Source organism: Nesoenas mayeri (genome assembly GCF_963082525.1).
Source record: "Nesoenas mayeri genome assembly, chromosome: 15".
NCBI classification, from domain to species: domain Eukaryota; kingdom Metazoa; phylum Chordata; class Aves; order Columbiformes; family Columbidae; genus Nesoenas; species Nesoenas mayeri.
The window spans coordinates 3,451,141-3,555,492 of NC_137559.1; the positions used below are offsets into that span (position 1 = coordinate 3,451,141).

Sequence of the window (104,352 nt, forward strand, 5' to 3'; positions counted from 1 at the left end):
ATGTATTTCACCGAGGTCTAAGTTTCAAGCCAAATTGAAAGTAAGTTAGCTGAGTGGGTTTAAAGCTGGAGGCACACACACCAGTGTATATTTTATGAATTATTTTAACCACAACCCATGAAATGGTCCTGCTTTTGTAAAATTATCTTGACAACAAATGGTTTTGTTTAAAGCTTTCTGAAATGGGCTACCATACATCAGACAGTCTCTGGCATGGATTCTAGAAAAGTGACAGCATTTCTGCATGGGGAATGAGCAGATCATATAATATCTTAGGGAACAGCAGAGCCTGGGCATCAGATGTTCCTCGGTCTTTATTGTATTTCAGAGAACTTGCTGTGAAAATATATTCTTGATAAGTGTGATTTGAAAAAAAAAAAATCCCTGTGAAACCTAAATAAACCATGACAGAAACACTTCCAGCATACTGGAGTTTACAGTAAACAGGATCACAGCTGATGTTAAAAAATGAAGAAATTCATCACTATAGAAAGAACAATCTTCCCAGGCTCCGCTGCTCCCGGGAGGGAGGTAACAGATGCCGCATCTCATTTAGCCCCATCTCGCCAGGCACTGAGGCCGCCGCTCAGCACCCAGCACGAAGCGCTCAGCACCTTGCAGGAGGCAGCCCTGACCAGGTTTAAGCCGTGCCCACCTTGCGCTAGGTCCTGCTGTCTGCAAAGCTTTTTCTGATACTCCTTCCTTCAGCACAGCAGCCTACTGGCACTAGGAGAAAAAATGGTGGATTTGTATCCTTTGTGAGCTTTCAGGACCATAACTGCTCCCACCACGTTTCTTACTCACTGGTGTTGTTTTGTTCAACTTTCTGCTGATTAAAAGCTGTGCAGGAAAAGAAAGAGTTTCTCTATCACCTCCTCCACAGGCAAACCCTTTCTTATCAGGCCATCTGGATTAAAACCTGGCTCAGAGCTGCCGTGACATATTTGCAAAGCTGTTCTGACTGCAGAGGGGTATTTACAGGTGTCCCGGCTCCTCTGGGCTCCCCAGAGCCTCAGCAGCAGGTCACCTCCTTGATGCCACTGCAAGCATCACAGGTGCTCTCCAGGTGAGAGATCTGTATTGTGGATGCACCCTCTGCAGGAAATGAGATTTATATGGGCTGCTCCAGGTCAGGACCGAGGGAGGTCACTGGAGAGACATGAGGGTCAGGGTTAAAAGCACAGATCTAGCAACAGAATTGAGAAAACAGGTAGAAATCCCACCGGAGGCTGGGTCAGACACCATGTGAGCATGTGTGCTTGTGTGAGACAGACACTATGGTGCACTTGATTATGTTTCAAAACAATTAATTTTATTTAACTTCTTGCAGCTGCTTGGTTAAAAAGAAAATCCTACCAGATACATCTAAGTGCAAACTCCTTTTTGCTCCTGTGTCACAGCACTGTGATGTCCCTGAGACAGAAAGCAGAATTAAAACCCACCCAGCTGGAGAAAGAAGTGAAGCTGCTCCTGAGCGCAGGTGCTTTGGGGAAAGTAGCTCCACAGATACAGGGCACGTTGTTCATCACTTACATTGCTTCAAATCGGTTTGGACAAAAACCACAACAGCGTTTAAAACCTATTTGATGGCTGAGGGAAGGGAAAGGGACAAGTGTTGCAGGGAGCTGGGCAGGAATTCGAGGGAACACTGCCCTCTTCTTTTGTATTTTATCAAAGTATTTGTGTGATGCGGGTCCTGAAGCCTCTGCTCGCTTGCTACTGACGCACGCTTTACATCAGTGGAAGCCCTATTGCACTTCACCCTGTCAGACTGGCACTGAGCTCAGGAGAAATGTTGGATGGGGCTAGCATGGAGCCAGCCGTCTCTTTTCCTTAGAGTAATTGCTTTCCTTCACTCCTCTCCTCCTCCTTCCCCAGGTCAGGGCTGTGTGCATTAGCCTGGCTTTCACTGTGAGCATCAACATGTTGTCTAGCTGCTGGGTAAATACATCAAGCCGCTCACGCCCAGCATGCAGCTCACATCGTTCCTTTCTGTCGAAGCTGCTTGTCAATTATGCTTTGGTCTGGGGGCAGAACAGATTTCCTGCAGTGTCGAAGCTGGGCAGCTTCTTTGCTGAATTGGGGCTTGATAAGTATGTATTCAGTCTTGTTAATCAGAATAGCGAGCAAGAGCTGAATGAAGTACTATAGAAATGCAGCATTTCACTTACAGAAACGGTTTTCAAGCAGATGCTAGTCAGCAGATAAATGCTGAAAATTACCTTTATCACTGTTTTTGCAAGATTTGTGTTTGCCCAACACAGTGGTACCTGGGTGACCATGACAAGCCATTACATTCATTTGCCCACAACTGATAGCAGCAGATTCCTGCTGTGTATCACTGTATTGAGACAGTTAGCGATGACACACTGTCAAACAAATATTTGACAAAGGACAGTCAGGTTTTGTACCGCTCTCTGAGTAACACCGACTCTATCCCAGCTCCTTTCTGCTCTCACCCTCCCCTTCCCAGCTGCTTTGTTTGAACTTTTTATCTCTCCTCCTGGTTCACATTGCTCTATTGCACATACATGGCAGAGCAGGGTAGCATCTCAAAATGGCCCACGGTGTCTCTACAAAGTGCCAGGAGGGATTATTTCTGCATGTGCACAAGCAGTAACACTTGTACAGGGTCTTGGCATCACATCATGCTAGTGCTTGAGCACAGTCACGGCTGGAGCAAGCCCACAGCCGGCCCATTTGGATGGCTGGGGATGGCCAAGGTGCCATTCCACATCCAGGTGTTGCCCCAGTGCCTGGTCACCTTGCAGGGATGACACAAGGACCGTGCTGTCCCCCAGCAGGCCCATCTCCTGCTAGGGCTGCTCCCACCCCTTGGCTCGTGGTACCCGGCTGGCAGCTCCCGGCCATCTGAATATTTTGGTAGGCGACTTGTAGAGTCAGGAAGTTTGGCCACACCTGCAGACATATCTGTCTAAAACCCTGCCGAGGAAAATTAACCACTTTAAAGTCAATCCAGCCGTACAGGATGAGATTAATTCAAACAATTTTGTGTGCATTTACATCAGGCATTTACATTGGGGCAGCCAGCTTGACTTTAAGCAGGATTAGTTGACTGGAGGAGCGCAAAGCGTTTCCTTGTCTGAAGAGCCCTTGGTTTGATGCTGTTGCCGGGTGGATTAGAGCCAAGCAGAGCGTTGGAGGCTGCCGAGCAGAGCGCTCTGTTCCTCGCGGCACAAGGAGCTTAGGGAATGGATGCTGCAGGCGGACGAGCTGGTGAGACACGATGCTAAGCGCAACCCATCAGGCAGCTCGGAGGAATCCTGTTTCCATACACCGCTTGATCGCATTTTGCATGAAGCTGGGATTTATCTCGGCAGCAGCACTGGCTTAAGCAGCAAATTCCACTCAAGAAATTTGCAGGCAGAAAGAAAGGGACTTGTTAGAAGAAGAATCTTACCGATTCGTGCAGTGGGAGCATCTTGGTGGCTGCAGAGTGGCCATGACACATGTGAATGTGCCCATCGTCATTCCCAGCTCCACAGCCCATCTGCCCGAAGCACTCGGGAAGCCGCAGAGCAGCACGAGGATCTTCACAGCCGGCCTCACGTGCCAGCCCTCGGGTTATTCCCCGAGCGGAGCTGCAGAAATCCATAGCCTGTATCTGATGTGGGAGAGGTAACAGGGCCCAGCCCTGGCAGGACACACCTCTTGGCCCCACATCAGATGGGTCCCCAGGGCTGTTTGCATCTCCTGGATTTGGAACCACCGCCCCGCTCCTGCCCATGCCGGGCTGGGCTCCTGCCTCACCTGCCCACAATAAGTTTTACCATGCAGCCGTGGAAACATTTACTGACAACATCTGATAACAGCCTCACCCTATTTCTGATCCTTTCAGACTCCTTCTGGTCAAATGACATGATTTGGGGCTTTAGAAAAGCCTTAGACATGAACTAAAATCTCTCCGGAGCTCCTTTTTCTTCTTTTTTTATGACAGGTCAAACGCTGCTCTGATAGCAGGTCCCACCTCACCTGCTCCCACACACCTGTCTGCTGGCTCAGGCCCCTTTTTGAGCACACTTACCAGCACCATTACCCCGGTGTCAAAGTGCAAAAGGCCTGAGCCAGTTCCCCTGTCACACTCTGGCTCTCACCTACCAGATTGGCCACATTTTATTTGTGGCCACGAGCATTTGCTGATCCTGAGCAATTTGGAGCTGGAGAGGAGCTCAGGCAGACGAGTGCGAGCGGAGCAGCTCCCCACCGGGGCCCAGTTTACACCACTGCTGTGTGCCCTGACCCTGCTTGACCCTCTGAGAGCACTATTTCGGCTGTAATTTAATTTCAGGCCTCCAGGATGGTCACTCCATGTGTCCACCTCCCTGTGCCTCCTCCAGGGATGCCTTTCCTTCCTCTCCTGCCCTGGGGACTGCAGCCTTTTGCTGTTCCTGGCTTGGCTGAGACCTGCTGGAGAGCAAACACTGAGGCACAGGAAGGAGTATCGGTGTTTTATTCGACGGTGCTTTTCTTTCTTCCTCTTGGCTCATATTGAACTGTAGCGGCAAAGAGCACATTTACTGAAGATGGTGTCTCGGGTGAGATGTCTAATTCAGGTCCCGACTGCTCAGCAGTCATTAAACATCTCAGGGAAGATGTTCCAGGAACGGGGATGTTAACCTTGTGGTCCTGGACTGATTCCAGCTCATTTAATTACAGTCTTCGCAGTTGAAATTTGCTCTGCACTTTTGACTGGTTATGGGATTTTTTTTTCCCCATCTCCTCTAAGCTGTTGAGCAGCCTTGCTACGAGTTGCTGCGTTCCCCGCACGACCCGAAGCAATAAGCAATTACGGCTGCTCGCCCTCCCAGGATTGTCAAATTTATTGTATTTTCTGGTTACTTAACAATTCGGGATTCTGCAAAGTACCACTGGCTCACATACATAGAAAAGTTTTTCCTGTTTCATCTTGATAATCTAAACAGTACAGTATGTACATGATCCAAATACATGCCATTGCATCAAAGAACGTCACCTTTATGATTCATATAAGTAACTCATATAAAAAATGATATAAAAAGTAATTTGAAGAAATCATGTAATACAAGCTAAACAATCTACATAGTACCTTCTAAAAAAATTATATGAGTGTAAAGCTAAGAGCATAAAAACACTATGTGAGTATATACATGAGTGTATATATTAATATATATTTAAAAGGTCTATAAAAGTGTATGAAGGTGTTTTGAACTCATACCTTCGTATATTTGGGATGAATCTGCCTCTTTTAGCAAACTGTCCAGGGATACTAAGATCGAGTTGTGATTTAATCTCCGTCTAAAAGTGCGGTTGGGTTTTGGCGTCATGACATGAGGAGGCAACAAATTGCTGTCTCACCCGGCCTAAGTCTGTTTGAAAACACCGTACCAGCTGCGGGGTGGATGTAACCCTGCCCCACAGAAAGCCGGGAGAGTTTTGGGGTGGGGGCACCTCTCCAGCGCAGGGGAGCGGGGCAGTTTTGGGGGTGATTCAACTCTCGGAGCCTACAGAAAGCGATTTTTCTGTCAGGTTCAGGGCCAAGGTGGCGGGAGCCCCCTCGGAAGGGGTCGCCCCCTCGGAAGGGGTCGCCCCCTCGGAAGGGGTCGCCCCCTCGGAAGGGGTCGCCCCCTCGGAAGGGGTCGCCCCCTCGGAAGGGGTCGCCCCCTCGGAAGGGGTCGCCCCCTCGGAAGGGGTCGCCCCTCAGCACCTGCCCGAGGGCCGGAACAGCTGCCCAGCGCAGCCGGCCCGCCCGGGCCTGTAGGAGGCGCCGCGGCCCCGCCGAGCCCGGCACTGCGTCCCCGCCCCGCGTCATGAACCGCGGCGGGGCGGCCGGGCCCGGCGGTGCTGCCGGGGAGGCAGGGGAAGGCAGCGGCGGCGGGCTCGCCTCCCGCTCCGCCCCGCTTCCCCCCCACCACCTCCGCCCCGCCGGCTCCGCCCCGGAGGCCGGCACGCTGGCTCGCTCCCTGCCTGGGAACATGGCCGAAGTCGGGGAGGACAGCAGCGGGGCGCGGGCTCTGCTGGCGCTGCGCTCGGCGCCCTGCAGCCCCGCCGCGGCGCCCCCTCCCGGGCCGCCGCCCCCGGCCGGGCCGCCCGCCGCCGCCTCCGCCGGCCCGGTGCTGGCGCGGCTGCAGGGCCGCGAGTTCGAGTTCCTCATGCGGCAGCCGGCCGTCACCATAGGCCGCAACTCCTCGCAGGGCTCGGTGGACGTCAACATGGGGCACTCCAGCTTCATCTCCCGGCGGCACCTGCAGCTCAGCTTCCAGGAGCCGCACTTCTACCTGCGCTGCCTCGGCAAGAACGGCGTCTTCGTGGACGGCGCCTTCCAGCGCCGCGGCGGCCCGGCCCTACAGCTCCCGCCGCAGTGAGTGCCGGGCCGGGGGCGCGGGGGCGGCGGCCCCGCGGGGAGGTGGCGAGAGCCCGCGGGGCTGGACCCGCTCCACAGGGAGAGGGAGAGTCCGAGGCCTGTGGGGAGAAATCAGGGGAAGGTCTGAGGGGGCAGAGAGGGACCTCTGGTCTGGGTGGAGAGGAAGGGGACGGTGAGGGGTCCCTTGGCCGCACCGAGGAGATCGTGAGGTGCCTGCGCCCCACGGAGGGGACACAGGTCTGACAGAAGAAGTGCTTGAGGTGTTGGTGAGGGGCCACCGTGGATGAAAGAGATACTGGGGGATCCCCCTGCCCACAGAGGGCCTGAGGGGACAGTGAGGGACTGCCTGTGAAGAAAATGGCCTTGAGGACTTCCCCAGACCACAAAGAGCTTGAGGGGATGGCGAGGGACCCGTCACTTGAAGTTGCTCATGGTGGGTGAGGGACCGTCTGTGCGATGAATGACAGAGTGACCCTCACCTGATGGAGGGCTGGAGGTGGTGGTGAGGAATGTCTGCCTGGTGACTTACCAGTGGATCTGCCTCAGTGTCAACAGGAGATGTCCTCGCCTACCCGACCTTGCTGCCGACCACAACTGAGAAAGGGGATGATGTTCATCAGGGCTGGGGCTGCTCCCTCTGAGGGGACCACATTGGGGGAATAGTGTGGGTCCCTTTACTCAGGGTGCTTCTCCAGAGGGCTGACTCCATGGTCATCATCCTCCATGCCTGCCCGCCAACAGACTCATGTTCAACTGCTGGCCCTTAAGGGATTTCCAAAAGATAAATGGGAGAAGAAGCACTCTTGTCAGTGAGCTAAAACTTGCTACACCCAGGGCTTGTCTTCCCTGGGGAAGACCCAGTGGAAAAAGTTGGAAAATCACTTTGCCAGAGTGCTTATTTTGGGGTTGGCAAGTTGGATGTTGTTCCTGATGTCTCTCTGGGACAACAGACAAAAGAGGGAGTTGGGCCAGGCCAAGGGTGATGTTGCTCACCAGGACCCTCGGTGCACAGGTGCCCAAGGTGTCTTTGCTTCATTGAGGGAGGGGCCTGCAGAAGGGTTTTCTGAGCTAGCAGGGAGGTGGTTGCGCTGTGTTTTAGATACACTCTCTTGCAGAAAGAAGAATAAGGTTGATATAAATCTATTTCTTCCTCTGAAAACATTGTTTATGGTTCCTGAGGACTGTCCAGCACTGCAAAGCTTCACCCCTGGGCTGGCAGCGTGGTGGTGGTGGGTAATGTAATTCTTGCATCTCTTCAGGTTGTACCACACAGGCTGTGCCTTGTGCCATCTCTTGAGTGAAAGCACCCCGTAAAGGCAGGAATTTGGGTTTTCATGATGTTCCACTAGGCTTTCCTTGTTTGTATAAAAGATCTGGTTTCATCTGGCAGGTTTTGGCTTCGATGCTGTTTACCTCCAGCACAAGGGTCCTGGAGTTATCCCTCTCTTGCTAGCCTGTTGCTCAGGGGAGGGTTTTTTAATTACTCATTTCCTCTGCAGGCTGCTTCATTTTGTACTTAGTAATTTAGTTATAACTCCCCAGTTGCTTTCTCTCTGAGGCATTTTGCTTTGTAACGTGTTTCATTTTTTAAAAGAGATGTCCTTTAGTGTCTCTTTAATTAATCGTGCTTTGTAAAACAAGACCACCCGAAGCCCAGGGCATTTCTGTTGAAGCTCCCTCTGGCTCTGAGTTTATCTCTGTGAGCTCCCTCCTCCCAGTCATTCTGTTTCTTCAGTTGGTTAATCATAAGCATTGTGCTTGAAAACTCTCTCCAGCAGTGACTTGGTTGCTTATTTTTCTCCCCTTCCATTTGCTTGTGACTCCTGGAGTGGGAACGGCAATTTTCCTTCTTCATCGCTTTAAAGGGAGGAGTTTAGTGTACAGTTATGAACTCTGCACAATAAGGCATCCTCTTTGCTTGGCCGCTGTTTGAGCTACATAAATAAACTGGTTGCTCCTCCCTTTCTGACTACCAGAGTAGGAAAATGTTTTGTATCAATCTAAAGGAATTTGCCCCCTTGCTTCTAACAGGTAAACAACTCCTTGCCTCTGCTGGCCAGTCAAGGGTTTGTAATCCAGACTAAGAAAAAAAAAATGCTGTTGAAGCTTGGTATGCACAGTCTTGATTGAGGATGTAAACAGTTCTCCTGTCTGCTGTTATCTCCACTCTGGAAAATCGGACAAATCCCTCCCAGTCACCCACACACACACATACATAGACACATTATCCCCCCCAGTAAAAAAAAATATATTGGTGCATTTCTTTTATGTGGAGTAGCCTGTATACCTGCTGCTAGCCAACTAATGTTGTCAGAAATAGGAAAAAGCAAAGACAAGTCTTAGTACACAGACTTTACAGTACAGACTTACTTTTTTCTATTATTTTATGGTGACAGTACTGTTCTGTTTGATACAGCCACACCTTCTATGTGTATCAGCAGAATGTGCAGTTTATATTAGATTTCAGGAATTAACGCCTGTTCCATTCAGTAATTTATATGGGAGGTCCTTGTGATGTGGGGAGCTCTTGCTGGTAATGTTCTGTGAGCCAGTTGTTTAAATAGTTGTCTCCCCTTGTTGTTTTGTTGTTTTGGTTTTGTTTTTTAATTCCCACCTGTAAAGTATAGCAGAAATACACCAAGTCCTGTTTCTTTCGGGCCAATGCAGTCACTACTGCTGTTTATTACAAGCAAAGGAGGTGCTTGTGCATCATGAGATCATGAATGGAAGCAGATGGTTCCAGGGAAAAAAAGTGTCTTTCAGATAGTATTCATACTATCTGTTAAAAAAATAAATCCTAGACTCCTAGATTATATTTCTGAGGTTTCTTCTCACTTCATTTTTCTGTATGAAACTTCTCTGTTGTAAGGCCTCTAAGTTTAGAAGAGGTTATTCTTAAAATTGGCGGAAGGTTTTGTCAGGAGAGGTGGGGAAGGGAGGAACGAGGAAGAGTTTGAGACCTTTCTTGAAGACTGTTCCTACCTCTGAACACAATAGACCTGTTCAAAGTTTCCTATCGCTTCCTCCATCGACATCATGTGTCTGTATAATCTACCGTAACCAGAATTCCACTGCTGGGCCAGAGTATCATATTTCACAGCTGTGTTGTTAAGGAAGATTATATTTCACAGATGTGATGACATAACTATGAAGTATAATTAAACAATAATGACCAACAAGGAGGGCAATTCCTAGAGGTTAATGGTAGTTAGAAACAAAGTGGGTGGAAGAAGTACAGCTGAAGACCCCTTAATCTGTTTAATTAACCTGAGTGCCACACTACAGCACGCATTACAAATATAAATCAAGGTGAAATTATGGAAGTACTTAGATCAAAAATAAATGCTTTAAATCAAATTAAGGCTTGCTAGAAGTGTTTTTAGCTGTGCTAGTGGAAGCTGGAAATCTGTGGATAAATATCTAGGTATTTTTCTGTTACAAAAAGCAACTCAAGACTGTCAGTAGGCTATCTGCTAGATTTTAAAAACTGTTGATACAAGTGAAAATATAAGATACAGCAGGACACATTAGCTGGAGTACATTTTTCCTGCTGAAGGCAGTATTTTTTTCAAATTTACAAGCTAATTAGGTGTTTACAGGATCAGTTAATGCTGAATTATTAACTTTATCTTTGATACCTTCAAAATTTACTCAATATTTAAAAGCAGTGGCCATAACAAGTTAGAAACTTGCAGTAACATAAGCGCTTTTTTATTTATTTTTTTTTCTCCCCAGAACCAAAGGAACTGAAAGACTTGAAAGTTAAGCTTGCTAACCCAAATTTTAAGCAGCTATGGGTCAAGTTTTCAAATGCTCCTAAGTACAAAAGTTCTATTGACTGAAAACTGCAAATGTTGATTGAGCATAGCCTGGTAATAACACTTGAGCTTTTCGAACTGGGAGCTCAATAGATTGGAAAATGGTGCTTGTCTGTGAATGTTTCATGGGATATTTGGTTATTGCCTCTGTGACCGTTTTGTATGTTTGCAGTAGCGCTATTAATGGAGCCTGAAGTTTGTGTTCTTCAGTGTAAATGGATACTTTCAGTACGAGATTTCCAAGCGTAAAAATACGTTTTTAAATCTATAGTTCTTTTAGCTTATAGGAAATGGAAGAAATAAATGGAGAAGTTTTGTAGTTTGAGTGAAAATGTAAGTGTAGTAAATATATGGATATGTGAAAATAAAGCATGGAGTTAAAATAAATTTATTATGCATATAAGCCCCATTATAAATTGAAAACTTACCGTGCATATGAAGTTTTATTAAGAGCGTGCTGCTTTATATACGATGGGATTTTCTTACGTACTTAATAAACTTGACAAAAATAAATAGTCCAGTCCTCTGAGCACATATCAAGGTGCTGATCTCACAAAATCTGATGTGTGCATTAATCTTTCCATGTTGCAGATAAACAAGTTGGCTTCAGTGTTTGGGTAGCAGGGACGTCTCTGCAACTGGGGCTTAGTAACCAAGTGGAAAACTGAGACCTACATCCAACAGTCTTTTCATTTCCCTTTCAAAGCAAGATTGTACAGTCTGTTAGCCAGTAACCGGAGGCACAAACTGAGGTAAAATAATGCATAAAAACAGAGATATACCCAATGTATGGCAGTGTTTTGAGGACCTTGCTCTAACCACTGGGCCTCCATTCTTGTGGTTAGAACGATGCCATCGTGGGGTGTGTGAGCGCGGGTGTCCTGACATCCCAGGGGCTGTACATACAAACACTAAGGAAATGCTTTGACCACATAACCACGACTACAGAACCAGTTGTTTCTGAAATGCCGCGTATGACTGCGATAACTCCTCGTGTAGTTTTACTTAAGTATTGCGTAATCTGCATGTGCAACCGCTTTTTTGTTCTTTGTTTGAGATGCATCATTTGCTTTGCTGCAACTTGTGGATGGTGGTTTTGCTCTCACTAGAAACTCTTTAAAGATTTGCTGCCTTAGTGCTTCATCTTAGATTTTTCCTGCTGTTATTTGATTTCAAAGACTGTCTTTGAGAACAGGTTTTTTTGTTGCACAGCAAGATGGTGATAAAAGATCACTTGGTTTTAATTATGGACTTTATGTCAAGTAATTTTTGGCTAAGCAGCTCAATTTGTCATGAGTTATATTAAACGTTTAAGGAAAGTTTCTCTCATGTGAAACTACTGCCCAATTTGTTGATTCAAAAATAGCTGTGCTGTAGGTCAGGTTGTGAATATAAACTAATGCTGTGTAAAACTCAGTGTATGTTTGCTTATGTATCCTTTTAAACCAAGCTCGGTTCAGTTTAGCTGAAGTATTGATTATTAAAAGATTAATCTGACCAGAACATGCCACACTTGTCTTGTACATTCTTGTGCAGAGTCTCAGCTGTAAAAGCTTAAACGTAGATTTGAGTTTTGCTGGTGGAAAGTCTTTGTGTTAGCGAACTCTCAATCATTACATGGATGCTTAGCTGACTGTGGGATTCTTCCAGTTGGTACTGTTGTGGTTTTATATAAATCTAGGGGGTGAATGAGAGTGAGAATGTTTGCTTGTACGAAAGCAGAAATAAAAATGATGAAATCTGCAGTAATTCTTATCTTGGTTATTTTGGAGCCGGCTGTGTGAGCATCCTCACTGCACAGCGTCTGTTTTGACTTCAGGTAACAAATCAAAACAACACTTTTTTTTTCCCCTTTTGTTTTCTTCCGTTCCAGAAAATGGGACACACACTCTTGCACCGAATAACTGAAAGCATAAATGACAACCAGATTAATGTAATTGTTTTCTTTGTAAGCAAGCTCCTAGTAACTGTGCTCTGATAGCCATTTGGCGTCAGAGCTGTTCTGTGGGATGCCAAATTCTCTCGCTCGGTGCTGCAGTTTCCTGGAGGAGTAGATGTGGCAACAGGATGTTGGTAAAGAACAGGAAACTACTTGAATTTACTACTTATACCATGCAAATAAAGTCTTATTACTGGCCTAGGTGTAGTAATTACTGTCTGCTGATAACAGAAGAGTTCTTGCAGCAATTGCAGTGTGTGGAGTTTGGCAAGTGAGTTCAAGTCTGTGGTTGGGGGGGTTGCATTCGATACTGGGGTTAACAAAAGAGATATAGGCTGGTTAGGTGCTTGTTAAGCCACTTGTAGAGATTTGACAGTTCTCTCCAGCTGGCTTTCTTATTCGGGGTGGATCTCTGCTAGCACTCAGCTCCATATCAATTCTTCTGACATGTACTAATTTGCTTTGAGCTCCTTGTAGCTCTCAGAAGTGGCTGCACAGGCAGCATTTTGGGTGTTCGGCACTCAGAGCCAAGGGGCATCATCACTAGAAATGCTTAACAAACCGAGCATCCCCTTACTGCTGGTTAGATGTGGAGGAGCCAGATTCCCTTCTAAATCCAAGTGGAAATGTGGCTTGAAAAAGAAAAAAAAACATATGTTTTTAGAGCTGGCAATGTTAATGAAAAGGGAGAGGAATTATCTAATTTGCTTTTAGTACAGATTCTTTGCTCTCCTTTTTCTTAGTCTGGAGCACAGAAGCCTCTCTCACACGTAACCATACCTAATTCCTGCTTTGTTTTATTTTCTTTGGTTTAGTCCTCATGCATTTAGCAGTTTTCTGAGGGTTTCCTAAGGTTACAGCCTCATGGCTAGGATATCCACTTCAGGATTACTACTCCAAAACGACTAAAAAAATAGAGAGTGTGAAAGCAAAATACGCTGCAGAGCGTAGTCCAGAGTGCATTGGATGGTTATGATCTTTGTTGTCTTACAGTTGCCTACATGAAGGACAGGCGGTGAGTGCCCTAAGAACACTGCTGAGCTTGTGTGCTGCTTTCTGGCTGGTGAGCTTAGTGAGCTTTGAAATGTTGTTTTATGTATCTAAAGTGGCTAGTGTGCCCTGATGTACCAGACACCACCAAGAAACACGGGGAGCAGGAGGTTTTGCAGTGATGGTTTGAACCAATCTGTAAGATGAAGAAGTTGAAGCAATTGTTTTGTGTCCTGAATGTGGGCTATGAAAAGACATCTAAATGTACTTCTAGACTTGGTTCATCGACTAATTGTGAGTACAAATTATTGTGTGGTCTTAATGCATTCCCTTCAGTCAATAATTCAGTCTTAATCACGGAACAGTTTTTTCAAGTGTTTATAAGTCTCCCTGTTTCAATTGACATCAAACTCCTCATAAAACCAGACTGATGAGATGCTTATAGAGCAGATTAATATCTCACTTAGGTAAATGAGAGTGAAAATTCCTATCTGATAGTATATTCTTTGTTTTCATAGTACAGATACATTTTTTTCTAATGTCTATTCCCTCTTGTCCACAAATGTTTTTTGCTAGTAATTCACGTCTTCGGTCTCTTCAGAACAGCTCAATAAAATGCATGTGTGCCTTCCTTCTGCATGGCACTTAATTTTTATGAAATACATATTTTATTGGACAGTAAAACATTAAAGGATCTTAATGGCCTAATTAATACTCTGTATCCACTTCTGTCTTGTGTATTTTGCTCTTCGTTATCCTACTGCTGCTTTTTTCATGTTCTCTTGCATTTTTTATCACAAAAATTTCAAGCAGTCTTGAGAGAGCACTCTATTAGAAGCCTGTTCTTTGAATATTCAGCAGCTCTAAGATTTGATTGATAGTCCCCTCGCTACCCAATCTATTTTTAGTAATTTAAAAGCGAGTTTAATTTCTTGGGTTGACATTTGTTGTGTATGCGCGATTTACTTTGGTGGTTTTCCTCCCTCCTTTGAATGTGCCAGATATGTAATTTTTGTGTTGTTTCAGGACATCTTGACAGTTTGGGAGAAATAAACGTAGAAATTAAGTGGTAGTTCTGCCTTAGCTGAGAGAGCAAAGATGGACGGTCTTTGTCTGCCTCGGTTCATGCAGACTGTGATGAGGATAGGAGGATAAGTGGAATAAAACTTTAAGCATATTGTAACCACTTATTATCCTCTTTCAAGAATCACCTAACATAAGAGACTGTTTTAATAATGTACAAATATAATCCACTCCATCTTTTGGAACAGAATGAGGAGACAAAAACTCTTGCAGAGGTGATCTAAGCACTGTGCAAAAGGCCATCCCTCCGCTTCTCTCTGAAATACAACATTATAGCTGTAGCCTTTTTTTCTGCTTTGTGCCACTTTAAATTAAAGAGAGCATCGGGAAGTCACCCCACACAAACTGTTTTAATCTTCTGTCTCCCTTAAGGCCACATATGAAAGCCACCAACATTTTGACTAAGCAGGACTGGACTCCCTGCAGAGCCAGTTTGTGCACTTGCTAAAGGAATTGTTCTTGAGCAACTCAAGGCCTTTCCTCTCTCGAGGGCATAAGAACTATGGACTCTTAAACACTCAAAATCCCGATTGTGTGGGAGGAGAAAAGGACTAGAAAGAGAAAGCAAATTTTGTTTCCACCTGATGGGTAGACCAAAAACGTTTTTGCTTTTTGTATTCAGTTTGAGGTGTAGTCCAAACTAGTAAGGGTAGAGTCTTGGTGTGGGAGATGTGCCAACTGCTATTTATTTATTGATCTTTTTTCTGATTTTAATTGTTTCACGGCTTGCGTAAGGCAGTGTACCTTGGATTGGCTGCCCGCCCACTGTGCGTAAAGGGGTGTTGACTGTCAACAAGCCTGGCAATTGGGTGGCTCTGCCTCTTTCTGTCTTGGCCATTCAGCTGTTTAATTGCTATCTGTCTTCTAGCATGTCTCCCTCACACACCATCCAACAAGACCAGTCGTAGCGAAATTGGTTTAGCACCGCGAAGACCTGCAAAGGAAGTCAAGGGCTGGCACGTGCTTTGCTGCTAATGTCCGTCTTTATGAAATATTAAGGCAAGTGCTGAAGGTTTCTCCAGGCATCTGGAATTCTTAGGAGAAAATTCCTAATGTGTGATGGCTCAATAAAAATGTTGCCAGTGTTTTTGGTATTTTGTGTAAACAGAGCATATGCAAAGTGGCTGTTGGAAATAGGTGCAATCAAGTAATTTGGATTTGCACGTGATCTGTTCACAGTTGAGCCTCCTGGATCAGCACTTCACAGCAAAGAGCCACAGAATGAACCGGGGAAACAAATTTTGAGGGACAGTGATTCCAAATCTGAGGTCTCTTGGTGACAAGTGGGTGCATCCTCTTCCCCAAGTGGTTCACAGTTACTTCTCAATTTCATCCTGCTTTGTGCTTTACCAGACAGTATTACAAGTATGAGAATTCTTATTAAAAAAAACCTGTAGCAGAGGAGGGCTAGAATCCTGTTCCCCAAAACGCTGATACTGCAAACTATGAAGTTTGTATGAAGTTACCAGCTAAGATACATCTGTTAAAGTAAAATGTTTCTCTAATTCTGTATGCTATACTGAAGCAAAGGAATGGGAGCATTAGAATATGCCAGTAATATGACAAGTTAACTCTCTAAAAATTTCCTGATTTAAAGATAATGAAACTTCTGTGGCAGCAACTTGTATATGCACTGTTGGTTTGCAAGAGTCATTGTCACTTTAGTTGGTTAAACTCCTTTCAAGGAAGGAATCCCTCAGCACAGTCATATGTGCTGGCAGGATTTAAAATACCTTAATAATTTGGGGATTCTTTTACATAGTTTGCAGTCTTAGCCATGTCGTGCTAGGTCGTCTTTTACAAGCCAGTCCAGTACATCATCTACTTCTCCTGAGTCACAGGAAAATTATGCCCTTTTGCTTTTCTTTAGTAGGGAGGAAGGTTGTGCATGCATTTCTCTTCTTTATTTTCCATATCAGTATTTTGGAGACTGCAGGTGGATGCCACTTTGTAGACGTGTGTGTGAGAGATGTTCTGTGTTGCCCCAAATGTTTATTTGGCTGCAAGTCCAGAAGATGTCAGCTTTTGAAACATTTAAATTACCCTCAGAGCCTATAATCTTGGCTTCCTCTACTGGGTATTGAATGGATTGTGAAATGTCTTCAGAGGGAGTGAAGCAGACTTGAGTGAACATTTTGCAAAGTCTGACTCCATATGGATCGTTTTTTATAATGTACATAAATAGTACATTAGCTCTTTCAAATCACTTTCTAAATGAACTGAACCAGCCTCAAAGGAAAATACATCATAGTCATGCTCTGTGTGTTAGAGCCCTCTTAGAGAGTCTGCTTGAATTCAAAGGTTAGTAACATCCCACACGCAAGACTTTTCTGGCAAACGTATGTGGTAATTAAGATCTTTTTTAGAGAGGTTACTTAGTTTTGTCGAGCCTTTGCTAAGGTGTTTATAGGTAGTTCCTTAGATGTAGAAGAGCAAATCTTCTAGATGTTTCGTGAGACTGCTCAAGGAGGTGGGCTGGCTCCTTGAAAGGAAACCCTACGATGATTAGTGGCCCATTAGAAGAAAGTTGATGGCATTGCAAATGAGGTTTACGTGAGAATTAAACTGCTGTGGTGTATCCAATAAAGATGCTGAAGCAAGTCTCTGATGGTTATTAGGAGATTTTATGAACTGATCTTTTCAAATGGTTAGTTTCATAGAAGCATAGAATGGTTTGGGTTGGAAGTGGCCTTAAAGATCATCTCGTTCCACCCCCCTGCCATGGGCAGTGACATTTTCCACCAGACCAGGTTGGTCCAAGCCCCGTCCAACCTGACCTTGAACCCTTCCAGGGATGGGGCATCCACAGCTGCTCTGGGCAGCCTGTTCCCAGGCCTCACCATCCTTGTGGGGAAGAATTTCATCCTTATATCTCACCTAATCTCCCCTCTTCCAGTTTAAAACCATCAACCCTTGTCCTACATGCCATTGTAAAAAGTCCCTCTCCAGTTTTCTTGTAGGTCCCTTTCAGGTGCTGGAAAAGTTGCTATAGGGTGTCCCTGGTGCCTTCTCTTCTCCAGGCTGAAAAATGGCAACTCTCAGCCTGTCCTCACAGCAGAGGCGCTCCAGCGCTCAGATCATCTTTGTGGCCTCCCCAAATTTGGTCCAACAGGTCCACATCCTTCTTGTGTTGGGGCCCCCGAGCTGGATGCAGCACTGCAGGTGGGGTCTCACCAGAGTGGAGCAGAGGGGGAGAATCCCCTCCCTTGACCTGCTGCTCATGCTGCTTTGGATGTGGCCCGGGGTGGTGGGTTTTGCCTGATTTCCTCATGTTTGGGATGCATTTCTCCTGAGCTTGGAGGAGGTGACCCTTGAACAATAACCAGCTCTCTTGTGCCCCTTGTCACCCTGGGGCGAGATCCTGAACCAAGGAGATTCTGAAGAGGTCAAAGTTTGCTCTCCTGAGGTCCGGAGTGGGGTGCTTGCTGTGCACCCTCTTCACTGCCCTAAGGATCTTGAACTCCGCTATGTCATGGTCAATACAGCTACACATTCCTTGAGCTTCACCAACCTCTCCTTGTTGGTGAGAACTAGATGCAGCAGAGCACCTCTCCTCATTGGCTTCTCTTATCACTTGGACAAGGAAGTTATCATCAATGTATGATGCTAAAGCATCAATGATGGTAACTCCTCCTTCTTCAGGAAATAAAAATTCTCCAGTAATCTGGATACTTGTAGTAATAAGGGAAGAGTCTTCCCAAGAAGATGGAAGGTAGGCTGAAAATCGGGATAGAATCAAAGTTGCATGTTGCCTGTGGCAGTCACGGCCAGATTTCTGTGGTGAAAGGGGCAGAATCTGCGGCAGGCTGGAAATTCCCCAGCAGCTGAGCAAAGCTTTGAAATGCTTGGTGTTGAGTGAGGTATGGAAATGAATAACCAGTGGTACTTGTAGAGGCCAACCGTGGCACTGCACTTAGTTCCGTGCTGCCACTATGTATTTAATTCTCAGTGCGCTGCTTAATTTCTTATTGAAAACAGAACTCTTTGTAGAAGCTGTTACAGGGAAGTTCCCCAGAGCGTGGGTGCAGGTGGGGCTTTTTTTGGCACTGAGGTAGGTGTTAATTGTGGTTTATGATTGAGGGAGGAACGTACCTAGTTGAGTGTTTCTGCCAGGATGAGCAAAGGAGGAAAACAGTTAATTTTGACCTTTTTCGTTTTAACCAAGATCAATGTGAACAGCAGAGGCTTTGGAAAGCCTCTCAGAAGGGCTCTCCAGTTTCGCAGCAGCGGGGAAGGGGTGAGAGATGCTGGTGGTGGCCACGCTCTGCTGAATCACTTCTTGTGGTCTCTGCTGTGGTACAATGGAAGCCAGAGTTAGGCTCTTATCTTAAGGTTTGTCTTGGAGGGGGGGGAAAAACTCAGCACGTCATGGGGGCTAGGCAGCCTTTTCTGGCACAGAAACACTGTGGGCAAATGTGTGTCTTACAGTATTTGCCATTCCTGTGACATCTCTGGAAAACAAACTGAGTGTCAGACTGACTGCTCACTGCCTGGGGCTGCCAGAATAACCACCCTACTTTGTTTCATACAAGTTGCCTTTCATTGTGCACCTGAATTAACGTGATGGGACAGCAAGTTAGTACAGGGGTGGATGGAATAACCTTGTTTGTCACTGTAGTGTGTATTGTATTTTTTTAATGTCATAAAACCTTGCTGCTGTCAGGCACACGCTCGAAGGATATTTATCTCCACAGAGTGCTTTTTTCTTTTAAACTTCTGTTCTACTCCATACTCCTGCCAATTTGACCTGTGCTTTAGTTTTGTTTAGTGGGTATTATCTGGTAGGATTGGGATTTGATTTTGATTTGGCTTTTTTTCCTTTGCAACATCACATTGGGATCTAAAATGGAGCTGCTTTAAAATTGAACACTAGGATATGGTATATATTTTTTCCAATGTTGTAAGAGTGGCAACCATATAAAATGAATTTCTGTGTCCTCTGAATGTGCCTCAAACATAATTAAGTGTCATCCTGACAAAAAGTGGCTTTGTGGAAATCCTGGCTCAAGACACATCTTTGCTCTTTGTCAATCCAGGAGTGGCAAGTACGGTGTTGATTTTTCCTAAGGTGGATGCTGGCTTAACAGGACCAAAATCCACACTTTCTTCCAGCCCATTTTTTTGAGGTCTGTAGAAGCCAATAATGACTAGAAGGTGTTCAGAAGGGTTTGTTAGAGCTACTGATTCTGTCGCCCAGTCTCAACAGCTCTCCGGGCCCACAATGAATGTGGTTAAAATCCCATGAGAGGCTCCAATAGGTCCTAAATCTACAAGCAAGGTGGGTAGCACTTTGTGAAGAGAGACAATTGATCCTGCTCCATGTTGATTTTTGTGGTGCTAGCACGTGGTGGAAGCAGGAGGAACCAGTTAATTTTAGCTCGATTAGCAACACAGAAGGGAAACAAGATGAGTGCATTGTAAATGGCGATGGGATGAGGTCAATGAGGGTAGTTTATTTCCATGCAGCTAAGTGGGTGTTCTCAGCAATTTAATTTTTCGTTTTTTGTTTTTAAGAGAACTAAGAATGTTAATGCATTTAGCCCTTGAAATCCTTCTGTGGTCAGAATTCTGGATACTTTAATGTTGTTGATTGGTGGTTGTTTCAAATTAACACCAGGTGCTTGTATTCTGTTCCTTAGCAGTTCCTTGTTCCTCTGCTCTCTGTTACCTGGTTCAGCAGCAAGTGACGAGTGATTCTTGGTACGGGACTCTCAGATGTTCTCCTACTCACCTTTGTTTATATTCTGGAGCACGTTCAAAACTGTTTAAACATTGCACAAACAGCCAGATTAAGATCTATTGACATAAAGGAGGCTGGGAGGAGGGAGTGTCTGGCTGGTCATCTGTGTCTCCCTCCAGCTGTTGTTATTGGAGTTGTACACGTGTCTGTGCAATGGCCGTGGGGTGTCAGGCAGGCTGCTGGTCAAAAACACAGTGGCAAGAGACTGATACCTGTCAGCACAGTGTTTTTTTCCTTTGTACGGTACAGTAATAACACAAACAAGGGAGTGTATGTAGGCGATGCGCTCCTTCCTCTTGACCTCGGTGTGCACAAAGCATCTCATGGTGTTCTATGGAAGGCAAGGAGGCTCAAAATGGAAGATCAGAAGGCGAGCGCCATTTAGGAAAATAAATTCAGATGCAAATACAGAAATATCAGAAAGCGGGTAAGTTCATTTAAAAAAACCAACAAACACCACAACACACCATGTCTTTTCTGAAGCTAAGGCAATTTGGTTCCTGGCCCCTCTTAGCTACATAAAACCAGAGGTGTTAAATAGCTGTTAAGCTTTTGAAGGAGTTCGCAGGTAGCATGTTGGATTTTGTTTGTTTATTTTAAAATCACAGATATTTATGATGTTCAGGCTTTGGAAGAAAAAAATAAAATACAATGCAGGCAATATACTGAAAAAATTAACAGATTGATCATCCTAACGTTTTGCAGTTGTAAGACTTGATGATAAAAGTGAGATATGCAACATTTGTGTATAATTTGCATTTTCTCTGAAGATCAAATATTTATTGGCTGGTGAAGAAATGGTTAAGATAGGATCTAGACCTCTACAGGCTAGCATACCTGATTAGAGCAGCAGCGATACACAGGCTGTTGAGTGTTATATAGTCTCTTAACTGTCATTATTTTTATGTATACAACCACACACACAACAAAATAACATAATAGGCTTGCTGTGTGTTGCAGATGATATCAGGCATCTGCAGTGCTGATAGCGAAATGTTCTGGTGCTGCCAGCCAACCTCATTTAAATGAAAGCGTCGCCCGCTCTTTGTGCCAGCCCACTCCTTTGGTGGCAAACTTTCATATCAAGTTTTTGATGTCAGGCCACTCATTCTGGCACATAAAACACGGCCCTATTCTCAAGATTCCAAATAAACAGCAGCCTTCTGGTTAATTTTAGACTTTAAAGACAGCTTACTAAATGTTCTCCACAGGTAGCTGTTGACATCCCTGGGAATGCAACTGCACAGTTTTTCTCCGCTGTCGTTATACTGAGAGGCATGATAAATTAGACAGGCTTTAACTGACTGGCAGAGCGATGTTAGGGTAAGATGTGGCTTACAACACGTAGAAAAAAGTTCACTGTGTCTTAACTGTTTGCTCAGAGGCATGAAGTTGTTTATAGCGAGGGCTGCACAGGGGAACCAAGTGGCTTCTGAGCGGTGCAGGGGCCAGAATTCACCCTTGGGAGACTTTAATAAAAATAAATAGAAAAAAATCAGGCAAAGAAAAACCCCAACCAATATTGATTAAAAGATAGATGTCACTGCTGCAGATTAATTTATATTGATGTAAAATTCCATCTGATTTTTGCGGGATAGGTAAGACCTTCCAGGCTTAGATGTTTTGCACATTGACAGACTCAAGTTGGATCTTGTGGTGCCTCAGACTGGCTGGACTCCACAATCTGGCCCACGTGCTGCTGAATTGCTTGTTTTTAGAGGAATAGGAGAGCTCAGCAGGGGAAGGCGAATTCGTCTTCTGATGGTGAGCCCTGTGCCCAGCACTCCTGGGTTGGAGTGAATGGCATATTTTGAAGCTGACTCCAGTGTTTTGAAATGTGAAACTCAAGTGAGGTACAACTATAGCACCACCTCTTTGTTTCTCTGTGTCTGGTGATTGGGCACCAAGTGACTCCCGTGTCACCTTAGCATACGTATTTAACAAGGTGGGCTTTGTGGTTGGCTTTAACAGGATCTCCAACCCAAGTACCAAAAATCTGCCTTAATGGTACTTGTTATAAAAGCCAGTTAATGATAATCTTTCATTATACAGAAGCTTGGTTTCTGAGATCATCTTACATATTTATAATCTATCTGGAAAGAATTGTCAGGATTTTTCTGGATTAATTTTAACATAAGTGTTTATAGTTGGGGTTTTTTTGTAATGTTTTAAATATGTAAGTGAATTCATCTCTAGTCAGGTGTGGATTGACTGGTGTTGCACTTAAAAAGTAAGTAGCTAATAATGATGGTATTTCAAGAATATCCTTCAGCTTTTTTTGCAGACATTAAAGTGAATGAGGAGACACTACTAGCTGGTTTACAGTGCTTTCTGCTGCAAAAGTTCCAGAAAGGTCAGTTTTGAAGCTGCACACTCCTGGCCCTTTGCACTCTGGTAGCTTTCTGTAGGAGACTAGAGCAGCTTCTGGTAGGTTTTTCTGGTATTGAACTGAGCAGGATGACTCAAAGACCCATCCTGCAAAGCTGAGGGTAGTAGAATGTGGAAAAAAATGCGTTCGTAATGTGAATTTGCCAGGCAGGGTGTTGACTCCAGAGGAAACCTCCTGCCATTCCCGCTGTCTCTTCTTTAGCTGATTGAAACACCCGTCACAGCGGTATTGGTGATATTCTTTCCTGCTCTTCTATGAGATGTTAATTTGATACTGCGTGAATTTATTCCCTAACCTTGTTGTGGTATTTCATTACTGAAAAAAAAAATGACAACTACACTATTTTATGTGTTGTTTTTTTATTTCCTGCACTGCGCTTTGCTCCTCAAAGGGGAGAATCTGGAAGTGAAGCTGTGCTTGATGTCTCAAATAATTTTTGAAGAGTAAAATCAGAACATTATTGAAGAGATTTAAGGGATGTAAAAATAAAAATACAGCTCTTGATTCTTCAGTCCTAATTCTCCAGCGTGATACAGCCTCGAATGTTCTCACTTGAATGAAAAATGAACTGCCACTGTTTGTGGTGTTGGTGTCGCCGTCACAGCGCAAACTGATAAATCAAGCAATTAAAAGGCTTGCTAGATAAGAAATTGTAGGGAAGATGTGTAGAATAAAATGACTGTTGAAGTTTTACAGCCTGGTATCACAGTGCAAACTCTCCCGAAGGTTTTGCTTTCAATATCTACTTCTTGGAGCCTCAAGAAAAAGAAAAACGCTCATCGTCTCCTGTGCACTTTTAAAGAAGATATATACGAACCAAACCAACATTTTGATGTTCTTTGGGTTGGGCTTCAGGTATCTCTTTTTAGCTTTCCTGATGAGCCCAGGGGTGTTTATACTCTTCCCCCTCCACCACCTGCTTGGCTCTGTTTCCCTTGCTGCCGTTTCCCAGGATGGGCAGTGGGCTCAGCGAGGTGGGACGTCTGCAGAGAAATCAAAATGAATGTCCGTGTGTGCATGGTGCTGGCAGAGGAATGCAGAGTTTGCCCCAGCTTTCCTGTGAACGCTACTGTCTTCAAAGGAGTTTGCAACAAATACCTGTTAGAAAATCTGCCAGCGTGTGGAAGTGTTTCTCAGTGTGTTTGAACCTTGATGAAATGGCATAAAGGGAAGCCCTGTGCAACTGAGCTCAATAGAAACATTCATTACAGCTAATTTACTCGGTCCTTTTAAGAGACAGAGCTATTCATAATTTGTGGTTTTGCCTGATGCTGCTGGTAGTATTTGTTTTAAATAGATACACTTGCCTGCACATGCTCTTTGCCCATCTGAAATCTTGTCTGGCTGTGTTGGAAATCTTGTTTTAAATATAGTCGTATACAGCGTTCGTCAAATCCCAGTGTAACCTGTGGTGCCTTTGCGTACAGTTTCAGCTAAGCAGTAGCAAGGAGCATAAGGAAAAGGTCTTATCTCTGACAAAGAGAAATGGCATTTTTACTTCTTTTCTGAAGAATTGTCCTTGTTCAGCCATCTCACTGCACTTGCTTTTCTCAAGGACAATCAGTTCATCAACTCTGGGAGCAAGAAGGTACTAAAAAGCACTTATTTTGCAGCGTGTAGAGCCTGTGTAGCCCATCTGAGGTGACCACAAACCCACTCCTGCAGACATGACCTGCACCGGTTGCCATGGGAGAATTGCCATGGGTACGGGGAAGCAATTGTTAGGATGCAGAAAACATTTTCATTCTTTAGTCCCCTTGCACACAGCTGAGTGAATTTGGTTTTGAAATAATTAGACTGAATTAAAAGAAAAAACAAACATGGTGACTTTTCTGTTTCAGGAACTTTTGAAAATTTCCAGCCTTAGAGCATCAGCCTGGAGGCTGATGTGATTGACCTGAGAAAAAACAGAGCTTTTCTCAAAATGAATGAATGGCATTTCGTTTTCTGAAAGGAGAAGGTAGTGTTTGGATCATGTGATGCTTAAATCAGTCTGTGGTTACGTACTCTGGTGGGGTTTTTTTAATGATCTGTCATATGTCTGCACCATTTCTGCTGGTACCTGCTCCTTCCTTCCCTTGATACTTGTCCCCTCCACCACCTCTGTGGGGGCGGTGGGGCTTGTGTTGCCATGTGGAAGGCAAGACAAGGGACTGATTTGCCTGAGAACTTACTCCAACAACAAAAAAATAAAGGAATTATTACTTCAGCTACCTGTTTTGCCTTGCTGTGCAGTTGTTTGGATGGTGCTACTGGCATGAGGGTGACATTGAGAGGAAATGGCTGAGGGGAGGGTGCCGAGTACGGGAAATGCCTCTTACAGCAGAGAAACAGAGTTGGATTGTGCTAAAATAAATCTGCATGAGACTGAGTGTCATCATTGATATCTCTTTGGGGAGAAGATTCTTTTAAAGGCAGAAGGAATCAGTGAGCCATCCACACGACCCATGGAATTTTACCCAGTTGTCCAGTTACTCATCCCAGCGAGTCCAGGGTGATGATCCAGCTAACTCAGATATATTCAGGGGAAGGACAGAAAATCCTCCAGTAATCTGGAATAGCTAGTTGATACTAATTCCACCAGATTGGGTGTGAGGGATTCTTAGTTACTTCAGTGTGAGATTGTCTTTACTAAAACCAGCTTTACATTTGCTCTAGTACAGGAACAATACCTGAGCAGTGGTTAATGCCAGGGACCCCAGTACACCGAAGCTGAGCTACTTGTGCATCTGGTGTAACAGGGCAATGGAAATAGTTGCTGCTACTTTTTCTAGAAAATGTTCCCAACACAAGAAAATTAAAATTCATGAAGAGAAGTAAGACTACTCTGTCTTTAATGCAACTAATTATTTAAAATCTGAGCTCACTCACAGATGTACTCAGGCAATTTTAGCTCAGTCTCAGCTGATATATGTATCAGTATAGATGTGTATATCTGCAATGTTAAGCATGACAGTGTACATTAAATAAAGTGTGTACAAAGCATGCAAGGCAAGCGACTTGTGAGGTTAGAAACCAGTCCTCCTGATCCAAGCTCATGTTGTGGCTTACAGAATAGTTATGACCAGACATTTCACTGGGTCGCTCTGTCATTTCAGCAGTGATGGAGATCACTATCCTCCTTTATTTGCAGATAATCTCTGTACGTTCTAAATCTTGTTTTCCTTCAGTTGTGTTAAAAACACTTTTATAGCTTTTCCTCTAATGAAACACTAGTGGATAATACCAGAGGTGTTTTTGCAGGGAGTTGTGCAGTTTATTTCCAGGTTGTGCTGCTGTCTGCCAGTGCTTGTCTTCAGCTTGAGCTGATTCCTTCCAGGAAGAAAAAATGTTGATTCTGGCCTGCACCATTTACTTGCAGACCCTTTGCTTATCTCTCGAATACAACAAATGACTTAACCAACCATCATGTTGCAGATATTCCTCTGATGTGCGTTTGATAAAGGACTTTACTGGTAGGCCTTCAATAGGATTTCTGTGTTAAATCTGGTCAGATCAGCACAGCGATCAAAGGGAAACAGCAAATGCTGAAAACTCATTAAGACCCTGGTAACCTCCAAAACTAACCAAGCACTCTTAAAATCCCGGCAGTTTTGTTGCCTGTGTCCCCCAGCCTAAAGAGACATGTAAAGAAAAGAATTATAATGCCTTTTAAATTGCCATGGTGATAGGCACATGCGTGTTTTGTAACGTGTGTTCAGACTTAAGAGAATAAAATGTGTTTTGTCTTCCTCCAGAACTCTTTTCTTGGTCTCAGTGCAATTAACTTTTTCACGTGAAATGCAGATAGCACTGGCCAAGTGGATGATATAACTGGTTTCTTATTGGTATTGCTTACAAAGTGTTATTTAGGGAAAAAAATTCTAGGGCAGGGAGTGGAACAGGAAATGTTGGATGATTTTATTATAAAGGAGGGGTGAATAGTACCTAATCTCCTGTGACAGCTCTGGCGGCTTTCAGAGCTTGTTATACGGTTTTACGACATTCATTCAAACTAATATTCATTTTAATCCACTTGTGATTGAAAGGTGGTTTTGTTACTCATGTTTTTGCCCACCTTGCTGCTTCAGACAGCTGTAGCTCCAGGAGAATAATAATTTTGAGCACAATACTTCTGACGATTATTCCCATTGGGGTGTAAGGCTTGAGTTTATTTTTGTGAAGCTGGAGAAAATTGATTTAGTTATTTAGTTACTGAAATGGGGTGATACCCTTCCAAATACTTTGCAGTTGAAGTGTTTTGTGCTGAAGTTGCCATGAGCGTTGTTCTCCCTGGGCACAGCGAAGCATCACAAACCGACACATCTTGGTCAATAGATGTTCCCAGCTCAGCTCTTTTGCACTGGTCACAGCAATTATCAGAGGCTTGTTTCTGGAGAACTCTGAATCTGAGGTAGTTGTTCTTGTCTCAGTTTGCTTATCTCTCCACGGGCAGACCTTCAGGGCTTAGACGCATGTTTAGGTAAGGGAAGCAAATTCTTATCTCTTTGTAACCAAATTTGGGTTGATATTGGGTGCACTAGTGCCTAAACTTTCCCAGTGAGTCTTTTATGTTGTCCAAGACACCTCCTTTCAGACTGCTTCAAAGTGGTGTGGGAATGGGGAGTGGATTTATGACTTAATAGGAACTTGATTTTCATAGATGCAGGCATGTGGTTCTTCCCTTAGCTGATTACAGAAGACGAAGAAAATGAGTTACAGGAGGTAGTAACTGCTGCTACATACGGTACCTGCACATTTATTGTGGCCTGAAACTTCGGTATTTATCCTCCACATTGACTGAAAGGGTGAGAAGTATCCACCTTGCCCTCCAGTAACATCATGCAAAATGCCTTGAAATAACCGATAATGGTAACAGCCTGCCAAAGACAACTTCTGGCAAATTCTCACTTGAGCTGAGAAACCCAACACATTTTTAGAACTTTGTGCATGGGAATAATACTGTATTCTTCTGGGGCAGTTATATGTAATTGACACCAAAAAACCACTTTTTTAAAGTGTTTTCAGAGACGTTAAAGGGGACGGGGTAACAGCTGTTGTGCTGGGTTTGTTTGGGATATTTTCCTCTTTTATGAGGGTTTTTGTGGGCATTCTTGGTCAAACTTTAGCTCGTAATGACATAGTTCTGTTTCATTGTGACGTGCTGCTGTAATTAAAGCTCTGGCTGTCCGTGTTTGCTGAATCCAAGGAATTTACTGATCTCAGATATAACTGTCTCAAGAGCTGGGCTACTGTCCCCTTGCATCATGTGGAAAGATTTAGATACTGAGTCAGTGGTGTGGAAACAGTATCATACTTAAGTTTTCTGGATGAGACCCCAGGACTGTTGCTCGTCTGATTCAAATTGTGAAATATTATTTTTAACAAAGCGTTTTATGAAAAGTTCCTTACTCAACCTGCATCCCAGCACTGTTAGTAACACCGATGCTACTGGTGTGTCTATACCCACAGCATTCAGGAATAACAGGATTTCATAAATTGTGGCAAGATACAGTAGACAAAGATGGTACCGACTTGCTGATGACAACGCATGTGTAACAGTCTCCCAACTTAATTGTCTGGTTATTCCCTATTGCATAATAAGCTGGAGTGATGTTTATGTATAACATATTATATATTACATTTTTATATATATATTAAAAAAACATAATATATATAAATACCATCCCAGACTTGATATATACATTTTGGTATATACATATTTTTATATATATGTTCCACCTTGGCTTTTTCATGATTTGTCTTCTCCATTTTGCCGCTGTGCTTTTCTACAGTGTACACGTGAAAACCTAAATCCAGCACAGTTTCCTGCCTCCTTTTAAAACCTCTTTAAATAGCCTTTTCTTGCTCTTATGCAGCAGATCTTAGAAGCCATTTGGTGTTGAACAATACTCAAGGTGCTCTAACAAAGGAATTAGTGACTATAATAGCTTCCATTGAACCTGGTGCTATGTTTTTGTAAATGCATCTCTGTTTCCTTTACATCTATGAGTAAAAGGTGCTTTGAGGAGGGGGAGAATATGTCTGCTTTTCATAGAATCATGCAGGGTATGGAGTAGTTTTGTAGTTGTTTATTTTCCCTGACGTCTGCTTTAGGGGTGACTGTTTATGTGAAGTCTAGTGTTTCCTAGCACTTTATTTTCAAACCTTGCATAGATGAAATGCTTGTGGTCACTGTTGCTGGTTCACCACACGCCGGATGCCGAATAGCATGGGTGCTGTGTTGTCCGTGTGAGACGCTCCCCCAGGAAACTTTAGGAATATCTGTCTTTTTTAAAAAATAAAACAAACAAAATTCTAGCAACGTCTTTTATAGAGCTATAACCACGTGTGGCATGTGCGCTCCTCCTCCCCATGGTCTCCAATGTATATATAGCATGCATTCAGCACATGCTATGGAGTCTGGGAACTGAAGCACGCAGCAGGGAGCCAGCAATCCATTTTCTTTTGACTTTCTCCTGCCTGTAATCTTGTCAAGCAAGAATTATCTCTATGCAGTTTATGTAGGTTGGTCTGTGTTTGTGTGTTTTCATCTCTAACAAACTAAAAAAGCTTTCTATTCTCACTGCCATGCAAGGCATCCTAGGGAAATAGGAAGCTTTTCCCATAAGGAATTGAAATGTATGCAACACACTATAACTGTATGAGTACAATATATATCATTTATATGCCCAGGGATTGCAGGATGTACGTGTCTATAGCAGATTATCAAGTAAAACTCAACAGTTCTGGAAACGAAGCAGGTTGCTTCCTGCCTGTAACAAGACTGAGAGATTTTGCAGGCCATTAATTTACTCCCTGTAATCAGCTGGAAATTTCAGAGGTGCTTAAGAGTTGCCTCTTGGGCGTCCTTGGAAATACCAGTTAACTTTGTTATGCTTTTTATGTGGAGCCTAATGTGTGCTTTCAGATTGATCTTTTTCTCGTGGTGGAAATGTTAAGCAGTAGTAGTAATTGCCACGCATCTTTGATAGGAATCATGCAACATGGATCAAATAGTATAACTCAGTTTAAATAACTTAAAATATATACAGTAATCTCAAAGAATGCATGCCCAGTTCTGCTTGGGCTGTCTGCCCTGTCCTCCTTATCTTCTGTAGAAGTATAATTCTCACAGGCTTAAATCCTGCACTAAATGTGCCTCACTCCTAAATAGGGCTACCCGACATAATTTGAGTTTATCCTCTTTTGATCAGAAAGAGGTTAATTAAGGGAACAATTAGAAAAGCTCATTAAAACTGCATTCGGGTTCAGTGTAACGAAAAGTGAGCTTTCTTACGACAAGATGATTCAGAAATCATGCTTTTCTGGTTTCTCATTGACACAGTTCCCCAGTATTAGAGCACGTACGCTGATTTGAAGCAGCGTCTTGGGCTGCGCTGTTGTTGCTGTTCACATGACCGGTTGTGATAGAGACTGGACCCATCACGTTAATCCCAGGCACCTTCTCGCCCCTGAGGGAGGGGAGGAGTTCGGCAGGAATTTACACTGTATTTTGCATTGCATTTCCATTCCTTGGGTTCCAGGTTTTTACAGCAGTAAAAGCATAAATTCCCCCCCACCTTGGCAGTGTCAGGAGTGGAAACCAGCACCGACCGGGCTGCAGAAGCCTTCGAAAGCTCTGAGCACCCCTTGCGTATATCCACACTGATGTTTTCTGGGATTGATTCTTTACAAAATGGCCACGTACGTGCTAGCTAGCATAATGTGTGAAAGCTAGTTGTATGTCCTAGGTTCTGCTTCAGTGCCTTGGGAAGCCTGCCTTTCTCAAAACAAAATCACAGCCGCCAACAAACGGTTTGCTTGTGCAGCCAGCCCAGCCCAGCCTCTCTGTTTCTCTTCCCTCGTTCCAGTCTGAGATTGCGGGTAAATCACATGGCTGGACCGGAGAGATTTGGGAAGGCTCTCAAGGAAAAGCAGTGTTAGACAGGCCCCTCCAGCACACATTTACTGCGTTAGTTGAGCCTTCGGATTTCAGGCTGACTCATGATTTTGGAGAAGTAACAGATTTTGTTAAGATTGGCGCATGCTCGCAGACTAATAGAACTGCCTTGCAGTGTTTTAGGTGCAGGTATCAACTTATCTAATGTTGTTACAGCATCGGCAAATATAGCAGAGTTGAGGAGTTAGTTGCTCCATCGCCTGGAAGAAGTAGTGTGTAGGAGATGTGGATCTCGCATTACTGGCTCCTTCTGAAAAGGAAGATTTAAGTGGCGGTGGGGTATTGCTCCTCACTGGTATGAAGCGGGGATCTTCTGTCCTCGCAGTGCGGCATACCTGCCTTAGGGCTCTGCAGCCGGGCCTGTTGAGATCAGCAGCACGTTGGGATTGCGCTGAACACACTGTTAAACAAGGACTGATTTGTCCTTGGCTCATATGTTAAAAAATGCTGAGCACCTGGCATGACAGCAGAGAATTCCATCGCTCTGTGAAAGGAAGCTCAGCTCTTCCCTGGTAAGGGCTTGAGAAATGATGAAGCTTTGCTCATACCGGTATCAAGCCTTAGTCCATGTGATGCTCATTGCAAATTTATGTATTCTCTGTTGGCCTTTTTCTATAATCAAATCCATGTAGCAGTACAAAAGCTTGAAATAGAGAGCAGTGGTTCCCCAACCTTGTTTCAGGTTCATCTCGGTGAGCTGTGTGCCCGCTGCTGGCGGACACTGCAATGCACAGACACTCTGTTCTGAATTGTGTGTTTGTATTGAATCTGCTGGGAACCATGTTTAGAAGGGTTAGATAAACACGACGAGGCTGTGTTGCCAGTGATGATGTTCTTATTTAATGCATTAGTGAGTGGAGGTGGCAGGACCTCTGAAGTGAATTAAATGCAATGCAAACTCCTGTACGTAGCAAAGCCCTTGTGACTCCAGGCTGCTGAATGCTGAGCCAGCTCAGCTCAAGGTGAGGTGGGAAATGGCCATGAGCCTCCCATGCCTGAATGGTAATTTTGTACTCCTCAAGGCACGTTTCTGGACATTACCTTACAGCAGAACTAGCTTGTGCAGAAGAACTAAGAGCAAGAGAGGATGTTTTTAGAGCTGTAATAGGGTGATTTTTCTGCCTTTCTATCAAAAGCAGCATTAAGATAAGGTGGTCACAAATATGGATTTACTTACTTGCCACTTTGTTCTGTTGTTACCTGGCAGGATTCAATAATGCATTGGTTAAAACAATGATGTTTAGCCTACACCAGCACTTAAAGTGCTAGAACAACACTGCCCGAGTCCCTCGTTTTCCTTCTATAGGCAAGATGCTGGAAGCCAGCACAATTACTGTGTTCTGTTGGCCTTTCCCACGGTGAAACCTGGTTTTTATTTCCTGCTTCTTTAACCTTAGTATCAGTGAAATGATCCCTGGAAAGCTTGTATTGATTGCACATTATTGTCTAATTAGAGTGCAATGAGAAGAAATGCAGAACGCTCACTCATTCAGCCCCATGTCTCTTGTAGACACTATAAATCAGAAAGCTTTCCGTTCAAATACGGAAAAAGCCAGTGCTTATTTCCTTTTGAATTTCCCAGCATCTCCTGAAGGCTACACTTGTATGATTAATTTTTTTTCCCTAAGTAACAATTGGAAAGAAGTGTTACTTAGAGAAGAAATGAGGCCCTACAGGCTTGCGGGGCCCTGTTCTAACCCTGTTAGCTATAACCCGCACTGTCTAAAGGGAGGCACTTCTGAATGAATGTATTTTAATCTGAAACCTGCTGGATGATCCTTTAGCATCATGTGCAGAGATATAAATGGGTAGTAGTTACACTATATGTAGAGGCCACAGTGCTGACGGGTCTTGCGGGGAGGCTGTTGCTATATCTGGACTTTATCACTCTTTTGCTCCATGTTGCTGGTGGTTGATACTTTCTAGTAACTTATATCTTCCTGAGTTATGCGCAAGGAGCTAATAAAAGATAAATCCTAGTCCTTGATACAGCAGGAACTCTAGAGTTTGTCATTATAGTTCTGCATCTTGCTTAGTTCTTGCTTAAATACAAGGCCTTGGGGAAATCACTTAGCTTACCCGAACCTTCAGCTTCCATCTAATCACTAGGTTAATACATGGTGATACACTATGATACATACACAGAGATTTATGAATGATCAGTAATTCTGCCAAAGACTCTGGGTAGAAAGATGCTATAGAGAATGGTGGACTTCTATGCTATGAATGATTCACTAATTGTTTACAAAAACACTTAAATATGTTTAGTACCATGTCTGAAAGTGACTTTTCTTTCCCTTACAGATGTACTTTCCGATTCCCTAGCACGGTTATAAAGATCCAGTTCACATCTTTATACCATAAAGAGGAAGCAAAAGAGGAAGCCTCATCACCTCCCCTTCGGCCACTTTACCCTCAAATATCGCCTCTGAAGATCCACATCCCGGAGCCGGATCTCCGGAGTGTGGTCAGTCCCCTCCCATCCCCCACCGGCACTATCAGGTAAGATTTTAACTATCCCAAGCGTGCTTTCTGGAGATTGATCTGTGTTCTCTACACCAGTCTGTCAGCCCTGTTTTTTTGGTATACTTGGTGCATTAAGTGCCCCATTAAAAATAGCTAGTTAAATATCCAATGCTCAAAATAAGGGAAGACAGTTAAAAACCTACGTCCTGGTGGCTGGAAGCAGGGCACAAGGCTTTTGTTTAAGAGCTCAAAGGATTGGGGGCGACTCAAGTGTTAGTTTCACGCTATAGAATTACTAGTCTATCTTTGGCAGTGGAATTAGAAATATCTGTCAAGAGCTACCTATATGCATGGAGAAAAGAAAGCAGGCAAATATTTTCTATGTTAGGACTGCCTGTTTTATTTTTATCTCTATAATATTCTGTTGTTGCTGGGTGGTGCCGGTGTTATCTGGAGTTGGGGACACGGGTGGCCATTGGCACGTGGTTTCCTGGGAATAGAAGGAAATGGGGGTAGGATGCTGACCACGTACGGAGGGGCTGTAGCAATCTGAACGTACATCTGTGTGAGTATCCTGTTTTGTAAACTACTTGTTTCAGGAATGTGCAGTTGAAATAACCTGAACATCAAGTTACTGTCTTTGAATACTTTCTTTCTTTCCCGGCAATGAGTCTTTGTTATGGAGTGCTCTCTTCTTCACGTTAAAGCCCTTACCTGAAGTATAAATTATAAGTAAACTCATGGTATAAGGTGGTGTATTAGACTTTAAAACATGCAGGCCTCGGAAAAGCGAGGGAGTACCTGGTAATAGAAATAGCTTTTAGTTTTTCTTGTCTGTGCATCTGTAAAAATATACAAACATCATCTGACAGTTAGTACTCATTCAGCGAGTAGTATTCAAATGTACGAGGCTGAGAACAACTTCAGTGTCACAATGAAGCCAGTTTGGTTTTGCATAGATCTGGAGGCGCTTGCTTGTTTGGGTTTTCCCCCGGCCTTGCAGAGCTGCACAGATGTGCAGATATTCTAGAAAGAGGGGGCTGGAGGTAGCTGTGGTTTTAGTCCTCTGCTCAGGCACTGCTTTTAGTTTATATTTAACCTTCTCTTTTTAGATGAAGCTTGTTGCTGGGAGGGGAGGGGGATGGTTTCTTTGCCAACATATGGTAGTTAGTTTCCATTCAGTCATCTTGCGCAAAGCAGCACAGTGTGGTTTCTGTTACTAACAGAGCCTGTATCTTTGACTCTGGCATATGCCTGCCACTGATATTTGACTCCCCGAGAATGTCGCTTTTGCATAAGGAGAAAGTGGAAATAGTAGTGTTGAATTGTGCTCTGCCCCTAACGGAGTGTTTACTGAGGATGATTAATGATTGCATCCGTTTGTCTTGAGCAGAAGCTAATCCAGCCAAGTCTTCAGAAAACCTCAAAAGACATCTGAGGTTTCACTTGCCAAACCTCTTTCGTTTCCGAGTTCCTCTTACAGAGGAGGGGCTGACACGTTTGTAAACATCCCTGCAAGCTTCCCCTGTGCTCTAGCAGGGTCTTGCAGCTCCTGTACCCTGTGGGCCAGGCTTTGGGAGGTGATTTGGGTGTTTCTGCCCAGGAAAGGGAATGCTCTTGGGTGATTGTGTAGCTGTGCGTTCTGCCCATCTGGCTTCCAGGGCAGCTCTCTGCTATCCTGGTGGCTTTGCAGTGGTGGGTGAGGCTGGCACAGTGTCCCCTCCCTGTCCCCAAGGCGAGGGCTGGTGGGGGCTCAGTGTGGGACCCACACCCCTGTCCCATCACTGGCTGCGGGAGGTGGTTGCATGAGCTGGACTCTCCCTCCTCCTCCTCCCTCTCCCCCTTCCAGTATTTACTTTCCTAATTTGGTGCGTTTGCCTTGCTCCTCCCTGATTGGCCCATGGAAAATTATTGCAGTTTGGAAATCCTGGGCAGGGTGAAATTTCCTTTTTGGAAAGCGGCTCCTGGCCCCTTTTCCTGCCTCCGCCCGGTGCAGGGCAGGGGCTCGTACCTGCGCTCCCACCACCGAACCCAGCGCTGCCCTCCTGACCCCCAGCCCTGCTCTGCTGCCCTGTTTACCCTGCAATTTGCTTCCCTGCAGGTTCCCCCCTGCAAGCTTCTGGGGTTTTTCCAGCCTGTTTATTTTCCCTCTGCCAAGTGCACCGCCTAGAGAGGGAACGAGCTTTAGTTAAACAAAACCAAACCTGCCACCCTCAGCAGCTTTGCAAAGCAAGATTCCTGCTTACTCCTAGGGAGCAATGTGTCCAGTGTTTTCTCAGCTAGGTGTTTTATCTCTAGGAGGGGCCGTTTGTAGATGTTTTGAATGCTGCTGTACAGCTTTAAGGGGAAATGTTGGTTGGCAGCATGCTGTGAGGCTTACACGCAGGCATGGCTTATTTCTTCCTGCTTCGAGTTCAAAATTCCTTTTAAAAAAAGTCAGACTTGCATGTTCCATAAATGAAAATGTCACTGTGGTTGTAAGAAATTGGTAGAAGCAGCCCGTCTGTTTTACATGAGAAAGGGCAGAGCAGCACCAAACACCTTCTTGGTAGATTCAAGGCACTGAAAAGCTGTGTGAAAACTGTGTATAGTTTGGATAAATTGAGCTCTGCCTGTTGGGAGGTGGAACTGAATCACAGTTCAGGAGTTAAGGGAAGGTTTTCTGGTATGTGGCTTTAAGGTTCTGCAGTTTGCGCTTGAAGGATCCTCTTTGGGTGGCATCATGACTGGTGACATGAAGTTCCTCACCTCTGCTACAAACACTTAGTTTTGCCTGGTTTTACTGTAAATCCATGATATCTACATGAATGTGAGTCCATATGTGTTGTAATCTAGTCCCCACAGTGGCTTGTGCTTGGATTATAAACAGATCCCCACACAAGGTGTGATGTAGGGGCCTGTTTCTAGTCTCAAAGTCATGCCTAGTTGGACTTTAGATTTACAGTGTTTGGTTTTCTTTTTATTGTCTTCCAGTCAGTGTGAAAGGCCCTTTAGTACTAACTTAACTCTGTTTCCCAAATAGCTTCTCTCTCCAACACTGCCCTTCAGGGTCGGGCTTTTTTTAGTATTTCTGAAAATGAGATTATTTCTCTGTACATGTTTCCCTATTCTAAACAGCAGTGATGTTCTTACTGATATATGTTATCAAAAAGCTACAATAAAGAAATAAATACTAAATTTATACTATGGAGGTCAGTATCATTATTGATATTTTACAGCTGCTACTTCTGGCTTATCTCTGCACCAGAATGACTGTGGGCTTGAACACTTTGTCTTGTACTTGTTTGTTTTTTCACTGAAAGGGCATGGATAGTTACCTCACATGCAGTCTTTATCAGTTAAAAACAAATAAATAATTCTTTGACATGTAGGAGGAAGAGCCCTTAGAACCACTGCTTGAAAAGTGTCTGGGGAGGTTCTGTGCTAATAGCTAAACTGGTACATACTTATTTTAGAGAACTGTTAGTACTTCATGGCTCCATCCGTGTTTGGCTGTTGTTAGAAGGGTTAATACCTAGTTTACAATGATTTTAATGGCAGAAATCATGAAAGATCAGTTGGTATCCATCTGCATCTTTTGTTTCATAAGCTTGATTAGTAAACCAGAAGGTGTAAGCTGAATTGCCATGGTTTCAGAAGCTATATTTTTTCTAAACCTTTTTTTCCTTATTTTCAGTAGGCAAAATTAGTTCAGTAGCATGTTGTGTGCTCTGATAGCGGATTACTCAGAGGTCTGCACTCCAGGAACTGCACTTATCTTGGCTTAGCCACCGACTCGTTTTGTGGCCTTTAACAGGTCATATCAATTCATTGCCCGATTTTTATGCATGTGTATTGTAATTACTACTTTCCAAGAGTGTGTAGTAGATAAATTGTGTACTGAGCTTTTACTCTGGAAGGTGTGACAGAATAGAGTGTGTGTGAGAGAGCCGTGGTATAGCAGATACACAACTGCTGGCTATGCTTTGATTCAGACTCGGCTTGGAGTGTGTTTTAATAGGCTCTAGGACAACCGTACAACACTGTTCCAGAACACTTGGGATTTAATCTGAGCTTGTGCATTTCCTCTAAAGGTGTGTAATGGGATGCTGGGTGAACCCTGACTTCACTGGGTGCATTCACTGGCTGGAACAGGATGCATAAATATCGCCTGCTCCATTTCTTTCAGGCTTTCCTTCTTCCTCCAGCACTGTTAGCCGCTTAACTGAAAAGCCAGTGCAGAGCTCCAGGGCAGGTTTTCTGCAGGCTCTTTTGCATTGTCTCGGTCATCCATCGCTTCCTGCATTCAGGCGGAATATACAGCTCGGGTAACTCCCACAATTGGACAGACCGGTGATTATTTTTAATCACCCTTGTCTCCAAACCACAAGCCAACTCATGTGAGGCGTATACATCGCATAAGAAAAGCAACAATCTATACCGGGTTCGGGAGTTCTTACGCATGTTTATCTCAGATAATGGAGCGTGTGCTAGAGGAGATGGGCCAAACCACGTGCTGGAGGAAAAGCTGCAGATGTCACCAGCTACACAAGCACTTCCCTTTGCCCTGATGGGTGTAAAATGTTCACTGAATCCACAGTCAGAGTGAGCTCACTTCCTTTTGAAGGGGAGAACCACTGGAGCAAAGACCAGTAATATGAATGTCAAGGCTTGCGGACGGCTAACTTTCACTGTGGCTTGCTCGACAGCTTTGTTTTTCTTGAGTAGGCAGGGTAGCTCTCAGATTTCTCCTTTCACATCAAAATCCAGCTTGGTTTGGCAGTCTCACCGCTTGTGATTGTTTCTGAAACCTGTTTGAAACACGCAACATGCAAGGACTTGCCTTTGAGTTACGTTTTTGGGGCTAGGCCGGGGAAGGAGAGAGCGGCAGAGGATTCTCAGCCATGATTGCTGTATTGTGGAAATGCTCATTTTGCAAGCCAAAGGGCTGTACTTTGACCTGATTCTTGCTTATTGCACGAAGAAAGCCTCTCTGTCTTTTGGCATCCCTTTTGTTGCAGGCTCATGAAATGAAATATAGGGGTAGTCTGAGGCTGGTGGCTTTTCTGTAACCATAGCTCTTGTGTGCAAGGCAACACACCTCCAATTTGCGTTTGAGGAGGAGACCAGAGGAGATTTTGTTAAGACACAGGAATTCTCCCTTTGTACTCAGTAGGGGTTTAAAAAATCGCCTATTCAGACAGAAATCTGTATATTGGTGTTGTTGCCAAGGTTGTAGCTCTTATCACTGCTCTGGCTGTTGTACCTGCTTCACAAATGTGCATTTAGGCATTTTTTCCAAAGGCACTGCCCATGTGCATACTGTGTCTCAAACCACAAAATTGAAGAGATGGATTTTTTCCTCTTCTTTAGCAGATTTGCAGATTCCAAATCAGGGAACAATTTGGTGTGGGATCCCAGGTAATCTTTTATCTTCGTCACAGGGAGGATAGGTGCTTTATCCCTATAACATGGCTTAAATTAAGCCTCTTACAGCCTGATCCCTATAGATATCTTTCTTGCAGAAAAGAATAAAATTAATTAATAGGGCACCTTTTGTGAATCCTGGATCCTTCTGGGGAAATTGGCACTGGAGTTTTGGAGTGTTTCTATTCCCACTTTGTTCATAGGCTTGTAATATGACCATAAATAAACCATTTAAGCACTTGTTGCTTCATTTTTATGTTTTTGTTTGTTTGGGTTTGGTTTGGTTTTGTTTTTTCCTAGTCTATAAACTGTGGCTAACATTGAGAGAGTCTGTAGATTTTATTATTTTTGTTATTTTTATTATTTTTACATAAGACTCGCTATATGTGCTCAGGCCACAACTCCCTCTTAGCCCAGTGTTCTGCCTCAGAAGCTTATCTTTGGGGTAACAGAACACAGAAAACAGAGCAGTGCTAACCTATGTGCAGTCTGCCTCCATCATTTACTGGATCTGGGACTCCCTGACCATCTGTCTAATAAAGCCCCCAATAATTCCCTGATTCCTCCTTTCCCCAAGAACTTGTGTAACAGCCTTTTGCATTTTCATAATCACTCCTATCTTACAGCACGTGGTTCCACAGTGTAACTACAAACGTAGAAGCACTCTCTCTTGTTTTGGGTGTGCTGAGACTCAACACACAGTGTCCTGGATGTGGATGCATCATGCACACAGTGGTACATCCTATTTTTGCTTTCTTGTTTAGCGAAAGCAAACTGATTTTGGACATTCCAGTAGCAATCCAGTAAGTTGTGCATTTTCTCCGATGGCTGGTGTTTGAAGACTTAATTGTTACTAGAAAGCACTGTGAACTTAAGAGGCTGGATTCTTGTTGGCAGGGGTTGAAAGCGAATCATGATGCTACAAGACCTGTTCTATTTAAATGCCTGTGTTTAAAAGGCGTTTTGCCCGTTACATGGGTGAATGTATTGCAGACGCTGCATTCAGTCCTCAACTTTCTGGCTTTCCAGCTGAAGAAGGGTTAAATATTAAATGGAAAACATGCTGCAAAGGACCAAAGTGATCGAGCACGTGATTGCAGTCTGATTCTAAAGCTGAGTCTAAAGCTGAGTCTCAGCGTGGTGTTTGGGGAGCTGTGGCTCAGTGGCTGCCTGCAGTCAGTGTTTCGAGTTGAGATGCTGAATCCTCAGCAGCTGTTGAAGATCTCTGGGGCTTGGGGCATTAACTGTGATGCCACAGGATTGACTGTGGGTAACTGCAGCTGGTTTGCACACGTGCTCTGGGTGTTTTTCAATGGTATAAAACACTTGCTTCCTCCCCAGAATGCTCTCTTCTGTAACAAGTTTAGCCCAAGTTAGCTTGAATTGCTGATAAACTTAAGATTGTCTGCATGGACAGTAAGTATGGATCACAGCTGTAAGTCTGGGTATCTGAGGGCTGGGTGAAATAGCAGATCTAGCTATGCTTTTCTCAATAAAAGATTATAGTATTAAAATGGGTAAAGTTATCGCCAAGTATTGATACAATATGAATATCCAACAAATCCTAATCACTGTCCCCACACTTGCTTTTTGTTTTATAGCACAAACAGGTGCTTGTAGGGAAAAGTCTTTGTTCCATAATATTTTTCAAGGGGGTGTGAGCACATGCAAGCATCCCCGGCTCTGGGTGGCGAGGAGAATTCCAGGAACTCCAGGAAACTGATGTCACTGCATTGTGTTTGCTCGTGTTCTTTTGACTGCACCAATGTTTAATTTTAACTTAACCCTAAGAAGGGGTATTTTTAGTAAAACTGTTTCTTCACTCCTTCTGTCCCATGTTGCGGGGGGAACAGATTGTGTCTCCTTGGTTTTTCCAGTAGTCAGCTCTTTCTGCCTCCCCTCAGAAGAGCGCTCTGATTGACTGAAGCTTGAACTCCCGGTACCGTGTGTTACCCCATCGCTTTGCATGGAGCAGCTAAATGTTCCTGTGGCCTGTTTCTCTTGGTTTGATCACTGATCCAGGGTGGAAGGAGGCAGATCTACCTGGACAGGAGTGCTCCATTCTGGTAAAAGAGTAATACCCCTTCCAAACCTTCTGCTACTGCTGTGGATGTCCCAAGGGACAGCTGCTTCTTCAGGGCACTAGCATGTTCTTCAGTGACCATCTGCTGGAAAAGGCTGGCTTTTAGAAAAGTTAACAACACTTTAGGTTGGAGGGGCTTTGCCAGCATTCAAGGCAATCATAGCCCTGCAAAGTAAGGGGTTTTTCCTCCAGTTTAAAAAAAAAAAAGGCAAGAGATACGAGATCATACTTAAAACACATTATAAGTCTCAGAAGCTAAAAATTGAACAGTAAAAACTGGACTACTTGCTCTGCTGACCTTGAATAAAGGAATCCGTTCCTGTATCTGAACTGCATGGGACAATCTTTGAAGCCACACTGGGTTTATTTGTTTATTTACAAAAGTGAGGCGAGGAAGAATTAGAGCTCTGTGCAGTTCATGGAGAACTTTTCTCTCTCCTGTATCTTTGACCTGAGTTTTGGCTGCAGTCTCTATGATCTGCTGTTCATGTATTTCTGCAGACAAAAAAAAAAATCGGAAAACTCTGTTCCATCCTATTGCATTCCTAGTCCATGTGTTACAATTATTGCTTGGGTGCCAAACACCAAGATAAAAAGAACTGCTGTGTTTTTGGTTCATCATTGTTTCATGTATGAAAATGACTTCCATTTGTAATTATCTACACATTGTAAGAAGCGTGTATGTGGAGAAGCTATTGAAAAATGACAGCGGAATAATTAAATTCACACCATGTCCTCATGTGAATACTAAGACATCAAGAGTGTCTTCTGTGGTTTAGCATTATCCACTTCCAAAGCGTGGAATAGTGAGCTTTGATTCATTTTCCTGCACAAACAGATCTCTGCTTCTTGAAAGACTAGGTAAGAAATGCCTTTATCTCTAGCAAAGGGAGATTTGTACGTGTGGGCTCATCAACATTATGTACCTTGCGCCTCCTGAAGGCTTCACGTCCTGCTGCACTTCTGAAGAGCATCACCTGTTAACACCAAGGCCTATGGGTGGGTGCTGAAAAGGTTGGCAGGTGCTGTGCAATACTTTGCATGGCCAAGATATGGGAGATGGGTGAGCCTGGGGTTCCTATTGCAAGGGTTTGTCATGCCTGAATATTTCTATTGCCTTTTCCCTCTCCCCTGCCCCCCTAGTCCTGCAATCACTTTTAAAAGAAGCCAGTCTTGGTTGTGCTGAGCTCAATGCTGCAACCATTTGCAAAGACACCACAAGGAGAAGCAGGACTTCTCAGTTTACAGGCTGGACTGCGGTAGGAAACGGTCATTCCTTACTGTCGCATTGCTCATGCACCCAGGGTATCGCCCATTGGGCAAACGGGTTATCTCAGTGTTTCCTCTCCATCCACACAGGGGAAGCTATTTAGACAGTCATCTTTTTGAGGAAGGGACCACGTTTTGTGTGTTTTCATTCAGCATTTAGCACAGTGCTGTGATGGAGTGCAAGTTACTGCATTTATTTGTGTTGGGCTTAGCCCTGCTGCTGGGCATTTAACTGGTAAGAGGATTGTTTATGCCAGTCCTACTGAAATCTAGTACCCAGCTGTGGGCCTCAATTTGCATCTTTTCATACAATCTGAAGTGCTTGTTTTGCTACGTAAATCTTCTGTGTATTGTTTGCTTTCTTGTTCACCGTTTCTCTGCTCTTACGTAGAAGATGTGTGTAATCCTGGGATGTGACTATGCGTCACGCTGCTCTGGCGCTGCACCCTCGATCCCAGACAGCACCGAACAGAGGAAACGGAAAAAGGGAACATGAGATTCCCAGACTCATCCTCTCCTCCCGCCCTTCCAGCCCCACGGATCAGGGATGTGTGATCCCTAGACAAGCCTCTCTGATTACTTCTCATCTTGTAGCACTCACTTCTATGTGCCTGAGTGGTGCTGCAAATTATAGCGACCTTTTATTTGTTTGTAGCGTTTGATCAGCTTTAGCGTGGCTTTCCTGCTCAGTGGTTGTTCCTGTAATGCCACCTTGTGGTGGCCTTCTAAATGTCTTTTCTCCCTGCTAGCCAAAGCTGAGTGAACTAGTCTGTGGTGTATTAATATATTAGTGCCTGCAGCTCCCTTTGTTAGCTGCCTTTGTATGCTGGTGAGTAAGGATGTCCCAATGTCCCTGTCCCTAGCTGGATGACACTGGTCAGGGCATCATCTTCTGAAGCTTTTGTGGTGGTGTTAGACAGGGACTGGGTGCTTTAACTATGATATTGTAAAAGAACGTACCCCATATCTGTTAAAATCATTGATTAAATATTGCCTGTGTTCTAAGGAGAGTGGTGTGTTGTCCATTCACAAGTTATAATAGCAAGCTACTTATTTATCTAAGTATTCATCCCTGATACAGCGTATGTTGTTCTAAGTCGCTCGTTGGTTTAAGTGCTTGTCTAAACACAGAGGAGTTGTTTAATACTCAGAGACTCTGCTGTCTTGTGGTTGCATAAAGTGTGTGGGTGTGTCAGGCTTTTGTAGAAATTCCAGTTTTATCTCTGACATTTTTTTCTCCTCTATCTGTCTGGTCTTTGGATAAACCACAAGGGCAAAAATAAGTCCAGCGTATATCTGCTTCTCAGTGACCTGGGAGCTTTACTGTGCCTTAGAGAGTAAGAAATATGTGTCTTGTTAGTAAATGAAGTAGCGAATAACTGTGTTTTCCTTTTTGTCTCTCCAGTGTTCCCAACTCCTGCCCGGCCAGTCCACGTGGTGCTGGATCCTCAGGATATCGTTTTGTTCACAACATTACCTCGGATCTGCAGCTGGCAGCAGAGTTTGCCGCAAAAGCAGCATCAGAACAGCAGGCAGATGCATCTGGCGGGGACAGCCCAAAGGTTCACAGAAACATTACTTACCCAGCAGTGCTCTTTGGGAGGCTTATTAAGACCTGGCAGTTTGTTGCCAGTGCTGGATATAGTTTAAAAGGTTCTAAGAACACCCTGGCCATAAGAACACTGTATACAGTATCCTCCAGGGTTTTGAGACCATGTCTCCAAACCAGCGTCTCATTAGTGGTAGATGATTAATCTGCTTGCTTAGCTGCCCAAAATGTATTCAAGTCATTCACTGAAAGGGTTAAGAGGAGAATTTTGCTGCTGGTTTGATAAATCAAGAATCCATAAAGAAGCAGCACATTAAAATTCAGAATCCTTTTTTCTCCTTTTAATGAATGGTATTTTGCAAAACACAGTTGGAGAAAGGGAAAGCAGGGGAAGAAACCAGATCCTTGCCATGAGAAATCTGCAGTCTGACTTTAAAACAAATACAAAGGCCTGTCTAGCAAGCGTTAAATGAGGAGAGTAGTAAGTGGAGTTTAGATTGAAAAATAACATAGTTATAATGATCAGATTTGATTTTGGTGAGTTGATCTTCAGATCAAAGTTAAAGGTCTAGATCCAAAACCACCTGATTTGGGATTGGGTGGAGAAGCACAACACTAGGTGGCTTTTTTTTTGTAGATTGAATTCTCCCTTGAGACATGAAGGGCTGTTCTTGATGGAGTAATACGAAGAGCTGGGAATATGAGATCTGGCAAACAAATTAAAGTTCCTAGAATGAAACAAATCCTGCTGGAGAGGGAAGGAACAAGATCAAGTTTCATATTGGGCTTGTTGCTAGGAGGAAAGCTGGTAGCGTATGTGCATGAAGCCTTTCTAACAAAATGCAGTTGTAGCTGGGCAGAGTTGAAGGCTTTAGTTTCACTAAAAGCAGTGAACGTACCCTACACCCTCAAACCATTTGCTTCCAATTGCTTGTACTGAATCTTTTTCCTGTGCTGGTGTAAGCACGTGGTAAATTCAGTGGTGAATGGAACCAGATTAAAGTTAGCTTCTTTGTGTGTGTTTGTGGGGAGAGGAAAGGAGGTAAATCAATCTGGTTTGGTCTTATAGTCCTGATTGTCAGAAATGCTTGTACTAAGTTGGGATGTGATGGTCTAAAACAAGAGTGAAAGGGAAGAGGGTGATGCTGCTCTTAGTTGCCCCTGAGGCTCTCTTAGCATTTGTGAAACTACAGCTCAATGTGCTCTTTTTAGTTTGGGTTGTTAGTACACTCTAGAGTAGGAATTCTTTGTTAGTGACTAAATTTCTGTTTGTTTTTCCTCCTTAGGATGAATCCAAGCCGCCCTATTCTTATGCTCAGCTAATTGTCCAGGCTATATCTTCAGCACAGGACAGGCAATTAACACTAAGTGGGATCTATGCCCACATTACCAAGCATTATCCATATTACAGGACTGCTGACAAAGGCTGGCAGGTGAGTTCTTGACACTGACAAGGCTTTAAACTACTTTGACAGGGCTTATCTGCTTTGAAATGCATTTATTAAAGGTTTAAGGTGCTGGGAATGCAGCTCCTTATTCCCAGAGTGAATTTGTTAAACATAAGCTGACTAGTTTGTCTGTGGGTGATTAGATTTTTTTCAATACTTTATAAGGGCAATGTGTGTTACCATTGGTCTGGTTTCTGAAACCCTTTCATTTTTGTTCATCTTTATTGATCCACATGCTTGCTATCACTCACTCCTCTGCCCAGATACTTGCCTGACTCCTACTCAAACCTTCACCTTGTCTTTGTCTGGCATGACCAGTCCCAGCAGAAAACGTCCGGCCTAAAACTAAAGTCCCAGTTTTTAAGCATAGTAATACTTTAAACCACCACAGATGTTTTGTTTTCCCCATGTGTCAATTGCGTTACCTAAGTTGTAGTTCGCAAGTTTTGAATCTCAGAATGGGAACTCGGGGAACTTTGAGTCTTTGCCTTCCTTGTGATATTGAAGGAAATCTGACCAGCTTTGTAGGGGAATTTGAATGTGTAGTTAACATTAACAGATGCTAAATCAGGCTTAAATGTTCACTTGAGGGCTGATTTCAAATTTCCAGAAACCTCAGCTCCACCTGCTTTCAGACTTTTTCTTGGCATCGCACCTCTGAAATGGGTGTTGTCATTTGAATATAATACACTAATACAGCTGGAAAAAGTCTTGCAGCTGCTCATTTCATTGTGTTCAACTGGCAGGAGCGGTACTGCTTGGTGCACTTTGAGTACAGTTGGAAACATACATTTCTGCCTCCCTGGCTTTTCCCTGCAGTTCTAATTAATTGTGGAATTCACTTCCTGCCTTAACCTGCTCGGCCGAGTTGTGCTTTGCGAACCAGTTGCTGCATCCTGCTTCAAAGAGAGCTGCTTTTCAGTGGAGGCTGAAGTTGCCTTTTCCCCTCCTCTACCAGTGGCATCGTAAGGCTTTGCTTTTGAAGAGCTCATCTAAAGCTGCTACAAAAGCTCTTGTTTTGTTTTGAGAGTGGAAAAGGAACGAGCTTGTGCCCACCTGGGCTTATTCAGCCTTTCTCCTAGCCCAAAACACAGTGCTATGCTCAGAGCTGAGCTTTTGCAATGAAAAGGATAATTAGCCTTGTCAACATCTAGAGAGCCGTACCGTGCTAGACTGGTGCCACATAAATAATGGATTCTTCTCAGAGACAGCTGTCTGAGGGCAAGTTTGCTGGCTTGCTTTACGATTACCATGAGATGCAGCGCCCTTTAGGGCATGTTTGGGCACCCCGGTGATCGTTTGGCAGGTAAGCAGTTAGCACAGGCTCAGGCAATTCTTTCCACTTGCCTAGAATAAAGTCTGTCTTTTGCGAGAGTTCTGATGTGGTTTTATACCCATTTCCCCCTGACTCAGCAAAAGCTCTGCTTTTATTGCTTTCCACAAAAAAGTCACTGCAGTGCCTGGCTCCAGATGGATTTAAGTGATGGTGCAGTACCAAGCAAACCCATCTTTCAGCGTGGTTAGCAGAACCTCTGACACATTCCCTCAGGTTTTCTCTTGCAGTTCTCCTGTGGCTTCGGAGCTGCGTGAGTTCAGTGCCTTGTTTCTCTCTTCAACACTGTGTGAATTGTATTTTCTCCATGCTGTGGGGTGAAACCCATTCGTCTTTGTTCTACGCTTCCTCGTGGCAAAATAATCATCTCATTCCTCTGCTTCCTGCAGAATTCCATTCGGCACAACCTCTCCTTGAACCGCTACTTTATTAAAGTCCCGCGCTCCCAGGAGGAGCCTGGAAAGGGCTCCTTTTGGCGAATTGACCCTGCCTCTGAAGCCAAACTAGTAGAGCAAGCGTTTAGAAAACGAAGGCAAAGAGGAGTGTCCTGCTTCCGAACACCTTTTGGGCCTCTGTCCTCCAGGTAACTTCAACTTCCTCTGTCCTCTGTGCCAAACTCATTACAAAGAAAACAAGCAAAAGCTTCTCCTGAAGTACAGTGAGCAAACTTTACTTCTGTTCATAGTTTGAGAGCTAATGCAGTAAGATAGTCCTGAGGCATAATCTGAAAATCATTCTGACTTCTTAAGTGTTTACCAAAAAAAAAAATCCGGAACCGAACTACAAAAACGCATCAAATAACATATCTGTTTTGGCATCATTTCAAAGAAAATCAAAGCAGTTATCACTGGAGTAAGTGTTTTCAGGTGCCAGTCTCTCATTTCAGGAAAGCTGTGTTTAGATGTGGCTTAGATCATAGTGGGGATAACTTTTGTGGTATTTAAAACACTTTCCTATAGGGAAGATCGGGTTAATCACGGTTGTCAGCAGTGAAGCGAGGGGAGGGGTGTTCTGTGTAACTGCAGAAGGGGACCTGTGTGCAGTGACAGCTTTTCTGAGCGCTGTAGCTGTGAGGATAAGACTTGCAGTTCAACATGAGCTGGAACAATTTAATGTAACATTCCTCCCGCCTCTCATTTCTTTTCTTTGTGTTAAAATAGGGGTAAACAGGAGAAGAGGCTTTCAGCTGATCAACTGCTCTATATTGTTTGTCATTAGGGAAATGTTTTATTTGTCATGTTTGGTGGCCACATGGGACCAGAGGTGGAGGAACCAAGTGGCTGGGACAGAGAGGCATCAGGGAAAAGAGGGAGCAGCTGCTCTCTAAGCATATGTGGGGCCAGACACTTGCATCTGCATTGCATCTTTCTTCCTCTCCCTGTCACTCTCAAACACTGACAAAGATCCTTTGAGAATGGCCTGAAATTATAAAACTGATGTGAACATGAGGCACTTCCAGCTTCTCTGTCAGCAGTGGATCTTAAAATGAAATGTGAAGCGTAATCTCAAGGGTCCAGTTTCCTTCAGCAAGGAATAATATGACAGTGTTTGGTGCTAAAGCGTTTGTGAGGTTACTGTGTACCTTTCAAGTCTTCCTAAGCAAGACTATAGCGGGTACTGTGGAAGAAAGGCTGTACTTCTCCTAGAGGATCCTGTGTGGAGGTAACTCCTGTTCTCTGCTGCTGTCTTGTGGTTGAAATGCATCTACGCTTACCAACACTGTTCTGGTTTTCCAGGAGTGCTCCTGCCTCCCCAACTCACCCTGGCCTGCTGTCCCCTCACTCTAGTGGCCTACAGACTCCAGAGTGCCTGTCACGGGAGGGCTCACCCATTCCACACGATCACGATTTTGGGTCAAAGTTAGCCTCGGTTCCAGAGTATCGGTATTCACAGAGCGCACCTGGTGAGTAGCTCTTGTTTTGTAGAGGGTGACTGTTCAGTTGCACCAAGTTCAGCGCAGGAGTGTTTCTGCTGGTATGTTACAGGAGGATCTGGATCTGTCCTTCCACTTTGTTTTTGGAGACTGGTGATGCATATGCAACATCAGAGCATTTTTCTTACTAGTCTTTGGATGAGGGGACAGAACATAAAGGAATGCATAGAAACACATAAGCTAACCTTGAATTAGGTGGCTCGGAAGAACTGACAGCAGAGTAACCATGGCAGTGCGTAACTCACTCAAACTAATTTGCCAGCCTTCTGGATAAGATCACCTTCGCTACACAGAGCTCTGTAGTGCTCTGGCCAGGGCCTTGATAACTTGTTAAGCCCTAGTAAGGATCTGCTTGGCAGCTGTGCTGGAACTGGCCCGATGTATGGGGTGTTCCTGGTGAAATTGGAACACAAAGCTCATTAAGGAAAGCTTCAGGGGTTTTTTTTTTGTGCTTATTGTGGGTTTTGTTCACAGAAATGTGCTCAGGTGGCAATAAACATTTTTGTAAGGTAGGAAAGAGAAGATTGAAGGTGGTAGTTTTGAAGCCTTATTTTTTGCTCTGTACCACCACTCCTGCCAGTGCTAAAGGACTGAGTATGGCCAACTAGAAGTGCATAGGTGAAATGAGAGGCCTTTTTACCTCTCCTATTAATGTCTGCTTCTCTCTTCTGCTTAGGATCTCCAGTCAGTGCCCAGCCAGTGATTATGGCTGTTCCTCCCCGACCATCTACACTGGTGGCAAAACCAGTCGCGTACATGCCAGCATCAATAGTGACTTCCCAACAGCCTTCGTGTCATGCAATTCACGTCGTTCAACAAGCTCCCACTGTTACAATGGTCCGAGTTGTGACCTCCTCTGCAAACTCTGCGAACGGATACATCCTCACAAATCAGGGCACAGCAGGGGGAGCTCACGAAGCTGCAGGAGCAGTGTTGGACTTAGCTGGTGACCATCGAGGTAGATTTTCGTTCCTCTAATAAGCTTGGGGGTGGGTGGTCAAATACTGTTTCAGTCACTGCGTGCTTAGGCCTCAATAGGAGATGCTTCCCCAGGTAAAACTTCAGCCAAGTAAGAGCTCGTCTGTTTGATGTCTCCACCAGAGAGCAAGGACAACTGTGTTCACTTGCCTCCTGTGGGGAGCAAATCTAACAGACTTTGGAGACTTAGAAAACATGCAGTGCTTTAAATATTTATTTTATCCCAAATATTAATATTACGCCTGCGTAGTGGTCAGCTGGATGTGCTGTGGAAGTGTGTGCTTCTTCCAACCAAAAGAGTTGGCCTGGGAAAGGCTGAAACTCTGCTTCAGGATGGTCTGGTAAATGAATGATTGAGCCCTTCTCTTCCACAGGCCTGAGTTCCTAGAGAAAAGCGTGTGCTTCTGGAAGTGCAGGCAGGGCTCCATTAAAGCATCTTCCAAAACCAGTTACAACAAAGGCCTCTTTTTGTTTTTTTCCCTAAGCTGGAAATTCCAGCCTTGGAGGATTTAGTGAGTTAAATGTTTTCTTGCTGTGATCTCGACAGCACCTTGGCTGCTCACCGTTTCAGAAGGGCTTAGTGCTACAGAATGGGTGTGTGACTAGTTGCTCTGATTGCTTTTATATGGGCAGCGGGGCATTGGTGCTTCTCTGAGGGAAAGAAGAAAATCGCAAAGACCTTCTCCTACTGCAGCAGCAGGACCACTGGCATTTTTAGTTCGGCACTGGTTATCTTGCTTGAGTTTCACTTGCATTCTCTAGAAATTCCTGTCAGAATCCCATACATGTTCCTGGAACACCAACAGTTGCAGCTGCCTGTCTGTCACCTGCTCCCTTCTTTCATTCACTAGTTCTTGCTGTCGTATATTCTTGCCCTACTTGTCCCTCTCTTATTCCTCGTCCCTCTCTTATTCCCACTCATACCCTTTTCTAGTCTCTACCTTCCCTTTGTTTTTCCTGGTTGCTCCATTTTTCCTTCATCACCTCCCAGCTTTCCCTGCCTTTCTCTCTCCTCCTCCCATCAACCTGCCTCTGCAAGGCCTCAGTGCTTGTGTCTCACTCCTTCTTTCTTTTTAATGTTAAAATGGGATAACTCTTTTCTTCCTACAGGACTAATGAGTTTGTTTTTCCTGCCTTCCTTCTCTGCTTTGAGACCCAAAGAGCTCCTGAAAGAGGAGCATGACTCTCCTCTCCTGTGTGTCCAGTGGAAGCCTGTCCTGTAGCTGTTACCAACCTGCTTAATTGACCCTTATTTATCCTGGGAAGTGAGATTACTGTTTGAGAGCCCTCAGCCACCTATTTCTATTGAGGAGCTCAGCCCTCTTTTTAATTTTTGTTCCTCCCTCATGGTTTCTTCCTGTACTTCCATAGCTGGCAGAAGCTTGCGATTGTGGGAGGACCTCCTTTTAAATCAACCTATGTGCGGGCCTGACAGCAAGCTGTTGCAGACTTTTGGCTTCAGGCATTGTTTAAGATGCTAATGCCTTCTCCTGCTGTGTGGTATTGAGAGTCAGGCCAATTTGCCTGTAATTAGAAAGTAAGCTATGAGATTTGCAGTGACTGCTGTCCATATCACAGCTAGAGCGTGCCAATGAAGGAGATGGGCTTTTTTAGGACAAAGAGTCAAGTTTATAGTATTTTTTTTTCTGAGTGGTTTGTGCTGTAAGAAAAATGTTCTTAGTATTGATAGAGTGTGCGTGCAATAGAGAATATTTTAGTGTTTTCCAGTATTCATCTCGTACCTTCTGATGCGCTTCAAAATAAGCATTTCAGAGGGACTGATCTTCCCTATTCTTGCATCCCTGACTGCAGTGCTTTTCCCTTAATGAGTGGGATGAGTGAACCATTAAACCATTACCTTTTAAGAGCTGCCTCCACTGCATGAATCAGCCTGCAGAAAGTGTGTGTGTAAAGTCTCATCCTGCCTAAAGAGTTGCAGGCACTTTGCACACTATTAGGCCTCTAGGAATATTCACAGCTCCTTGGAGCCCAAATATACTTCTGTGATTAAGCTGCCTCAGCTTGAGAAGCCGTGATTTCTGTTCCCACTCTATAAACCTTGTAGGACATGTCAAAAGCAAGTGACTTTGTGGTGCTGAGCCCTGGGGTGTTTATCACGTTAATGAGAATAAAGCCTGTTCCTAAGGATGGTAAGCGGTTATTGTCTGTTCTACTCTTAAGCAGGCATGGATGAAAAGCCAACGATCGCGTTCGCCACGATACCTACAGCCAGCCGTGTCATTCAGACAGTCGCCAGTCAAATGGCACAGGGTGTTCCAGGACAGACAGTCACCATCCTGCAGCAGGCAGCTCCGGTGGCCATCGGGCAGCACCAGCTCCCCGTGCGGGCAGTCACCCAGAACGGGAAACACGCTGTCCCCACCAACAGCATCACCGGCAGTGCTTACGGTACGCTTCGTTTCCATCCCTCTCTGGTGCTTGATCACTCTCTGAACTTAGCAGTTAGATTGTAAAGCTGTAAGGGTTTTCTCGTCTTAGCTATACAAGTTATTCCCTGTGTCTAATTCCGAAGTTGTCAGTTCTTCAACTTCTGTAGCTGTAAATGTCAGTGGTAGATATCCTTCTGTCCATCTGTGCTCCACTGGAATAGTTTTGCTACCTACCGTTGCCTCTGAAAAGTCCAGTGACTTTCCTTTGTCCTTGGCTATGGATTTATTACTACTTACACTCTCTACCTTTTGAGGTTTACTTGCTGAAAGCATTAGAGATTCTTGTGTAGAGCCTGTTTTCATTTGTTTTCTTCTGACAAACAGCCTTTGCTTTCAGCATGCCAAATTATAAAATTTCCATGGTGCTCTTTACATCTTCTAAAATATGACTCCACAGAGGATTAAGAAAATAACATACTTTCCCATATTAAGGTTTTAGAGCCTGAGAGAAATAAGATCTGTTTCATCAGGTGAATGAATGCAGGATGTTTTATATACAGGATGTGTTCTAATCATTTGTCAAGCCTGATTTTTAAAATCCCATACTAGCTGCATCTTGGCAGCCTCCTCTTGTTGCTTGGTCAGTACTGCTGGTTTTATCCAGTTAAGGATAATGACTGGGGATGGAAAATGCAGGTTTCTTAGTGCCCTTTTCAATTAGATGCTAAGCACCTCTGCTGTCCCAGGCTGCTGCTTACAGGGACTTGGAAATGAAGGGCACTGGTAGGATTTTGTTGACTTTCATGAAGCAAAGCAGGAATTTTCTACAAAATTTTCTACCATGTCTATGTGCAGAGTCACCTGAATTGCAAGAATCTTGATAGCAATAAGGTTTTTATGCAAGTGGAATATTCAGATATTAAATAGATCAGATAGGTGGAGTTGCTGCTAACCGGCAGCAGTAATTCTAATTGATTCTAATGTAATTCTAAGTGATTCTAATGTAGAATCAGCTTTTTATCTAACATTTTTATGTTAAGGTGTTCTAATCTCACCAAAATTTTTCTAGCTCTCTAATCAACCTGGAAAATACTCCAGTTGCATCTGGGTTTTTTTGTAAGTGGTAGTGAATTTTCTGGTTCACAAAACAAAGTCTGAGTCTCTTGACTGAACAAAGTTAACTTCTCTTCAACTGTGTGGTTGGGGTTCTCTAGGTCTCGGAACTGTAACTGGCGACTGCCCTTGTCCTTGCCCTATTTTATTCCTTTATCCTTTTGATACTCTACAGGCTCCTTCTCATGCCTTGGTGGAAGTTGCTGGGCTTTGAGGGCCTTTGTTCTGTTTTCTTTGTTTATTTATCCTAAGGCTTCTTTTTTGATGCGTTTAGCAGTGAACACACCACTAATGTTCTGTCATTCCATCCCTTGCAAATCAGTCTGAGGGCAGAGGATGTCCTGTCTCTTGAGTCCCCTTTGGCTGCCTCTCCGATTGATGCAGAGTCCAAAAACTGAATGTGTTTTGTTTTCCAGGCAGTGTTGTGTGCCAAAGCCAGTGTGTAAGCACATTCTCTGTCTGGAACTAGGAATTGTAGACATTTTTACGGAGGGTTGCTACTTAAATTGTCTTTTATCTCGCCACTTTTATTAATGGGAGGGAGAGAGCTTTTGTCAGTACTAGAATACAAGATTGGGAGCCAGAAATTCCTACATTCCGATCCAAGTTCTGATGGGAATGCATTTGGTTGTCTGGGGTCAGCTTTTTTCCCTGCTTCTTTTTAAAAATGAGATGTCAGTACACTCAATATTTGGATTGTAATCTGGTTTCCCAACAGACTGGCTGTTCTTACTGTGCAGGCAGGGCTAAAGAGAGCTCTCTAAACTGGAGGCACAGCACATGGATGTTGTTGCTTGCAAGAAGCTCTGGTTGTAGGTGGCCAGAGAATTACCTCTCAAAGAGGAGGTCTGCTGTAATTTTAACATCTGGAGATGAACACTAAGCTGGCAATGCCTTGTTTGACAACAGGTAGGAAGAAAAAAGCTCTTCTGTGAAAGGAGTTATTACCAGTTTGGTAAACTTGCACAAGGCTGAAATTGAGGGGAGAGAGACAAGGCTAGCAAGTCTTACAAAATGGACTTGAAAACAGCACTTGAATATGTGCCAGCTGTCGCATTTGACTGTGGTGTGTTGTTTTCTTGTTTTCTGGAATAGCAAACACTCGTGGTGCTTCATCACATTAATTCTCATTCTTTCTCTCGTCCTTTTCCCAGCTCTTACAAATCCATTGCAGCTTCTTGCAGCCCAGGCCAGCTCGTCCACTCCTGTCGTAGTCAGCCGGGTGTGTGAGACCGGGACCGAAGAGCCAGCAGCAGCCTCTTCCAGCGAACCCGAAGTCAAAAGACCCCGGATAGAAGAGTCCAGCGGAGCAGTCCCAGCCCAAACTGGAGTCATCACATCTACGGTGCCACAAGGACAGGCCACCAGTGAATGAAGAACCGGTGGGAGGAGCTGGAGTGATGTGGGGTGGGCATGGGATGGCAGCAGCCCCTAAAGCAGCTTTCAAAGAAAACAAACCACAACTGTAACAGTTCGAAATATAGCCAATACCGAGCCCTTTTTAAAGTCAGATTTTTAACTGGGAGGCCAACAGCTGTTAGAATCACAAGGTGCCAAAAAGAATGGAAAACCCCTCCCAAGAACCCATACCTGGAACTCTATTCTGTCTTTACCTATGGGATACATTTTCCTTTTTTTTTTTAATAAGATTCAAAAAACATACAGACAACTGATTGTATGACTGCTGGGATATTTTTTTAACTGTCCTTTCCCCTTTTGGCTCCAAGGGGATGGGATTTGCAGTTCAGCATCTAAAGGAATGTAACACAAATACAATTTGCTCCCTGGAAAGAAAACTCCTCATTTTTCTATGCCTTAATACTGTACTTCTCAGAGCTTTGAACCATAGGACCATTTTAAAAAGGCCACCTAAGGCAATCAAATGCTGAAAGATGGGTGCAGTATCTCACAAAAACAGCATTAAAGAAACATGGTACCAAGCTTAAAGAAAAAGGCAAATGATTAAAAAAAAAAAAAGAAAAGAAACAGAAAAATTCTGGATATGAACGAATGTTTATTTATGTGGGGATTCAGGAGGAAGAGTTACAGGGCTCAACCACCTGGATTTCCAGATGCAATTTCTCTCCATTCCCTCTGAGGGAGAATAAGATGACAGAGGAACTGTATTAATTTGGTTCCTGTAAAGATATTAAAAACAAAGGGTTTTGTACCTTCAATGTTTTCTTACCATTATTCATCACTTGCTCTGGACAACAGCCGAAGTATCTGAGGATCACATGGGGAAGGGTGTCTCCAAAAGGTTCGGTGTGCGTTCAATTGATTGCATCCTGTGCTGGAGCAACAGGTTTTGTTCAAAATAGCACTGTAGGTGAAGACATTGCCACTGTCTCTTGTCAACTCAAGAAAATATTGGTTGGTCTTCTGCACTAAAACGATCTGCCGTTGCCTCCCATTGGGACCAGGGTCCTCGACTAGATGGATGGTGGTCAGGAGGCCAGGGCTGGGTGGGAGTTGTCACTGACCCTGCGCTGTGGCTCACAGCACAGCTGCTGAGAGCTGGGGCAGCCGAGTTCATACGGTGTTGAATACAAATTCTGTACATGTGGGGAGACCAAGGCAAAAGAGAAATTTTATTTCCCATGTGGCAAAAGTCACTGAGGGTCTTAAACAGGTTTTCCAAAAGGAGTGTGGAGGTTTCCTTTCATTGCCTGGCTCCCTCTCCCATCTCTCCTCCCTTGGGGACCACTGGGGTTGGCCAGTAGGAGAAGGCTTTTATTTGAACTAAATTCCAGGCTCTTCATGTACTGCAAGTACATCTTACGAGTGAAGTGGATTTGACTCACTTCAGCCACACGGAGCGGTGGGTGTGTGTGACACCTTGTGACTGGCAAAAATAAATCAACCCATGTAGCCTCCAGCTGACCGTTTTGGTTTTACGCCTGTTTGCGATCCCCCTTGGCTAACATCTTCTGGCAGCACAGCAGAGAGCTTTTAATTTAGAAAACATTATGGCTTCGGTAACGGCAAAAGAGATTTAGCAGGAATGGAATATGTCTCTGGTAGGTTATCCCCCAACCTTTACTGATTTATTGTCAGGACACTGTTGTACAGTATGACAATGCTTTTGCAGAGCAGAGAGGCAAGCCCACTGCATAAATACGTTGCAAAAAGATTTCCCTGATGTGCAGTGAGTGATACTATTGTTACGTCTGCAGGGTTTAGGGGTCAGGCACAACAGTTCAACATCTGCTGGAATTTGGGGAGAGGGAGGAAATCCACAAGGTAACAGCTAGCATCACTTCTTCCCTTCTAGATTTCCTTTCTCTTTGCCAAACCCTATTCAACAGTCAAGTCTCACCACTTGAATAAAACTCAGCCGTGTTTTATTCTCAAGCCAATTGTTTCGTGAGAGATATTTCTGAGAGAATTTCTTGTTCTCGTGATTCGCAGTTAGACTCTGCAGTGAGAGGCACACAAAGTGTTCAGGACAGTTCATTTATCTACAGCTAGGCTTTCGTCGCTGAGGTGTGTGCCTTTAGTGACAAGTTATTAGGTTGGATTTTAGTATTTTGAAAAGATTTTGTGAAGGAGGATTGTCACCAACCACAAATTGAAACAGGTCGGCCTCCCACTGTCACTTTTCCTGCTAGGAAGGTTGAGGAGCACCCGGATTAGCTCTGCTTTCTGTAGCCTTTTCAGAGCCAGAATTCAATAAAATGGACTTCAAGGAAGAACGCACGAGTGAGAGTGCAGCGTAGTTTGTGATGCATCGTTACGGTTGGGTGAGTGCTGGTTTAGATAGAGGCACAGCCTTCAAACAGCCCTGAGGCCAGGAGCTGTCCTGGAGCAGAGGAGTCTTTGGGTTTCCAGTACGTCGGGTGAGTCAACACAAGATGAGCAACCACCAGAATACCGTTCAGAATGTAAAGCTGCTAAAGTTTTGTGGATTTTTCTTTATGGCTGCTTTTTCTCTTAGAAAGTCTAAATAACTAGGCCCTGAACTTCTGTAGACTGGTCCAGCACCATAGGGTGACATGGTCTGAATCGCGGTGTTTTCATACACCAGTTGCTGCTTTATTGATACCTCTTGAAAGTCTGTCCTCAGGTTGCGTGTATAGATCTGCCTCCTCAGTATTTACAATAATACATTTCTCTTCCTTTTGTGGCTCACAGTGCCTGCTGGTTGAGAGATACGCAAATATTCACCCATTCTGCTTGAGGTGTCTGGAACTTCGCAGATCATCCTATCGGAGGATTTTTGCTTTATGAGTCTGCTGCATCCCCCTGCTACTGGAAGAAGCAGCCGTGCCACTTGACAATATATTTTTAATAGGTTTGCCTATACATTGCCTATATCATTGCCTGATACTAGGCAAAATAACTTCTTACTAAATCCTGTAGAGAGCTGTGGAAAAATGTAGTCCTTATCTGGAACACATGAGGTAGGGACATCTTGTTTCAGGCCTCCAGATGAATTCTTTCAACACGCTGCTCAGTCTGGAAGACGCTATTGCTCTTTTTCCATATCAGTCCTGACTCCCTAGACTTTGTTTTGAGCACTGCAGAGGAATGAAAATTAATGTGATAGTAGAATTAAGCCTTCAACTAGAAAGAAAACATTACATTACTGGTTACATGCAGTACTTGGATTGTTTTTAAATGGATCAACTAACTTGTTTATGTCTAAAAAGTTGCATCTCATCCTCAATTTTATTAACTGAGGGAGGTTTGAGGGGGAGAGGAGTAGGGGGCTTCACTGCATCGTCTGCTGTCTGTGTAACAAAAGTCTAGCCTTGTTTCATATTTAACCTGATAGAAGTTAGACCTGGAAAGACTTTAAAACTGACTTCTTATCTGTGAATTCGCTGTTCACCTCCCCCTATTGATTTTTCTTTTTCCCTGCTCTCCATCCTGGGCAGTGACAAAAACTAATTTGATTTTGATAGTGGTCAGTTTATAGCAACTTTTGTTGCCTCAGTTTGCAAAAGCTGAATGTGGTTGTTCTTGTTGTTTTTTCCACTGGAATTCCTTAGTTATTGTTTTGTCTTGACCTTGGCTCTTGTGATAGGAAGCTTTTTACAGTGCGATATATTTAATCTGATTTAGTGATAACACAACATGGTGCTCAGCACAGAATTAAAGATCGTGATTAGCTCATATATTCTTTTCAACTCCTTTTTTTTTCCCCATATTCCTCCCTCCCCCAGACCATTAACAGTGTCCCCTGTAGCATATCCAGTCATTTTTATTCACTGACAGGAACAGCATCTTGCATTAAGTTTTGCCCAAGGACTCGAGGATGACAGTACCAGTGGGATACTTGGGGCTCCAGAGCAGATTGAGAAAGGTCAATTTGGTCACCCTGTATTTAATTTTCATGCTGTGTTGTAGGCATGCTGCTGTTGGGCACAACATATTCAGGAAAGTGTTTTCAGAGACACATTAAAGCTTTGGAAGAGGAAATAAATAGTGAAATAAGAGCTGAAGCCTTTACAATGCTTCTGCAATCAATGTCACGGTCTAGTGTCAGGTTTGGGAGGGGAGGAAACTTGGTTTTGTGTATTTTAGGCATCTGTCTTGTGTACTGACTTAGAACTGTCATTCAGAGTTAACTTCCGCATTTTTCCCCCTTTTTCAGTAGGGAAATGCCAACAGTAAAATAAAACTTGAAGCACAGAAGGCGAGGGACTAATATCTAAGCAAGTGAGAGCACCAGACCTGAGCTTTCATACCGTGTGGTGTGGAGCACCTTGCACTGACCACTGGGGATGTTGAATTGAACTTTTCATCTGTGTTAGCAAGGAGGTTTCCCAGTGAGATATCTGGTATCGCTCTGACGTGCATTAGCATATAGATGAATGTCAAAATGTAGGGTGAAAGGAGAAACTGAAATTTAGGGATCTTGGATGACAAGGATTTAATTTAGCAAGAGTTCTGTATCTTTCTATAGAGGATGAAAAGCTGCATCTTCAAGCTGATTGTATTGAAGGATTAAATTCCAACTGGTTGGTTGTTTCATCTTTGTTTCTCAGGTTTAAACTATGACTTATAAATCATAGTTTATCGCTGATAAACGTAGATCACATAAAACTGCAGTATTAGGGAAGATCACATGTGTCAGTTTGTTGTCTTTGCCATTAGCCAGTTGTAGCAGTGTAGACACGTAGAATAAATCAGGTTGAAAGAACCCAGGCTTTTGGAGGCCTCTGCTACAACCTCTTCCTCAGAGCAGGTGCAAACGGATCATATCGCCGCGTCCTTGCCCAGCTGAGTTTTTAATGTCTCCAAAGGCGGAGGCTCCACAAAACTCTGGTCCCTGATCCACTCTGACCACCCACAAGGTGAAAACGTCTCTCACGTATCTGAGAAGTATTTCCCACACAGCTGCACGTGTTCATTGCCTTTTGTCGTGTCACGTCACACCTCTGAGAAGAGCCTCGCTCTGTCTCCTCTGCATCTTCCAAACATGTAGCTGAAGATACCACTAAGAGTTTTTTCCCCCTTTGCCTTCTTTTTTTCCTGAAGGCTGAACCAACCTGATTGTCTTGATCTCTTCTTGTACATCATGTGCTCAAACCCTCAGGATATCAGGTGGAATTGCTGCAGAAGGTCTCTGTCTTATTATACTGGGGAGCTCAAAACCAGAGACAGTGCTCTAGATACAGGCTAACGATAGAGTGGAAGAAGAATCGCTTTCCTATAACCTTTTGCAAGTACAGCCCAGTATTTGTTTGATCTGCTTTGCTGCAAGATGCATGGCTGGCTCACCCTCGGCTGCTCTGCGTACAGTGTGAGAACCAAGAGTCACAAAGGGAACTAGAAACACTCTAGATTGCATTTGTACGTATGCAACAGTCTCATCCCTCTTTTTCAAGGAAGGGTGCCGCATTGGGCTTGTAGCTTTTTGAACTGGCCGCACTGCTGAAGGATCCTGATCACTTTTAAAAATACTTGTGCTTTACATTCTCAAACAATACTTTTGATGCAATATGGAGCTTAGCTTGAATTTCATCCTCGATGCAAAATCTTTCAGGTTTTGAAGTCCTGCTGCTAGTGAAGTTGGGCATTAGAAATGAACCTCCAAAGGACCATGACTAGCTTCATCATTTTGCCTTTTCTGCACACTGAGCTTTTGATTTTGCAAATGCTGCCAGCCAGTCTCTTGGGCAGCTCCTGTTTCTGCTCCCCATCGCAGCTTTTCCCCTTGATTCGTAGTTATTTCTGTCAGCTCCGGAGTTCTTTAATCCAACTCTTAATTGAATGCCATTGCTTGAAGGTCTGCGTCTGGTGAGAATCTATGCGTTAGGTTGCAGTTATCCAACAGATTGGTCAGTCTTGTAACTTCTTGTTTCCTTCTGGGTCAAAAATTGTGCCAAAGCTGCTAGTACTACCATAGCAAACACTACTGTCGGGAAGTGTAGCTGACAGTGGAGCCAGCTGTGCTGCAGAAAACAGTTACACTACAAGGTCATCTGGCTTGCTGGAACTGATGGGAGTGGGAAGTGATGCTGCCTTGCATTTCAATCTGGACCTGACCAAACCGTAGGTGTGACTTAGGCTAGACCAACCTCTCTCTGCGGCTGCCTGGCTGTGATTAGTTAAAATAGCTCAGCAAACTCTCTCTGCTAGGTGGGTTATTTGCAGGACAGCACGTGTCTTTGTGCGTATAGGTGTGGATATATGCATCTGTAATAATGAGTGGAAAATGCCTAGCTGTGATGGTGGGCTTTGTCTCTTAGGTTGTCTTTCACAGGGCAATAATAACCACAGTGAGCATTTTACTTTGGCCTGAGCAAGACATTTTGAAAAATACTCGTTTTTCTTGGAGCACTATATTTAAATTCCAAATTTTTGATCGACTTTTAACCTTTGTATTTATATGTTCAGAAAATTCTTTTGATACCTTTTCAATTTACCAACACTGAATGAAAACCCTTCGGAATGTATGGCTGGTCCTCTCCTTACGTGTCACTTTAACTTTCAGAGCCTGAGGGTAGTTGTACCAAGTCTCCCCCTTCGCTCTCAAGGCAGAAGAAACAATTGACAATTCATGAGTGGCAGCTAAGGAAGAAAAACCCTTTAAATATTTTTTTTTTTTCAGAGAATATTAAATTAGATCTCTGTAAACATAAAATTTATATTTATTAATGTGTGTGTGAGTGCATGTGTAAATATAGATATATAAATGGTCCATGACTATTTCTTTCTCTTCAAAGGTACTTTACACAGACTTTTATACAGTATGTTGGTAAATTCCTGCACCAGGCACTGATTCTAAAGAGCGATGTACCTGTATTTTTAACAAATACGGGCAGCTGGTAGAAGCAGCTTTACTTTGATGCTTGTTTTCCTTCCTCTCACAGAGCAGAAGAGGTGACTTGGTACTTTCTTGGCTTGTGTCTTCGTCGTGCTTTCCGCAGCCCTGGCCTGTGCTGCTTTTCTGGCAAGAAAAATCCGCCAAATGGCACTAATGAAAGCTGGAAACCTTTCTTGGCTCGAATTATCTCTAGATGCGGTATCAGGGAGTTCTGGTCTGTAAGTAATAGGACCTTATTTCTAACAGAGGAAATGAATGGAGAGCCCGTGAGGATGCTGTGAGGTTGAGGAATTCCTCCTTGTCTGTCTGTCAGGTGGCTGAGCTAACACAGGGGCAATATGAAATAGTTTCTTTTCCTCTGTAGTGGGATTATTCTCCTTTTGAGATACTTCTATGTCTTCATGGGGTGTGAGGTGTATACATCCCCTTAAAAACAAACACCTAAGAGTTTTTCTAATGTTCCCATTCACCAGGAGTCAATTTTACCAATCCGGCCACGTTTCGGTCATGGTTTAACTCCACAAGGATCACTGAATTCACAGAAGTGTGTGTTTTGACCCACTTGAGCCTTTTGAGAATGAATCTTAAAAGCAGGTGGTACTTGGCTTCCTAACCCTCACTGCTCTTTCCGGATAGAAACTCCTTTTTCTGTAGGACCTGGGTGAATGCTTCACCGCGCTTTCCGCTCACTGTCCGGTGGTTGGGCTTTGATGCTGAAGGGAGGAGAGGATTGATGCTAAGAAGCATAATCAGAATAGGAGGAGTGGAAGAAAAGAGCTTTCATCCTCAGCAGAAAACAGCCCTGGTGAAAACCAGCCTTCCCCTAGTATTGAGTTATTTCTTCATGTCTGCTGCCAAGCTGGGTGATGCACCTTTGCCATGATCCGGACCTTTCTGTCCTCATCCTACCCCACCTCAGTTTCACCTATATCAGTCTGAAACAGCCTTCCTTAAAGCTAAGGGCAATGTTGAGGGGAAATGTCTGTTCATGAAAGAAAAATGAGATTTAAATGGAGCAAAAACAAGTGAGTTTTCCTTCTCTTTCACTGCTTTGCTGCTAAAAGCCTGGTGCGGAACCTCCTCACGTTCTGCTGATGTATGTGCCACTCTTTGGGGTGGACGGGCTGCTACGTAGGCAAGTTTGCTCTGTAGCAAATTAATTGCTGTAAACTCACTTTCCTTTTTCTTCCTTCTCACCCAAATGGACTCGAAGTGGAGGGAAGGAACCAGAGTATTGTCGTTTGTAAGATCTCTTTGTTTTAATGGAAGAGAAAGCGGAGAATGTAAAAAACAAAAAATCTCATTCAAATGTACTGATATGGAAAACAGAATGGCTTTAAAATACACAAATCTTACGACGCTGTATATTGTTCTGGGTTTGTGCTGCGATGAGACTGGCCTTGTCCAGCCTGGCAGCCGAACTCCGCAGAGCCAAAAAGAGCATTTTAGGATTCTGTGGCTATCTAAAGGACTGTTAGCCAAAGGACTGTTAAAAAGGTGTTTAGGGATAAATCAGAAGCTGTAGATGAGCAAGGATGGTAAAGCTGGAAATTCAGATCCAACTCTGAATATTTGCTTTAAAAATATATATATATATATATAAAAATCTGAGGCTCCCCCTGTTCTGCCCGTTTGCATCCCCGCTGGGTCCTTAGGGGAAGGCCACGGTGAGATGAGGACCTGCAATACCTCAGTGGCTCAACGAAGTGGTTTTTTTCTGCAGAGATCCGGGGGAGCTTTACCCCTTTCACCTAAATTTGGCACTTAATTTGAATGGGGATGGATGGGGGAACTAAAGCCATGCTTGCATTTCAGTTCCTGGCGTTGCCTGTACAAGGCACCTCCAGCCAGATGTTCTCGGTTTTCGTGGTTCTTTTACAGCTGACATCAAAAGTATTTTGTATTTCTCGTGACTTGTTTTCGTGATCAGTGCTTTCCAAAAAGCAGGCGTGGATCCCAAGGGGGGAAACGCTCTGTCTGGGGCAGTGGATGTGACGCTCATCTCCTCTACCTGCCCGCGGGGCAGCGCTGCTTCGCTTCCTGGGCTGGAGCTCGCCGGAGGAGACGGCAAATCCAAGCGTCCGAGGAGCAGGACTTGCATTTCCACATCCAATGACATACAGTGGTTTTGTGCTGGTTGTTTTATTTTGTTTTGTTTTTTTAATATGGAGCCATACATTTTTTTTTTAAGTGATTTGAGGTCTGAATGTGATTTCTAATGTATCAAGAACGTTAATATTTTAAAGCTATAACAAAGTTTTAAATTTCTACTATTTTTTTTTTTCATTTATTTTAACTGTTCTGTTACCTTAATTTGATGTATGTGGTTGGGGAATGTTGCTTCTCCTCTTAGCATTTGTTTCTATAACCAGAAATAAAATTATATATGAAAGAGAAAATACCCTGTAATTGCTTGGCTGCTTTTGAGTGACAGATTTTTACCGTTCCAACAGGATAAAATTATTATTAGTATTAATAGTATTATTAATAATAATTATTACTAACTATATGTAATTATTAATAATTATTATTGTTATTAATAATGATTAGTAATAATTATTTGTTTAATTATACAATTAATGAATTAATAGGTAATACTTTTTATCCATTTTTATCCTGTCATGGGGGGGTTGTTGCACAATCTACCCTGCTCACAATGTGAGCGAACAGAGTGGTTTAGGGTTTTTCTTTTTCTTTTATTATTTTCATTAAATACTATAGGAGGGAGGTAAATGTCTGGACACCTTGCACTGTTTCAGAGTTCACAGATACCCTGGTTTTGATCTCTTGTCAGTTATTCGTACAGATGTTCAGAGTGAACATCTGTATGTGTGTGTGTTTGAGATGCATCATGCTTCCCTTGGGGATTTTAAACTATTCCTCCAGCTCTAGCTTTTGTTTTGTCATGAAGTGAAACATTGTTTTGAAAGATAAATTGAGTGTATTTTACTGTAAATTATAATTGTTTCATTTAAGCACATGAGGTCAGGAAATAGTTCTTTATCCAGCTGCCTTACAGTTAGGGTTTTCCTCCTGGCAGAGCTACAACTTAAGTTCAGGGTTTATTTTCACTTAACAAAGTCATTCTGAGCCTCAAAATTGAATAGGACTATCTTTTAAAACCTCAGTTGATGTAAATTAGCTGTATTTCACAAACTTGTTTAAAAAGAAATGATTAAATTGTACGCAGTATAGCAAAGATAGGCAGCCAGAACCCTTTTTTTGGGCAGAGACATACCAAAGGGAAAGCACCGAGCCCCATCCCATGACTTCTTTTCCTCCCCGTTGGGTGATGCTCAGCGCGGCAGCGAGAGCTTCAGGCTTATGAGCAGTCGGGAGGGACGTTTCTCACGGGGAGATGTTAATTAGTGCCTTTTTAACCTTTTAGAAGCTCTGAAGACTGAGCAACTGTTTTTAACATCTCTTGCCCTTTTGGGGAAGCATCATTTTTTTGAACAGATTGCAGGAAAGACTAATATGGCATTTTTTTATCATCACGCTCTTAAAAACCCAAAGTCTTGCCGTGATGTCTGAGTCCCCAGAGCCGTTCTCCTCCATGCCAGGCTTCACCTCGGACTCCTGAGGTGGAGAACAATAGCAGCATCTCGAAATAATCCATGAAGGAGGATTTTTGCCCTTTCCCCTTCTTCCCTCCTCCCCGCGAGCAGGACCCGGCCCAGCTTCACCCCAACCAGCCCCGCCCGGAACCTTCGTGCAGCAGCAGCCGCGTTCCCCCGGAGCCGCCCCTGCCGGACCGCCCGCTCCTGGGGGGCCGCTTTGGCCGCGTACCGGGGCGGAAAGGCGCGAGTCGTTGAGCGTCCGGCATGTTCACGGCGGCGGCCGAGAGTTTCCTCAAGCAGGCGAGGTACCGCGGGGCTGGGGCACTGAGGGGGTGGTGAGTGCAGCCCCGGGGCTCCCGAGGAGAGCCAGGGATTAACTCGCTGTCCCCGCAGGGAGGTCCAGGCCGAGGAGCTGCGCCGGTTCGCCGCCCGCGTCGCCGCCGCCCTGCAGGGCCCGGAGCGGAGCCCCGAGGCGGTGAGCGGGCTGCAGAGGCTGCACCTCACCCTGGCCGCCAGCAGGTACCCCCGCGGGTGAGTGCCACGCTGTCCCGCCGGTGTTCGAAACCAGAAACGTGTTGCTTTCTTGACAAATAGAGGGGGCGAGGGGTTTAGTACTTTTAAAAAAAAACACAGTGTTTTGGAAACATTGGGCTCGGTAGGACAAGGGTTGATGGCTTTAAACTGAAGGAGGGGAGACTTAGGTGAAATATAAGGATGAAATTCTTCCCCACAAGGGCAGTGAGGCCCTGGAACAGGCTGCCCAGCGCAGCTGTGGATGCCCCATCCCTGGAAGGGTTCAAGGTCAGGTTGGACGGGGCTTGGACCAACCTGATCTGGTGGAAAATGTCCCTGCCCATGGCAGGGGGATGGAACGAGGTGATCTTTAAGGCCACTTCCAACCCAAACCATTCTATGATATAAATGTAAAGCCCCTCTTTGCTTTTCCCCCCCATTGCTAAGCGGAAGGTGCCTGCCTCCTTTGGCACTGAGGGTAATGAGCGTTTGCGTCACTGAACACGCTTTCAAGCTGCGCTAAGGAGCAAAATTCAGAAGTGGAGATGGTAAGATGGCGTTAGTCAGGATCACTGTCAAGGGAGATCATCCCAAGATCAAGAACATGCAGCAAATAAGTCTCTGAATGTTTCCTTGCCTTGCAGTGATGCTTTACTGTGACTCTTGCAGGCTAGATGGCAAGTTTGTGGAACAGCTCCAGAAAGTGCTCTGTTCATCCAAGAGCCCTGAGCAGATTCAGATGTTATGTGCTGCCATCCTGAGAGAGATGTCGCCTTGCAATGACCTGATCCTCTCCTGTGATGAGATTCAAGATGCAAAGCTCTTGAGCCTGGTATCCTCTGTCCTTTTGGCTCAGGTAAGTGACCTGTCAAGTCAGAAATCTTCCCCTGTCAAGATGGATTTGCTTTCTGATTGTTCCCTGTTTACTGAGCTCAGGGGAAGTGAAAATCAATTGAAAGTATCTAGGAAAAAAGCAGCATTTCCATGTTCACTTAAGGAACTTAATTATTTTACTCTGTGTAGGAAAAAATGGCAACTTTTTAATGTTTAATTTATGTTGTGAGTTATGTTTGCTCTTCCCCTCCTGGCATCTCTGAATTCACATCGCAGAAAATCTCTGTGAGATGTGGTAAAACATCCTGTGCTGTGAGGCTTTTTGTGTTTTACATTGGTGTTATGCCTGATGGAATAGTTTGTATGATATTGATCCCTAGCATTAGTAGATTATCCTAGCTTTACCTCTGCTTTGTTTTTAAGGGAAATAAGAAGGCTGAACTGTCTGCCGTGGGGCAGCGTATTGTGCAAGTGCTTGAAAGAAGACTGCCTGAGGGTCGAAGTGCTCGGTACCTTCTTCCTGTCCTCTCAAATGTCATCAGTCTTTCACCAGAATCACTAACTGAAGGTAAATATATAGGCAGGCCTGAGGTTACGGTCTGGCTGTGATCTGTGTAGTGATCAGAAGGTTCTCTGAAGGCTTTGGCTCAGAGCAGGGCTTGGAAACTGTTGTTAAAAGAACATAAACTTATTGGACAAGAGAGCATTCCACCACTCAAAAATGGGACTGGGCCTTCAGCTGCTTTGGCCCCTTTTGGAGGCCAGAGTCTCCATTCTGTGTGGGTTTGTATCACGGTAACATGTCTCCTATTGCAGGAGGAGTGTGAAATCTCTTTATAAGAGAGTCAGAACTGTATGGGCAGCAGTGAGTAAAACGAGAGCATTCCAGGCTTAAAATGGGAAGGAGCTGTGTTGCGAGCAAGAGTCTGTTTCTGTGAGTTTCCTGCAAGGTTTGTCGTGCAGTCTAAAGCTCTGGGGAGGACGCGGGGCCAGGGTGTACAGGCTGGCTGCGCGGGCAGGATTACCTGCCTTGGCTTCTGCCTGTTCTCTGTGAGGGATTTATGTCTGTCGAGCTGAAGCCACTCACTGCCTGAATAGATACGACGGTGTTTTTGCACCTTCCTCCTGACAGCAGCTGTGGATGGAGACAAAGGAACAAGGACCTCTGGACTGAGCTGGTACCAGAAGTCCTTGGTCCTAGCACGTACTCCCTGACTGAGGAGAGGGGCAAAACAATAATGAGACTGACCCAGTGGCTAAGAATGAGAAAAGGACGGGGAGCTCTGAAATAAGTGTGAGCGATCCTGGACTTTGAAGTGGTATGAGGAGGAGCACAGGGCATCCACCTTGGGGAAACAATTTGCTGACTGCTGGATCAGAGAGACAGTGATCTAGGCTGGAGGAAAAGCACAGCAGCTGAGGGGCAGCAGGGTTGTGTTGCAGAGAATCATAGAATAGTTTGGGTTGAAGGGACCTTCCCAGCTCCCTCAGTGCCGCCCTGCCATGAGCAGGGACATCTTCACCAGCTCAGGTTGCTCAGAGCCCCGTCCAGCCTGGCCTGGGATGTCTCCAGGGATGGTTCATCCACCACCTCTCTGGGCAGCCTGGGCCAGGCTCTCACCACCCTCAGTGTAAGTAATTTCTTCCTCATGACTATCCTGAATCTCCCTCCTTTAGTTTGAAACCATCACCCAGAGATTGTTTCTCTGCCTGGTCTAGCAATGAGCCTGTGACTTCCCTTGTACAGAACAGACCAATGTCGTCAGTAGAAAGATGGCCGACTGGCTGAGGTACGCGAGCATTCAGCAAGGAGTCGCTCAACCCTCTGGAGGCTTCTTCTCCTATCCCAGGACCAAACAGGTGAGTGCTGAGTTGCCATGATCATCTTACAGGGGCATTTGTTAATCAGTTACCTTTTGGTTTCACAAAATCAGCTTCTTTTGGGAAATTTTGACCTAAAAGGGCTGCTGTTCTTTGGCACTTTTTGTTGAGTAAGTGGCCAAGACATGTAGGAGATCAAAGTAGGGGGATTTATAGCTTCAAGACATAGAAGTTCTGCTCTAGAGCCAGAACTTTGATCCATGAAGTAGTTTTGAGGGGAGAGTCTTTTGGTGACCATGGACCTCAAAGTAAAAGCTGATTTCAAATGAGGCTTGTGTGAGAAGGAAGGGAAATATTTGGGGTGTTTCAGCTGGGCAAAAGAATCCAACACAGTTGCCTTTTCTCGCTCTGGATAACTGCCTCCCTGCACTCCCCATAGTACGTATAAATGAAGGCTGCTTGTCTTCACGGGCTGAGAGGAGTTTTTCTTGCCTTCTCACTTAGCCTCTCCCTGGGGATCTGACCTGCTGCATCTTTTCTCCCAGCCTGGCCCTGTCACAGAGGTGGATGGTGCCATTGCCACAGACTTCTTCACAGTGCTCTCTGTGGGTCAGTACCACACACAGGACCAGTGGCTCAATGTTCAAGCCTTCTCCATGCTGCGAAACTGGCTGCTCTGCTATGGGGGCAGAGGGTTGAAGACCCCTAATTCAGGTACAAACTGAAGGGCTTCACACCCAAGAGGAGTGTGTGCTCTGAGATGATTAGGTGGCAGGAATATGGGCAAGAGCTCAGAGCTCTTGGACTAGGAACAGTGGAACTTTGGGAAGAAATTTCACACAACCTCCTGACTGATTCTTACTGACCATTCCATGACGAATTATTCATTCAGTGGGTCCCTGAGAAAAAAGGTGTGGCGGTAGGAAACCGCAACTCCTTAGTGTTCTTGTAACACTCCCTTCTTCCCCCAGCCTCCTTTTCTTCGCAGGGCACCTGGGTTACGCTGCCCGTGACATGAGCTGACGCGTGGTAACCTTCATTCTGCAGGAGATGATTCGGGAATGGACAAGTCTGTTACGTCCATGGTCTCTACTACCTCCACATCTAATCGCCTGCTTCCCTCAAAGGACTATCTGCGGGAGAAAGCCTTCGAGTACTGCCAGCGGCTTATTGAGCAGAGCAACAGGCATAAGTGTTGCCACAAACCCTCCTTAGAGCACTCTTGATGGTGGTCTTGAACATGTTTCTGGTTCAGTGCGGCTTTGGACTGGGATCTCAGGCTCTAGAGTGCAGTCAGGCTCTAGACATGGGACCAGTTGCAGCTACTGGTGCAGATCATTGGCCAGCCCTAAGCTGGGGTATTGGGAGGGATTTGGAGGCAATGGCCATGTTCTAGCTCCTACCCTTGATTTTTGGGGGGGAACTGTGGAACTTGGTTCTCATTAGCCTGAAATCGGGATCAGTGCATTCCCACCTGTCCTGAAATCTGGGTTAGTGCTCAAACTGACAGCCTAATGTTCCTGTTTGGACTCAGAGTTTAACCTGGACTCCCTTCTGTGGCAGGACCCCTGAAGAAGGATGATGGAGATCTGCAGAAAGCTGTAAGTACACAGAGGTGGAGCTGAAGCTCAGGGAATTGTGGCTTCCCCAACTCTGATCTGTCTCTCTGCTCTCCTGCAGTGTCTCATAGAGGCAGTGGCGATCATGGACATCATCTGCAAACAGGACTGCTCCTACGTGTACCGCACAGTCTCCTTCCTTAAAATCCTACACAGCAGAATCTGTGGGGATGCCACTTATGCCAGGGCATTGCTGCCCGTTGCCCAGTTCTTCCTGAACCACAGTAAGTCATCAGCTCTCGCCTCCTTCTCCATGATCTTGTCTTGCGTGCTCTCAGCGCATCCTTTTGTCCTGGCAGTCTGCTCACTGCCAGACTTGGTAATTCAGCCTTGGCTGTACTCTGGGATGGGTGATCTCACTCCAGGAGACCCAAGAGCTGGACTGTCCTGTGCTCTTTAGAAAAACATAACCCAAATTTAGCTTAGCTCCTGGAGCTTGTGTTAGCAGGGCTGCGGGGTGCGCTGTGCTCAGCTGTGTGCTGTGTTCTTCCAGGCAAAACAGCAACTGAGGACTCTGAAGCAATCTACAAACACTTATTCACTGATATCCCAGCTCAGCTCTTCCACAACCCATCCCTGGCCTTCGAATTTGTCCAGTTCTGCAAAGAAAACAGCCGGCTCTTCACTGAGGCCTCCGGCATATTCAGGCAGAGCTTCCCAAATCTCTTCAAGGTACAGCTTGCTGGAGCAGCAGAGGACAGAACCTGCTGCACGTTCCTTTCTGAGCCCCAGACCCTTGTGTTTGCCCTCCCGTGCACCCTAGAGCCCTCCGTGTCCCTCCATGGCAACGCTAGGGAGAGCATAGGCAAGAAGTACTGTTAGAAAAGCAGGTGTTAGTGTTACTGCCAGTGGTTTGGGAAGCGCAGTGAACACAGCACTTTGTTTCTGGAAAACTTTTAACAAGTTGCAGCTTTCCAGCCACTGACTGAGCTGCCAGCTGCCTGTGTTGAGCTTCCAGCAGCATCCCCGGTTTAGAACTAACCCTCAGACTTGTCTGGTTTTGTTTTTCAGAAGTGACTTTCCCTTCCCTGTCCCTTTTGGTCACAGTGTGGGAGTTGTCTGGGTGTGTGGTGGAGTAGCAGGGATAGTGCAGCACTTTGTGCTTGTTCCTTGCAGTTTCTGGCGTGGAACAGCCCACCCCTGATCTCTGAGTTTGTGGACCTTCTCCCATTTCTGCTGGATGCAGGCACAGCCATTGAGATCTTCCATTTGCTGCTCGACCTACCCTGTTTATCTGCAGCTCTGGACATCCAGCTGAGGTAACGCTCCCTACTTTTCCTCTCGCTTGCTAATCAGGGTCTTGACATTGACCATAGCCTAATACATGCTTCTCTGAGCCTCAGCTGTCCTCTGGCTGCTGCTGTCACAGAGCAAGAGGTATCTGCTACAGTCAGGTTAGCACAAAGCTGCACAGATGTCAGCCTGATTTTCTTAGTGATGTGCTGTGCATGGGAAGAGAAGGTGACCAGCTCTTGTACTTTAGTACCAGACTCTCTTTGGGCCTCAGGGAGCTGTTGTCCTTCCCTTCTCCATACCAGCTCCGAACTGTTGCCACATGCTGGAGTATCTGCCACCTCAGCACAGTGTGGGCTACCTGGTCTTCTCTCCCTGCCCTTACCCCTCTTTTCTGGCTTTGTTCTCCTGGAGGCATACAGAGGTTCCTTCCTGAGGCCATTAGGAACTGTGAGTCTCCAGAAAGATGGAGTAGGACAGGACTGGCTCTTCCTGCCGTACCTCTGCTCTTCCTTGTCTTCCCTGGCATTAGCAGCTCTTTCTGGAGTTCTCAGAAAAGGGAGTCACCTTAGAGGCAAGATATTGGTGGGTTTCAGTCACTGAGGGATACAGAGCTCCATTTTCCCCTTTCCCTGGAATGATACAGAAGCAATTCTGCAACTATTACCTGAGCCCAGGGAGTCTGAGCCCATAATTACAGTCATCCTGGTTCTCTGGCTTCCAGAGGGACTGTGTTAGATCAACCTGCTGTCCCTGTTTCAGTGGAAAGGGAGTTGTTTCATTGTTCAGAATTCCAGCTATGCCCTGGCCCGTGCCCATCACACAGGACATTCTGTGTGTGTCTCTTGTTAGGTCAGCTGCTCTTCCTACCTCCGAGAGGGCTGCCTGTGACCCAGCTGTGGTGCCGGCCACTTGTCTGGAAGCTTTTCACCATCCTCTCTACAAGAGCGTGTTCCAGTATCTTCTCCGCACCGACTCTGTTCACGAGGATGCCCCGGAAAGGTAGGAGACTGCCCTAAGGGTTTGGTTCAGCCATCCAGCACTGGGAGGCAGCACTGGGGTTACTGGGAACGGCACAGCCACTCTCAGCTGGGGTGTGGTGGTTTTGATCTCCCCTGTGGTAGATCTGCCAAACACTCAAAGGACTTTTGGGGGATAGGGACGAGCAGCCAGGGAACAAGCCTTCCACAGTGACTTTTCTGTTGCCCACAGGCTGATTCTGCTTCGGCAGCTGCTGGGATCCCTGGCCAGCAGCCCGAGGGTCGTGCAGTGTGCAGAGACTGTCCCTGTCCTACTGGAGCTCTTTTTCGGGGTGGTGGCAGAGGTAGGCTCTCCTTGGGGAGTTTGGCTCCCAGTCATGCCGCAGGGGTCTCCTGTTATATGAAGAACAGTCATAGAAGCAAAAGTTTTAAGACACTGCATCTTCAACAGGGGGGTGCATGAGGGCAGGGTGAGGTGGCCTAATACTGGCATGAAGCAGCACTGAGCTGGCTGCTAAATTGGGAGAAGCAGAAAAGCTCCATGGTGGAGTGTCAGGCTGCACACTGCTCTCAGCCAGCTGTGGGTGAGAGCAGAATGAGCACCTGATACCTGCTCTGTGCACTGCTGCCTGCTCGGTCAGCCTTTTTCTGTGCCAGCCGTCTCACCTGGCTGGTTAGTTTGAGTTTTGGCTGCTGGAAGTCCATGATGTTGCTAAAGCAAGGGCTTGTTTCTCAGTTTGCAGATGAACAGCTGATAAACCAGCTGGTGGTGCTGCTGCTGCAGAGGAGTGATGAGCTCTACGAGATCCCAGCGTTTAGAGATGAGGTGTACAGGTGAGCATTTTTGGAGGGTGCAAAATGGGAGCTGCACCTTCAGCCCTTCTAGAAGCATCGCAAGTGTACGGCCATTGTGCCAGCGGCTGGGTGCTGCCAGCACCTTCTTGGTTTGGTCATGACCACCTTGCACCTGCTCTGAGCTCTGCCCATCTCTCTCTTCCAGGGTGCTGAGCTCACAGCTGGTGATGCTCTGCAAGCTGCGCCCTGCACTCATCCTGGAAGTGTCCAAGGAGATTCTGGAGTTCACAGGGACAGTCAGCAACATCCAGAACAAGGAGCCCATCTTCACCCACATGGTAAGCAGGGCCTGGCTGCTTCTGCACACGTTGCTCCAACTGCGGTGCAACCTGTTTGTCACCTTCCCTTTCCTCCTCTCCTCTGTCCTTGCATTAGCTAATCTGATTTGCCATTCCCTAAAAAATATTCCATCCTCTTCCCTTCTTTTTACCCTGAGCTCATCTGCCTTCGCTTCAGGTCTGGGCTATTGGAGAGTACATGTCTGTGTCCTATGACAAGCGCTGCACTGTGGAGCAGATCAACCGATTCTTTGAGACTCTAGAGGCCACGCTGTTTGAAATCACCCAGATCCAACTGCTGGCCAGCACACCCAGCTACGCACCCCGCGCCATCAGTGTCCTTATGGCCACCCTGGCCAAGCTGGCAGCTCGCAGCCAGGACCTGATCCCCAGGTGAGGAGGGATGGCAGGGAAGGGCAAAGGGCTGAACTGTGCAGATCTCATGGGTCCAAACACAGATGTTTGCTGGTGTTAAATAATCAAGCATGCCAACTGATGGAACCTGAAACTGAAACAGGCTGGAGGAAGCAAGCTGTGGAGGCGCACATTTCGGGGAAGTGGGTTTCATCTGCTCACTGACACTGTGCATCAGCAGGAGGGGGTGGGTGGCCTCTGATGTTCACCAACAACACGGAAAGTACACAGGCTGAAGTGGGAGCCTTGCTGGCTCTTAGGGTCCTGCCAGCTGATGTCCATGTTCTTCTCTCCTGCAGAGCATCCGTGTTGCTGTCCAAGATGAGGACATTTGTGCAGAGCCCTGCTATCACCTCTGCTTACTGCAAGGAGGACCTTGAGGACATCCTTACTGGAGCAACTGAACTCATGAACTTACTGAAAATGCCAAGTGCGGCTCAGTTAGTGTTCACACCGCCTGTAGATGTGGCCAGTACGCGGTTTCAGAGGGAGGTGAATGAGTCCCTCCCTTTTGCCCTGAGGATCGTCACCCGTCTCCTAGAGCCAGCTCCTGGCTTTGTGACGGACTGAGGACACAGGGTTTCTGAGGGGCTCCGGCCTCTCTGGACACTGCTGACGCTGAGGCCCTGCTCTCAACTGGAAATGAGGAACAAATAGTTGTGACTGAAACAGAAAAGAGGAATAAGTAGAGCTGAGGCTGCTCTTTTGGTCTGAGGCTCTTTGTATTTCTGTCTCATAGCGCCTCTTGCATTTCTGCCTCCTCTCCCTGGCCAGTATGGATTGAAAATCCCAGTGGATTTCTATGAATGTGGCAGGAGGGTGAGTGCGTGCATTAATACCCAGCACACCATGCCCCTTTGGAGATACAGTTCTTCTTCCCTTCCCTCCTGTGATGTGTTTCTCAATGCCCTTTGCCCTCACTACACCCTGGCTATGCATGTCCTTCTTTTATTGCATCCCTGCTTGCGGCAGATCAGCCCCTGTGAGGTGCAGAAAGCAGAAGCGACTCCATTAAGTCTCCTGTGAGCCCTCCATGGTCTTCTGTCTTACCATCAGAGTGAACATGTCGAAATCCAAGAGACAGCTACCAGATGGGAGCTTAGAGAGATTTATTGACCCAGTTTAGTGTTGACACCAAGAGCATTTCTTAACATACATCAGCCCAGTGTCAAACAGGTGCCATGCTTTGTTCCGTATCGGCGTGAGAAGTTTATACATACTCGAGCTGTACAGTATTAACAAATGGGGGAAGCAAATCCCTCCTGCTGCTCCTCCCAGGAGAAGCAAGCCCTCATGCACACTGGTAAATAGCTGGGTTTATTTACAGTCTGTTGCAATACCTGACTGCACCATGAGCAACATACAGCTCTGGGGCTGTTTCCCACCTTCAGGGGAGCCTGCAGAGGGTTGTGTTGGTTACCCCGCTTCTGTCTAGTGCAAACCAAGCTGCCCCTGAGCCCTGGCTCCCGGGCGGGGGGGTAGGGAGTGCATGCAGCCTGCCCAGGGGCTCCAGACAGCCCATTTCCAGCCCTGCAAACCTGCTGAGCTCCATGGGGGATGATCAGACCAACACACCCACTTGATTCAACGTCGAGTGAATCACCAGCAGCCCCGTGAGGCTCTGAGCCTTTGCTCACCTGCCTGGTACAGCCGAGTCAGTGGTAGGAGGGCTGCGTCGCTCCCAGTCCTGCTGAGACGGCACCCCGGGCCGCTTGGCTTGAGCATGGCAGAGCAGAGAAGCAAAAGGCACAAGTGTCTCGGTGAAGGTCTGTCTTACCCTGGAAAAGGCAGGCCAGGCTGCGTTGAAATCCACCAATGGAGTGTTTCCCCTGCATGGAGTGTTTGCCCTGCATGGAGTATTTCAGCATCTCTCTCCTTCTGCAAAGTGCAAGACTAAGCACAGAAACCAAAACTACAGCGATGAAGTAGCTGAGGTTTAATTAAGGCCAACCTTGTTAAGCATCCCTTTTTTTAGCATCACAATCCTCGGAGCACTGTTGTTGGGAGGTGCCATGTGAACATCTGATCTGCTGCCCAAGCCCGGTCCGTGCTGGTTTAAGCACGGGGTGTGATGTAGGGCTTTGCAGCAGGCTGTCTTCATAGGGTTCAGCTGAACTAGGTCTCGGTACCTGTCTATATGTGGAAATCAGGTCGGGTTTATCCCATTAACGTTGCTAAAAGCACAGCGAGGACGTGGCAGGCGGGAGGCTGGGTGTGCAGAGTCGGGCCAGCCGCACGGTGGAGCTGCCACCTCAGCTCTGGTGACACCATTGCTGTTGGCAGCAGATAGCAGAGCTGTTTCTGGGACATTCAGGACTGACCTTCCACAGGGAGCCTTTTGCTGCTCATCATCACCCGTCAGCAGCACAAACTTCTGAGATGCTTTGAGCTGGGCAGAACACAGGGCGGCCACACAACGGCCTGGCAAAGAGGGAGGGGAGGACCAGGACACGGTGCCAAGATCTTGTCTGTCTGAGTCAGTGTCAGCTTGTTCAGGTCCCAGGTGGCACAAACCCACCATTCCGAGCTCGCAGGGACCAGAGGCAGAAGCACTAACCCGGCCATAGCCCCTTGGAGATGGCAACAGCTCCTGCCTGGGGAAATTCTCCACTTGTGAATGCCCCGTGGTGCTGGGTCAGCCCTAAGGACCTTCTGCCAGGATCATGGTGCCAGAGCCAGGCAATAAATCTGCTGCATGAGCAAGGGTGAGAGAGTCCTTTTCTTCAAGGGGCTCCCCCCAGGACTCGGGGAACTGCTGGTGGTGTCAGCCCTTTGCTGCAGCTGCTTCACATCCTCAAGCAGGTCTGGGGGCAGCGTGATTGTAGCCCAGCAGCAGAAAAGCACTTGATTTTGGGCATGATACCAGGGAACTTAACTCCTAGTGAGCTGTCCTGCTTTGCATTCTGCTCCTGGGTACTTGTGCTGCTTTTACCACTCGCAGAGCTGAGCACCCTTCTCCAGGCTGATGTGCCAGCACCTCAGGTGGCCGCTGCCACAGCAAAGCTCAGGCCTGTCCCACATGCTGATCTTTAAATCCAAAAGGTGTTTGAAGCCTTTTCTGTGCCAGCATGGGAGACCACGCATGGCTCAGAGGAACGGAGGAGCCTGCCCACAGCCCCCATGTGGGGAGCACCCCCTGTCTGCCCCCTGCCAGAGGGGACCAAGGAACAGCAAAGCTCCTGAGAAGGATGACACTGTATAAGATGAGGCCAGGCGACTGATCAGGAGTGATGCTCTCAGCCAGTGCAGTGGGAGAAGCGTACACCACCCTTTGTGTCCTTTCATCCTCTGCAGCACCGGGGCAAGGCGCCAAAAAGCAAATCGAGGGCAGTTGTGCAGACCTGGTGCTTCTGTCTTGCACTCCAGGCTCCCCGAGGTCAGCTTTAACCAGAGCTGCACCTTCAGGCTGCTGCAGAAGGACCCTCATACCACAAGGACTATGAGGAAGAGGAGCTGGAAGTGATTTTTTTGGCTATTTCCATGTCCGACTTGGCGACCAGAAACCGCAGCTTCTTCCCTCCGGAGCGGATGAGATCCACCGCGCTGCAGAGAACGGCAACAGGGAGAGAGGTGAGTCCCCCGGGAGCCTGCCAGCTCACAGACGTTTGCAAAACACCCCCCGTTTGCAGCACACCTGCACTCTGTGCCTGCTCGGTGTTACAGGCAGGGCCCATTTCTCTTCTGTGTGTAGCTTTATGGGCAGCTTGGCCTCCACGCAAGCGCTGCCAGGATGAAGGCAAATGAGCCCTGAGCTGCCCCATGGGCACCTGGACTCTGCCAAATTTTTTCTCCAGCTTCTGCTCCCTCTTCCAAACCCCTCCACCCAGCTGCCTCCCCCTTTTCCAGGTGTCCCAGTACTACCTTTGGTAGTCAGCCCCAATGAGGCTGGTGCCGTTGACAGCCAGGATGCGGTCCCCGATGGAGAGCCTGCCGTCGGTGGCCGCGGGGCCGTCCTCGATCAGGGTGCGGATGTAGATCCCCGGGGAGCAGAGAGGAGTGTGCTGTCGGCAAGGAAAGGCGGTGAGTGACCAGCCAGGACAGAGGGGACACAAAAGGTTTGCGGTCCCAAAGGACTGAGCTCCCCAGGAAGAGTGACTCTCCCACTCAGTGCCAGGTGGGACCCTGGAGGCACTGGGGACCGTGTCACTGATGGTATAAGGAAGGAAACATGAGCATTCCATTTTATATCAATTTATACACAGAAAGGAGAGGGCGGGCAATCTTTCCTAGTTCAATTTAATTAAGAGTAAAGCATCATCAACCTGCAGCCGTCCTGGGATGGGAGCCCTTTGCTCACGGCTGTCCGCAGGGCTCAGTGATGCCCTGTTTCCTACTGACTCATGCGCTGCTGCAAAAGGCAACTTAGTAAGATGATCCATGGCACTAAACCAGATGGACATGTCACCTTATGCAAGAGCAGGGAGAGCAGTGAGTGCTGCCGCGGTGGGGCTGTTCTGGCACCCCACAAGTCTCCCTGTTCCCCTCTGCATCCCTTGCCACCCGCTGAAGGGTGGAGGAAAGACCTCAGCTCAGTCATTTTCCTTCCAGAAGAGTGTTCATCCCCTTTGCTTTCTCCAGCTGCAGGACGGCTGTGCTGGATTTTGCATGTCTCTTTTGCCCAGAGAGGTGGTGGATGAACCATCCCTGGAGACATCCCAGGCCAGGCTGGACGGGGCTCTGAGCAACCTGAGCTGGTGAAGATGTCCCTGCTCATGGCAGGGGGGGCACTGGGGGAGCTTTAAAGATCCTTTCCAATCCAAACTATTCTCTGATTCTATGTGCAGCACAACAATGCAGGAGCAGAGATCTGCTCCTCCCTAGAGCCTACTCTGTGCCTTATTTTCCCCAATAAAAGCAGCCTAGCTGCCGTACAAGGCTATCTGATTCTTTGTTGGCTTTTCTTGGGGTGTAAAATATGTTTCACATGTCTACTCCAGCTACCTGGAGGGGCATCAGCCCTATCCCACCATCAGTGCAAACTCACCAAGCCATCGATCAGCCCCATCCCCAGCCCGATGGGTCCTCTCTCCAGCTCCACCACGAAGACGTAGCAGAAGTCATCGGTGGCAGAGCTGCGGCTGGAAGACTCTGGCGTGGGGTAGTCGTAGGGGGTCGGTGAGCATCCTGGCAACAGAGAGACTGGCTTTGCCACTCTGGCATTGCCCAAACCCAGCCTTACACCCTCCCGCAGAAAACTGCCCCCCCAAATCCCATCGAAGCTGACCTCAGGCTGTTTTCTGCCTGGGCAGGAACTGGATGAGATGCTTCATTTGCTGTCACCTGTCCTGTCCAAGCACTGACAGGTCCCCACAGCAAATACCCTCCTGCCCAAATCCTGCACCCCCCAAAGCAGGGCAGCATCCGCTTTTGGTACCTTCGGGGGTGCTGCCTTTGGTGCCATTCATCCCGTTCCTCCGGGGCTCCTGCAGCCCCTTCCCGGTGCCCTGTGGGGACTCTGGGCTCCCACAGTCGAAGTTCAGGGGGGTGGTGGGTGGCGTCAGCAGGCAGGAGGGGTCTGTGGGTGCTGTGCCGGCCTTGGGGGCCAGATCCCTGCCCAGCTGCAGCTGCTGGAGCTTCTCCTGGAGCTGCGGCTCGCCGGTGGGGTGCTCGCAGGGGCAGCCGTTGGTGGCCAGGCGAAGAGGGGGATCCCATTCTGCCTCCGGCTCGGCGCAGCCCCCCAGGGAGCCGTGGTCCTCCTGCGGGATGATCCCCAGGGCAGCGGGTGGGCTCTCGCTCACCTCCGGGACTTCAGGCGTTGCACGTGCCTCTTTCTATAGAAGGAGAAAAACACCCTGTGTGACCTCCCCTACGGATGCTTTTCACACCCTACCTACACCCCACCACCCTGTCTGCTTTGCTGGTGCCTCCAGCCGAAACCTTGGCAATTCGGACACCGTCGGGGCTGGTCCTGGCTTCCCAGCACAAATCTCGCACCCCAGTTTTGTGGCCAGGACCGTGCTGGGGGACGCTCACAGCCACCCAGGAGGACACTCCTGGTCATGTCACTGCTGGGGGATCTCTTTGGAGGGGGACACTGGGGGAGCACAGCTCCTCCCGTGGCCCCAGAGCCGAGTGATGTGGCCCCAGGGTGACGGGAGGAGGCAACGGAGCCTGTGGGTGCTGCAAGGATGGGGAGAGGCGAGGGAGACCTGCTGGTGGGACATTCTCCCCCGGGAGCTGGAGATGAATGGCAGTTTAGCTCAGCATCCGCAGCACATCTTGCCCTCCCTGCACTTTATAGGCATTAGCTAATTAGTGCTTTTGCTCAAGCCTGCCTGGCTACGTGGGGACAGGCAGGGCAGGGAGGCCAGGGGAACACGCAGGGAGAAGGGGAGCTCTGCCTGCAGACACCCCCCTTCATCCTTCCTTCCCACAGCTGCAGGTGAGGGCAGCGAGCACTTGGCACCGGGCTTGGAGGGGACCTGAGACCCTCCTGCCCACCCAGGAGAGGCACACACTCTACCCGTGGGGTACCTTTGGGGGTGCTGAGCCTGGCCCCACGCCGGTGTGGGGGCTCTTGCTCTGCAGGCTCCAGAGGAAGTGGCGGATGTAGAGGAGGTGCCGGTAGATGTTGTCGTCCAACGTCTCCACCTCCAGGTCCACTTTGAAGCCCCCACTGGGCAGGATGATGGGTGGGTGGTTGTCAAAGGACTCCAGCATCTCATCTGAAAGGCGGAGGGAGGGAGGCTAGTGCTGGTCCTGGCTGCACCCCACCCCTGGCTCCCGGCTTTCGGCCACTCTCCCAGGGGAATGAGGGACACATTGAGCTCCGAGACAGCAGCAACCCTCCCTTGGGAATGCAGAGAAATCCCCCAGTCCTTCTGAGCATCCTTTGCAACACCCAAATTGCCATGGTTATTCCTGATCACTGCAGTTACTACAGGAGCCCCCGGGAGGAAGGGAATTGTCTGTTCAGTTTGTATATAAAAACCTTGGAGGGGACCCGCAGGTGATCGCAGCAGCACAAAGCCAAGGGGCTCACCGGGTTGGAAGGCGGCCGGGTTCTCCTCCTCGCCGGGCTGCCACGCTGTGATACAGCCCACGTCCATCACCGCCTGGCACTGGCTCAGCACCCGGTGGAGCTGCGCGGGGCTCAGCACCGGGAACTCGGCTCGCAGGGCCGGCCAGGTCATCTGGGCGAGGAGACAGAGCACAGGGTGAGCAGCAGAGCCGAGGGGCCGCTCTCTGCGGGCAGCAGGGGCTCGCAACGGAAAAGCTGAACAGGATGCAGCGAGCCCGAGCATCCCCTCCTCAGTACTGCCCACCCACGGACCTGCCACCCCGGGAAGGGGCCACTGGTGACAGCAGGAGAAAACACCTTGTTTTGGGGGTTGATCCCCTAGTATGGGGCGTTTCTTTCTGTAGTTACTGCAATAAAGGCAAAAAAGCCATATTGCAGTATAGGCACAAGATCTTCACGGTCTGTTCTGAATCTCTCCTTACTAAGCTGGCACTGCTACACAGGAAAACTTACAGAAGAGTGAGAAAGGCAATCTGAGGATAATCTAGGAGGAATTATTAAAATAGCTGAGTTTGTACTTGAAAATCAGCTTGGGATGTCTGTTTTTAACCATGTTCAACCCCGTAAAATCAGGGAACGGCCAGATATTTGGTGGCTCTGTCAGTCAACATACACTTTTCAAATACTTGCTGACATTTTATGATCAATGTTTAGTAAAAATGAAAGAAGGGACGTATCCCTGCAGGGACACCCAGCACTGAGCAGGGTCTCTCCTGTCCCGTGCCCATCCCGATGCCACGAGCCCCTGGCCACGCGCCCCTCACCTGGACCAGCTGGGAGCCGGGCATGGCCAGCAGGTTGGCCACGCTGGCCAGTTTGGCGAAGAACTGCTGAGCGAGCTGCTCGAAGCCAGCACTGCGCAGCCAGTCCAGGAGCAGCCGCACGCTGGCCCGGAGCTTCACCCCCTGCGACCAGTGGAAGCAGCTGAGAGAGGAGCCTGCGGAGGCACAGAGTCACAGAACGGTTGGGGTTGGATCATCCAGTCCAACCCACCTGCTAAAGCAGGGTCACCTACAGTAGGTTTCACAGGAACGTGTCCAGGTGGGTTTTGAATGTGCTCAGGGAAGGAGACGCCACAACCCCTCTGGGCAGCCTGTTCCAGGGCTCTGGCACCTCAAAGTAGAGAAGTTTCTCCTCGTGTTCAGATGGGACCTCCTATGCCCCTGTTGTTGGGCACCACTGAAAAGAGTCTGGTCCCATCCTCTCGACACCCACCCTTGAGATATTTCTAAATATTTATAAGATCCCCTCTCAGCTTCTCTTCTCCAGACTGAACAGTCCCAGCTCTCTCAGGCTTTCTTCCTGAGAAAGATGCTCCAGACCCTTCAGCATCTTCATAGCCCACCAGTGGACTCCCTCCAGTAATTCCTTGTCCTTCTTAAACTGGGGAGCCCAGATGGCAACGTATCCATCAGTGCATGTGTGGGGAAACAACCCCTCCAGCTAGAAACCAGCCCCTGCCCCAAAGCAGCAAAATAAATGGAGGTTATTGTCCCCAGCATCCTAGAGCTGGAACTCTTGGTAGTGGTCAGTTCTCACCTGGCACTTACAGGGGCTGCTGTGTTAATGAGGACTAATGAGCACCTCATTTACAAAGCTGCAGGAGTTTATTAATGAGCTGCACCCTAAATGCTCCCAGCATCCTCTGCTCAGGCTCAAAAGGACAGCGCTCTGGTGGGGGTGAGGATGGGGTATGTATGGGGTTAAATCCCTCCTGGGAATGGGGACAGCAGCTGGGTCTGTGCTTGTACTCCCAAAAATGGTGCTGGGACCTGCCCATCTCCACCCTGCTCTTTCCTGTATCCCACGGTGGCACTGGGACGGCTCCCAAAGGGCTCGCTCCCTACAGGTAAGTGTTTGAGGACGACTGACCTTTGTCCAGGAGCTGGTTGAAGAGCAGCGTGTTGGAGAAGAAGAAGAGGTAGGCGAACATCTGGGAGGTGATCTCGGGGTGCACTTCGTACTGGCGGAGCAGGTCCAGCGCCGCCTGGTAGATGAGCACGACCCTGCGGAGCTCCTCGGGCAGCGGGGACGCGCGCCAGCTGTCCCGGCACTCGCTCTGGAAGGGGTTGCACTCCAGCAGCGCCGGGAGCGACACATACAGACACTGCAGGGAGAGAGCGGCAGCTTCACAGCAGGCTCATGTTTGTTCCTTTATTGGTTTCGTTCTTTTTGCATGAACCAAACCCTTCTGACCCCGTCACCTCCACAAGCCAAACAAACCCCGCTGGTGCTGCTCTGGCGAGGGGCTGATCCTGCTAACCTCCCCGCCTCAATGCGCCCCAGTGTTGTGCAAGTATTTAAAACTATACATATATATATATATAAACATATACATATATATATACACACACACATATATATACATATACATATATATATATATATATAAACATATACATGTGTGTATATATATATATATGTATATGTTTGTCGCTTTAAGGACTTGGAGGTGGCAGCATGGGACGGCTCAGCTAAAGGGATCTGAAAACTGCTCTGAACCAGGGCTGTGGTCGACCAGCTGGGCATGGGGATGAAGGAAAAACCAGGACCGATGGGGATGACCTTTCATAGAATCACAGAATGTCCTGAGCTGGAAGGGACCCACAAGGACCATCAAGTCCAACTCCTGTCCCTGCGTAGGACATCCCCAAAATTCACACCATGTGTCTGAGTGCACTGTTCAATCGCTTCTTGAACACTGTCAGGCTTGGGGCTGTGACACCTCCCTGGGGAGCCTGTTCCAGTGTCCAGCACCCTCTGGGACCTTTCCCTATTGCCTTAATGGGAGAGCAGCACCCAGCACCCACCTCTGCTGAGGCTCAGGGGGAGGTGAGGGTGCTGGAGAGCCGGGTGCTGCTCTGGTGGAACGGTGCAGGAGCAACTCCTATGTCCCTGTGTGCCGATGCCAGCACACAGGCAGCTTTTTCTCCAGCCTCACACTGCCCGCTCTGTTCCCTGCTCCCGATGCTGCTCGGCTCTCAGCGTCCAACAGCGACGGTCCAGGGGCCCCTTTCCATCACGCCCTGAATCGCACCATTATGCCGCGCTGGCCAGAGCCAAGCAGCTCTCCCCAAACGCCTCCCCCGAGCCGCTGCACTGCAGGCAGGGAAACACGCCGCAGTAATTCAATACTTTTCCTGGGCTGCGACCAAAACATGGGGCACTTCAGCCCAAAGGAAAACACCTCGGCGTGATGCAACTGCCAAAAAGTAAAAGCTTAACAAAAAAATATGCCTTCTGTGCAGCCCAAGAGCTGCTGGGGATGCTCGTGCTGGCCCTGTGGGTTGTTGCCACCTCCCTGTGGAGCACATACCTTGGAGATGTAGTAGACACACTGCTGGAAGGTGTACATGATCACCTCCTCCAGCACCGTCATCGCCTCCTCGCTGGCCGTGATGGTCGAGGAGAACAGAGATTCCTTGGAGCCTGCGGGGCGGAGAGGAGGATGGGGAGCAAACCCGCAGCAGCAAGGTGGGCTGAATTCCCCGCTCCCCAAATCCCCGGAGCAGGGTTATTAGTGCTCCCAGGCTGGCATCACCACCATAGCATTCCTTAACAGGGACAGATGCTCTTCTTGTCCCCAGGTGTCCACCTGCCGTCCCCCACAGCTCACAACGCTGCAGCACAGCTGCCAGCAGCTCAGGGCTGCACCCTCCTTCCAACAGCCTGGCCTATGGACATTTTAACTTGCTGCATAGATCAGAGATTTCTGAAGCTGATTTAATCCCTTTTTTGTTTCTTTTTTTCCCTGGTATTAATGCTGGGAAGCCATTCTGCAAGGCTGCCTGCAAACCCAGGTGCCCCCACAGCATCCCCGGGGACACAAAGCCACCCTGCCGTGGTGGAAAGGGGGTGGTCGGCTGCCAACATGACACAACCCGTCCCCAAAGCACTGCAGCCCCATGGCACGACACAAGACTGCTCCTCCCGCACAGATTAGCAATGCCAGCCCGTGCCACAGACACATCCCTGCCAATGAGGATCACAGGAGGTTCCTCAGAGGAACTGACCATCGCTTGCAACAAGGGATTAGTGGAGAAAAGTCACTTTGGCTGGAGAAGCAAGCAGGGCGCTGAGTCCAGCCTTACCTTTGACGTCCAGCTGCTCCTCCATGCTCTGGATGTAGGTGGGCGATTTCTGCTGGATGAAGTACAGGACCTCGATGGCGTTGGCCATCCAGAAGAGGATGTGCTGAAGGTCTGGGAGAAGGTCTGCGATGGTGAAGCGGGACAAGGTGGCAGGGTCCTGGCTGGGGACACACAGCAGGCATTATGGCTGCTGCTCCTTGGCATCCCCATTCAAGTTTTTGGGGAGAAAACAGACAGCCTGGGGCAATGCCAGAGAGTTTTTGCATCCCCTCACCCCCAAGCCCAGCACTCTGCTTAGGAAGACCTTTTACAAGCAAAAATCTGGTGGTTCCTGCTCTGTAGGATGGCAAAGGGGACCTTGTTGAGACTGGGCTGGCCAAGGGCCACCTGGCCTTTGTGGGGTGCCACTTTTGGGGGAGACTGCCCCTAACATAGCTGAACTGCAATAGTCACGGCTGAAGAACAGTTCTCCCCAAGAAGTATGTGCTGCTCCTGCCAGCTCTGGACGATTTAACCCAGCCAGCCTGCCCTGGGCTGTTCAAAAATAAAGCAAAATAAATAAAAAGCATCTGGGAAGTTTCTCAGCTGCTGAACTGCTTTCCCCTGCTACAGGAAAGGCCTGGGAAGCATCCTCAGAGCTTGGCTCCAAGGAGAGCTCACAGCAAGCACCAACAATTTCTCCAGACGCTGCTTTGGAGCCTGGGTTTTGGAAATGACTGGGAAGCCAGCCTCACACCTCACCAGGAGCCAGCCCCCTGCATGCTGTGATGGCCCCAAAGTGGTTCTCCCCACCCCAGGACACCAGGTGCCACCCTCCCTGGACGCACACCTGCAATGCCAGCCCCACTCTTGCTCCATGGGGGTCTTCAGCATGAACGGGGTGAGACCCCGCACCGGGGCCATCCCTGCCCCATCCCTCAGGGATGCTGAGGCAACAGGGACAAAGTCTTGGCCAGGTCTTGGATCAGAGAAGACCCCAGAGCTGCTGCAGCTCTTATTCCCTCCTGAGCTCACCCACTTTTCCAGCCCCACATATTCCTGAGCAAGGCCCTTGCAGGCACCGTGGTGAAAGGACCAGAGAGCTGAATGCATGGGATTGAGCAGGAAAATTCAGTGTATACTGGTACCACCAGGCTGGGAGGGTGGTTTTAGCCAGCCATGGACTCCCCTCACTCACAGAGAACTGGGTTGAAATCTCTCTGTTCTGGGGCAAAACAAGGAAGGGCAGCAGGTCGCACTTACTGCTGGGACTGCTTCTCAGCCAGCTCCCGCGTCCGCTCCTGGGCAGGGAGAGAAGGGAAAAGCAAAATGAAAACCAGCGGGACAGGGCAGCACGAGCATCACCCCGACCAGCACTCGCTGCCACTGGGGGCCAGATTGGGAGAAGTCCCCGGCGGGGGTCCATTAACACCCCCACCCCGCCAACACCCCTGTCCCACGGCCAACTGACCCACACTGTCCTCTGGATCATTTTGGCCACTTTGAGCAGCAGCTGCCCGAAGTCACCCGGCTCGAAGCTGGTGGCCGAGTGCTGGATGCAGAGGCAAAGCAAGAAGGCGGGTGTCAGCTTGTGGTCGTCCCCTCCCGGCTCGATCAGGGTCATGATCCGCCGCAGCAGCACGTCCTCAGCCGCCGGCTCGAACTCCAGCTGCAGCTTTCTGCGGGGAGCCCTGGGGCCGCCGGCGGGCGAGGGGTCCCGCTTTTTGGTGGTAGAGTCCCTCTCCTTCATCAGGCTGCCACACGACCCGCAGACGGGGGGACCCTCGGGGGCAGCGGGGTGCAGGGCACGCAGCCTCAGCAGGGTCTGCGCCGGCAGCGGCTGCGCCTTCATGGGGTCCTTGTAGAGGAGCAGGTAGTAGAGACCGAGGGAGAGGAGGTCCCCGTGCTGCAGCACGACCGTCCGGGTCACCTCGGCGAAGTTGACAGAGATGCTGGCACCGGCAATGGGCTCCAGCACCAGTTTCTCCTCCAAGCGATGTCGCGAAGGTCGGAGCTTCCTGATGGTGCAGTGCAGGGGCAAGATGTCGGGGGCCGACAAGCTGATGCTGGGTTTGCTCGCCTGCGTTCGCTGGCCCACCGTGTGCTGCTCACGGTTCAGCAGGTAAACCAAGCTGTCCTGCCAAGGGAGGAGACATGGCATGAATATGGGATGGGGGGGAAGGGGCCCTGCTCCCTGCCATGCAGTGGGTGCTGCAGCCTCCCATTGTCCCCAGCTGTCCCCTCGCCTGCTGCACCTTCGCACGGCAGAAACATGTTTCTCTGTTTTCCTCACTGCCAAGCAGGACAGCGGCAATCCCCGCTTTGGGTGCGTTAATTAACAGGCACAGTAACTTTGGCCATGCAGTCAATGGGGCTGCTTTGGGCAGATCAGTCTCTCCCTCCACCTCTCACACCCCTGCCCCTTCCCACAGCAGCTTTTCCTTACCGCTTTTCCCCCCAGCCTGCAGTGCTGCCTGCATCCCCCTGCCCGGGGGAGGACGGTGGGACCCCGGGCAGAGAAGCCGTTCCCTGCCCTGCCGCTCCCCCAGCCTGCCCACATGCCCTGAGGCGTCTCATGTAACCACCCCGTGCCTCAGTTTCCCCAACTGGATTAACGGGGTGGCCGCAGGGGGATGAGGGCTGCAGTGCCGATGTCACCCTGCCAGAAAGCCTGGAACAGCCAGATCCTCAATGGGGATAAAGTAGCCATTAAGTACAAAAGCCATCCCAGTCCTTTCCATTTCTCCAAGTGCCTCCAGCACTGGGGAGCAGGAGCTCCCACACACACTGTCTCCTTGCTGCCTTTCATTACCTTTGCCACTAATGAAGCAGCCAGACAGGGGACGGGGCAGCTCAGCCATCGCCTGCAAAACCGAACCTCCCTGGTGCCAGGGCACGGATGCTGCTGCGGGGATTTCTCTGGGGCATTGTCCGGGGGTGGTGGGTCCAGGGTCCACGCCCCCGTCTTGGGGACAGGCTTGGGGACAAGCTTGAGGACATGGCCGCAAGTATCAAGCTGGCACCGCTCCGTTTTCTAAAAGATGCTCTTCCGCGCCACCTACCCCCCTTACCCCAGCAGCTCCGGCCATGCCAGCGGCCCCCCTTTCCCCGGGCTTTGGGGGGGTGGGAGGAAAGCGAGGGGGTGCCGGGGGGTGCAGGGGGTGAGCGCGGTGCTTACATGCTGCTGGCTGTAGCCCTGCAGGAGCAGGAGGTGCGGGGACTGGTAGAGGGAGTACCGCATGCTGCTGCCGCCGCTCCGCGCCGCCGCCGGGCTCCCGGGCAGGGTGGAGCAGTGCCGGGGGACCCGCTCCGCGGTCCCGGTCCCGGTCCCGGTCCGCCGAACCGGGCAGCCCAGGCTGGTCTCGCTGAGGCTGCGCCGCAGGGCCGGGGGGGGCCCGCGCCGTTCAGCCCCCGCCGGCGGCCGCCGGGCCCCCCGCGCCCGGTGCCGCTGCAGCTTCCGCGCTTGAGCGTTGATGCCTGCGGGATGGGGGGGGGGGAGAGAGCAGCGTTCAGCCCCCCCACCGCCGCCACCTCCTGGCACCCCCGCAGCCGCAGCACCCCACGGCTGGGGGATGCTGCAGCGTGGGAGTGGGGATGGAGCAGCTAAGAGCCCCCTTCCCGGGATCGCACACCCTCCGCTGGTCCCCTGCCCTCTCCCAAGGGTGACACCAGGACACCAAAGTGGGGAATTTTGTGCCCTAGTGCCATCATCAAAAAGGGGGTGCCCCAGCCCACCCAGCCCCCAAACCCCACTGACCAGGGGGCAGCAAGGCTGGGTTCAGAGTCTGCAGCATCCCCCACGCACCCTGGCCGGGGATGGGGAGGTGGAGACAAAATCTGTGCTAAAAAGAAATTTATCTCAATTCTTGCCAAAAAAAGAAAGGACCTGGATGCTGCTTTCAGGCCTTCAGCACTCAGTGGCCGGCAGCAAGCAGGAGCTGCAGGGAGCACCCCTGGCACCCCACAAGCATCAGCCAAGCATGAGCGCTGTGAGCTGCAGTGGAGCCTGCCTGCCCGCCTGTCTGCCTGCTGCAGGAGCAAGCTGTAATTAACTTTTCCCAAGCATCAATTCAAGCAAAGCCATCTGCAAGACTAATGGGAGCTGGAGTGAAAGAACAGGCCTGGCCGAGCTGCAAAGCAGCCCCTTGCGTGGTATCCCCATCCCCTTCTACTAGAAGCATGGCTTGAGCTCTGCAGGATAAAGTAAGAAGTTGTAGGTCTGATGGGCGATGCTCGTACCTTGGGCGGGCAGCCTCCTGGGAGAAGGTCGCTGGCATTCAGGGACAATGAAGAAAAGGAAAAATAACTAAAGGATATTCTTGTGGTAGGAGCACTGCAGCTGCATCGGTGCAACACGGAGCCAGAGCCCCACTCACAGCTTCGGCCAGCGAGATTTGGGGACAACGGGCAGGATTTGGGGACAGCAGAGCGGAGAGCCTAGTGCCCAGGGCTGCTTAAAGGGACACTCGCAAGTTCAGACCCCAAAAAAAAAATGTCATCTGCCTTATTTGGTGAGGAATGGGCTGTCGGTTCTGAAATACATTTTTGTGTTTGTTTGTTTTAAATCAAGCGCTCCTTTGCTGGGAAAATGAAAGAGATAGGGATGGAGATGGCAGGGAGAGAAGGAGAAAAATAGCCCCTGCTGTTTACATGCCTTGGGATTAGGGCAAGGCACGGCCAAGCGGTCCAGTGCCCTGCATCCTTCTTAAAAAGGCAATTGACCCTGCTCACGTCCCCATCACGGCCAGCAGCACGGCATGGGACGCCTGCGTCCTGCAGATGTGAAATCCAGGGGGGTGCAACAAGCCCGTCCGGGCAGGAGCGCAGCCCAAGCCGCTGGGGATATCAAAGGCCACCCCAAAATGTGTCTGCAGGCTCCCTCCAGGAGCCCCATTCCCAACCCACAGCATGGAAATGGGCCAAAGAGATGAAGGATGGCCAGGGCGATGCAGATCCCAGCCCGGCTGGGGGAAATGGAGGAGGAGAGGGGCCAGATCCTGGGGAGCAGCTGTTGCTGGAGCTCATTGCACTGGGAGGAGCAAGGGCTGCCAGAACTGGGGTCCCACTGCCCAGAAAACACGCCATCACCGGTCCCTTATCTAGGGAAAAGGAAGCTTCTGTATTTATTTTGTGTAGGAAAAAGCAGCTTTTTTACTACCGATAGAGCCCCTGTCACAGGCTCCCCACTAACCCTGGAGCTGCACTGGAAAGATAAACACAGCTCTTTTCCTGAGCAAAACAAAGTCCCTCCATAAAACATGTTATTTTCTTTTTCAGTCCTCTGGTACGGTTTTCTCCTCCCGAGCCTATGCAGGTTATCCGACCCAAAACGCTTTGTGAGCATCCCTGACACAGCGCAGCCCGAGCAGAGCTGGCAGCTGCTGAAGCCACATGGGGATGAGGATGGGAAGGGGGCCAAATCGTACCCTGTCCCTTAGGGAGAGCTGGGCACCCTGGGCAGGGACACCATGCACCCCCTGGCCAGCGTCTGCTGGTCCCCACCACGCTGCTGCCTCTAATCCCATCCTGCATCCCAGGGGAAAACCTGCCGGCTGTGGTACCCGGGATCTTGGCTGGAATCCGCCTCTTTTTCAGCCTAGAAAAGAGGTTCCCTTCTCCTGGCTGAGAAATTAATCAGTCAATAAATAATTTCATGGGTCCCAGGCAAACAAAAACCAACACGCTTTGCATTTACCCAGGAGGGGCCAACACTGGACTAGTCCTTCCTCATGTTATTGCAAAGCAGACACTGCAGGGAATCCTCCCTGGAGACTGTAGTGCTGGGATATATCAAAGCCAGATCCTCAGAGCTACCTGGCAGATTATCTTTTAATGTAACAGCCTTAACTCCTAAGTTTCTCAAAGTGTGCAAGTGATTTAGCCTTCTGTCTCCCAGAAAAACCCCAACAAGCTCAGGACATGGTGCAAAATGGGGCTGATTTGGAAGGTGAATGCCATAAAGATGTTGAATGCTGCACCTCTGTCCCAGCACCCTCCCATTTATGGGTGTTTTCCCTGGGTGTTCCCTTATCTCCCCAGAAAGAACAGAGCCAGGGTGGCAGTGAGGGAGCGCATCAACCCCGTTTACTGTGGAGATGCTCCACCTGTGCAGCTAATTAGTGAGGAGTGAGTGCCTTCCTCTCCAGTGGAAAGCAGCTAATAAACTAATTAGGATAATGAGTAACTGAGCAGATAAAACTCTCAAGCTATGTGCTGGGAGGTCACAGATGGGTGGGAGGCCTTTCACCCAGATCAGCAGCAGGGCAGGTAGTGATGCTCCAGATGGTGTGACACCAGTGGTCCCAGCGATGCTCCAGATGGTGTGACACCAGTGGTCCCAGTGATGCTCTGGATGATATGACACCAGTGGTTCCAGCGATGCCCTGAGTGGTGAAGGGCCCTGCAGGTATTTATTTCCCTGGGAATCTTGCTTTGCAACATCCCTGTCCTTTTTCTGCTACAAGCCTAAAGTCCCTTTATTTTTGCACAGATGCTGCACTTTCCACACCAGCGCCCCACCACCCTGGGCAGGGGACCTTTGCCAGCTGGATGTTGGTGACAAGGATGACCCTAGTGGAGTCAGTCCCCCTCACACCAGAAGTTCTGCACCTTTTTTTGGGCTGCTGGGTGTACAGAAAGCAGATGCCTCCTGCAGACACGCTGCATCACTCCCATCCATCCCTAGCAGCTTGTGGATGGGGTGGGACGGTGTGGTCCCAGCCCCGTAGCATCGCTTTGGGCAGCACCACTGGCACAAGGTGAGACTGGTGACAGAGCCCCTGGTGCCACCAAAAGAAAGGGCTGGAGGAGTGAGATTTTTAACGGGTGAGACAAAAAAAGGGCTGTGTAGTCTGCAGAGCAGGAGCCTAAATAAACGTGGGTGTGGGTTTTCTGTCTCGGAAGATCTTGGTCAGCTGTGGAAAATGCCTAAAGGTTAAAAAACGGAGACTTTCCACCACCCCACCCAGGAGCGCTGAAACAAATGAAGTGATATCTACACTGAAAGCATAACGGGCTTATTTCCAGACACAGGGCACGTGATCCACTCAGGAACTGCTCCTCCATCAGAAATCACCAAAGGATGCCAAGCCCAGACCAGCTCGGTGCTGCCCACCCCCCTGGCCTGCGTGGAAGCCTCCCCACGGCTGCCAGGTCACGGGTGGGAGCGCTGCTTGCTGCAGCCCAGGGGGAGCATTTGAGGCCAAAGTGACCTGGGCTCAGGCAGGGAGCTGCCACGTGGCCCTCCCCGCCACATGCTATAGCCATTGCGCTTGGATCTTGCCCTTCTCTCTATTCAAAAGATGCTGTTTTTAGAGCCACTGCTCTCCCAAAGCGTGTAATGGTTCTCTGATCCTGGCTGGAAAAAGAGCTGGAGAAAAGAACATCCACCTCTGCAGCTCCCTCCATGGCCTGAGCCTATTTCTCTCGGTTCATATCATACGTGCAGCGAGCTGGGACCGATCCTGCAGTGTCCCCTTTCTAAGCAAGGGGCAAGGACTGGACACAGGGAGGGGTTTGCCAAGTAATTGTGTGATCTTTAGGTTATTTCTGACCATCACAACCTCTTCCTACTGGTGTGAGGAACCGCTCAGTGCCCATTCAACAAAACTCCTCAGTCGACACCTCCTGAGTCTGACCCAGACCCCTCTGTCAGCAGGTCAGACCCATCAAGGGCATCATGCAATTTAAAAACCTAATTTAAAACCTTTCTGCCCTTGTCCTTGTGGGGTTTTTATCTGAGGGCAGAAGGAAAACTTCATTAGTGTGTGCTGGGGTCACTTATTAACCTGCTGGTTCCTAATGATGCACTTATCTTCTCCTGCCAGCCCCAGGCTCAAGCAGGCACCTTAGGGGGCTCTCCTACCCTACACTGTTCTCTCTTCATTAGCTTTTCATTTTGCTCAGTTGTTCCTGCGGATTTGCACAGGGTGTCTGGCCTGGGGGATGCCCATGGGGAGACTGGGGTACAGGGGTCTGCTGTGCCAAGGATGCCATGATGCTGGTTCAGTGATACAGGCAACACTGATGGTCTCACCTGCCCAGCTCAGCCACGAGTTGGGGTTTGGTATGAACCCCTAGACTGGCTGGGGTAAATATCTGAGGTTGCCAGTACCAAATTTGTGCAGGAGAGCACTGAGTACCAGCTCTACCCAGGAGCCTTGTAACTAAAATGTGCTTACCCTCCCACTTGCACCATGCCCCACTGTGCCCAAAACACCTGCAAAAGCTGCTGGTGGGGGGTGCAGGCAGCCCGGGGTGGGTCACAGCTCCCCAAACCTGCTCCCTGCCCTGTGCCCAGCTCTTACCTGGGGCCTGGGGGATGCCCATGGGGAGATTGGGGTACAGGGGTCTGCTGTGCCAAGGATGCCACAATGCTGGTTCAGTGATACAGGCAACACTGATGGTCTCACCTGCCCAGCTAAGCCACGAGTTGGGGTTTGGTATGAACCCCTAGACCCTGCTGCTGGGGGGTGCAGGCAGCCCGGGGGAGTCACAGCTCCCCAAACCTGCTCCCTGCCCCGTGCCCAGCTCTTACCTGCAGTGGTGGTGTCCACATCCCTGGCCGCCAGCTCCTCCACCTCCGCTCTCTTGCGCAGCTCCAGCCGCCGCGAGAAACCCTCCTTGGGCTTCCAGAGATCCTGGATGAGCAGCGGCTTCTCGTGGTCACCCAGGACCCTCAGTCCCTCCGTCTGCCACCGTTTCTCAGGACCCTCGAACTTCCCAATGACGTCGCACAGGGCGTACTGCCCGGCGCTGAGCTGGCTCAGCCCGTAGCGCTCCAGGGCTTCCTTCACCAGCTCCCGCGCGCCCGAGCTGCCCGTCGCCAAAACGCTCTTGTAGTTGGTGCCTGCACAGATGTTGCCCCCGAAAATCTTCAGGACGCCAGGGGCTGAGAGCTGGGTGGAGAGCTCGGCTGGATCATCCTCACCGGCTGCCGGGGAAGCGGAGGCTGAGCTCCGATCCTTGTAGCTCAGCGTTCGGTACAAGACCTGGGAGAAAATCCGGCTCTGGCGCTTCAACCGGTTCTTGGATGGTGGAGCCATGGTGGAGGAGGACCCATAAAACATCATGCATGAGGTTGTCATGGGGTGCAGCTGGGCAGGGAAGAGGGGGAAAAGGGAAAAATCAGCTGTTTGGAGGCCAGGTGTGCAGCACAGAAGAGCAACCAGGAACTGGCTTGTGGCCACAGAGAAGCCGCTGTCACCTCCAAGGTGGAAAGGGACAGCAGTGAGGGACATTCCCCTTGTGCAACCCAGAACACCAGCAGCCAAGCTCAGCCGGGCTCCTTGGCATCAGCACAGTTATCTCAGGATGGATTTGTCCCTGAACACATAGCCTGGAGTGATACCAAATTTCTGCATCGTGTATGAATAGGTCCCTCTTGCCCAAGCAAAATGCAGGAGGAGAGCAGAGCTCAGCGGGACTTGGCGGGGCCCATCCTGCTCGGGAGCCAAGGCGTCAGCAGTTACTTACACTAACGAGTTTATGGAGCAATCCCATTTTTTTTTAGAGGTGAAACAGAAAGCTCAAGTGCAAATTCAATCACTTTGAGGTCACCGCTAAATGCTTTTGCTCACCGAGAAGCACAGGGTGAAAATGGGCTTTAATTAGCCTTTCTAAAAATGTCCTGACTCTGGCAAATCTCTTGGCTGTCGCTAGTTTGCGGAGGATGTTAAAGCACGCGGTGGCATCGCTGACAACGCTGCCCTTGTCACATTAGCCAGGGCAGGGCTGCTCGGGGCAGCAACTGGAGGAGATGTGGCCACAGCCGTGCGACTGCTGCACCTCAGTCCCCAGGAACAGACTGGAAACCATGATGCTCTGTCGGCTCTCGACAGACAACGGTCCTGCCCAATGTCACTGCCGACATCTGGGGCCAGCTCCGAAATTGCATCCTGGATGCACAAACAGCTGGCGCTTGCACGGCGCTGGTAGCGCTGCCGGCTGCACCACACAGCGCTGACGGGGAAGGTCCGGAAAGAGAATCTGAGTGTGTCTGATTGGGACAGGACAGGGATTTCCCTCACCTCTGGATTTATAACGTGCAGTGAACAGGCACAGGCAGGGACTTGGTGCATACACAGGGGACCCCCAAAATGTCCCATCAGAGCGCTTTGATGCAGCGGTCAGCACAATCCAGCTGTGCATGGCTGGGGAGATGTGGGTGCTGGCAGCTTTCTGCATCTGCAGCCCCGTCTCACTTGGGCAGGATCTCACCGCCTGAGCAAACCCAGCGCTATCAGGCAGAATGATGTTGGCCCTGGAAAGTCTCCAAACCACCATCTAATTCAGGAAGAAAAAGCGTCCCTGCTGCTAATGGAAGAGGTCACCTTCTAACCCACCTTCCCTGCTGTGCACGGAGGATGTCTGCAGGGTGTGCATCCTCCCAGTCTGGGACAAGAGGCCAACTGAATGCTGCCGATGGGGAAACTGAGGCACCAGCAAGCATGAAGGCTGCATGACGTGTCTAGGAACTGTGCCATTCTGCGATGCTGCTGCACCTCAAGTCACCCCTTTCCCACCAGGACTGTAAAAACACCAGGGTTTGTTCTTTTTCCCAACCCACCATCTCCAAAAGCGAGGATGCAGCCACTGTCTGGGTGCTGCAGGGCAGGGAGGAGAGCCAGCGGCTGCCCCAGACCCGGCACATCGCAGCTGTCTGGCTCACTGAAACTGAGCTTTGCCATTAGCCTGCAAAGCAGAGCTTAGTGTCTTGTGTTTGGTACCTCTCCAGCTGAGCATTTGCCCCAACAGCTTCACCACAGCTCGCTGGGTTTGGGGAAGGCTGTTCCTGCTCCCACCTTGCAACTGGGGAAACTGAGGCAGGGATGGGGTTAAAGCTACAACTCTCCCCACGCTGCTGCTCCTCCTCCAGCTGAGCCTGGAGCTGCTTCTCCCACTGAGGACATCACTTGATGTCTGCTGTGTGACACCTCCTGGGAGTGACCCAACCTGGGGAGCAGGTCAGGGCACTGGCAGATGGGTTCAAGAACAGCTTCCCCAGGCTATTAGCACAGCCCCGCCAGCCCTCATTAACATTGGGCAGAGGAAAAACTACCCCAGTGTCCCTAGGAGACCTCACCATTAAGGATGCAAAAGACAAAACTTCATCATCAAATCACTGTTTTCAGTTCATGGATTTAATTTCATCCACGTCCAGCACAAAGGGAAACCTTTTAACATCTGCTGCTAGTAAAATCGTTCCTCCAAGTCCACCTCACAGAGAGAGACACCATCCTTGCTTCTCGCAGGTCCCTGCCTGGTTTTGAATATGTTATTTATAGCTCAGCTATTTTCCTGCTCTTTCCATCGAATGCAGTTTCTACAGAGTGAAGCAGCAAAGACATTTCACAGGGAAAAAATATGAAGCCTGGACTGTGAGAAGCTTCTAGCCTGGTCCCCCTGTTACTCAACATCTGGAGCAACACAAGTGCGATTTCACCAGCCCCCTGAGAAATCACAGCCTTATCCTGAAGACAGAGTAATGCACGATCTTAATCCCTTCAAGGACTTGAATGGACATGATAAGATGATAACGAGATGGGCTCTTTCTGCATCTGTACGTTCAGGCATGATGGTCACAGGCATCTCCTAGGAGGTTAAAGAGAAAACCCCTCCTGCAGCTATGGAGGTATGACCTAGACTTTCCAAAAAGTCCCTTCAGCATTCAGTGACGTCTTCTCTGGTAATGACTACACAGGAATTAGGCAAAGCTCTGTGACTGCCTCCCCGTGGGATCTCTGTCAGGTATCCTCCGCCTCCTCGCACACTGTGCCTGCCACACCAGAACCTGCTGTTTTCCTTGGCTAGCGCCATCTGTATTCATTCTGCAGAGCTATGACAAATGCTTTCGGTATTCACGTGGCCACCACATGTCCTTCCATCACCACAACCGACTCTGCAACCGCCAGGGACTTTCCTGTGGGCTCCAAGGTTCCTGCTCCCACTGTGGGTGAGCAGCTCCTTCCCTCTGCCCCCACCCAGCGCACACGCAAACCTCTCCTTACCTTGCCATCCTTCTCACATGCCTTTTCTCCTTCCATTCATCCTCTTCCTCAAAACAGTCCGTCCCCCGTGTCACACATCATCCCAGGCGGGGGCCTGTCACGTCTCTGCAAGAGGAAGAGGAGGAGCGGTCCTGGGCTGTTCACAGCGCGGTGGCTTTGGAAGGCTCAGAGATGCTGTGATTCCCCTCCTGATGGGAATCACGTTTGCACGCAGGCTACTGAGCCACATATATATATCCCCTATAGCTCAGCACCTCACTATATTCCCACACCTCAAACTAAACAGCCCAATCGCTTGCTGCAGTTGAGGGCTGCTGGCTCCTGGGGACCCACGGCGGACACGTGGCTGGTGATGAGCACGTTCACAGATGTTCATCCAGCCACAGCCCATAGATGGGGAGGACCAGCCCACCCCAAGCTCAGGCTCCATCACAGCAGGAACACAGAAGCCCTGGGACGGGGGAGATGGAGGAAGAGCGAACCCTGCCATGGTGATGTCCACCAGTAGCATCTACCCCATCGCAAAGAGCCTGGGAGAGAACAGCTATGGGAGAAGAAACTCTGCTATAAAAGAAAGGTGAAGGGGAGAAGGTGGGACCAGCAACAATCTGGTGACCTTTATCTCCTTCTCCCAAGTGCACATGTCCCTGGGGACACCAGGCTGAGGACCCTCTTGCCCACAGCCAGATAATGAGTCCTGGACCAGCTCCTTCCCTCAGTGGCCACAGCACACTGGGATTCGCACCGAGATGTGTTTTTCCTGAATGTCAGTCTGTTTTGCCGGACATCGAGGACAGCCACCAAGCACTGTCCCGTCGCCCACCCAGCACCGATCTGCAGGGACATGATCAGTGATAACCCAAAAAGAAAGGAAGAAAAACAATAAGCACCTGCAATGTGCCTGCAGTGATTTCATGGGTGTTTCTGAGAAAGAGCTGGCAGGGCACAAGAAATACTCTTTTCCATGGCTCCGCTGTGATTAAAGACAAAAGCACCAGCTAATTAAATCACCTAATCAGAGCCTCAGTGTGGATTCGATCCAGCTTCTCTTGCTGGCCCAGCTGGGGCGATAGGAGAAACCTTCCACAGGGTGACAGGTTGTGATGCGAAATGCAAAGAGATGCTGAACCCTCCTCTGCTGCTCACCGTTTCTTCCGATAATTAATCGCTCTCACTGGTTAAATATTTATGCCTTATTTCCACTGTGTCTGCCTTCAGTTGCCAGACATTGATTCTTGTCGTGCTTTTCTCTGCTCAATTAACAAGCTCTTGGCCACCATGTATTTTCTCATCTACGAGAGTATTTAGATGCTTTAATCAAGCCCTCCCTTGTTTCTCTTTGATTTATCAGTAGACTGACTGGATGGCCACCTCATCTCTCACTGTAGGACATTTTCTGTAGCTGCTTGGTCCCTTCCCTTTAGTTCCCACATTCCCTCTCCCGAGCTGGAGAGACTGGATTTGGCTGCCATAACCCCAAATTCAGTTCTGGTAGTGCCCTGGCTGAAAATACAAATAACTGCTATTTTTTCCAGAGCAGAATTTCCCATTAGCCTGAAAATGTTCAATTCTCCAGCACAGAAATGGAGATAGACACACAGCTGTCCCCCGGGCAACTTCTGCTGGAGGTGGGAGCTGGTGAGTCCCCACGTGAGCATCTCCTGCTGAAAATGGTTCGTAGTGAATTTATCCTCCAAATCAGGGGCAGGAAAACATGTACCACTCCGGTTATTATTTTTGGGTGCAAGAAGATTTCCGTTTTCCACTCAGCTCCAGTTAGGATGCCTTTTGCTTGCCCAGTTTGCCTCCCGGATTTGTGCAAACTGTTAACGCTGTGCTGCTCTGGGTCAGCCCCAGGTTTTTCCAGAAATAATTTCTCTCTCCTTTCAGATTAGTGATAAAAGCACTGAAACACCGAGGACATGCTACTAGCCAGCAGTGCCCAGCAGTGATAATCTTCTCTGATAACTGCCTTTGAAATGGATCAGGTTTATTTAATGCCGGCTTTCTTGACACTGTATAATGTCAGTTCAAAATATTGGACTGGATTGACTTTTTTAATATGGGAGAGTGCAGATTTTTACAAGAATATCACCTCGCATAACTCAAATGCTTCGCAAAAGTGTATTACAGCCAGAAAGACACCTCTCGTGTCAGAGACTGAAATAATTTCTACTTGCCAGGAGTTAATTTCCATATAGCCACGTAGATGGCAAGAATTCATTCCTGGTGCTGAAGTCTTTAATCAATTAAAGCCTCAGCCAGGTTTCTCCCTCTTCTCCCTGAGGGGATGCTATCAAGCCAATCAACCTGTAGCTACCAGGTCATCTTAGTCCCTTTTGGGAAGAGCAGCAACACTATTAAAACACTTTTCAATCTTCTGGAATTTCCCTGGGGCTTGTCCCCACACAGACTCAGCTTTGCATAGATGGGCAGTGAGATTTCAGCTACAACCATTCCAGAACGGCAACCAGAAAAGCAGTTTCCCCAGATCTCTATTTGAAATATTTTCCATTTTTTTTTCCTTTTTTGTCTTTTTTTTTGGATGGAAACGACTCCGGTCGCAGCGTCGGTCTAATGGCAACAACCACAGCCTGGATGCTGCGAGCAGAGGGAGAGGCCACTCCGGCACTGCAATGTGGAACAAATTATAACTCAGAGAGCAAAGGAAATGAGAACACCCTGGACACGGCGGCTTTGACGTGCGCTCCTCGGATCCAAATCCTGCCCCTCTGCAGATCCCATCCCCACAGCCGGGGCAGAGCCCAAACCCCCTTTTCCAAATCAGAGCCCCCACTCCCCTCCCTTGTGGATCAACTCTCCCCTTCAGAGCCCGGCCTTTTCTTGAGTGAGTTTTATCTGTCTAACCTAGGGACAGATCGGAGGCTGATAATGTCGATGCCAGCCTCGGTGCCGTCTTTAGCCGGATCAGAGTGGGTAAACTCCTTACCGCGTTATTATTAGCAGCAGGCACTCTGCGGTAGCACCCTGGACCCTGCAGCCCAGGGACCAGTTAAACAATACAAAGCCAGTCCTAGTCCTGCAAAGATGAACTAACAATTTCTCCTGAAGGCAGCTATAGCTCCATGAATAGATTATGATGATTTGAGACCCCATTCTGCAAGGACAACAGGAGTCCTTCTAGCAGGTATTCTTTTCTCGCCTATTTTTTTTTTAATTTTTTTTTTTTCATTATTTTTGCAGGATCTTTTGAGCCGCCAACGTGCATCAGCTCTCCGCTAATGCGCAAGTACAAATGCCAGCCCTCTGCCCAAGCAGCTCTATTCACACACGCGGCAAGAAACATTTCACAAAGAGCGTTTGCTTTCCGCTGCCTTCCGAGCAGCAGAGTCTCGGTAGGCTGCCTAATTATAAGACCTTAGCTATAATTTTTTTCCAGCGATAATTAACTGGTCCTGGAAAGTGCTGAAAATAAGCACTTCCCAAGCAAGTAGCAAACTCCCCTGAGTTTTCTCTGCTAAAGTTACAACTCAGCGTGACGCTGCTCCAGCCTCATGGGGACACAGACCATCCCAGCACCTCCACACCAAGGCCTGAGATGCCACAACAGCCACAAGCTGCTGAACACAGGTGAAATAGTGTGCGTGGAGTAGCAGTGGGATCCCAAGGGGTGTGAAGAGGGGATAAGGTCCCCAAGGGGTGACCAGTTAGGAGAAGGATCCCAAGGAGTGTGCAATGGGTCAAAGATGCCAAGAAGCGTGCAATGGGATAGGGATCCCAAGGGGCATGGAATGCGATAGGGATCCCAAGGGGTGTGAAATGGGATAGGGATCACAAGGGACATGCAATGGGATAGGGATCCCAAGGGGTGTGAAATGGGGTAGGGATCCCAAGGGGCATGCAATGGGATAGGGATCCCAAGGGGTGTGAAATGGGATAGGGATCCCAAGGGACATGCAGTGGGATGGAGATCCCAAGGGACATGCAATGGATCATAGATCCCAAGGAGTGTGCAATAGGACAAGGACCCCAAGGTGCTGCGTCCCCCCAGCACAGTCCTCCCTGCCTGCCTGCTGCCCGGTGCTGTTTTGCAGGCAGCAGGGCAGGTTGGGTCTCCAACGGCAACCAGGCAAGCCTCAACCCTCCCCGCCACTTTCCTCCTGCCTCCACTTTCCAAGGGGACAAGAAACAAACACTCCCGTCCGAGCAGGCGGGGGGACGCGATCTGCTGGCCCCATCCCGGGGAGAGGCTCCCGTCGGCGAGGGTGTCCGGGGGATGTCACAGGGAGAATCTTCCCCACCACCCCATTCCCCAGGGAAAAAAATAGGGGATACCCCGGGCAGGGTCGGTCCGCGCCCTCCCCCGCGGTGCGCGCCCCCCGCCCCCGGTACTCACTCCGGCAGCCTCGGCGCGGCCCCGGCGGCTGCAGCGCCCGGAGCCGCCGGGGCTGCGCGGCCGCGTCCCGGGGCGGAGCGGAGCGGAGCGGCACCGCGGCGCCCCCCCGCGGCCGCCCGCCGCGCAGCGCCCCGCACCGCGAGAGGGAGGACCGGGAGGGATGAACGGGGGCACCACGGCGTGGGGGTGCCCGGTTCTCCACGCCGGGCACGGTGCCCGGTTAAGATCCTCGGCGGGGAGCGGGACGGGCAGGGCTGCGCGGGCGGCGGCGCCTCGGCTGCGTGGGCAGCTGCCGGCTTGGGCCGAATGGGTTTTATCAAACAAGCTCCGAAGTCCACCTGGAGATTCCTGTGGCTGGTGGTTGGAATCGGGAAGGGATGGGTTGTGACTGCGCTGGGGAGTTGTTCCAGACAAGGTGGTCGCTGATGCTCTGCCTCTCGCTGTTAAAAAAATCTCCATTTGGTTAAGTGTGTGTTTTCCGTCCAATGGTGCAGCGGTTACTCTTTGGTTGGGAAGGTGGGTTTGCCACCCAGACACTCTGAGAATGACAGCACAAAGGCAAAGTGAAGTCAGGAGGCCTCCAGTCCAGCCCCATTGCCAGCAGCAAAGAAATTATGAGTGAGGTGGAAGTTGTGGGTCAGGTTTTAGGGTGAGTTCTGTTGCCCCTGGAAGTAGGGAACCCTCCCCAGCTCTCCAGGAAAGCTGCCGAGCGTTGCAGCATGGGGGGGATCCAGCCTTGCTGTAATTATGATGGAGAGGCACGAGTGAGAGGGCAGCCAGTGGATGTGCAGAGCTGACAGTGCAGCCAGCAATCTCCCTGGATGGAGGCAAAATGTCCCTCTCCGAGAGGAGCCGGTGCCCGTGGGAGAGGCTGGTGGGAGCCGGTGGGTGATGGGGGTGGGGGGGTTTCCCCTCTGGGGTGCGCAGCGAGCAGTGTTTACCCTCTGCCCACTCTGCCACAGGTTTTCCTCCTCCCTAGACCTGGCATCCTTGCCCCCCTGCAGCAGCAGCTTCAGAGATTGACACATGTCAGCCACAGACTCGGCCACCGCAGGGCAGGAATTGACAAGGCCAGAGGGGGTGTGCAGAGCCCTATGCCGAAACCGCTTTGGTGAGATGCTGGCAAACCCTTCAGCCGATGCTGCCGAGCACAGGGTCGCCATCAGCAGTCTCACCTATTCATTTTGTTTCAAAGGAAGTTCTGTAGCTTGGCGCTCAACTCATCCCTGACCTCCTGAATTTCCCTGTGCAGCTGGTGTGAAGGGCAAAGTGGCACTGTCCCCCCCAGCAAGCCAGCAGATGGCAGTGCCATCCATGCACCGAGGTGAGTCAGTTCTCAGCTCTCCATCGCCGTGAGCAGGGCCTCGCTGCAGCTAGTTGAGCGGTTCTCCTCCTCATCGGGGCAGCGATGCCGTGTGGGGCAAGTCAGGTAGAAAATGAGCTTATTTCCAGATGCTGTAGGGAAGCTAATTTTGATTTAACAAGCGGCCAATAGTGAGGTATCTTGAGTTTTTATTTCAAACCTACTCCACAGGAAACAATATTTGCTAGCGTTATTTTCCTTACATTTGTTTTTAATTTGAGCAAATACTGTGTTAAATATAAAATACTGGTTGAACAAGAATGGACAGTGAAAAACGTGAGATGCTAAAAAATCCCTCAAACCCTCCTCCAGACATCCTGAATGTTATGAGTCATTTAAAATTAGCATAAAATAGGAGGACAATCCAATAACCTGTTCTGTGCGCCCCACCTTGCTTTGCAAGGGAAGGCTTAGGAAGCAAGAGAAGAGGGGGACTTCTCAAATACGGAGAAACCTACTCGGTAAATCTGGGCTCAAGGCAGGGTGGTGATGTCCCCAATGGAGCCTGGCCACCCATCCCCACCCAAGCATCTGCCCTGGCCTTGGTTTTCAGCAGAAGGCTGAGACCAAGTGGCCTTGGAATGGTCTTTCTGGCACTTCCCTGTATCTTGAGAGCCCCTGGGCTGGATTTAGGGCCATAAGCCCCCAGTGGCGAAACGGCTTCTGAGATAAAGCCCTTGGGATGAAGCCTGCGGACAAAATGTGACAGTGGTCCCTGGACATCCTCAGCCCCTGCCAGGGGACATTTCCCCATGTGCACGGTCTGTCCCCAGGGTGATTACACTGTGGGATTTAGTGACAGAGGAGGAGGAGACCTGGGCACGTTGAGCTGCAGTTGTCACCGTCCCCGTGGTGGCTCTGGGAATCCAGTGCCTCAGACTCGGTGGAAATCGCAGTGCGTCTGTAAAGCACCAGTCAGCTCCCAAGTGCTCCACGGGGTCCTCACATGAGCCCTGTGAGGTAGGTTGGTGTCTTCACCCCCATTTTACAGATGAGGAAACTGAGGCACAGAGAAGGGTAATGACTTGCCAGACAGAAAAAATTGTAGGTCCTGGTCTAGGCCCCCATATCTTGCTATTCCAACCCCAAACGTGCTCTACCAACTGCTGGTTACTCTCAGCTCATCCTTCTCTTCCCCTCTGGCTGCGGTAGATGATGGAGCAAGGGCTGGTACCTGGGGGCCTGGAAGAGGCAGCAGCAGAGACCGGGCTCAGTCTGGGTCATTCCCTCCATCCCTAAAACCACCTGTCACCCCAAGAGGTGTCGCAGCCAAAAGGCTGCTTTGGGGTGCCTGGGGCAGAGACCCTCCAGCAGCCCCATGGATCCTTATAGGAACCCTCTGCCTGTGGAAGTAAAAACTCACAGGGTTGGGTTTTTTTGCTGACCTGGTGACCACAGCCACCAGGAGGGGAAGAGTATCTGGATATATTCTCTTTGGTGATTTTCTGCCAGGGTGCTGCAGGGTGGGGGGCACCCTAAGCTCTGTGGAAGATGGGGCAGAACGCGGAGCTCGGCCCCTCGGCACGCTGCCGGAGAAACAGGAGACGCGGGACAGTGGCCATAAATCTCCTTCCCTTGCCACATCGCACCGAGACTGCTGCAGTTGCAATTTATCAAAAGGCCAAAGAGATGATGGAGAATCGATGCCTCCGGGGGTTCCCAGGGAAGGTGCAGGCAGGGCTGAGAGCAGCACTGCTCTGCCGGCTCCCAGCACAGACCAGACCCTTCTGGTTCCAGCAGCTCTGCCAGCGTGTTTGGGGAGCAGGACCAGGTGTGGTTTACCCATTCCATCAGCATCAGGGCTGCTCCTGGACACCAAGCCTGACAGCGTTCAAGAAGCAATCAGAAAATGCGCTCAGACACACCGTGTGAATTTTGGGGTTGTCCTATGCAGGGACAGGAGTTGGACTCGATGATCTTTGTGGGTCTCTTCCAACTCAGGACATTCTATAATTCTGCGGTTCTGTGATGGCTGGGCAGGTGCTCCATGTCCAGTTATCCTGCCTTGGAGAGCACTGTGTAGCTGTCATTAGGGTGGTTTAAAACCCAAGCATCACTAGGACTACCCCATCACAGCTCACCTCTGAGCATCACACAGTTATGTCTCTTCTCAGGAGTGTCAGAATTCCTCCCAAAAGTGGATTTAAATCTGATACTGAGCTCACCATCAAAATGGGAGCAGAGAAGGAAGGCAGCCTTATGATCCCAGTCCAAGGAGGTTCACTTCCCTCCCTCAAAGACAAAGAAAATCCCCTGATGCAGATGGGCCGACCCCAGCCAGGTGGATGACAGACCTGGATCCCGCCCTGGTCCCCATCAGATGAAGGTATGTGCATGGCAGAGCCTGGGAGCGGGGCTGCCGCTCCAGGGAGGAAATGTCCGGGGGGAGCTCCAAGGGCCCATCTAGTGGGGATGTACCGAGTTGTGCACTTAATACTGACTTAGAGAAAGTGTTTTCCAATGCTCGGGCTCTCTGAAGAGCCCTGGAAGACATTCAAGTTTCAATCTCAGATAAGGCTTTGTTGAATTGGACCTTCCCACCAGGATGGGGGCGGTTGGTGCTGACATGACTTGTGAGGGTTTAGGAGCCCGGGTGGTGCGGGGGTGTCAATGCAGCCCCCTGCCCAGCTGGAGTGGCCACATGCCCAGGCATCCCAGGGGAAAAGGGTCTGGTCTCTCCCCATGCCCTGACACCACCAGTCCCCTGATTGGCTCCAGTAGCCAAACCTAGGGTGTCACTGGCCAGGGGTGTGTGGGGCCAAGGTCCCCACTCCCAAGGGATGCTCAGGTCCAGGTGGATGAGTGGGGCCCCCCAAGGCCTTGGTGAGCGGTCATTCCCCGCCAGCCACCATGTTACAAAACCTTGGCCTAAAAAAATAAGCAGTTCCCGAGGTTAAAAAGAAAAAAAAAACGAAAGA

At 48.1% G+C, this 104,352-nt stretch overlaps 4 protein-coding genes across 5 annotated transcripts in view; 2 read left to right on the forward strand and 2 right to left on the reverse strand.

Annotated features, from left to right (window-relative positions):
* The first annotated feature begins 5,900 nt into the window (after positions 1-5,900).
* On the forward strand, positions 5,901-54,423 carry FOXK1 (forkhead box K1). Of its 2 annotated transcripts, none has more exons than XM_080353803.1 (9): positions 5,901-6,358; positions 32,567-32,764; positions 42,892-43,048; positions 44,322-44,468; positions 46,206-46,399; positions 47,553-47,719; positions 48,426-48,707; positions 50,909-51,136; positions 53,385-54,423. In XM_080353803.1, the coding sequence occupies exons 1-9, from the start codon at positions 5,973-5,975 to the stop codon at positions 53,603-53,605; spliced, it is 1,980 nt and encodes a 659-aa protein (XP_080209929.1). In that variant the 5' UTR covers positions 5,901-5,972; the 3' UTR covers positions 53,606-54,423. The 2 variants fall into 2 exon arrangements, with proteins under 2 accessions (XP_080209929.1, XP_080209930.1); XM_080353804.1 differs by having other exon boundaries at positions 50,912-51,136.
* A 9,849-nt stretch (positions 54,424-64,272) lies between these two features.
* AP5Z1 (adaptor related protein complex 5 subunit zeta 1) lies at positions 64,273-73,465 on the forward strand. Its single transcript, XM_080354130.1, is given in 17 exon segments — positions 64,273-64,373; positions 64,462-64,599; positions 65,251-65,437; positions 65,839-65,983; positions 67,163-67,275; positions 67,782-67,950; positions 68,284-68,429; positions 68,802-68,837; positions 68,917-69,079; positions 69,349-69,527; positions 69,972-70,114; positions 70,941-71,090; positions 71,301-71,412; positions 71,805-71,902; positions 72,069-72,201; positions 72,380-72,594; positions 72,915-73,465. Coding segments are annotated over 17 exon segments (2,439 nt in total). The 5' UTR covers positions 64,273-64,332; the 3' UTR covers positions 73,186-73,465.
* Positions 73,466-75,978: 2,513 nt separating this feature from the next.
* RADIL (Rap associating with DIL domain) lies at positions 75,979-95,750 on the reverse strand (the record flags this gene model as incomplete). Its single annotated transcript, XM_080354129.1, has 15 exons — positions 75,979-76,158; positions 76,477-76,616; positions 77,600-77,739; positions 77,990-78,386; positions 79,090-79,280; positions 79,598-79,748; positions 80,401-80,573; positions 81,509-81,743; positions 82,953-83,065; positions 83,728-83,888; positions 84,970-85,007; positions 85,178-85,843; positions 86,885-87,183; positions 92,243-92,801; positions 95,715-95,750. 15 exons carry the CDS (start codon positions 95,748-95,750, stop codon positions 76,053-76,055), a joined length of 3,405 nt encoding a protein of 1,134 aa, XP_080210255.1. The 3' UTR covers positions 75,979-76,052.
* An 8,261-nt stretch (positions 95,751-104,011) lies between these two features.
* Positions 104,012-104,352, reverse strand: part of MMD2 (monocyte to macrophage differentiation associated 2) — a gene marked incomplete at its 5' end in the record, with an annotated part of 15,174 nt that continues 14,833 nt past the window's right edge. Inside the window, one exon of the mRNA XM_080354269.1 lies at positions 104,012-104,352. This exon is cut by the window's right edge and continues 377 nt beyond it.

Coding starts and splice junctions, on each gene's coding strand:
- FOXK1 (XM_080353803.1), top strand. CDS start 5,973: ATGGCCGAAGTCGGGGAGGACAGCAGCGGGGCGCGGGCTCTGCTGGCG. Junction 32,765..42,891: donor TCCCCCACCGGCACTATCAG/GTAAGATTTTAA, acceptor TTGTCTCTCCAG/TGTTCCCAACTCCTGCCCGG. Junction 46,400..47,552: donor TTTGGGCCTCTGTCCTCCAG/GTAACTTCAACT, acceptor CTGGTTTTCCAG/GAGTGCTCCTGCCTCCCCAA.